Below are 135,154 nucleotides of genomic sequence, written 5' to 3'. Positions count from 1 at the left end.
ATCCTTCGGTGTTCGCGATTCTGAAATACTTCGAGGTAATCTTTTTTCTGTGTTCGCGAACATCGCTTCGAAGCTCCGTGTAACTGTTTCAAAAATATCGATCACACGAACCAAGAGCTTAGCTCGTGTTCGTCGAAAACTACGCAAAAGCTTTTACATATCTTTCCGAACATCAATGAAATGAACAAGAAGCTTCATTTGTCCTCGCTGAAGAGCATGCAAAAGTATCGCCCAAATGTCCGCAATTACGATGGTAAGCGATTCTGATGCGAAGCTTGTGAATACGAACCAGTAACGCAAAGCTTCGCGCTTTGAAAGTATTCGAACATAGGTTCGGTTCGAATATTTCCTGCCCTGTCTCCTAGACAGAAAAAAATCGATATTAAAAATTTAAAGTCGATTTACAAAAAAAAAATTATCTATGCTCCCTATCTACCGTCAAAAATTCAAGTTGGGCACTTTCATGGAAAAAGAGTTATTTGAAAAAAACTTTTTTCCTTGAAAGGCGTCGGCGGTAAAACATGGTAAGGTAAATGAGTTAGTGGAAAGTTATCAAGCCGGCTTCATCGATGGCCAGTCGACAACGGACCAGATCTACGACAGTATCGACCGCGTAGGACTATGGAAAATCATGGACGAAAACAGCTTTCCCGGGAAGCTGACTCGACTGATCGAACAACGATGGACGGTGTACAAAACAGCGTAAGGATTTCGGGTGAACTTTCCAGTCCATTCGAATCTCGACGGGGACTGAGACAAGGTGATGGACTCTCGTGTCTACTATTCAACATCGCTCTGGAAGGTGCGATGCGACGAGCCGGGCTCAACAGTAGGGCATTGCAAAAAAAACTTTTTTTTTAATTCTCTAAGGCCCCCACCCCCCTCCCATATTGTTACAAGTGTCAAAGTAAGCTTAGATGCCAAATTTCACATCATTTGGACAATTTTAGATTCCCGCCCACTTCGCTTGAAATTTTTGAAATTGGTGCTATGGGAAAATATAGAGGAAAAATATACTATAATTTTTGAAGTAGCAATCAGAAAATTACAATTTATACCTCTTTTTAAAGGAAATGACCTAAGTCTTTGAAGGGAGATCTTCCTCTATGTAGAAAAATAGGGGAAAGTGGGGTACTGGGTCATTTTGGCCCCAAAATCCCCTATTTTTCATGATTTGTCTGCTTTGTGATGCAAATCATACATATTTTGGAGTTTTTCTAATGTGAACAAATCTCAGAAATCGAACGGAACCTTTTTGACCTTTGTCCGAATACGGGAAGTTGGGGTTACAGGGCCTTTTGTCATTAATATTAAATTTTATAATTTTCTCGTGCATATATCTATTATTCTTCAATCAATTTTCATTAAAATCTAGCTTGTTGAACGCGGAAAATTCTTATGAATACAAAAAAAATAAATTTGTTAGCGGTAAAAATCAGAAACATCAAATTTTTCGACATTAACTCTACAAATCACATTTTTTTCGTTAAATGTCCTAATACCTCAACTTCCCCTATTTTTTGTAGGACGGAAACTTTTCTCATGCGATCCTCAAGCGTATTTTACACTAAAAGTAGTAAATTTAATAAGAATTTTGTTGTTAAATGGAGTTAATATGTGCAATTTTATGATAAAAATGTGAAATTGAGATTATATATCAGATAATTTGATGTTTCTGAATTTTACCGATAACGAATCTATTTTTATTGTGTTCCTAAGGATTTTTCCCATTTAACAAGGTACGTTTTATGAGAATTGATTGAAGAATAATAGAGATATATGCACGAGAAAATGATAAAATTTAACATTAATAGCAAAAGTAGGGCCCCAACTTTCCGTATTCAGACAAAGGTCAAAAAGGTTCCGTTCGATTTCTGAGATTTTTTCACATTAGAAAAACTTCAAAATATGTATGATTTACATCACGGAACAGAAAAATTATTAAAAATAAGGGATTTTGGGACCAAAATGACCCAGTACCCCACTTTCCCCTATTTGTCTAGAAACAGGAATGCCTTCCTTCAAATACTAAGGTTATTTACTTTACAAAGAGGTATAAATTGGAATTTTCTAATTGCTACTTCAAAAATTATAGCATTTAATATATTTTTCCTCCATATTTTCCCATATTACCAATTTCAAAAATTTTAAGCGAAGTGGGCGGGAGTCTAAAATTGTCCAAATGATGTGAAATTTGGCATCTGAGTTTACTTTGACATTTGTCACAATATGGAAGAGGGGGCCTTTGAGGATTCCAAAGAAAAAATTTTTTGCAATGCCCTACTCAACAGCCGGGGCACGATCTTCACGAAATCCGGCCAATTTGCATGCTTCGCAGACGCCATGGACATTATCGCCCGAACATCTGGAACGGTGGCTGACCTATACACCCGCCTTAAACGCGAAGCAGCGAAGGTCGGATTGGTGGTAAATGCGTCCAAAACAAAGTAGAGGAGAGTGAGGACACTTGATCCTTTGGGATATTTGATTCCCTGGCCATATCTCATAATCTATACGCATGAAGTTATCACAAAAGATTGAAATATTCACTCGTTGATTATGTTTAAAAAAATACGTTTGGTTTGGAAAAGTTGTGTAATATTTTAGGAAATATGTGTTTAAATCCATATCGAAGATCTTCACACCAAAAAATAATGAAATTTAAACAACATGTAAATCAATACGAATGTAAACACACAACGATTGAATCAAAAATTTGATTGAAAATTACGTTAAAATCAATTGGAGCATCAAACAACATACAATTTTACACATTCATTCGTGTAATATTACATGTCATTCATTTTGCAGCAGTATTCGAGTAAAAATACATTGAAGTGCATAGGTTTTCCGTTTAAAGAAACTGTAATTTTCAATCCACGTGTAAAGTTATAATAAAATTCGTTGAAAAAAGCACGACACGTCGTGTGTATTTGTGGTGGAACTTAATTTAACATTTATATTCATGCTCCAAATATGTGCATGAAAATAAACTTAAAATCACAAAATATTTTTTTCTGTGTTTTTACAAATTTTTTGAACGGTTGTATGAGATCGTCGAACTAATTACATATGAATATTTTCATGTACGATTACTTTCTAAAGGCATTTCTCTACAAAAACACGTTTTTTAATAAAAGGTCTCACAACACATAAAAAAAATTAAAAAATTTTCACCATATACAACAGGTATCTTTAATCCCTGTAACACTGGGTATTCTTGATCCCTATCATTAGTTATCTCAAACACTTTCGAAATGTATAGAAATAGAAAAACATCATTTTTATAAAGTACTTGGCACTATTAATTGATCTAAAATGTTTTTCTCCGTGAACAAATCATGGTATAAGTTATTGAAGGTTGGAAAAGCCCGTTAAACAGCACTAATTTACGCGCAAATGCTTGTCTTGACTTTCTATTGTGGTTAAAGTAGTCTTATTAATTAATTTGTCAGGATAGGTTATTAGCCGAACTTTCGTGTCTACGGGCAATAGTGTGCTTTGTTTCTTTAGCCCTAATAGGCGGGGGATCAAGTTACCACGTTTTTACAAAAACCTCGTTTTGGCATGATTTTCAAAACTGTTTATATTACTGACAGGACATAGTATTAGGATTAACACATTATTCATAGCTCTTACAATTCGATTTGACTACAAGATGGCGAATTCTGCAATTAAAATGTTTAATTGAAAATTATTGCGACACCGAAAATGTCATGCCAATTCTCTTATAATGTTTAAAATCAAACCAAAATTTTAGGGTAGTTTTATACATATATTTACTTCAAAAATCAAAAGAAAAGTTAATCGATGGAGCCTTGAGTGTAAAATTGAACGCATTTTCGCTTGATGCCCTCCATCAAAATCTTTACAGTGTCATCCGGTACCAGTTTCTCAGTTTTTTTTTTTCATTTTCTTAACATGTCCTTCTCGTCTTTGACTGTCTTCTTGCTCTTCCAAAGTTCCCGCTTCATCACTGCCCAGTACTGCTCCACCGGGCGCAGCTCCGGACAGTTTGCGGATTCATGTCTTTTGGAACAAAATGGACAGAATTGGCCTCATACCACTCCAGGACACTTTTAGAATAGTGGCATGATGCCAAATCTGGCCAAAATAGCGGAGCTTCGTCGTGCTGCTGCAAGAACGGCAAAAGGCGCTTCTCGAGGCACTCAGATTTGCCCATTTACTGTGCCCTTTGTCACGAAAGGCTCACTCCTCAGTCCGCAAGAGCAGATGGCCTGCCAAATGAGATATTTGGAGGCGAACTTCGACCTTTTCTTCTTCTTAAATTTGTCGTCCACATAGAACTTGCTCTTGCCGGAGAAAAACTCCAACCCCGGAATTTGCTTAAAATCGGCTTTTATATACGTTTCGTCGTCCATCACACAGCAGCCATATTTTGTCAGCATCTTCTCGTAGAGCTTCCGTGCCCGAGTTTTAGCCGTCGATTGTTGCCGCTCATCGCAGTTTGGGAAGTTCTGTACCTTGTATGTATGTAGTCCAGCTCTCTTCTTTGCATTCTGGACGTAGCTCTGCGACATGCCGATCTTTTTAGCCAAATCACGGCTTGGCACCGTTTTGTCGTTATTGGCACCGTTTTGTCGACGGATCAACGAGAGAAATAATGTTTCATCTGGTGGCTAGGTCCTACGTTGTGTATTCTATTCCACCATTGATCGGAATACACAGAACTAAGAATCCTTTGCCGGCGACAACAGCATTCCATATAGATCTCTACTCAAACAATTGATGTTCCGCGATGAAATGATAATACTTTTTTTTTTTTTTTTTTTTTATTTCAATTATAGAGGTTTTAACCTTAAGGTCATTCGCCTCTTCGGGTTAGAAAAATCTCTTAGGAAAAATTTCTAACCCTATGTGCGGGGTCGGGACTCGAACCCAGGTGCGCTGCGTACAAGGCAATCGATTTACCAATACGCTACGCCCACTCCCTAAATGATAATACTTTATTTAAACGTAATGATTGCTTTTTGAACACACAAATTTATCTTTGAACACACAAATGCTCACGCTAAGCATTGTAGTGCGGTTATCACTGTAGCGTTCGTTAGATGATGGCAGCTATGCATCACTTCTATGCTAATTATTATGACTGTAGGGGTGAAGGTGATCATAAAAGAGGTTTTATACTTACCCAACAACGACCACATCCACATCGTTACAGTTCCAAGGGTGCTCTCCATTCGATGGAGCATGGAAAGCACTCCTTGCATTTTCTGGGGAAAACATGGGAGTTCCTTGGTTCTTTACCTGAAAAATTATATCAGATTACCTTAGTTTGAATTCTTTTGCATTGCTCCATTCCGGGTAATGAGAAGGTGGACACTTTGATTAGAATTAGACAATAGAAGGTGATATTTTTGAAAGTTTGCGTTGCTTCAACGAGTTTTTCAGGACGCTCAAAAATTGGCAAATTTTGTAGAACAATGGAAGTTTAGGAATCCCCAAGACACAAACAAGCCTTGGTTCAAGGGGATGGATACAGTTCGTGACTTCATTCAGATGATATCTCGGGTCATGTCCAGTCATTATACGTTGGCTGAGCATCTCCGATGCAGTGGGGTCTTGGAGAGTGGCCTCTGCGCTTATGGTGACGATTATCGCAACATTAAACATGTTTTCTGGTCGTGCGCCTAGTGCTCTAGCGCCAGATCTCCGCTAAACGAATCCCTTCGGCTTTGTTCCAGTCCGAGATGTGCTAGCTATACTCGATCTACCTATATATTTTTGATATACAGATTTTTAAACACGATAGATAGACAAATTTAGTTTTCTCCTCTCATTTAGTTGATATGCACTCAGCTACCTGGAATTCTAGTGTCCTGTAGTATTCTTCCGTTTGCCAAAAAGCTCTAAGTTTAATTTCTTATTTCCTTATTGTCCGCCCTCTCTTCACTTTCCCTGATACTGTCTCTGCTACTCTGATGTTGAATTTAATTCCTCTTGTGTACATCATTTGCCCTCCATATAATAAGCCTAATAGTGTTTCTTCTTGTTTCAATTGTTAATCAAACAAGATTTCGTGCTTAAATAATAACAAATTGTATATCTAATATTTGAAAGTTTTTCTAACTGCATACTTTGGTCTGAATAAAAATGCACCAATATTTTTTCTGCATATCGATCTGAATTTCTTGTTTTAAGATGTGAATGTGTCAAAACATATTCTTCTTAGTATTACTAAAAAAATAAATTAAAATTTTAAACAAATCGTAATTATTATACCATATTTTCAATAAATTTGAATTATAAACAGAAAGAAATTTGTATCTCAATAAAAAATGAAATTATTGTGCATCGAAAATTTTAGACGTATGCATTTTGTGCGCAAGACAAATATGCGGTTAATTTCAGGTTTTAGTTTGATCCAAACTTTTGAGTGGGTATTTCCCCTCTCGGTTATTTTCGAGTGGGTAGTACTACCCATACTACCCACGGTACCCCCCGGCCGGATGATATGGGATAGGATGAATGATGTGACGTCGGTTTCCCTTTTATCCGAAATGTCGTACCAGCGGCCACAATAACAAGCACTTGTTCACTCTGAATCATACGCAGGGCCGTCTTAAGACCACTCGGGGCCCCTGGGCACTGATGAACTGAAGGGCTCTTAGCATTGAACAGGCGTAAATAGCTGTTCTTCATGCCACTCGAAGACTTTTCTAAATCTGAGCCAAGCAGGCTAACAATTCAGTTTCTATGGGGAAAACCATCAAAATACACTCAAGTTTTTTTTTACGCGGTTTTTTTTTGCGCGGTATTTTTTTACGCGGTTTTTTTTACGCGGATTTTGAAATTTACGCGGTTTTCATTTACGCGGATTTTGAAATTTACGCGGTTTTCATTTACGCGGTTTTTGAAATTTACGCGGTTTTCATTTACGCGGTTTTTGAAATTTACGCGGTTTTCATTTACGCGGATTTTGAAATTTACGCGGTATCCATCAATGAGGTTCCCTTTATCGCGGATTCTTAAATTTAAGTGGTCTTCATTTACGCGGATTTTGAAATTTACGCGGTTTTCATTTACGCGGATTTTGAAATTTACGCGGTTTTCATTTACGCGGTTTTCATTTACGCGGCTCGTATCCCCCGCGTAAAAAAAAACCTGAGTGTATATGAAGAAAATATATAGTTCTAGAATTCACCACCAGGGGGCATTATAAAGCAAAGTCCCGGACACCTTAAGGTAGCATTACTAGCCAGGCTGGTGCGCACGGGGGGGGGGGGGAGGTTTGGGGTTCAAACCCCCCCCCCCATGAGCGCTTTGAATAACTTTTAAAAAATTTTCCTGTCCAGGAAAAAAATATACTGCAAACCGTTTGGACACATGAAATGTCATTTGAGTTCGGTCACTCTAGAAACAAGTCAATGAAGAAATCAAGGACGAAACTTTGCGAGGGTATCTGGAAAGGGATGTATGTCAAGTTGGACGGCTTCTCTGAAGGATCGGTTAACGTTTCGACAAGCTTCTATATAAGCAAAAGTAGTGATCAGACAGCAGATGTCGGTCAGTGTGCCAGCAACGGCATTTAAGGAGGAAAAACACGAAGTTGGAGAACACCGGGATATCGTTGTCTAGACAAATTTTACCGCCGATGATTATTCCGTTAGAGTGACAGCAAAATGGATGGCGAAAATGGGCATCGGTATAGGGCGAAATACTGCCGCCAAGAAGTTCTCAGTACCAGCTAGCAGATAAATAGGAACGACTAGCACTAAGAAGGATAAGAAACCCGGCGAAGGTGGTTGTAAACAGATGTAAATCCTTATGGTCGACACCCCCGGATCGGTTCATGTACCAACAGGCTACGATATTTGCAGCAGACCTGAGCAGGTGAGATATATCGCGAAGTAAAGAAATGTAGCTATGGATTAAAACACAATCCACAATCCTTACTAAATCAGTAATTAACGGTTGCCTTGGATGGATGAGGATTACGGGATAGAAGAGGTTTAAGTTTAGTCTGTTGGCTTAATAACTACTACAAACCAATCCGAATCCACCACGAGCCAAGCAGGCAACGCACAGTGGTCGGAAATGCCAAAAACGTCACTAGAGGCCAAACCATTGAATATATTCATAGGGTATCTTTGGAGGAATTGTTCGTAAGAATATTCTCCACAATCTGATAAAAATTAAACTGAGGCATAGCTTACTATGATTGAACTAGAAAAATTAGCTTTTTATACTGACGAGGTAGAAAGTTGATGTCTTCGACAAAGTTTTAGGAATGCTCATAATGAAGAATTATGTTCAACAACTTGAGCTTGTAGAACCTAATGTTATCGATTTATAAAGCGTTTTCTAAGGCAAACCCCTTAAATTTAACTCTTTAATATAGCTTTTTTCGCTGTGACTTTTCGTGCAAACGATGTTCCAGACAAATGTTGAGGTATTAAAACCACATAATATTGTTGAAGACTGCATGTAAAAATTAAATTATTGTTGAAGACTGCATGTAAAAACATTGTTGAACACTGCATATAAATTTTTTACCTAAAATCCGCGGCGCACACCTTTTGTAAAAATACTCATTCGTTTTAGAGTTATTGAAGAATTTTAAATTTTTATTACACTAAGTTCAACTGTGTATAAGAGAGAAAGGTGCAAACCAAAATGGACGAGCAGGCACTATTCTAAAACTTTGTCGAAGGCACCAACTTTCTACCTCGTCAGCATACAAAGTTAATTTTTTTTTAATTTAATCGTAGTAAGCCATGCCTAATTTTAATTTTTATCAGGTTGTGGGAATATTCTTACGAACAATTCGTCCAAAGATCCCCTGTGAATATATTCGATGGTGAGTGAAGTGGATTAAGTTCACGTTTTTAGGGTTTCCGACCACTATGCAGCGCCCTATGGTAGTTTTATAGCCACTGATAAAACTTAGATTGCACTTGTAGCGTGCTATAAAACTTCAATTGTTACTTGGGCGGTGTCATTTGATGACTCTTTCTCGATAACAAACATTTACCCAATTTGTTGAGCAGAGTCGTTTGGTTCACAAGACTAGGTCCAGGCCTCTGAAAACATCTTCAAAGTTTGAGGGTTGCTGTACGTTTTTTTTTAAATAAACGTTAAAAAATCAACCCCCCCCCCCTTGAGAATTTTCTGCGCACGGTCAATAGAATGATGTTACATGCTTCCAAATATTCGATTATATCTTTTACTCGCAACCATTCGAAAGTTAATTTCGACTACGCAATATTTCACAAATCGTTCTCAAAAGGGAATCGTCTAAAGGTTGGGAAGTCTACTTAGATTCCGTACTAAACTTCAAGCACAACATTGAGTGCACTATTTCTAAAGCCTCTAAGCTGCTGAGATTCATTTTTAGGGCCACTGAGTACTTCACCAATTGCTTAAAAAGCACTCTATAGTACTTTGTCCGTTCAACACTCGAATATGGCAATGTAGTCTGGGCACCTTATAACTAAAATGATATTCAACGCATTGCAGCTATTCACCGCAAATTCGCTCGTTTCGCAGTTCGTCGACTTCCATGGAGGTTCGTCGACCCACTGAGTTTACCGAGCTACATAAGAAACGTTGCAAGTTTATTGATCTCGATCACCTGTCTGTACGCCGGGATGTTTCGAACGCAGTTTTCATTTCCTATTTACTGCAAATTCAAACCAACAGCCCAAACTACAACAACTTTTGGACATCGATATGCGTCGTCGTAGTCTGGGAACCCATCCTTTCTTTCGCATTCCGGTAGCTAGAACTAATTATGGCTCCAGCGGGTTTTCCCGATTTTGGATACGAAAATGTAAAGGGTAGGTTTCCTCCTACTAATATTCATACAAATTTCAAATGAAATGCGGAATGCCACGCTATAACCAATCGGCTTTATATTTTGCACAGTTCTTTGTGGCCCCAGAAGAACGAAAAATTTGCTGTTTAAAAAAATTGTATTACGAATCTTTTCTAAAAATCACAGAACAAATTGAATTTTACTCAAAGATTAGTTAAATTTGTTAGTCTCCGTCAAGATTTAATATGTCCTTATTTTGATCTCAGCCTATTTGGTAACCCTAGCCTAGCATGATGATCCTATTTTGACGACATTTTCCATAGTCAATAAGATTATTTTGACTAAAGAGCATTTTTTAAAAAGGGCGTCTAAGTTTCTACATGTAGCATATTCGAAAAAAAATTCGATTACCGTATTTTATACAACAAACTGTCTGAGAACGAGTTACAAGGAATGAATACTTCTGTAAGAAAATATACACTTGAAAAACTGTATCATTTTTCAAACAAACGAAAACGACACTCCGTATTAGTTAATGAAATCTCTACATACATATGGTTACGGCGAAAAAAACAACTGTCAAAATTCTCTTTAAAAATAAATTGCGAACTCTTTAAAAATAAAAACGGACAAACTGGCCGAATACAGTTCACAACACTTACGGCCAATTTCTTCGTTGAAAACCAATTTTTGGGCTAATTGGTTAACAGCAACCTGAAAACTGGTTTTCAGCGAAAACCGGTTTTCATCCAGTGAAGAAATTGGCCGTTAATGAAAATGAAAACTTTTCTCTTTTGTTTACTACCAGAATCTGTAATTGGCAGGTAACGGGTTTGTCCGGAATTTCCACTCAAAGCGCATTTTGATAGTTAGCTCTTACGCCCTAATCATATGTTTTTCGAGAAATGAACTTATAATTTAAAACTCTGATTGGATTGATAAAGATTGGCATTGAAGAGTTCGGAATGGATTCGAATCTCCAACATTACTTGATAATGGTGTGGAATGCCCGAGAATGGTTTGAAAGGTGTCATGAAAAAAAAATGAATTGCTGGAAATTCACGTTTTGACAGTTTCAGTGCTCGATGAAATCAAAACAAAACATCGCCGGTAGCATAACTGCAGAAACAAATCAAAACAAAACAATAACTTTTTTTTAAAGTTTTTCCATGATCCAAATACACTGAAAAAGTTTCATTTACGTCTTTAAATCGATAAACATTAGATTGTTAATCGTGGGTGCGTTTCGACTTCGTCTCTTCAGAAACCGGAGATTGTTGACATTTTTTTGATGGGGCAGGCCCGTGCGCAAGGGGGGTGTTCACTGTTTCACTAACTTATTAGATTTAAGGGATGGTTTGTGCGAGTAAAGAAATGCGTGCATTCTCTTCAAGCGTTTATTTAAAACTAACTTCCAAAACCACACATTTTTCTTCTTCAATTTCCGGTCACTCACACATTCACAGCACCGAGGGGTGTTCGAATGTACATTAGCCTTTGCGATCATACTCCCCCCGTTGATACCCCTGGATCAACAGATGGCAGAAGGCATATCTTTGTTGTAGCTCTTTTATATTCTCCGTTTGGTGTTTTTACTGTTACAACTCTCACTATACCTTCCTCTCCTGGATGAATGGCGGTAATGCGTCCTAGACGCCACTGATGGGGTGGTGAATTATCGTCCTTTAGCACCACGAGCGCCCCTACTGGCACCTGGGTGGTTCCGGTGTGCCACTTCGGGCGAGATTGCAAATGATGCAGGTACTCTGTTGACCAGCGTTTCCAAAAATGCTCCCTCATAAGCTGAATATGCTGCCATCGACTCAGCCGTCCAATCTTCTCCTTCTCATATGATGGTTCTGGAATGCTAAGTGCCGATCTGCCTATTAAGAAATGTGATGGGGTCAACACTTCGAGATCATTGGGATCATCTGATATTTGAACTAAAGGCCGACTGTTCAAAATAGCCTCAGTTTGTGCTAGAAAAGTTGTCATTTCTTCGTAGGTCAGCTTAGTTTCCCCTACAACGCGCTTCAGATGATATTTAACCGACTTCACGCCAGCTTCCCAGATGCCACCAAAATGAGGACTACGCGGAGGGATGAAATGCCATTGTATCCCCTTGCTGATACAGAAATCATTCAGTTTGGTCTGATGAGCCTGTTCCTCGAATAGTTGCCGTAGTGCAGCTAATTCATGATTCGCCCCTATGAACGTTGTACCGTTATCCGAATGCAAGTTATTCACCATACCACGTCGACTAATAAAACGTTGCAATGCAGCTATGAAATGTGCTGTAGTTAAATTTGATACCAATTCAATATGAATGGCCTTGGTTGCTAAACAGATGAATATTGCGAGATAACCTTTATAATTTACTGTCTTTCTGCCAGTCTCTCTTAGTAAAAATGGTCCAGCATAATCGACTCCAGTGTTAGAAAAAACTGGCGACGGTGTAATACGATAATCAGGCAAGTTTCCCATAAATTGATTAACTGGTTTAGGGTTGTACCGGTAGCAAACATAGCAGGAACCGCAAATCTTTTTAATAAGCTGCTTTACCTTTACAGGCCAAAATCGCTCACGTATGATTGATAGCAGTCCGCGTTGTCCGACATGGAAATTGTCGTTGTGTAATTGCCGGACAAGGATATGAGTTACATGATGCTTTTCGGGTAACAGCAACTGATGTTTTCCTTCGTACGGGATTAATGAGTTTTTCAGCCGTCCCCCAACTCTGATCAAACCTTCCGGATCTAGAAATGGAGCCAAACCACTGTAATTATGCTGCCTATTTGAACCTCCAGCTAACGTTTTAATGAGGTCACCGAAATATGCTCTTTGAACAAGCTTCACGATCGCAGCAAGAGCTTCGTTCATTTCTTGTGCGCTTATCAGTGGCGTAGCCAAGGGGGGGTTTTGGGGGTTAAAACCCCCTCCAAACCAAAGTATTTGAATTGAAAAAAAAAAAAGTTTGATGCTGACTAGTTTATTAAAAATTCAAAAAATAATTTTGGAAGTTTATTATCTGTTCATTACATTGAGAACCTAATGTTTTAAACGTTATGGGGATTTTTTGTAAATTGTGAGAATGGGATCTTGTAACTAATATTTTAGTGAGGATCCTATAGTTGATAAATCATGTAAATATCAAGAAAAATAGCTCAATGAAAACGCCTACATGGAAACTGATGAAAAATGGCGTTTTACGCTTGTCTCTGACAGGTCAGAATCGGTTTTTATGTGCATTTATATAAAGTGCCACTAGCTAAAATTGGCAATAAAAAAAATTGAAAATTTTTCACGTTTTTCGCTATTTATGATGTACATTTGGGTATCGAATTGAATGGCGCCAAGATTACATAATTTGGAAACCCTCAGCTCTTGGAGGTTTAGTAATTAGCAGCATAATTTTATTGATGAATTTTTCCAGTTGGATGCATTACTAATTCCAATCAAATTTAGTTCGAAACATAGTGTCTTCAGCAAAGTTTTAAAGAATGTTATTGCAAATAGCTTGGTTGAAGATATGAATGCAACCCGTATTTGTGCATTATCATATTGAACTACGAATTCTCTTACTAACGGTTTTAGGCGGCAACAAAGAATTTGGGAGAACACCTTGTAGATGACGTTTACTATCCTAGTATGTAAAAGTGACTTCAACGCCACTTTGGTCAAATTTAACTTTTTCGTATTTTTAAGTTCACTACAAAAATTCGCATCTTTCAGTGCAAACGACTTCAAATGAAAATTAAAAATTTCCTGTTGAATGGCGAAAAGCAAAGTGGCGAAGGCATGCTTTTACCCGCACCGCGCAAGATTTGAAAATTGATTTCCTGAAAAATATACTGGATGGCGTTTTTTCATGAATCTTAGGTAGATGCGGAATCTGTCGTCGACTGCACGCGTCTCCAAGCTGGTTTTTGCAATACTCTTGTCGTTTACTGCTTCGCTATTTAGGTGTTCGTCATAATATACTTATCAATCGTGAGAATTTCTGTACATTATTTATAAAGTGTACAGACTATCCTGTGCGATAACCGGTTTATACAATGCCCCCGGCGTATCAGGATGTCTATGTCATCGATGACGAGCTTAACATTCCGCTATAGGCAGCTATCATAACATGCTCCAGCTGCGCATAAAATGCATCTTTCTCGGCTTCGTGAGGTCAGTGCATATTGATAATGCTCTATTCGAAGAAATGGCCTTTGATCCACACTACACACATCCATTCGCTGATCGTCTGCCACTTGATCAAGCGTTGGCGCATTTTGCCCAGCTCTTGTGCCGTCGCTCGATCCCCGCATTTCCACACCTTCTGCCCCGTCTATCAAAACTCTTCAAATGTACGGTTTCGAAGTTGCGAGTTTTCAGCTCATGCTTTTGTTAGTAAAGTGGTGTTTTTGGGCCACTCGTTGAACTTGACCTAACCTGTCTCGTAGTCCGCCACCCAACTGACACCTGCGACAGGTATTTAGTTCTGCCTACGGTAGGATTATAGCGCCCATGCCCGCTCACACCATCCCATTTCGCTATTACTGCAGAACACGGTAGTACCCAGCCGATCGCGGCCTACAGATTAAATGTCATCAATAGACCCACCAACATTTTTGAAAATCTCAGATTTTCGTCAAAACCCCCTCCAAACCAAATTTCTGGCTACGCCACTGGCGCTTATAGGAGTTGTGTTACTGGTTTTTGTTTTAAGATTCTTGATGAATCTTAGTACGTATGCCCATGCTCGCTGAAGGTGTCGAAAGTTGCTAACCCTAGTGAAGTTTATTTGCAGTGGCATGCGTTGAACTGAAGCACACACAGTTGTTGATTTCAGCTCAGGGAGTTCTAGTTCATTGCTATAATTATTATCTTCTTTAGGATCGAAATCCCTTTCGCCTAGGGTTGGACATCCTTTCCACCACAAATCCTGTCGAATCAGTTCTTCGGGCATGGCACCACGTGATATTACATCAGCAGGGTTTTGTTCTGATGGTACATAAAGCCATTGGTATTCAGGCACGAGTTCAATGATAGCTACCACGCGATTAGCAACAAACTGATTCAAAGCAAGCGGTGATTTTTTCAGCCAACCCAGCACCACATGTGAATCGGTCCAAAGTGTCACACTTTGAAAAGAAATTTGCATTTCAGCTACGGTTTTTTTCACCAGCTGGGCTAGAAGTAATGCTCCACATAGTTCGAGCCGAGGAATTGTGGTCGGTTTCAAAGGCGCCACGCGCGATTTACTGCAAACTAGATGAACTTTTACCCGTCCATTGGAAGATACGCATCTCGTATACAACACTGCGCCGTACGCCTTCTTGGAAGCGTCCGAGTATCCGTGAAGCTCAATTACATCAGCGTGATTTGATGTTATACACCTGCCCTTCTTCAGTTGATTGACCAACGGAAGCTGTTGTCGAAATGCAGTCCAAGTTTCTAGTTGTTCTGGAGGTAAAGCTTCATCCCATGCGACTCCAAGCCGCCATAGATCTTGCATTATTAATTTTGCTGTAGTAATAGCTGGCCCCAGAAATCCCAATGGATCGAAAAGAGTTCCAATGTCGGAAAGCACACTTCGCTTCGTAGGATGTACATTATTTTTCGATTCCAACGGACTCACGTGAAATACGAAATAATCTTCTTCCGGATTCCAGATAAGTCCAAGTATTTTAATGGTGTTATTTATGTCAGCATCTTCAAAATTCATTTGCGTTTCTTGCAGCTCCGCTGGAATAGACTTACGAACACTTTCGCTGTTCGAGCAGAATTTATGCATACCAAAGCCGCCTCGCTTCAACATCTCGGAAAGCTGCTGATAAATCTCGATCACCTCGGCGACTGTTTTCCCTCCAGTGAGGAAATCGTCGATGTAACTGTCTTCCTTCACTATTCGCGATGCATGTGGAAATTCATCTGCTTCGTCATTTGCCAACTGTGTAAGCACTCGTGTAGCCAAGTATGGTGCGCTAGAACAACCATACGTTACGGTTGTTAGCTCAAACGTTCCTGTTTTATTTTCCGAATCTAACCATAAGATGCGTTGATACTTTCGGTCCTCCGGGTGAATTTGCACCTGCCGGTACATCTTCGGAATGTCTGCTGTCAATACTACTTGATGGCTACAGAATCGTATGATAATCGATATCAAGTCACTCTGAACAGTTGGCCCCGTCTCTAAGGCATCATTCAACGAAAAACCAGACGTGGTCCTCGCTGAAGCATCAAAAACTACTCGTAACTTAGTAGTGCTGCTTGTCTCTTTGTAGATGGCGTGATGAGGTAGAAAGAAACAATCTTCGGGGTGGTCAAAGACTTCAACCATATGACCAAGAGATAAATATTCTTCCATGAATTCCGTGTAACGGATCCTTTTTTTATCGTCGACAAATGTTCGTAGTAAGTTGTCAAACCGACGTTGTGCTGTTGCTCGAGAATCGCCCAGTTGATTTTTTATATCGTTGAAAGGAAGTCTGACGGAGTAGCGACCGTCGTCGTTGCGGGTAAACGTACGTAAAAAGTGCGCTTCAACAGCTTGTTCAGCTACTGTCAACAATGACGCTTCGCGGCATGCATCAAGCTCCCAAAATTTCGTCAAAGTGTGGTTCAATTCATTGTTACTTACATTCAACTGACATATGCCTTGCGACTTCTTTAGTCTTTGATTCCTATCGTTGACTGGTCCGCTGACAATCCATCCAAACTGTGTATCGATTAATATTGGTTTGGTGTTGCCGAGTCGCATTCTGCCTTCCTTGAGCAGATCGAAAAACAATTCGGCGCCAAGAATTATCTGAATTTCGTCGGGTTTGTTGAAGGATGGGTCCGCCAGTACTGTACCAGTGGGGATGGGCCAAGCATGGGTATCCAGTTCAATGATCGGCAGTTTGGTTATTTTGGGTACAACCAGGAATTCTAGTGTAGCGTCGAAAGCGTTGACGCGCGATTTTATCTTTGTACTAAGTCTATATTTCACGTAAGTTTCAGTATTATTTAATCCGCTAATGGGAATATTGATGCTTTCCATTCGAATATTTATTTTTCTCGCAAATTCTTCCGTCATCAAATTCGAATCGGAGCCCGAATCCAGCAGTGCTTTACAGGACCACGTTGTATTCCCTGATCCACATACTAAAACTTCAGCTGTTGACAAGAGTACTTGTTTTGTCACGTTATATGAGTGAGCACAGTTCAAAGATTTTGTTTGTTCAACAGTTTCGCGGATGTCGCTAGAACACGATGTCGATGATGTTGGTTCCTCATTCTCAAGCTTCTTCGGGGCTTCTGGTTTCCCGTCGTGAAATAGACTGTGGTGCTTTCGACCGCACGTCTTGCAAGATTGCTCCGAGTTGCAGTCAACAGTGCGATGACCCCGGCGTAAACAGTTAAAGCAGAGACCAGATTGCTTCACTTTGCTATAACGTTCAGACACTGAAAGCTTTTTGAACTCATCACATTTATAAATTGTATGGTCTCCATTGCAGCCATAACAGGATTCCTTGCTTGTCTGAACAAAGTTCTTTGCAGGCATTGTTTTCTGCTCCATTTTACCACGTTGCTTCCACACACCGGTGGTTGGTCGCAGCTCTGAATAACCTTTCATCTTTTGGAGGATACGGCATCGTTCTCTTAAAAATTCCATCATTTCAATAAAAGTTGGCAATTCTTCTTTGAGTAGCTGAGATTCCCATAGCTTTCGAGTGTCCTTATCTAAGCGCTTGGCGATGACATTAACAACGATCATTTCTGCCAGTCCTTCAACTGGTAACTGACGGTTTATAAGTGCATCAACGTGTTTTGTACAAACATCGATCAACTTTCGTAGTTCATCACCAGATTCACCAGACATCCTTGGTATATTCAATAGGGCTTCGATGTGTGTGTCTATTATTAAGCGTTCATCCTCATACGTGTCTTCCAACATTTTCCATGCAGCGTCATAGTTATTGTTGTTAATAACATCCTGATCAATTTTTCCTGTAGCGTTTCCAATAAGCGAATTTTTCAAATGATAAAGTTTGATAGCCGGTGACTCGTTTGGGTATCTATTCATGATTGTCTGGAACATACACTTAAAGGAGTACCAGTTTTCAAGATTCCCGTCAAATGTTGGCAACGGTACTTGCAAGTGAGGTGCTGACGAGCTTACTACAATTGGTCGCTGTGGGTCGGGTGAAACTGCATTTGCATCAAGTTTTACCCTGTTGTCTGCATCCTTCAATCTGGATATTGCCGTTTGAATAGTGATGTACAGAGAATTATACATTTCTTCACAGCGGAAATACTCTTCCGTGTGCGCGGCTCGTTGCGCTCGAGGTATAAGTTCGCATATTTCATTATAGATTATCTCAGACTGCTCATTGCACTTACGAATCGTTTCAAGTTGCAGATTCAACCAATGAATGCTTACATTTTCGCTTAACCCTTGCCGAGTCCTCAGATATTTTTGAGTGATCATATCGCGGCGATCGAGAACTCTTTCTAGCTGCTGGGCCATTTTGCGTTCTTGTTGTTGCTTTTCGTGTGCTGCTTTCTGAAGCGCAACTGTACCTAGAGGTGAACAATTCGACGCGCCAGTCAATGCATCGAGCAAATTTTTCGGGGTTATGTTTCTAGAAACTTTCGGAGTTTCTTCTCTTTCACACATGGAAGCGTGTGGTTTTTCCAAATCACTTTTATAATTGCATTCAGCACATAATTATTATTCACTGCATTCGAATAACGTTCTAGAATGTTTTTCATCGAATATCGTGCTCCGGACACGATTCAACAGGTTCACTTGCACGCCGCGGCGTTACGTGTCAAAACCAATATGGCGTTTTTTGCAGTTGATGCAAAATCTATTAGATTCTAATTATCCATTGCGATTCTTCAAACCATCACAAAAAACTATCGCGGCGGGTTTATCCGGTTCGATTAGGACCAAAAAATGTTCACTGTTTCACTAACTTATTAGATTTAAGGGATGGTTTGTGCGAGTAAAGAAATGCGTGCATTCTCTTCAAGCGTTTATTTAAAACTAACTTCCAAAACCACACATTTTTCTTCTTCAATTTCCGGTCACTCACACATTCACAGCACCGAGGGGTGTTCGAATGTACATTAGCCTTTGCGATCAGGGGGGTTTTGGGGTTCAAACCCCTCCCATGAAGGTTTTCTTAAATTTTATTAAGTTCTCGTTCAGGAAAAAAATATACTGCGAGCCGTTTTGAGACATAACATGTCATTCGAGTTTGGCCACTCTAGAAACAAGTCGTTGAAGAAACCAAGGAAGAAACCTTGCTAGGGTGGTTGGAAAAGGATGTAAATCAAGTTGGTAAGTCTCTAGATCGGTTCACGTTTCAACAAGTTTCGATATTAGCAACATTTGTGAGCAGGTATGGGAAAATTCATTCACTCGCGCGACTGTTGCTAACTGTGAATCACACAGTAGCCAAAAATTTATACTCTTTCATTAACCATGAACAAAGCACGAAGCGAAAAGGCTGAAAAAGCTTTACCGTAGGTCACTAGATGGGCAAAATGCGAACAAACGATGAAGCTTGAAATTCTACGATCATAGTTAAATCTTCACTCGTGAATGTTTGTCGCAAACCTCGCAAAGCTCACAAAGATTTTTTGATGTATGAATAAAACACACTACCTATTTAACCCTTCAAAGAATTTGATCTACCAGTGTACTAGCGTTCTTTGCCACTCCGTTGTGAATATGAATTTGAAAACGAAATAAAGCTGTTTAATGAGAACCCTATGCAAACCAGTCGAGAAGAGTTCCGCGTTAGGAAATGGTACAATAAAAGAAAGGATCATCAGATCATGCCACTTCTTTGTTTGCTATAGCTTTGACTCGCGTGTGTTTCCAGCACCAGGTTGCTATACATCATTTTCTAAGCAAACAGAAGAATCACCAGTGAAGAAAACTTTCTTGTGAATGACGAATGAACGCTTCGTGATGCGATGCTTCCCGTATTTGGTTGTGAGTAGACCAGTAACACGGCAAAGGTCTGTCAGCGGGAAAGCAACAAAGAGGAAAAACACGAAGTCGGAGAAAATCAAAATATAGTAGTCTGGAGATTTCACCATCAGTCAACTCTCTGTCGGAATGGCAGGCAGCTGAATGGCTCGTGAAAATGGAAATCGGTATCGGGAGAAATACCGCAGCTCCAGTTAGCAGATAAATAGGAACGAGTAATGCAAAGAAAGATAATAAACCTTGCGAATGTGGTTGTAAAGAGTTGTAAATCATTATGGTCGACACCTCCGGATCGGTTCGTGTCACAATAGATGCCGATATTTGCGGTAGACCTGAGCAGGTCAGATATACCGCGAAGGTTGGTCAGCAAGCAGAAAAAGTAGTAATGAAAAAAAAACAACACACAACAACAACACCAACACACAGTAAAAAAGGAAGAACACAGTCCCTACCGAAGTAGTACCTAACGGTTGTCCCAGATGGATTGCAAGATGCAAGATTTGGGTTTAGACGATAATCTTAACTACTGCAAACCAATCCGACACTACCACGAGCCAGCAACTAGCAGTTTCTGTCGAAGAATCATTCTCGATGACAAAAATGTACCCAATTTTACGATTGGTACGCAAGACTCGGCTGTTCAAGCCTCGGGAAAAATCTTTAAAGTTGAAGGGTTTCTGTTCTTTTCTTTTAGGGACCATTCATAAATTACGTAACGCATTTAGGGGGGGGAGGGGGTACGACAAGCTGTGACAAGTTGTGACATAGGGGGGAGGGGGTGTTAACTAGATCGTTACGTAACATGTTTTCATCGAAGAAAAAAAAATTTTTTCTTGGAATTTGTTACGTAACAGGGGAGGGGGGGATGGAGAAATTTGTGACAATTTGTTACATAGGGGGAGGGGGGAGTCAATTTTGGGCAATTTTTGCGTTACGTAATTTATGAATGGTCCCTTATAGGAAACGTGAAAAAAATCAAAACCCTCCTCTTGAGAATTTCCTGCGCACGGACCTGTGATGGGGTGGCGAGAATGACTTTAAAAAGGGCATAATTACACAAAGTAATTGTTCTTTTTGGAGCAATATTCCAACTATCTCTACAAGTGTAGCATTTTGAAAGATGAAATTTAAAAACATGTATTGTTATTGTTAGAAAAACTCCATCATGCAATGACATTCAAAATGTTTATTTTTTTCTTTAAATTTTTTTTTTTGAAAAAATATAAAAAAAATGGGAAGGGGGTTCCTTGCAATTTAAATTTTTAACATAAATCTTTGTTTGTGTGAAAAATAACACAACATATTTTTGAGTGTATATTTTGTTCGTACAGAAGTATTACAAATCCCGTCATACATGCAATGTTATACAATTAATCTGGTTATACGGATCGTTAGAAAACTGTGTTTATAGCATCAATACGTAAAGCAATTCGTATCATTTCATTACCAAATATCAGCACCCAATAAGCCAACATCATCTCCTTCGCACTACGTAACCACCTAGGAATAAACGAAGTCGAAAAAAATCTGGTAAAATAGATTTTTCTTTCAAAATTTCTATTTCTATTTATTTGTTTCATTCGATTTTTCTAGGTCCGATGTTTATTATATAAATAAATCATTGTAGCAAGTTCGATTTTATTTTCCGAAAAGCCCATCACTAACCAGTGCCGCACTACCGCTTGCCAGCGGCAAATGAACCAAAGAGCGCACTCCAATGGAGCGCGGGCCGTGATGAATTTATCTGAACACCCCACACCTGATTTCAAAAGTAAGAGAGCGGGTCTCTCACGCCCAACCACCTCATCTCCAGCACAAAGATAGGAGCGTTCTGCTTTATCTGTGTTGTGTGATCAATGTATGCATGAAACTGGCGCGCCTGTCCACCATTGGAATTATTGCTGGCGGTAGTCATGGAATACGCATATTGCCCCGAAGAGTTTGATCTGGCTACAACGTTTGCTTACTACGAGGTCAGAAAGCATTTCATTGGATGACAAAGGGGCAGTCCCATCAACGCTTGCTTCTTGGTAGAATTGTACGGGCCAATCATGGAGTAGGTAATTACTGCTTTCATATAATCCATTATTTCCATAATTTCTAGTAATTGTACATTCTTCGGAATTAAACACAAAATTGTTGTACATATTTTCAATGACTTTCTCAAAAATCTTACTTTTTCATTCAGTACTACGACAGATATTCACGTTCAAAAACTCGGATAAAATTCCGGCCGAAATTTTTGAAGCGGTTCCTCTATATTGAAACGTTAGAAGTATTCTATTTCAAAATCAAGGAGATTTTTTGTGGTCGCCCGGTTTCTCGTGGAATCCCTCAAGAGTATAATAACAAGTAACCTCACAATTGTAAAATATCCGTATTAAATAAAGATAGACGATGCCCTATTCATATAACTTGAAATATCAACACGCTATTATTCCCTTTTTTGCCCAATGGAAGAAGAACCATTGTGCGTCAACGACGGCCAGTCGGGTAAGAAAGAGATAATAAATGTTCCGGTCACGTCATTCGTGCTGCTGTTGATTTATTTTTCATTCGTTAGCACCGTTTTGCTCCCGACTTTCTACTGGATATATGTGGGAAACGGCCGAGTGGCGTAGGAAAGTGAATGTCCCCACAGAGGCAGACAGTCGTATCTTGCGACAAATTGCTTTATCATGGTGGGAAAACTTGATCCGCGTACTGAGGGTAATAGGATCAACCTGCTCCTGACCAGTCGACAGCCCTACCCGAGAGCTCATTTCAAAGTTCGGCTAAAATGGATTAACGAGGGTCGAATGGAGGCAATTTTCTTTTCATTCAATGAAAACACGTTTAACGAAGAAGATTGTTCAAGAAATCCGCGTTGATTAACAGTGATAAAACTGAATTCTTTTCTGATTGATATTTGAAACATCGTAAAATCGCCATATAAAAAATTACACCTTATTGTTACGCTACCTGGTACAAAAATTTTCTCTCAAAACCGCAATAAACCTAGAGATCTCCATTCCGCGGTGATCAAAGCGATGCGAAAGTCTTCTTACCACTTTTTGACTCAATGACAAAAAGTCGGGAAAAAAACTGTAACACCATCGACCGCCACGACAAATTGCCATTTTCCATCTCGCCCAATGATGGTCAATGATTCAAAAGAAAGTTATTTTCCCAAAATTGCAACTTATAAAAAGGCTAAAAGGAAAAGGCCCTTCGAAAAGGAGTTGCTTTCGTTCTAGGTTTCGTCGTAGCAGCTTTTGATTTTTTTTTTTGCTGCCTCATTCATGGGTAGTTTGCTGCTTCATTTTTTTTTGTGGCAATACTTCAAAAGATTTCCCGTGTCTCACCACCAGAACCGCCATCTAATGTGACCAGAGCACCACGGGCGAATCATCTGACACAGCGAAAATCGTACAAAGCACATTCGAAAAGCGGAAAAGCGTTCCTGCTTCTTTGGACCGTTTTTTTTCGGTTGGTTCGTTCTACCAATTCTTTATTGGAAGAAAAGTGGAAAGTGCTTCAAAGTTTATATGAACACACACATATCACAATATATATATAACGTGACCAGGACGCTTATTATCAGTTCGTGCTATACCACAACTCGGTTCTGTGCCGTGACGCAACTGGATTCTATGAACCATTGTGAGAATAGTCTCAATAGAGTTCGAAAATCAAGACGAAGAGATATCAATAAATGCGGCAATATAACTCTAACACCACAAACAAACATCATTAAACTCTTCTTTTTTTGCTCATAAAAAACCGCAATGTGGTAAGGTATGGTTTCTTAGTGTTTCGGATTCTCCACGTCAGTAGCTAGCACCGACTTAATGCTAGTTAGATAAGTCCATTCGCGATCTAACACTGTATGTCGACCATCATATGGCATGAGAGTGCAATGATGTTTTTTTATCTATCAAAACGCATCGAAAAGTAATTTTTAATTTTTAAACTTAATCAATGTTATGAATAATTGTTATTTCTTCTAATGAAAAGTAATTTTGATGAAGATAATATGTTTCCTACTTCTCAAAAATATATGGATTGTAAATTTCTTGTTACATCACGAAGAATTCATTCTTCCGATTTCACTTTATACTAAAATGAAATTTGAAAATTGAAATCTGGATAAAACCCGAGTGGGAGAAAATCACTGGATTAAAGAGTACAGGTGTTGATAGTCGAGGCTATCCACTGATAAATCCAAATTCTAGGTGAACATTTTTCGTACCTAAAACAACTAACATAACCTCAAAAATACAAAAGTAATTCCAGGTCTCGACGAATGGCAAGAAAATATCGAGTTCGACTAAATGTTTTGGTATCAAACGAAAGAACGAGTGTTTTCTTATCACCTTTAATTAATAATTGTAATTTTGTAAAGTTCCGTAATATTTATCATAAAATATTTAAAATAGAACAACCATCCTATATCATCAATTCAAGAAGATACTTTCGTCATCATTTGACTGATACCAATAATGAAATCCAGTTGGCGCGTCGAGCGGATAAGTTTCACGTTTGAGAGCCAATACCACATGTCCATGCACAATAGAATGTGTTAGTCACGATCAATAAAATTGCCCATACCACAGGACAACACAATCTCCATAGACTATAATATGCATGACATAAAACGAGGAACCTTCTAAGGCCGTTCAAAAACACCATTTGTTATTATTGGCACAACTCACATGAACGAAATGCAATAAACACTATTCAGAAATGTACAATATTGCATTTTTTGAAAAAAAATATTAGTTCATCCAGACTTTTAACAATATAATTTATAGAAAATCACTTGGCATCTCTGCTAGTGAGCGGCATTGTAGCGACACCTAGTTGTAGGGTTTCGATTGAAATTACGACACACAGAATCCGCCACTAGTAAGGAACATTTTGAAAGTGAAATTCACTAACTAGGGGCAGGCAAATTGTAAGAAGTAATATCTAACAAACATTTGAAAAGTCAAAATGTAAACAAATCGAATCTATGTTTTCCATTAACCCTTGTGAAGGCAAGCTAAATACCTAACGCTAGCCGGACAGAACGGAACATCTGAATTGATAGTCGAAACATTGCATTTTCAACAGTTGTTGTTGTTAACAACAATTTTTATAATACATCAATGTTTTGGTTTCAATACTTTCTAAGATTTTACACAAAAATGACGCTTTCGTTGTTTCGTGTATTTTATTTATTATTATTTTTATATGCACTTTTTTCACCATGGCGTCCTATTTGACCGCTTTGTGGAACGTTTTCCAGTTTTTAAAACTTTGGTAATGAGATATTATATATAAAGATATATAAGAGAAATCTAGTTAAATATTTTTCATTTACAGGCTGTGTATCAAGTAAGCAGAAGTAAGATTCAATATTGCCACGACTGCTAAAGGTTTTGTTTGTTAACTTTTTATTTCACGATTTTTTCAGTTGACAATGGTGCGCGTTTCATTTTGGATAAGGCTTCGAGTTCCCATATTCGATGTGCTTCCGGAATCGCAGATTGAGGCTTGCCTAAACTCTAGGCCTCTCACGCAACTTAGCAATGATCCGGAAGACTTGGATGTTTTAACGCCAGGACATTTTTTAGTACACCGTCCACTGACTGCTATAGTGGAACCGTCTTACGAAGAATCTATCAACCGTTTGTCGCAGTGGCAGACAATTCAAGAATTCATTCGTCGCCTCTGGAAGCGGTGGTCAAGTGAATACCTGTCAGGTCTTCAGCAGCGGACTCGATGGACACACGAACGAAACGACGTCCACGTTGGCACGATGGTGCTAGTCAAAGACGACCATTTGCCACCAATGAAGTGGCGTTTCGGACGAATAGTGGACACCACACCCGTACCCGACGGACACGTCCGTGTAGTCAACATCCGCACCAAGGACGGCATTTATCAACGGGCAATTACACGTATTTGCGTTTTGCAGATTCAAGACAACCAGCAACCTCATAACGAGGTAGTCTAGTTCCAGTTGTTCGAGGTCCCAGAAAACCAGGCAATGTTGGATGGGAGGGGGCCTTATGGTCCTCTCACAAGTTAAGTATTAAGTTTCCATAAATTTTCTGGACCAAATGTTTCCCGACCTAAAGTTGCTGTTTGTTGTCAGACTTATGCGCTCGACGTCAGTGGAGGAGAGGAAGGTTCAACATAGCCAACCTATCAACCCCCAGCCGTTGGTCGAAAATGTGTAGCAGATTTATACCGGCGTCCAGCAATAGAAGCACACCGATCGGCCATCCCACAGCCGATAGTTAAATCCGACCTATCTACCCACAACCGTTGGTCGAGGAATTGCATCTGGATCCGAATAATATCTCATCAGAATAAATATGAATTTTGAATTGTTCATTTATAGTTAGAGTAGATAGACTTAGACAACACCATCAAAAAGAGTTAGGCTGAATTGAAACTGAAATTTCAATGGTGGGCGGTATGTTGACGCGCATGTCGAAATTTGTTAGTCTACCCTTAAATTAATTGCACAGAGATTTGATCTATCGCTCTCGTTTTGCATATCACAAAGCAGAGGAGATTTTGATTCCCTTTAGCTCTCATCGCTCTGACCTAGGACAGGGAGAGTCAGTTGAATAAAACTATCAAACCGTGATACATCGCATTTGTCTATCGCGGTAAATAAACGTATGGAGTACTTTTTATATTAGTCACAGTAACGAAGCGAGTGTTCACTAACCACGATATCACCACCGATATAGTTCACGTTTTTTTTCTACCACGATCCGGTGAACCAGCACCCATCTCGAACAGTATATTTGTCTTGTTTTCTATGGGATTTCCTATATTTACGGGACTGATTTGTGATCATAGGTAGTGTAAATTTGTGAAATCTGAATACTCTGAGATGACAGCTTCGTGTGCTAGTATGTTGACATTATTTTACCCAAACTATGAATTCACAGCTTGCTTCAACGCTATGTAATAAAACGGTTTTGCCAAAACTGTTATTCTACCAAACAGACTACAAAAATGGCAACTCTGTTCTTGAATGAGATTTTTCACAAAAAAAAATCTTAAGATGCATATTTCATTGAAGAAAAATTGTGAGGTTCTGTTTGAAACAAACATTTGTTACAGTAATATAACTCCATGAGTATGCGTTAGACCGGCAATTCAAGTGACTTTTTTTCGGAACACCACTCAACCGAATGATAATTGACACCAGACACCCTATTCCAAATACAAACTTGTTCGGATGCTTCTGGTTTACTCACAAGAATTTTTAAGTTTGTATGCAAAACTATATGAAATATCGGCAATGGAAACAATAAATTCAGTAAAAAATGTCAGTATCATCTTAATTGGGGTTAAATCCTCATGTACATAGCTGAAGATGAAAGGATCAACATTGCAGAAAACTGCAAATTCATCTGACTTTTTGGTAAATGGGTATTGTAATATAATGTTAAATGTTGCCTCTCTTTCAGGCTCATGCTTCGAATAGGACATTTTTGAAAATTCTTCTTATCTTCGAAGTTAAATAACTTTGCACGGTAACCTACAATAATTATGCAACTTTCAACAAAGTTGTTCGTTATTAAAAAAGCTACACCACCTGAAGTTTTGAGGTATGCAGTGTAACTGTGTGAATTTTTATTGAATTTTGATTTCTAGTTTTCGGTTTTCCATATATGTCACCGCAGAAACTTCAAAACTCTTGTAAGTGAACTACCCAAGTAACCAATAAGCATTATTACGTAGCTTAATATCTGCTTTAGATCCACATATAAAGCTGTCTTAAAGAGCCGTGAAGCCCTAAATACTGATATAATGCTGGTATTATACCAGAAAAGGCGGAATATAGTGCTATTACTGTGCAGAGATTGACAGCTCGTTTCTGCAGTACTAATGCTATTATATAGCACCAGCGTACAAATGTCAAATCTGAAAGCCTAATATTGGCACTACTAATGCTATTAAAAAACTTCAGTTGGCTGTCATTATCCGCCATGGTTTTAAAACCATTTCTTATATTTCCTTTCGGTATGATGAGCAAAAAGTAAAAATTTTAAAATAAAATGTTCTGTTTAAAACCGTAGTTGACTCTCTTCTAATGCATTGTATAATGTATATCCTTAATCATTTTCACATGATATTAATGTTTTAAGAAAATTACCTTTTTGCCTTTCTCATATAGAAAGGTTATGCAATCACTCTGAAAAACGTCAACCTAATCCCGGCCCGGAGGGCCGAGTGTCCTATCCCATTCAACTCAGTTCGTCGAGATCCGAAAAAGTCTGTATGTGTGTGTATGTGTGTATGTATGTGTGTGTATGTGTGTGTATGTGCGTATGTGTCAAATAATGTCACTCATTTTTCTCAGAGATGGCTGGACCGATTTGCCCAAACTTAGTCTCAAATGAAAGGTGCAACCTTCCCATCGGCTGCTATTGAATTTTGGATCGATCGGAATTCTGGTTCCGGAATTACGGGTTTCAGAGTGCGGCCACACAGAAATTTCTCATAAAAACTATAGGAAAAATTAAAAATAGAATTTTTATTTTTGATGCTAAATGTATTGAAGGTGCATAGAACGTCGAGATTTGATGCAAACACGAAAAAAATTTGACGAAGATTCACTTTTTTGGATTTTGCACATTTTTGCCTTTCTCATATAGAAAGGTTATGCAATCACTCTGAAAAACGTCAACCTAATCCCGGCCTCGACTCGCATAAGGTTTCTGGATTTTAACAGGGGCGTAGTTGATGGTTTACGGAGAGGGGTTACACCCCCCCTATACTGTTCACTCCCCTCCTTTAAAAATCTCCTTAAATCACCCCTCAGACCACCACCTCATACCCCTCCCTTTCAACCCCATCATCTTAAAACCACCACTATATTACAAAGCATACCAATTTAAGCTGGGGAGTCGTTCGTTCATGGGACTTTCGCCCTCCTCACATACCCATCCCCGCATGACAAAATGAGTTAGCAAGCAGATAACATTGATCTAATGCTGATTAGGCTAATGGAGTATGATATTTTTTTGTTTCAAGTGTTTCACCGTCGACACGTAGCTCATCAAGTTCGTGGCTGGCATGCCATTGTGTATAAGTGCAAAGTGTACTAAGAATGTAATGGACATTTCCACAATTATGTTGAACATAAAAAGCCTCCGTGCCATAGTTTAGAGAAATGAGAAAGGCACAATTGCACCGCTAGGTGGATTAAAACAGGTTTTTTAAATACCCTTCACTATCCCCCATACCAAGAAACTCGCACAGAGAGTCCCCTGGTAATGGACACAACAATAATAAAAACAAAACAGAAATACGCGGAGCTATAAACTACAGCAAAAAAATGAACAAAGTGAAATCCCAGTGGAATCAAGTTCCTTTGAAGGGATTCACAAAGCTTATTTGAATTCTAAATACTAAATTTATAACTAAGTGATAACGTTTGTGGCTACGAGCAAATACGAAAATTAGAATAGGCTAAATAATATTAAAAGAACAAAAAGTAGGAAAAAACTAAGGAGCCAGAAAAACCTACACACTTAGATGGTTGACACACTTATAAGATATATTCGTTTACGTTTCGTATCATATGTTGCTTAAGCTTGCTTTTAAAGAGGGTGTTATTTGTTACGGTTTTCAAGGCAATAGGAAGTGCGTTAAATTTGGAAGGTCCGTGGATTGAGATGCGCGTTAAACCTAAGTTTGTGCATGCACTGCTTCTCAGTAGCTCGTTTGCGCTTCTAGTATTCCGAAGGTTTACTCTAGCTGAGAATACAATGTTGTGATGAAATTTTGGGTTGTTTAATATATTATGTACATAAATAATAGTTTGAGTGTCTCGTAAACCAACAACGGGGATAATTCTGTGGCGTAAACTGGTATATAACAAAACCGTTGAAAATAAGGAAGGCAAATTAAAGATTACTTTGATACATCTATTTTGCAATATTTGAATTCTTTTCAGTTTCGATTTGGCAGCGTGACCCCAGACGACAATCAAATATTGAATGATTGAGTGAATGCATGCATAATAGAATTGCAATAGTGCATCTTTGGGAACAAAACAACGTACTCTTTTCATAAGACCACATAGTGATGAGATTTTGTTGGCAACATGTTGAATGTGTATGTCCCATGAAAGGCATGAGTCTAAATGAAGTCCTAAGTATTGGAATGATGAAACTTTTTCAATCAGTAATGTTCCGACGAATGGATCGGAATGCGGCAAAAAAAATTTCCGTGGCGAGTGAAATATCATATACACTCAAGTTTTTTTTACGCGGTTTTTTTTTGCGCGGTATTTTTTTACGCGGTTTTTTTTACGCGGATTTTGAAATTTACGCGGTTTTCATTTACGCGGATTTTGAAATTTACGCGGATTTTGAAATTTACGCGGTTTTCATTTACGCGGTTTTCATTTACGCGGCTCGTATCCCCCGCGTAAAAAAAACCTGAGTGTATTTTGTTTTTGTCAGATTCAGTGAGAGGTTATTGCCGCTAAAATATTCGTGAGGCTCGCTAGATCGGATTCAATGTATTTGATGATTGGCTGAACATTGGAATGGGGATAGATCAATACTGTGTCATCAGCAAAAAGTCTTGGAGCCCCATGCAGTTTCAAATTACCTAAGTCATTGATGAAAATCAAGAACAGCAGAGGACCTATGTTACTCCCTTGTGGAACTCCTATGTCAATCGGTCGTAGAGTGCTGCGGGCACTATTCATTACCACAAATTGCTTTTGATCTGTTAGATAACTTCTAATCAATTCATTGGCAACACCTCTTATCCCATATCGGTCGAGCTTTTCTAATAAGATTCTGTGGTTTATTGTATCGTATGCTTTCTTAAGGTCGATGAATAAGCCCCCCACGACATTTTTTTGATCAATTTCACGGATTAGCTCATCAGTGAGTTCAGTAATAGCAGTCGCCGTTCCACAACCTTCCCGGAAACCATATTGGAATTTATAAAGAACATCGTTCGCACGCAAAAAGCTAACAAGCCGATATGTTAAAAGCTTTTCTAAAATTTTATTCAGCATCGACAATGTTGAAATTGGGCGATAATTTGAAGGGTTGTAAGAATCACCGGATTTGAATATGGGCGTAACTTTAGCAATTTTCAAAACGTTAGGATATGACCCCGTAACTATTATGCGATTGAAGAGTTTAGTAATAATCACAGAGAGCGGTCCTATATTGGCTTTCATTAGATCTGCTGATATGTTATCATGACCCCTACTTTTTTTAACATCAAGCTGACTAATGAGGATTCCAACTTCACTAACACTAGCAGGCTTCAGAAAAATAGAACTGCTAACAGACTTAACTGGCTTCAGAAAATCAAATTTGTTTTTTGGGAGTTTTTCAGCTAGATTGTTCCCGATCGTGGCGAAAAAGCTATTGAATACTTCAGCAACATGTAGATCAGAGTCGATAATGCAACCATCCTTTTTTAGTTTTATTGGTTCACTTGTTTTGGTACGACCAAAAACTTCATTCATTTTTTTCCACACGTTTGAATGACTAGAAGTTTTTTAGTATATTCTCATAATATTCACATTTGCATCGCTTTTTGGCGGTTTTAACTTTATTTGAAACGTGTTTCAACATTTCAGCAGCTTGCGCATCATTAGGATTACGTTTAACTTTATCAAGGCAATTATTTTTTATTTGTATCAAACGCCAAAGGCTAAAGGTCAATTGGACAATTTTTCTTTTTTAACATTAAGGCAGCAGTAGGGTTTTAATGGACTGTTTCATTCAAAAGCTCCTAACTGTATATCTAATACCGTATCAGAGAAAATAATTAGCACATGTAATGCGTAATTATTGTACCTATAATACCTACATATTATTATATGTGAAAAGCTTGTCATTTAGACAAGGTAGCAAATTTAGTAAAAATTTATATATTTTTATTTTATTATTGATTGTTGCTCACTTTTGCTGATTTATATTGTTAGAATCTATTGAGCAACAGGTATGATCAAAGCAAACGGATTGATTTTGAGCTGTCTGTTTACCAATCAACTTTTCAATATTGTTCTCCACCTACGAGTTCTGATTGATTTTCTTTCTGCTAACTTTACGGGAAGTTGGAAGTTTACACCCGCCGAATATTCGATCCCCGGTTACGCCCACGTTAGAAAATGCCTCGACACACAAAAAGAAAACGTACAGGTAAAGCTAATCAGTTGTTGAGGGGCAAGAAAAGAAAGGTTGAAGAATGCACAGAATGTGTAAATAATGCTGGATTCGAAAAAATAACCGAAGCAAAGAATGAATTACATGGATTTGAACCAAACAAGAACTCATTTTCTAAAAATGATCGGTTTGTATTTGTAAAATCGGTGCATTATTTTGATACTAACTTCTATTGATGATAGTTATGAAGATGATGCAGATAATTTTGAAGACGACCAATCAAATTTATGGAGTGAAGATTTTGAATCTGAGGCTAATATTGTAGCAATTCGTGAGGGTAGCATTGATCTACTGAACAGGTTTGCATCTTTTGAAATAGACTTTTCATGAGAGGATGGAATGGTGTGCCCCAGTAAGTTCAGCTGAAATGCTGGCTAGCTTTAGTTTGTATTCCGGCTCCAGTGATACTACTAATTCTAATTAAAATCGGTCGTGTTACTGGAGCCGGAATACAAAATAGAACCATCCAGAATTTCCGCTCAGTTTCTGGCTAAATTTTAATGGGATAGAATGCCAACCACCTCACTATGACTGGAATATTTACATTATTCCAATTGAGATTTTTCTATTTACTAATTTAAATTTCAATGACAATGATAGTATCGACGAAGAAGTAGCGCGAAATGACGTATCTGATGAATCAGAAGAGCCAAATGTTGAAGCTGATATGCTTCCCAGTACAGAGGAAGACGGAAATTGTTCGAGTGAACCTAATGAACCCAGGTTGGTATTCGTTATTTGTTTGTAAATTAATGAACTTACACATATATCGATAGCAGCTCGGAAGCTGTGGAACTCGAATTTCTTGCGAATGAAAATGACGAAAATTTTAAAATTGATGGGTATAGAATTATTAGGCCAGCTTATTTGTTCCAGTGGGCCTTCAAATTACATAGATGGCACCTGGCGTCTTGTATGGAGCCCAATTTTACCTTTGTCAAAGAAGAAATTCGGTGTGTTGTATCACGATACTTCTTCAAATGCGAACATTGTGGTATGGTGGTATGTGGCAAGTCAGATCGAAAAACTAAAGCGCTGCAGAAATCCTTAGTCTGGGCAACTGTATGCTCAGGATCAACATTTTCACAATCCGAAGAAATTTTTCACACAGCCAACATGCCATTCATGACCAAGTCCACCTTTTACGCAGAAGAAGGTAGAATGGACGAAACTTTGAATGCAGCCATTTCTAAATCCACTAACAACGCTATCGATTTGGAAAAGAAACTTTGTCTAGAAGAGGGTTCAGTAGATGAGAATGGAGTTCCTGTTACACGGGCAAAGATGGATGGAAGTTGGCCTGTTAGATCGAACGGTTCCCGCTATGACTCTCCCTCAGGTAGCTCTACTGTTTGGGGATTTAGACAATTCTTTTCATACTTTGTTACAACAGCACACGTAACAATTTTTCACACTATTCAAATACAAGTACTTTTATACTGTAGCTAAAAATTAAAAATGGAAAAACTTCAAATACGGCTTATATAACGTAATATATTCCTTCAGGTTGTGCTGCCATTATAAGCGAAAGAACAAACAAAGTGCTAGACGTCGGTGTCAGAAATCGGTATTGCACAGTTTGCGACAAATATAACTGGCGCATAGACCATGTTTGCTATAAAAATTTCCGTGGAACGGCCGGAGCAATGGAATCGGATATCATAATAGATGGATTCCGAAAAATCTACTCAAAAAACCTTAAAATTACTGTCCCGATAGTAGATGGAGATTCCAAGTTAATAGCGAGGCTGAAGGATAATATAGTATATGGACCCCAAATCCAACAACAACAACAGTGTTGCGAGCAAAGCTGAATATTTACGTTATGGCAAAACAACGAACAGGTAACAATGAATATTCACTTATTTAGTGTTTATTCTATGCATCAAAGTATAACAATATATATTTAACATGCAGTGCAGAGAATTTATTTTCGCAAGTTGCAAAATACATTTGCGGGAAGCGAAAATTTTTGTACGGAAGAGGCTCGTACAAAAGAAGAGTACTAATAGCAGTTTTGCAACAAAACGAAGGATGGCTTTGGCAGGAAGAATGGATGGCCCATTTCACAGGAGTGCCGTCTGGGAAATGGCATCAGAAACTGATTGAAGAAAGGGAGAATCTCAAACATTTATCATACGGTTTGAAATCTTCGCAAGGTACAAAAAAGCATAAAAAGAGAACACCCGAAGAAACAGAATATGGTGAGGCAGCGTTAGAAGTTGAGGCAATAAACGTCCCCAATGAAGTTCAGGAGGAAGCCTGCGAAAATATTTTGAAGATGTATCCCGTAAGATATTCATTTTGAGAGATCCTAAGAAAAGAAAAAAACTCGACAATGCATTTTTTTTTCTAAATATCTAAGTGATTTGAATTTTTTAAAGGAAAACGTCAATTTCAGATTTCCGATGCGAGCAGTGAACGTCTTAAACATTGTACAGCTATTAATGAAGGAGAAGAATACGCAGCTGGCCGTATCTTGCCGGCATACGTTGCAGATATAATATTATGCAGGGTCGAATCAAAGCTGTCTCAAAAAGCCGTCGAAATGCTTAGTCCTTCCAAAGTTCGCACGATTCTTGCAAAAAATTCAACCGTTGTTAGCGAAGTTTTTCGTTATATGAAAAGAAATTTTGGTATTGATTTTACTGCTGGAGGATATCGTGTTGATCCTTGCCACCCATACCTGTTTTGTGCTATTGATGGTAATTTTATCATTCATTTGTATTTCGAGGAAAGCATTCTAAAGGCTTTCTGATCATTATTTCTTTCGAAATAACGATTATTATAGTACTTATTTCACACTCTAATTAATATTCTGTGTAATAGGTATCACTGAAGACGAAAACACAATATTATGTGTTAGGACACGGCGATTTCAAACAGCGAAAAATCTTGAAGAGGAATTATCAAACAAAAACAACACGCTTGGAATGACAAAACAGGACGGACATATCAAACTGACGAAAAAGCTATCCAACGAAATACAAACAACACTTCACATAACAAAAGCGAAGAAATGCTATGTGGTAATAGTAAATGAAACCAGTGAGGAGAGAGATATGTTAGTATGCACAGAAGAGAACAGTTTCGTCGATTTTTTAAAAAACATAGAAAGTAAAGTAGAAGAATTTTTCAAAAAATATATAGCTAAGATAATTTTACAAAAACAAATAATAATTAAAACCTAGACTAACTTATTATATTCAAATAGTTTTTAGATTTTGTTAGCAGATATTCCATTCCTTGTTTTAGAAGATTTTTTTCATTATGCATTGTTAATTGTTGTATTGTATTGTTACTTTTGAAAAAATACGTATTTCTTTCCACGTATATATTTTATTTATTTAGTGGTTTGCAACACACTGCTTCAATAAAAAATTGCGCGCAAGTTTGTGTTCTGGTATGGAATGTCGTGTCCTCAAGTATGAGTCATTATCCTGGCTTCGCGTTTGAGTATAGTTCTCATAATTAAATAACTCCGGCTGTTAGGCAATCTATGGAAGCTGTCTTCCAATGTCAACTTCCTTCTCCGAACAGCCTGGATAAGCCGTGTAGTGTCGGTAGTGGTTGTTTCAACCGGCTAAGAATTACCTTACGGACTACCTGTTCCGGTAGTAAAAACCCACCAAAGAGGGAACCCGCGTTCCATAGTGTCATGCGACCCGTACAATGGGTAAAATTGTTGAGAGGGTTTAAAATATTCTAAATGGCGAACGGAGCCTGGGAAGCGCCGGGCGTACTCCCCAGTATGCTGCATTACGCAGCGGAATGTTCGCTCTACACACGGAAGCTTGTCTGGCAAAGTTATAAACTTCTGCTCCGATAGTCAGGCTGCAATCAAGGCCCGTAGCTCAGGCAAATCACGGTCTAAGCTAGTGATCGCGTGCCGAACCCAAATCAAAGAACTGAGCATTGTTAACACTATCTACCTCGTATGGGTGCACGGACCTTCCGGTATTACTGGAAATGAATGGGCTGACGAATTAGCTAGGGCAGGTTCAGCGATTGACTTCGTTGGTCCTGAGCCTACTCTGCCAATTTCGACAAGTTGGATGAGAGTTAAATACGGCACAAATCCCCAACTACACACGGGGAACGTGCCAGTTGAGCCATATTATATATCCTGATTGAGTCATAGTTCGCTAGAATTCATTTATATATGTGCTTAGGCGCATCAATCGACTATTAGTAAATATGGTAAATGATACAAGCAGTATTGGTCAGGCATGCACTAGTACCTGCATTGTGTCGTATTCCTGTGCACTGGCTCATAATATGTCAGACCTTGGCTTATTACTTATTTACTCTCTATCGTGGTTACCAAGATTATGGATAGGCTAAATGGAATAAATATATGAAAATGTACTACCTATCGTCTCAAATCACGCCAATTTCCTGTAAAATTGCTTAGAATATTTTGTTCGAATTTAAATTATACTACAATAGGAAGCACTAAAAATAAAACTAAATGGTCTGATAGCATAAAATAAATAAATATTTTTTTATTCAGTTCGTTTATTTGATAGACACAAATGCGTTAGCTTGGCGGTGCCAAAATAAATAAATAGTGTTACAACACATACACAAAACACACATTCATCTAAATAATCGTGGGTAGAGCAAATGGATGGGAAAGCCGCGGAAAAAGAACACTGGAAGGTGAAAGGGCTGGGAAAATTAAAGAGAGAGAGAGACTACTGGGCCTCTACAGCAAATTTTAAAATCACTTTCGAATAATACATCGACGAGTTCGGATCCCAGGATACCTATAATATAAGGACAGAGTTCTAGACACGAAAAGAGTATATAAATACGGGAAAATTACAAGAAAAAAGTTATAGTTTGGAAAGGAAGAAATAGAAGAAAATAGTAGCGCCCGCCGGTAGAAACTACTACGCCACACGAAAAGTATAGGAAGACCCTCATAGTAAGCCCAGTAGTCCGTAGCAAGTTCTCTCTTTCATTCCCATGATCAGGACACAGCAAGTTTCGCCCAGCAGCCATTGAAGTGGTTTTTTGGTCCGAGTCATCAAATTCCCTCGAACGTCCCGCAAGATCCTTGGAGAAGCTGAGAAGCGAAAGGTACATCGACGGTTTGCGAAAACCTATCGAACGTGCAGTAGCACCGCGAGGAGAAACCCCAGAAAGCGAGAAGTTGCCCTGCCCGCGGGGCCAACCAGGAACGAGTAACCCGTTCAAGGGGCTATAACGACAAGATCGTCATCCACGAGTTCGTCGTCCACAAGTCAACCGTCCACGAGTTTCCCACCCACGAGTCCACCGTTTCCAACAGCGATCTCGTGACCACCGGCCGATCAGCAACGTACCGTCCCCCCCCCACACACACACAAACACCGATACCGAGAGAAATCCCGTTGCCGGAGAACTCTCAGTTGAAGTAGGATAATATCCGAGTTGATCTCGATAAAGCAGGGAGCTAAATGGCTCAAGTAAGCGGGTATCGGTGTCGGGGGAAATTCCTCCGTCGGGGAACTATCGGTCGGAGTAGGGTGAGTTCACCGTTGGGGACTATCCATGTACATCATGATAAGGCCGGGAGCTGAATGACTGAAACTTGAGTTAAACGGCTCAAGGAATCAACAACTCAAACGGCTCACGGGGACGAGAGATAAACGGTGACGTAATAGATGAAGACAAGAAGCGAGAGAAGAGTTAAATCAAAGCTCATAGGTCGAGCCACTCCATGAACCAAGTGAGGCTTCGAGATAGAGCAGAAGAAAGAGGGGCTACGAAAGCACAACGGTCCCTCCATGTAGTAATACCTTGTCGTAGTTTCGTGAGGAAGAAGGACGTAAGGATTGTTTTTAGTGGTTAGGCACGAACGTGAGTCGTGAGACCCACACAGTGCCAATACACTACAGGTCAGGCTTTTGAAGCTTTTTAAACCTTACTATAAAAACACACGCATACACACAAACACGAGTAGCTGTGAGTAGCTTGTAATAATAAAAGTGTAAAAGTGAAGCCCGTGTGTTTGATCCTTTTATTGGTGTCATTGTCATTGAGCCGACCTTGAGCCTCTGAACCTCAAGCTCGCGCTAGTAACAGTAGAGAGAATGCAGGTTAGCTAGCATGAGCGGTGCCAGTATTTATTGCATTTACTTCGTTCAAGGCGGTCGCTTAGCTTATGTTAGGCAATCGTGTGGTGCTTCATGCATTTCAGTATTTGCCCTTCTTCACGAATGCTTAGTTCACTTCAACTGGGATGTTTCTTCTTGATTTTATAGCAGAACTTGATAATCCCTATTCTAGTCAATATTTGGAATTGTTAGAAAGTCATACTATCCTCCGAAATTATAATCTCAAACCACTTTACTTGTGTACTAGAGTGATGATAGAATTTATAACGATACACAGAAAGAATTATCGTCCATGCAGTATCTGAGAAATACTCATATCCAGGACTGGCAGATGACGTGGGAGACTACTCCCTCCCACTCGAAAATATCCGAAACTTTGGAACAAACTCAAGGTGCCAATTTCAATTGCACAAGCGCACCGGAAATGATTTCATGTGATTGTAATGCAAGCGCCAATATTGCGAAAATGGCACATACCTTATTATTATTACACGGCCTGAAAGTGTCTCTGCTCATATTCAATTTCAAAGACAACGAATTCCCTAAATGAACCTAGCATACTCGAATAGATTGTATGTTTTGTTCAGAACTGGAAATTTGTCTCGATCATGTAGACATGAGCAAACGACTCATCATTTTCAAAAGCTATGTTGGTGATTGAGTGAAACTATAAAAAACCGGAACAATAAAGGGTGAAATTGTCTGAAAAAGTGCAAAATTAGTGGCATTTGCAAATGAGTATTGCTTACCAAATGAATATTCAGGATATAAGCTTTTAGCGATTAACAAATCACACATCCATTCCCAGTAGCAATCTACTATATTGCCTTGACTCATTTGTAAGATTCACGTTCAATGCACCGATCGATCAATCAACGTGGATCAATGTAACCAAGTGAGTATGAATATGTAAGTAAGGCCCTGAACTCATGCAGTCACATCAAAGGCGAGTTACATTGCCATTCGGTGTATTACACCAACGCTCATCAAAAACCTTGTAGACCAAAGCATTTCAGTCCCAATCTGTTGTTCTAAAGTTTACCAGGCAAAGCTGATAAAGCCGCAACTTAGAATAAACACATAAGTGGCCTCAAAAGAATTGTCCGCTGGCCAGATCACACTCAACCACTGTTCACTGGGTATACACCGTTAGAAAAGGAAGTGTGGTAATTTTACCGCAGTATCGTAGCTCTAATCAGCGAGCAGGCAGGTTGAGTGAACATGTTCCTCTCAGCAAACTTTAATGCACCCAAAAATCCGACAGTGTCGCTAGATTGGTTCGTCAAGGAATCGATTATTTACCCAACTAACAATGATTGATTCTTTCAATGGGCTCACAGTACCTAGAAAAGATTCAAAACGATCAAAAAGTTTTCATATGCCTCAATATTTTCTAATAGAACTTTGTTTTGATTATTTTTTCATTGCTAGGGGTATCCAAGGAAAAATAACAAACTGAACTTTGAGCTACACCGAACAGTGGGTTGGTCGATGGAAACGGAACAATTTGAAAATGAGCAACTCAAAAAAAATTCCGAGGGGCCAAATCCCTACTGCTGCCTTAACATTTTTCGTAACAGTTTTGGTGCAGTCAACCAGTAGGTTGTTATAGGTTGTAATGAGAGTATTTAAGGTAGCTTCAACGTCATCAGTAGTTTGGAAATTGTACAAGAATCTGGAGAATTGGTTTTGCAGCCTAGCACGATCGACAATGGTCATTCTTAACTCTTGTTGTTTCTTTCCTTTACAAATAGGGAGAGACGAAATAATAGGAAGATGATCGCTAATATCGCTAAAAACCAGGCAAATGAAATGATCTAAAATGTTATTGCTAGTTGGCCGTGTTGCGAAAGTATTTGTGCAAACATAACCATATGATTCTAATAACTGTTTGTATCTAACTACTATACTTGATTGATTGGAACGTTCACATCACCCGCTATGAAGTATGGTTTAGCCGGGGTAGCATTAGATAACCAATTTTCTAATATATTCTGAAACGAGTTGTAGTCGAATGATGGGGGTCGATAAACACCAATAACGTTATACAGAGGGCTCCGAAGTTTTATTTCTAAATGGATGTAATGCAAACCATCGATTGTTTGGTTATCTATCAATCTGCTTTCCAGAGAACTTTTTACAAACACTGCTAAACCTCCTGTCGAGTTACTACGGCAAGAGAAAAAGGGACGATAGCCAGGGATGTTATAAACACAACAGTTATCCTTCTTAACCCAAGTCTCACCGATAACAATAACATCAATACCTAGTTTACATTCATTTACAAAGTATGCATGCATGTAGCTAGGGGTGTACGGAGAGGGGTTACACCCCCCCCCCCTTTCCCTATCTGGTCACCACCCATTTAAATTCCCCTTAGATCACCCCTCATTGCACCCCCTCAGTCCACCACCCTATCCATCACTCATACCCCTCCCCCTTTCAACCCCATCAACTTTATACCACCGCTATATCACAAGGCATCCCAAATTATGTTGGGGAGTTGTTCGTTCGTTAGATTTTCACCCTCCTCACACACCCACCCTAGCATGACAAAATTAGTCAGCAGGAAGACAACATTGAACTAATGCTAATTACTAATTAAGTATGATATTTTTTTGTTTCATTTGTTTTACCGTCGAAACGTAGTTCAACAGTTTCATAGCTGGCGAGCCATTGTGTGTAGGTGCAAAGTTTACTAAGAATGTATTAGATATTTCCATAATTGAAACGAATACAACCAGCCATAGACTCATAGTTTGGAGAAATGAGAAAGGCACAATTGCACCATAAGGTGCATTAAGATTGAACAGAGACTGGGCAAAAATTAAAACGAAAATAGAAGTTTTTTTTCCACATCGTGTGTTAGATCTTCATAAAAATCAATCAGCTGTACTGTAACAACATTCTACATAAGCTGATTGGTTTTTATGAAAATCTAACACACGGTGTGGAAAAAACTGTTTTTTTTCGTATTAGATTTTTGCCCATTCTCTGCCCAACCTTAAAACAAGTTTTTTCCTTATCGCCGGTGAAGGTGATAATATTTTAATTTCGTGGAAATCAATAAAAGCATCAAAATATACACTTAATTTCAAAGAAACGCGTCAAAGAAGTGCGATAAATTAGTTTTTTCATGTTTTGGAATAGCGACAGCAAGGCAGCGAGCGCAAAAAGGATACCGTGATAAACTCATTCTCTCATTATCCCGCCGTTTTTTTATCCGGAGAAATAACACGTTGTATTGAGTTGTGTGAGTGCCAATAACTTTTCGTGTGAAAATGTGAGTTTTTATTTTCGCAGTAGCAAATCATCCGGACAAAAAAATTATAATTTTGTCTCACGAAAATAATTTTGTCACACGAAAATATGCTCACACCCCATATTAGCTTACCATAGTTTAGTTGTTGCGATGGCTAACAAAAACAACATTTAACGCCCTCTCTAGGATTGTGCATATAATGTGCAGTTGTTTATTTGTTGTTCCCCGTGCAGTTTAACGTGAGAATATTTATTTTGCTGCTTTCAATGCACGAAAGTCTATCTACAGCCGAAACGGAAAATATCTAAGCAAACACGTCCACGACACAAAAACTGATTATGAAGAATTTTGTTACCGATTTTATCACATTTTATTGAAAGGCCTTATTGATTTTTATAATTAAGGTTTTAAGCTATTGCATTAATGTAAGTTCCTGATTTACCTTAATAAAGGCCCAAACGCGATGGCAACGGAACCGAACGGCAACAAAAAGCTGTCCTGTATAATTTTGAATAAAGGCAAGTCAACGCGGTTGGCCGCAATGATGACGGAACGGTAAACACGGCGTTGTACAAAAAGCATAAAACCGCGTTCTTCAAACATTCAAAAAGAGCGGCAATCGAAAACGCGGTAAGCAGTGATCCAATTCAAATTCTCTTCAAAGCCTGATGATTTAGTACCATCTTGCGCAAGAGGAACTCACAAATCAAACCCATAATGGCAGTTTGATTACCAGTGTTAAAAAATAGCCGGCAGTTTATGCGAAATCCTCAAAAGAATTTCAAAATACGATTTGGAAAGATCTAGGTTGGGGAGATTGTGAACGTAATAGCAGTTGATGCACACCTCATATATTCATGTTTTTTCGTCAGCTCCAAAAATAGTTGCATTTTTATATATTTATTGGGCAATATTCTGGGCTCAGATATTTTTCTGGATCAACAATAATAATCTCGATGATACCAATATCCTAATTGTAGATACAGCTGCGTTCCCTTACAAATGAACCAGACGAACATCAAGGATGACCGCATTAATAATATGAGAAGAGATCTCAGGATTGGTACCCTCGAAATAGTATACTCCGGACCAATGTTTATTTTATCTACTTGATAGTTACGTTTCTCGTTTCAGTGGTTTTGTTCAAAGTGTACGTTCTGATGAACACGAATAATCATTTGGATGCACTGACGAAGTTCGTGTAGTTGGTGCATTTTAATATTCTACGATTTTCTCTGCGATAGCTGCCCTGATTTACGTGATTCTAATATTCTCAAGATTCAGTAAGAGGCTTGATCAGAGGATGTGAAGCTGAGTAATAATACTTCAGTACGTGATTTATATCTTGGAGCGTACGTACTTTGGAATCTTTCCAGTCCATTGCATTCTTCATCATTTGAATTACTCTAGGTTTGGGTTTCGCAGTAAAGAAGTTGCACGATAAGCTATTCTGGAAAGTTTGGAGCGAATGCTTATGTCTTTCGATAGCACCCGCTCGGTAGAATCGTCAACCTTTTTTTCTTGTCATGATCTGAATATTTGCCGTTCCCTTAGCTCATAATAAAATTAAATCAATCACCAATGCATTCAACAAGTAAACCACGTTTATATTAAAACCTGAACAAAGTTGATTCCAGAGTATTATGGTTACAGTTTAAAACTGGAAAATCCAACCAGCGTCAATCGTATTTTCTCTTGTTGTGGGCAAGGACATGATGTCGGAAGTAGTATGCTTTATTTGTATGATGCGCCAATGTGATAGATTAGCACCGAACAAGAGAAAATACGATTGTCGCTGGTTGGATTTTCTAGTTTGCAATTGTAACGATAATAGCTTATTGCGAGAAATTGTCGGATTACAGTTTGACTGAATATTATTAGTAGTCCGGTGGAGTTATTCACTAAATTTTTGCGGTATTGACCAAGAATTGCCATAAAATTTTTAATGCGTTAAAATTTGGAGAAGGAAAGACGCTTGGTTCTGATCAAAACTTGTCAAAAAGAAATATCTGACCCCAACCGCGAACTAACCGCCGATGTTAATTGTGTTTTGAATGCACACTGCACAGCTATAGTGGCGATTTTTTTAGTACAAACCGTGACAATTTGGGCCGTCGTTCACCACGAGACAATCGAAAAAATGTTTTATCGACATTTTTATGAATATGACATGACAGTTGAACAAATTGTAATGTTTTATTCATCTAAAAACAGCTAAATCAATGCTTCGAATATGTTTAAGCAAGCTATTACGGTATAATTACACGTGTAATATTTGGAAATACAGTACGGCATAACGCGCGCGAAAAAATATCTCTTTTGCAGTGAAAAAGAGATGATTATGCGACATCCAATGTTAATTTACTGTATTTTTTTCGTTGGACTGAAAAATCGATAATAAAATATTATTGTGAAGAGCTCTGCGTCGAACATTAAACATTAATATTTGAAACGTTAATTCAATATCAATTCTTCAAAAGGGCTAATGAGATTTTTATAAACAAACTTATTTCGCTCATTACTCCGCTGTCGAGTCGAATTTCATGAAAGATACACATAAATCAACATCTTTACCCTTGGTAGAATCAATTTCAAATGTCTTCTGGGTTGAAAATACTACAAATTAAGAGAAATCAGCGAAACAAAAGTTTGTTTACAAATCTTGTTAGCCCTATTCTAATGTTGATATGGAATTCTATGAGTAATTCTTTGCTAGCTGACCCCTCGAAACAAATTACTTCTGTGGTTCGTTTTCCTCTGTCCCGCTGCCATCGAGATACGATTTTGAATGTATTCGTGCGATACAACGCGTCGGCGGCGCCAAATGTCATTTTTGTATCGGCTCGCAGTTTGAAAGAAAACATAAACATAAAAATAACGCTCTTTTCGCGCATGTTGCAAGGCGATCGCAGTAAAAGTGCATGTCTTTTTGCCGTTGGTGTTGGTTGTAATATTTTCGTCGCTTGTTTCGTAAATCTATAACGGATTTCGTGCCAAGTTTAGTGTGTTGTTTTATTTTAAAATAATAAAAACCGAGCGGTGTGTGCAGTGGTTGCTGGTGAGTGGTTTCGTTTCGTAGTTTCTTTGAATAACGGTTGTGAATCGAGCGTTTTAAGTGCCACCATTTTTAATAACATTCTGAAAAAAAAGTTAATCCGACAGGCTTTGATTTGATTGGATTAATAAACTAAAGTGTAGACAATGAGTGCTCCGAATCTGCCGGAACCGGACCAAACATGCGACGAAACCCAAATTAGCAGTGTCCGTGAATGTATGGCTAGCTTTTCTGAGAGCGTGTAAGTACTATGCAAATTTGCTATTGATTTAGTATATAGAACCTGGTGGTATAACAATTTGTCAGGTCAAGGTAATTATCAAATAATTAAGCAATTCAACAGCTTATGAAATATATTTGTGAACGATTCTCTTAAAACTAAGTAATTTTCAAAAGCAAGAATGTGCTATCCACCTTCAAACAGATCAAAATTCGGCTGTATGCAATCCCTTTCGTAATCGTAAATCGCTAGAAAGGCCTCACACATGGAACAATGCAAAAATTCTCGTTTCGGTTTCGGAAAACAACACGGTAAACAGCAAAACGGCCAACAGCAAGCAAGAAAAGATGCCCATACCGAAGATCTAGTTTCCTGTTCACAATGAGACCGTATCACTGGAATGCGACATTTCCCACAGACGGGACAAGTAATCCTAAGACCTCCGGGACGCCAATTCTCCACCGTGGTTCGGTACAGCACTCTTCGACAGGTCCGGATCGCTTTTCGAGGACGATAGGTTCTCTTGTATAAAACCTGCTTCTTTCGACCCTGGTTTGATGGTCCGTGTATTAATTTCTCCTGCAGAGCATCCCTACTGGTTACTGTAGATAGTTCACTCTCGTCCGAACTTGAGAGGGACTGTTCGATTTTGACGTCAGCTGTGGACGCATCGGTGGTAGATCCAACAGTTTTTTCGATAACATCTTTCACACTACAATCTCGGTGGTCGTGAATGCAGTGTTCTTGAGTTTCCATCACCATCACCGGTAGGGATTCCATTTCAAGAATTGTTTGCTCCGGTTCCGCCGGTCGGCGATTTACGCTGCTATAATGGGACTGTTTATCTTTAAATAACTTTTCCATTCTTTTACTATCACAGTGATAATCTCGTAGATGCTGGATTAGATTACTCGCGTCTTCGCGGTCGTATTTCAGCACGGTTTCACAGATGACACACTTGACGTTGGGTGACATGGTCGACGGTAAGAAAGATTTTCATTTTCGTATTTCGGTTCACCAATTTCAAAGTTGAATCGGTGCGGTATTTTGTAAATAAACGCGATCTGTCAAATTCGATGAAAAATCTCATGGTTTACTGCTACTACTTTTTTTAAATTATCAAGATAATTAAATCGCGTAGATATTTGCTTTCCATGATTAGAAGAGATCGAAAAGGACAAACCAATACCCAGAACTTTGTCGGGTCAGAATTAGAACCATTTTAAAACTAGATCGACGCACACATGATTGGCACGTGTCTATGAAAACTGATAACCACGAAAGACGTAAAAGGATGTCCCTTTTATGTTAGGTACAGCAGCTCATTCTACCTGCTTTTTGGAGGGTGTACTTCCTTTTTTCGTCTCTTCTAGACTGCGGAAGGATCCTTTTTAGCGCTTATGGAAACAGCTGCTACTGTTTTGTAATGTCTGGCAGTAAATGTGAACACATGTTCTGAGCTACATTAAATTGTCCGAACCATAGAACAGGCATTTCAACAAAATAGAAATGTGACGTAGTACTGACACTAAACTTTTGGTCTAGGTTTCAGTGTTTTAGTGGGCAGTAAATTTGTCGTATCTCATAAATGCAAATAACTGTTCTTCAAATAGACGACGTTTTAGTCTCCTGTAGAAATGGAAATTGAGGAAGTTTGTTAACCACATGTTAACAAACGTTTTGTAGCAGCAGGGATTATACAATCTGATCTTTTCGTTGTTTTTTGAAATTTTTTTTCTTCTGATGATTTTTTCTGAACCGAAGATGATAAAATCATCTTACCGCTTTTTGTGTGTTGTGATATTTGTTAAAAATATTAGACGAGCGCGACTGAAAACCTTTTATTCGCCAGCTCCTTTTTTGCAGGATATAAGGCTTGACTAGGAGTTTGCCTAGGAACACAAATTGTGTTTCTGTTTGTTGGAGCTAGCGTCAATTTGTCACTAAGTTAGTGTCGGATTCTGATGTGACGAAGCCGAAAGACACATTCCATAACTATGTTATTTTATAGTAGATAGGCAGAATCCAGAACAAATTGGCCTAGAAAGACTGCCAACAAACGACACTGAAAAAAAAAATTAAGATGCTCAAATCAGCTGTCGACTCGCAGTAAATAAAGCGCCTCAGCAGAAGAATGAACACGTCAATAGTATCGTTGAAAGGATCATACGATTTCTTGGACATCAAGACGATTACAGATGCACCGATTATTCGGGCCGAATACAAGCCGATTTTGATTTATGCCGAATATACGGTACGCAGAAAAAAAAACGATTTTCGGCCGAATAGGATAAGTATTTAAAAGAAACAAAATAAAGTAAAATACTTATATGATTTTATTTAAGTTGACGCCTTTACTGATGATGTTGTTAGTACTGGTGGCACCTGCAGCGGGCATTAACTGTTGACCAGAGTGAAAAGCTTCGTTTCAATAACCAAACTTGAGCCTAGCAACAATCCCGGAAGACATCGCATTGTACTTCCCAGACGTTGCCACTTTCCTGCCTGCTTTACTTATCCTGTTAGCTGTGGCAGAGGGCAATGCTTGTCCGACTTATTCTCCACAGCGAGAGTGGTCGGTGCTTTTGTATTTTTGTCGTCGGCTGGGGAGTTGAAATATTACATCGATATACATACTTACATACCGATATACCGATCTTCAAAACGCACTGATATTACAACTTCTCACAATAATAGGTGGAAGTGGGGCTTTTCGGACCGCTGGTCAATTCCAACCCCCAGCTGTTTCTCAGCTATGGTAATATAATAAAAAGCCTATATATCATTTTCATGACTGTCATGTAGCTCTGTTCTGTCTCACCAAATATTGCGGTTCTTAGTTTTCGTGTGCGTGCGCTAGGAGCGAATGTTGCTTCGGACCGCTATTTTTTTTAAAAAATGCGTAAGCCGAAAAACAAGATTTTTGTTGACAACAACAATTAAGTAAATCAAGTGCATTATCGTGATATTAGATCTGCCGGATAATATCTTTTATTTATATCCCATTTTGGGTGAGACTATCAATTATTACTTAGGCCAAAATAGGAATTCATTTCTCCGTGGTCCGAGTTGTAACAGGGTTGCGGTAATTAGGACCTTTCATGTACTTTTGCGCAGAACCGTTTATACACAATACGGTAAAAGATCGGAAAATGTCGCCTTAGAAAATAAATGTGCGCAATTGATCAGGCTTTTAGGAAAAATATTTATTTGTGATTCGCTTAACACATTTCAGTTCTATAGCTCATAAACCCTTACTAGGCCCGAATTGGCCCAATTCCCTCTATATATTATATACCCTCCCCTAGGTTGACGGGTTTGACGGTATTGCAAACATCTTCAAGCATATTTAAGAGTCATTTTTAAAGAAGCTCTGGAAGACAACTGCTTTAAGATGGTTATTGCATTACGCCTCGATAGTGGTGCATCAAGGAGACCGAGAGGGCTTATGGGCCTTTTTTATGTTTTGTGTTTTTTCATACTTTGCACCAGCCCAAACTAACAGTCAACTAAGAGCCTGTGCGCACTGGTGTGGCCGATTGGCGCGTCGCCGTGGATTGACTTTTTCTGAGGGCTGTGTTTGCAGACATTGTTCAACAGCTAAACGGCAGTCTTTGTGAGCACGGCTCGCCGTGGAAGTCATTGTGTGTCGATTTATCGGTCGATCTCGTCAACGTGCACAGCCGCATTAAAAAAAATAACGGTAGAACCCTATTAGTTGTGTTGTGTTGTAATTGTAGTTTTTGGTACTAGTGTACAATTGTGTGCTAGTCGTGTGTCTATCTGTGTATGTGGGCGTCTGAGTATTTGTGACATATGGACCAGGGAATGGATGCAGAACTGGCTTATATGATGGAATAGTGGGTGATCCTTCTTGGGATTCGTTGGTCACTTTTTACTGGTGTTCAATTCGTGCATTCGATTCGATTCATTCGGATTGGATAAATGAAGGTGCGATTAATTTACCGACGCACGTCAATCATCCATTCCCGTCCAGCATAGCATGAGAAACATCTAACGGAATTAATTGTCGTTAATGGTAAATATATATCATTTTCTGGCATTTAGACGATTCCAAGTAGTTTTATTGTATGGTACATGTGTTGTTCAATTAATATTCAATAACAGTACTAACTCTACTCCCTGGGCTTGGGTGATGAGCCTAATGGGCGCGTACTCTTGCTTGGTCGATAAGAGTGGGAGATCAGAGCGAGTGCTGGTTCATTGATCTCTGCGTCTCATGACTAATAATCATTCGATCGAGTGTTTTGGCGGACGGCTGATATGGATGTTTCTACTTTCAAATGGGGGAACATACTGGTTCGGTTGTTCGGGGACTCATTTGATCTTGAGCATAGTGATCGAGTCATTCGATTCGGATCAATGGACTGTCATCTATGAGAGATGATCAGATGCATGTCATATTTATTTCTTTATCGCTCTCGCAGGTTGATGGGATTGACGATATTGTAAACATCATCAAACCACAATAGATTCAATAGAGTTATCTCAATATAAGGACATTCGCTCTTTTTAGTTTCTATTTGCACCAGGTTCTACTACTAGAGGTTAATAAGTTCTCATGTTAATAATCCACCAATTCTTATGACTACTCAGAATTTTTATTTATATAAGAAGTCCGCTTCAGGATGTTGATTACAATACGCCTCGATAGTGGTGTATCGAGGAGGCCGGGAGGGCTGATATGAGCTTTTTTTCTGTTACATACCTTTCCTCTATTTACCCTCTCATAGCCGACAATCAACTAGTAACAAATAGATAATTGGAAATTATGTGCTATGTGTGGTGGTTGGCTATTCAAGTATTGGTAGAGTTTGAAGTACTAATGTATATCTTTCATGTGATTATCATAAATTCAGCTGTATCTTGTACCTATCTAATCTATTACGTCTCTCATTTTCTTTTCGAGTCCTATACTGCCATTCTACACCCGCCTTCAGCTGGGTCAGCAAAGATGGTGATAGTGAACGTCTTAACACTCACACGTCCGGAAGTCTATCCTTGATCCTAGAAGCCTAGGTCAATGCCTTCAGCTGGACCAATTAAGAAAATACGCTCATACCTATTAGACAACACGTCTCATGGCAACATGACCGGGAACCCTATCGATATTCTGCCAGAATTCTAACCGCGCACCGAAAATTTAATATCAGACTCACGGTTCGCGTGACCATTCAAGAACACACCTTGCAAAATCACGTCAGCGCACAGACGTTAGAGCCCCTCGCGATTTTCCAAGTAACCTACGCCCACGAACTCGCAAACATGATTACACCCCGGTGATAAGGTGAAAATCTCAGCACTCATAAACTTACCAACACGATCTCAAGTGTCAACCTACAAACTCCCGCGCTCGCGCCATCATGAATCGGGATCGTCCGGAAGTATCTATCCTCGGTACAAACAATCTAGGTCCTTGTTAATTATTAAAAAAATAATAAAATTGAAAAATAACTACCATATCCACTAGACAAAACGTTCCATGGCGACATGACCGGAAACTCTAGTGATATGGTGTAACTCTCTCCCTGTCAGAATGTGATCCGTACACCGAAAACTAAAGATCAGAATGACGGTCCGCGAATATATAAATCGCCGCAGGGTTTCAAAATCGAATTTATACACGCGAAGTCACATACACGCGAGCACACGGGACAAACACGTCAACATACGAACGCTTAAGCCCTTCGCGATCATCTACGCACACCTATGCCCGCGATCGCGTAAACTTGATAACACTGCGGCAATTGTGTGAACGTTTTAGTACTTACGAAGTTACAAACGCGATCTCAAACGCCAACCCGCAAATGCGCGATCATGAATCGGTCACGTCCGGAAATCTTTAACCTTTATTCTAGCAATTTAGGTCCATACATTCAGTTGGACCAATCAAAAAAAAATAAAGCTCATATCCACTAGACCACGCGTTCTACGACGACATGGTTGGGATCTCTAATGATATGGAAGAACCCACTTCCTTCTGGAATCTGAACCGTACACAAAAAATTAAGTATCAGATTCACGGTCCGCGCGCGATCATTCTAGAACACACGCGAATATACGAAAGGCACACGGTTATGAAATAGAATTTATGCACGCGAAGTTACACGTTAGCACACGCGACATACAAACGCACACGCGATCGAGCACATTAACGTACAAATATTCGAGCCCTTCGCGATGATACACGCGATTCCGAGTCCCTACGCCCGCACATGCCTGAACCGTACAAAGAATATCACATTCAGAATCACGGCCCGCTACAATTGGCCTATTGCAGTGTTTTATTGGGCGACATTGCCTGTCTCGTCTGCAAATTGTAGTATGTGATTCTGACGGGGAGCCCTTCCGAGAACCTAGCTCTACAGCTCCAGTAGGACAACTCTCAAAAAAAAAACGCTCGGGGCCTTCGCGATAACACAAGTCTGACCACAAACGCGACCATGCAATTGCACTAATCCATACATACTTACGCCCGCGATTTCGCTTACATGAAAAAAGTTGAACCTATCAAAAAAGTGACACTCATATTCACTAAACAACATGGTGACATGACCTGGAATTCTAGTGATATGGGGAAACGGACTCTCATCTACCAGCTGTACCATGCACTAAAAATTAAGCATCAGACTCACGATTCGCGCGCGATCAAACAAGAAATACACACTACATCATTATTAAACCAAAATTATACACGCGATGTCACATACACGTGACAAACATGCTAATATACAAATGCTTGAGCCCTTCGGGACCATCCACGGCACCTACACCCGCGCTCTCGAAAACATGATAACATCGCGGTGATAAAGTGAATGTCTCAGCTCCTATAAATTTTCAAACGCGGTCTCAAGCGTGAACCTAAAAAATCCCGCGGTCGCACGATCATGAATCGGTCACTTCCGGATGTTTCTATCCTTGATATCAGCAGACTAGGTCCATGTCTTCAATTGGATCAATTACCACGTTACATGGCGACATGACCGAGGATATAGGATAGTGATATCGGGTAACTTACTCCTTGTCAGAATTTGAATTGTACACCGAAAACTATCAGAATGAAGGTCCGCGTGACCATCCAAGAACGCACGCGTATATAGGAATGGCCACGCGGTTGCAAAATCCAGTCTTGTACATGCGAACAACAACCGACCTGCAGTGACGTGGCCAAATGGGTAAAGCGAGGAATACTGGCAAAGGACTACCCACAAATCCAACTGATGATGAACCAAATGAATATAGTACAGGAGGCCATTCTAAAAAAGTCATACAGCAAAGGAAAGAGTCTTTCAAGCCTAAGTTTACCAACTGCTGGTAACGAACCGGACATCTGCTGATAAACTGTCTAGACACGGAAACGACGGATTGGCTAGACGCTGTGGTTCCTACGCTAATCCCGTGGGAAAACGCTCAGTTAATGGCAGTTGACGCGAACTATATACCAAGATTAGACGCGATGATTGGCTTTTTCCCTCAAAGTGTGAATGACGACAACGACACTATCAAGATTTACATAGAGAGCTAAAACGATGGCTAGAGCACCGACAAATTGAAAATAATTCTACGTAACACTCTTTTCGAGAAACATGTTCACTGTTGATGAGGCCTCCATGCAACATTTTAAAGCGAGTAACTTCCTTATTAACTACAAGTTTTGGCAAACAAATCTACGAAAAAAAGGTATGTATAAACCGAACTTAGATGAAATGCTAGTATCAAATGACGAGAAAACGGTAAGTTCTTTAAGTACTGGAAACCTAAATGTCCCGGAATCCACTGAAACCGATAAAAATTTACCGAATATAGAGTCCTCTCAAAAACAAATTCAAATTTTAAACCCTCTTTGGCTCAAAGTCGCCAAAGCAATTTTACGACCAATATCTTTCTGGGAACTTAAAGAACTCGAGTTACTCTTGGCTCCCGGTGGAACAGATAAGCTCTTGGCTTACGAAGGACCAGAAAAGTTCAGGCGAACCAATGGACCGGAGTTATTCGAGGCATTCGAAGGACTGGAACGCCTCTGGGCAATTTAAGGACTGGAGTCTTTCTGGTTGTTCGAAGGACAAAAAACATTCAGGACTTTCAAAAGACCAAAACCGTTCTGGGCCTTCAAAGGACGGGAATGCTGCTGGGCCTTCAAAGCACGGAAATACTGCTGGGCTTTCGAAAGACCAGACAGTTTCTGGGCTTTCAAAGGACTATAATTTTACCGGGCCTCCAGAAGACCGGAAAGGTTCTAGGTCCCAAAGGGACCGGAGTGTTCCGGAGTCTTCGAAGGACCGGAAGGATTCTTTCTGGGTCTTAAAACAACCGAAATATATTTGGGCGTCCAAAGAACTAAAATTATTCTGGGTCTAATGAGCAAACTCACTCTGGACCTTCAAAGGACCAAAAATGTATTAGGCTCTCAGAAGACCATCCTTTGCCGAAGATTCTTGAAAGAAAATATACGCCTAGCACTTATACAAGAACCCTGGGCGCATAATTACCAAGTTCTTGGAATCGGTGCACAAACAGGTAAGCTGATATATGATGAAAATTGTCCTAACCTTCGAACAGCTATTCTAATAAAAAGGGGGATCAATTTCGTACCCATATCACAATTTATTACTAAAGATGTAGTTGCGATTCGATTGGAGATTCCCACAACACGGGGGGAAACCGAAGCTTATATAGTTTCAGCCTATTTTCCCGGAGATATGGATACGGTACCTCCACCCGAATTAACTGCTTTTATTAGTTTCTGCAAAATGAAATGAAATAAACATTTCATTATTGGGTGCGATACGAACGCCCATCATACCATATGGGGAAGTACCGACATTACCAGAAGAGGCGAAGACCTTTTTGAATACATATACATAGTGGCGAATGAATCAAAGTTATCTACAAAAATCCTGGAAACACCAACTGGGAAAGGTATAAGTCAAAAGTACAATCTTAAAGCTTTTTATCTAATAGTACAATTGAAACAACAAAACAACCGGACAAAGTTGCAAAAGATATCACTGAAAGCATTATACAGGCGTATGATGCCAGCTGTCCAGTTAAGGAAGAAATCTCAAACAGGTGGGGGAACAGAACTTTTAATATTTTCAAAAAACAAAAAATTTCGGATGCTTCTTAATAGAGCAAAAACTTCGGACCAATGGGAAGAATATAAAAAGGCCCTGACAACCTACAATAAAGAGTTAAGAAAATCACGAAGAATAAGCTGAAGGTCCTATTGTGAGAACATTGAAAGAATCCCAGAAATAGCAAAGTTACAAAAAGTACTTTCTAAAGACAATTCAAATGGCCTCGGAAATTTAAAGAAACCAAATGGTAATTTCACTATAAATTCAGAAGAAACTCTGGAAATAATGATGGAAACACATTTTCCAGGGTCAAATTTAGTACCGAGGGACGAAGGAATAGGAATAGGGGTTGAAGAGAGCTGGAGGCCAACTATTCATCCCTACCTAACACCATATTCACACAATCTAAAATTGAGTGGGCCGTGAATTTCTTTGAATCATTCAAAACTCCTGGAAGGGATGGTATTTTTCCTGCACTTCTACAGATGGGTGGAGACGCACTGCTTGATTCCTTAGCAACAATCTTTGAAGCATGTTTAAAACTTGGTCACATACCAAACATATGGAGCCAATTTCGCGTTGTTTTCATTCCTAAAACCAGTAAAAAAAGAAAGCAAACCCAAAATCTTTTAGACCAATAAGCCTAACATCTACCGTGCTTAAAGTTATGGAGAAGATAATTCACGAGCACATAAAAACAAAATATTTACAACTAAATCCCCTTAGCAAATCTGGGGAGAAGGGGAGGAGTTGCTTCTCTAATCTTCCGGTCATCATATCACATGCTTTGGTATTCTTAGTATGTATAACAAACATGAAGATGTGAAACAAGGCGCCAAGAGCGCACTAAAATCCTGTCAATCCTATTTTACATTGGATTGTCTGCTCTAAATATATCACCAGGGGACCATTCATAAATGATATCGGATATTGACAATAGGGGAAGAGCGTCACGTAACGAGATAATAACTAAAAATGAATTTTATACGTATCAGCGGATCAGGGATAAAAAAACGAACAACATTGTTTATGAATGGCCCCCAAACAAAGAATATTCCATAACGAATATCACGTAACATCGGCGACAGAGCATTGGGATCAAGGCCAAGTTCCCCCTGGGTCGTGCAAAACTGAGAAGCAACATCAATTTAGGCACAGAGCGTGACAGCCAAGGAAACGGAAAGCCAGTGGCCCAAACAGATCAGGAACAGGAGGGAGGACTGCGAACAGGGAAACAGACAACAGATGAGAAATCGTTTACTTATTTATTATAACTACGATACTAATCACAATTGTTTTGTTTTGCTTTTCTTGTTTCGTTTCAGCAAACCAAAATCTATACGGACTAGCACATACGAACAGTTGGGCTTTATAGGTTCTCATCTTGAGAAATGACAATGACACTGTACGAGATGGCGCTGGACCTGTGGCCTTCGACTGGCACGGTCCATTCTCATTGATTCGGAAGTCTTCTTGGCTGATTCGTAGATATGTGCTCCTACTTGCAAGTTGATCAATTCGCTTGGGTGGGGGACATGTGGATCCTACTAGTTGTCGACTCTTTTGATCGTGAGTATGAGGCTAGTTCAGGAAAGGAGTGCAGGACTGGCACCTAAGAGATAGTTAATTATTCAGGACTTGTTCTTATGATTACTGAACTCGACCAAGCGCTCTCAAAAATGATAAGCAACCCTTTCGGGTCGGTGTGGTCTATTCGAGTCGAACCAGGCGGACATTCGGTTCGAGCAAACTTTATGATTAATAGTGGATAAATATTTCTTACACCTTTATTGGCAGAGATTCTTTTTGCGAAATCCTAAAATACCTTCACTGGTATAGCTACTCAGGATAATAATAATAGAAAAATTAAGGGTTTGCCTGGTCCATAATGTAATGAATATGTATATTGACTAGAACAGGGATAATCGAGTTATGTTATAAGATAGAGATGAAACAGCACAGTTGAAGGAAAAGTATTCGCGAGTAAGGACTAATACTGCTAGTTTACCGTTTCAATTAATAGTCGATTGATCTGCTTCGGACCTAGGAGACAAAAAGGAGATTAGGAAGAGACAGAAGCGGATTCAATGCAAAATTTGCCAATATGACGTTGACCCCAAGGCGATGGTAGGATGATTTTCCATAGGATGACAGACTAGATGACACGACATTACAACTAAACTTGCGTCAAATAGTTTGTATGTATGTATGAAATTCGCGGACATCACGGTTGACTGCGATCTCTGATTTACTTAACAGTTGATTGATCCGCTTCAGACCTAGGGGACCCTTGAGGAGATCAAGAAGAAAATAGAAGCGGAATCAATGCGAAGTTTTAATTGCATCACTGACGACTTAGCACGCGTTGTTAGGAGCAGGATACATTGGACCAGACAAAATAGAGAACTTGATGTTACACACTTCGAGACAAACAGGCGCACAATTTAGTCCTCCTCCCGAGAACCGATGTTTAATTGGCAGACAGTCGCTAATCCTTCCGATTTTGCAAATTTTGTCTCGCGGGACGGACCGAGATCCCTCAAGCTATAAGCTGCAGTTCTATCAGCCCGTTAAAAAAAATAAACTAAATCCCCTTAGCAAATCTCAATGTACATACCAATCAAATAAATCTACTGCCACAGCTCTACATAAATTAGTAACCAAAATAGAGAGCATTCTCGCGAAAAAAGAAATTGCTCTAGTAGCATTTCTTGATATAGAGGGTGCTTTCGATAACGCATCTTACAAATCGATAAAAAAAATCATTGGAAAAAATAAACTTTGATCCTTGCAATAAAGTCTGGATTAGAGAAATGCTGATGTCCTCAAGGAGGTCTATTGTCGCCTTTGTTATGGTCACTTATTGTAGACGATCTACTGAATAAACTTGCGGAAACAGCTTTGAAGTTATTGGGTTTGCTGACGACGTGGTCATAATAGTTCGTGGGAAGTTCGACCACATCATCACAGATCGAATGCAATCTGCATTACCCCTCCAAAGCAGTTCTGGTTCCGATTACTCGCAGAAGAAAAGTGGCGCTCAAAAGTCTGACAATTAATGGATCTATCCTGAAATATTCGTCAAGTGCAAACTATTTAGAAGTTATTCTATACGAGAAACTTAACTGGAAATTACACTCAGAGCAGGTAATAGGCAAAGCCACAAATGCTCTCTGGGTAAGTAAGAAAACTTTTGAAAAAAAATGAGGGCTTAAACCTAAAATGATTCGATGGATCTACGCAGTTATAATAAGACCCAAGATAGTGTATGCTGCACTAGTATGGTGGCCGAAAACAAAGAAATGTACTGTCTAGAAAAAATTACAAAGCTTGGCCTGCATGGTCATAACAGGAGCAAAGTATAGTACACCAACAAAGGCCATAGAGGCAGCTCTTAATAAGCTTCCACTGCATCAATACCTGCAAATGGAAGCCAAAAAGAGTGCACTAAGGCTGCGAAGAAACAATAATTTTCTGGAAGGCAATCTTTTTGGGCATCTGAGTATACTGAAAGATTTCTTCATGAATCCATTAGTAGCAATTAATCAAGACTGGAAAAAAAATTGTTAGCTACTAAATCGCCGTTCGTTCTTTTATACATAAAGATTTATGTGCAAACCAAATACAGGCATGAGTTAGGCTACAACCTTATTACACGCCACCCAGTGCAACACTCAGAATGTCGCTAATAAAAAAAATCAAAACATTTTTTTATTCTTATGCTAAATGTGAATACTTTGAAATTTAGTAGAAGATAGCTGAAATTTTATTTCGACCGAATAGTGCAGGAATTTAAACATATCGTTCAGTACAACGGGAGTTAGTAATATTGAACTTCTAGAATTATTATGATGATGGCCCCACCTAATTTCCCCACAAAGGCGTAAGCTGAACGATATTTGGAAACGAGCCCCGCTACAGACTCTACATATATTTCATAAAAAAATTGCATGGTATCGAAAATACCGGTACTGGATTTTGTTCCGAATGTTGTTTTGGTGTTACTGAGATGTTCCCACTTTGCCAGTAACTTGTTGATGAGGCAAGGAATCTGTAGTTGTGGCCAGATTTTCATTGTAACCAACCAGAGTTTGAAATTGGCGCTAGTTTTCCGAAAAGCATTTTTTCTTCCATATCAGGCATATCGTCAATATGTCTGATTATACAAGGGAAATTTTCAAACTCTGCAGTCAACCATAAAGGTCAGATTCTTAGGTCTAAGGACGAAACAAAGGTAATAATATTTTATTTTGGGAAAGAAACTTAAACAAATCATTTATTTAGTCTACTTTCTACTTCTGCCGCAGTCAGTCGTACAATCGAGCCAAGTGAACAACAGGCCTCTCGATCTAGTGTGCATTGTCTCGAGAACAAAGGAAATATCGGATTATTCTTGTCATCATGAGTAAAGTTGACGAAAAAGCTGTACTCCGACCCAACGCTGCGGTCGTTGACTTTAAATTTTGTTTAAAACGACCGAGTTTTAGTGAAGTGGAATACCTTCTGAAGGTAAAAATGCAACTTAGGCATGCGGAAGTCTTGTACCTTCAGTACCATCATCTTCGCAATGTAGTGTTAATATCATTCAACACGTTAGCACAAGCCGAGCGTTTCGTTTTGAAGAACAATTTAAAACACGTGGTTGAAAGTGACAACGTTGGAATTAAGATTCCCGTATACATTGAGAATGATTATATAGATGTAAGGTTATATGACCTATCACCTCGTACCCCTCCTGAGCCAATTGCAAAATGCATGTCGCAATACGGAGAAGTAGAATCCGTTACACCTGATACTTGGAGAAACTTCTTCCCGGCTACACCTAACGGCGTTTTTGTAGTGAGGATGCGGGTTGAAAGGCCTATACCCTCCTACTTGGCAATAAAACTCAATACTCACGGAACTACAATTATGCAAACTACACTATGCACCCATGAGGGGCAAACTCCTACGTGCAAGTATTGTAATCAGACAGCTCATCATGGACAACCTTGCGCGGAAGATGCAGAGGAAAATGCATCTCAAACGATTGCCAACTCATCTACGGCAAACCAACCTAAAACAGAGTTTTCAATACCAATGCCTGAACCACAAACGGTGGCCAAATTTGTGGCAGCTGTTCAGAGCACAATGACAACCGCAAAAGAATCATCCAGCACCCCAAAAGCAACTGTAAGCAACATCGGCAACGAATGCAGTAACAATGACGACGGATTTACACTGATCAACAATAAGTGCAAGAAGCAAGGGAGAACATCTGATCCCGGACACCAAGCCAGCTTCGACCGGGACGTGAAAAACAAGAGAGAATTAAATGACCCCCCTGACGCTGTTTGCCAACAGACCTCGCGAAAGAGGGTCTCCGCTCGCAATAAAAAGTTGCGCGCACGAGATCCAATTAATTAAGTCTTGTTTGTATTTTTTATTTTTACATGTATTGTAAACGTATAAAAGATCCACGGCTCCGTTGAGCTACCGCTATGAGCCGTGTCAAATAAACGAATTAAAAAAAAAATTATTCTTCATTATGCCTTCCATTACCCGGGTGTTTCCTGGTACTCGGTAAATAAAAAACTAAATTCCCGAGAAATCCCGGGAATGCAGAATAAACAATGAAAAATGTATAGCGTTTATTTAAAAAAAATCTTCGTGTCCTGGATGTGGTTTTGAAAACCGATTTATTTTATTGTATTCTATTTTGAAAAAAAAAATCCTTGCGCAGTCATCTACTGATTAGTCTGTTTGGTGTAGTATAAATCATTTAAGTAATCCTGTACATTGATAACTTGTGCTCAGTTCATACAATACATCTTCTTCCTTTGGACATTTTTTCATGGTTTCTTTTAAAAATAGTGGAAATTACAAGCAGAAGACTATCATCTGTTAGTAAAGTGGAATATTATTTCATAGAAAAAATATGGTGCATTCCAAAATAATTAGTGGACTGTGTTTAATTTTATCACAAAACAAATGTTTGTAAGAACTGCTCACATTATACAAGTTAAGAATAACACTAAACCACCGACCAATGTACCACATACTACTGTAAGTCTCGTCAACAATAAAATACAATTTGTATATATATTTATAACGACTTAAAAAATGTGCACATCGAAATTTTACCTGCAGAAATTCTATTAATGGTCGTAAATCTTTTGCAAAAAAGGGGAAAAGCAAAAATCCCGGGATTCCCGGGAAATAATCATCCGGCGCACACTTTCTTCAGTTAACTTCTTGGCCCGCTAATTCCACCAATTCGCCAACCTACGAATGTCGCCGGAGATTGTGCTCTTCATCTTCAGTTTCTGCTTCATTAGCGCCAAATGCTTTGCTACTGGACTGTGGATACTTTGGTGTATTGCTCTTTTTGAATGAACTGGACCCCATTGTTGTACCATTGTCCTTGCTATAATGGAAGCTGGCTTGGGTCTGCCCAAAACGTAACCAACTTAACGGAACGGAACATAACATCCGTTTGTTGAGGAACTTTCTTTACTTACCAATTCATAGCATTATCTGTCACGTAAACGTTGATTTTCTTACCACAGGGACAGATCCTTTGCCAAATCACAATTTTTTTCGCAAACTCATCCGCGAAAAAATTGAGCCACGAAACTCGTACAAATTTGGCTATCACATAGGTTTTATCGTCAATAAAATCACATCCATCGAGGTTTGTCAGCAGCTCAGCTTACGGGCGGGCCATTGCTTATTGAATGAGGCTTCGTATGGATTGCTTACGTACTCGATCATATTTGTAACCTTTTCGAAGACGAATTCGCCGCATAGTACAGCGATTAGTATTCTTTTCATGTCAAATTATATCTGGATGACCTTCAACCGCCAGAGCCATCAATATGGTGCACTTAAAAGACCTAATCGAATAAGAATTAGTGCTAAGTTCTTCATTCAGCGTTCGATAATCGAATGAGAAGCATGTGGATGTACGGTCAGACGGTAATCAGAATTATTGTTGCACACATTATTTTTGTTAATTAGCCTGATTCTGCATTATGACAGATCTTTTTAGAACGAATGCGATTTCCATTCTCAATCACGACAGCAACATCAAACGGGTTTCAGAGCCAATCTAGATTACATTCGTTAATACAACAATTAGGGTGATGAGCCTATTTTGGCACCATTATGGAGAGGGTCGCACTATTTTTTGAACAACTTAAAAAGAAGCCATATTACCTATAACCTTTTTCAGAATAAAGTATCAGTGTACTGTTTCTTAAACATCTGTATAATGCTTATTTGGCAGAATTGTCTCAATTTTCAGCATAAATGAAAATAAATGTTCTATTCTGTGCATCTATTCCCACCTGAACGTTCCAATTATCGCCTCATGGGTGTGCCGATTTCCACCTCATCGAAAAACAATCTAGTTGAAATGCAATGCCTCATATTTCATTTGCGTCGATTCTAACTAGGTATCCAGATCATGGACGCCAACGCGTGATTTGTAAAACGAATTATTCTGCTTTTTTCAGCCGATCAAAACAAACGTAAACATTACGCACACGAAAGAAACTCATCAGCTGTTAGTAGAAGAGCGCCCAGAACTGCGCATGCAGGAAATAACCATGCGAAAGTTAACAACTGGAATATAAAATTCACATCACACATTACTTCCTCCCGATCCAAATTGTTTGTGCAGATGAAAATAAAATATCTGCAATCAACAATTAGTTGAATAACTTGAAATAATTGATTACTTATACCTGAAATTGCATAACATTATGTTTTCAAGTTCATGTTTTGGTTTGGCCGCACTGGTGATTCTTTTCTGTATGATGGATGCAAAAAGTTGGTTTTGATTGTGGTAGTATATCAGTAAAACATGCCAATAATAGGAACCCCCGTATTTAGTTTTATCCTATTATAACACTAGGCCTATTCTAGTGTTTGACGAGTGCTTTTAAAGTGAAATAATCGTAAAAAGGTTCTCCAGCTAAAATAAAGGTATGTATCCGTGCAATATTTAATATATTTGTGCCGGAATAACGAGATATGAGGCGGTAAATGCTGGCTCGAAAGTGTTTATTTTGCTAAGCGCCGTTGCGTCCTGTTTCGGTTCACTACGCGAGTGAGGCGGATCAGCAGATATTTCAATAAGGTGATTTTGTTTTAATTAAAAGTTGGATTTAGTGGATAGTTCTGAATACGTATGTGCACAACAAATAAAGAATATAACTTGAGCTTTTTTGCACACCTGTTTTAGCCAAATCGATATTGTCATTATCTCATATGCTTGGTTCGAAACCAAGGGGTACGAAATAGGGTCACAATAGGCTCTACTGCCATAATAGGCACATCACCCTATAACATTTGATTGAAAATTCTTTGGTTTGCAATATTTCAAAATAAGTCTGAAAGCTCGGAATATTAGGTAGACTTAGGTAGACAATACATGATAACTTTCACTTTCATTGTCATTTTTTGAAGATGTATAGAGACCTCTCAACATTTGCTCTGCGACTGTTCAGCCCTATTAGCGCGTAGAAAAAAAATTCAATAAGGCCATACTAAGTCCTTGTGAAATCTGGTTAGAAAATCCCAACGTGGTAGTTAAATTCATTCTAAGAATTATACAGACTGGGGTACTTCGCACCATCGGACATAGACAATTACCCTCAATGGTAACTCGTCGGCCTGAACCGATGCGATATTAAGGGGGCAGTAAGGATTTCAGCGTGAAAAAAAACTTTTTTCTAATTTTTTTTAGAACTTTGCATGAAACGAATTGACCAAAATTTACCCCCGCTCCCCCTTAAGCAGGGGTGCCTATACCACAATAGACAAACTCAATGGTCGCGGTGGTTCCAAATCCCAACAAAAAAACTTGTGTAACATTATTTGGATTTAATAGAGACCGAAAACATTCCATCAACGCACCCCTCGCCACATTTATTTTCCCATTCAGAACAAAAATCGGAGCGAGAGAGCGCGAGCATAGAATACTCCTATGCTACACGCGGCCTGCTCATCCATCCAACATCGAATGCGAACCACACAGCTGTATGTTTTGCTCGTAGCTATACTTCTCTGCCACTGCTGCCTGCTGCACCCAAAAGCGAGCACTGTATAGCATACCTACTTGGATCGCCTTCATTTATATGTAGGTATGTACACAGATTTTGCCGCTCCGCCAGCATACCACACACAAAAGCAAATCCACTGACATATGGGAAGAGAACCCAGTTGGGAATCGTTTGCAACAGAATGTTCTCCCTCCCAACGATAGAGCTCATCAGTATTGTAGTGAGACTTCCGCCGCGTGGATCGTAGACGTTTTATATTCGTGCTTTGATTTTTAGTTGAAAACCGTTACGCTTGAGTTTAATTCCGCCCGTTGTGTTATCCAAAATAGTTTGAACAGTGCCTTTGATTTAGTACAGTGCGATTTTATTGTAACCACCAACCTTTACGTTGCACTTTGCCGATACGTGATTATTTTGGTCAGTTTTGCTGAATGGAATATAGCATAGTTCGGCCATCACAGCATCCACGGAGCATGCGCATGGTAGTTTTTAGCCTGTAGCAGCAGCATATAGGAACGCAAAATAGCGCCACACACCAGCAGAGTATCTCGGTCGGGAGCACCACCACCAACCGGCCTCATTGGCCTTTGGAGGGAAAAGAAGTCAACAGACTCGTATATTGTGCAGTTGTGATGTGAAGCTGGGAAGATTATAAATAATTTCGGATTATCGTGCCAAAAATTAGCGTGCCCGTCGTGTTGCCATTGGTTGCAAACCTCAGCATCAGTTCGTGAAGGAATTTTGCTCTTTGATCATTCGGGATTAAAGTGGATTACTGTTTTTCTAGTTAGTTGCAAAAAAAACATTGTCTAGTGTTTTAAAGTGCATGTTTGTGTACAAAGGCAAAATGTCATTCTGTGCAGAGAAGAAACAAACAGTGGCAGATGTGTGAAATGTTGAAAGCAGGTATCGTAGTAGGCTTGAAAGAGTTGCAAATGTGAATCAGCGCGCCAATTTAGTTCTATTTTGTGTAGACGGTACGATAAGGCGTTCTAAATGTATCCGCTGACAACGGAGGAAAAAGGACTGATTGGAAAACAGAGTGTGATTCATCGTCGCGACGAGCTTGTACGGATGCTACGATAAGGGAGATTTACTCTATCACAGGATTAAGTACAGGATTACAAGGGGAAGGGTATTTTCTTCTACACCCAAACATAATCGCAGCGAGCGGAAGCAGTCTTCTCGCATGCTGGCGAAATGTATGACATAAAAGGATACATAAGAAAATAAGAAGGAAAAGTAGATTGGCTCAAACTTGTTTGAGCTGATGTCGGTTTTACTACATAAGATGTGCCAAATGCGAATTAGTGAATGAATCGTGTGTCGTCTTTGGACGACTTTCTTCCGAGAAATCGCATATTTGAGAATGGTTGCTCGTCATCCTCAAAGGGGCGGTGTTTCTTGCGTTTCCTTACCCTCAGCTACTTATAAGTTGAAAAGATTTGGAAAATTATTTTCCCTATCGAGATCAGGTTTACTGAATTCAACTGAATTTATGATGAATGTCGAATTTCTCAACTTGTAACACCATTCTATTCTTATCAGTCGCCCTGACGAGGTGACGGAAATTGAAATAAATTGTTCATCATCACAAAGAGTATTACTTGAATTAATCATACCGTAGGTATTTATTAGATACGATTTTAATCATTTCAATGATGAGTATTGATTGTTATTTATATGAAGCGTTCCTACGCACATCTGTGGTCGTCAAGGTTCTATAGTTTCCATTTCAAACCCAAAGAAATTGTTGAACCTGAAGGTAGTATACGGTCTCATTGAAATCTAAGCTAAAATTCAATTCCGATTTCTTTTGCCAAGGAAGTTGAAAAAGTTACTATTTATCGCGGTGATCCATTAAAAGGTTTATAGCAGTCTATTATCTGGTTCAAATACATCATCCAAGAGGTTTTTACATTAGGGTCCTGCTCTTATATCACGAAAAGTGACGGAACCAAAACATATTTAGTCAAGGTGTAGCTCCATACCGAACAAAAAGGAACTAAAATATATCCATCATGAACGGAGTTACGTTTGCTTTTTTCCGAGTGTGCCTGGCAATTCTTTTAAACAGTTTGCGTTTGTTTCTTCGCAAAACATGATATTTACGTAACTACTAAAAAAACTAAGTAAAACGTAGAGATCTTGCAAATCCATGGGAGTGCAATAATGTTTCAACTTCATTCAGCTTTTTTATCCCTGCACTGTCATCATACGCGTGGTAGGGAATCCCATAAAACATAGAGCAGCAATGCATATAGAAACAGGCTGCATCTCTCGATAAAAATGTAGAATGAGATATTGTAATATGCCGAATTCTTAGATTCGATCTAATCTTGAATTGTTGGTCATATATAAAAAGTGGGTGTTATATATGGTTCAACCATATAATACGTCTGGTTTAAAACAATGTTTCAAGGAGAGGAAAATTTGGCAAATCAATACACTGTGGTCCAAAATAATAATTCAGCAAAAATTCTTGATTTAAACAAAACAATGATTTGACAATTTCAAGCGCAATTTTATAAAAGGACCTAATTGATTTTAATGATTACACACTTCCAACTAATTGCAAATAATTGCTTCATTTCCACAAACTCAACTAAACGCTTCATTGGATTGTGTGGTCGATCAAGTCAATTACGACGGTGATTCATTTACAACCGATATATGTTGCGTTACATCACGTTTGCACAGGGGAGTAGGAAATTACTTTCGACGCACAGAGTCGCTAGTGTTCTGGGTATGCATTTTATCGGTTTAGAGGCGTTGGTAAAATTTGGTCGTTTTTGGACAACTTTGGTTTTTATCTATATAACTTATGACTGATCTAGATCAGCTATCTATTGATAGTAGGGTCTTAAAAAGAATATTTGTTTAACAAAGTTGGTTGTTTTAATAGTTGCAATAAATTATTCGAATACTCATCTTCTCTAAAGTGTATATAGATGACCCTGTTTAACAATACATGAGGATGGAAAGTTTAACAATACATGAGGATGGAAAGCTTCCGAATAAGCCGAATACGCGTATATAAGTCGATTATAACGGCCGTATAACTACAACTAGAGCAATGATTACCAAGAAGACGAAATTGTTGAAGGGCGTTACGACCTATTGATATTTGAAGACACCAACCTGTTTTTAACGGGCTTTCAAATTTGGATCAGAAATGCAGTTGCGGCGATTTTTTAATATTGATCCGCGTTCATCGACAGTAATGAATTTCGTATCAAGGCTGCTCATCTATGCTTCAACTCAGAAGGTTACTGAAGCTACAGGCCGGGCTTGACTAAATTCCTTCGACGGTTCTAAAACGGTACGCAGACATTCTCTTTCGCCATCTTGTGAAGAATTTCAACCTCTAGTTGCAGCAAAAACTTTTTTACCGCAAGACGGAAAGTTCTCTTACCTTTTTCAAATTCACAAAAAGGAAGATAAGCGAAATGTGTCCAACTATATGTATCACGATGCATCACATTGTTTCTTTTGAGTATAGAGGACGTCCCGATTTTTTAAAACATTTATTCATATACTTCAAAGCTAGAAACAGGTAGATTACATCAGTTGATTAAATGGAGGTGATATAACTACGTACATTTTAGTAGGCCAACTACGCGACCTCTTTGACCTTGAGGTTGTGCAAAGCTGCGGAGGTTCGTTAACCCTAAGCTTCCTCCGGGACAAATGTTACGGTTCTCTTGTTCCGGTGTAATGTAATTTAATCTAGAAATATATTTTGAGGTTAGGAATAATTTTTTCTACTGGAATCTCGGTTCGGACTTCTGATGCTTCCCGTTTTGCTTGTTCGTTCTAAAAGCCATCTAGGCAATCATCTACATAATGACTAATCTATTCCATCAGCTGCCCGTGGAAATTTGTCACTGAATGTTTTGGCGTTAGAAATTCTTCACAAATTGAACAATTGCTGGCGAACAGGATGACCCAGAGATTGCAACGTTCATGAATGAGATTTCGGGTTCTTGTTGCGAGGCTTTATGCCACAAAAAATTCTGTGTGTGTTGATCTGCATCACGGATACGTATTCGATGAAACATTTCTCTTATATCTGCGCAAACTGCCACATGCAAGAGTGCTTTAGGTAACGCAATCAGCTGATCTGGACATCTTCAATATCAGTGAGTTCAGTGGAAAGTACCAAGTGGGACGCGGGTCCGCACGATTTAGTTCTTCCAAATAGGTCCAAGACCTGACGTGCGTAACCTTTTCAAAGTATTCCTGGATCTGACGATAAACCTTCCCTTTTAGGGTGAGATTTCTTAACATTCTCTTTCTCAGCACTGCGGCCTTTTGACAGCCATTGCATAGCTGTACGGAAACTCGAAGGAATCAAACTTCCACAACAGTCCACATACGTAACGTTCACCAATCATAGAGGTGTTTTGCTCAAGTATTCTAGATGCGCGCTGATCGTCTTCCGAAAATGTTTCCGTTTACAACTTAGTTCCCATCTCATCTAGTGTGAAATACACCTTCATCATTCCTTGCATTGCATTATCGTTGTCACATTCATAAAAGTAAACATTTTAACGGCAGTTCGTGCAGCATGCTATATTACTCCCTAAGGAGAAAATCGGTTGAAAACTATAGATTTCCCGACGGTTTTCAGCTTCCCGGGATTCGGAAAATAAATAAGCGTTAAGCACGATATCTTCCCAAACCATCCCAATTTTTGAAATAAAAACTTTTTGATTTTTTAAAGAGACTTTCCTTCCGCGATCTACGTTCGGGCCTGGCCGGCGCCGGTATTGATCAATAAATACAGGATTAGCAGGAGTTGCACATTGAAAGATATTTCGCTGCTCCCAAGCACAATTATCTACTGATTCCCTGTGCAACTTCAGCTAGTCCAGATCGATAACGGAGTAACAGCCAGGGGTGGTCGCACAAGCTCAAGCTCAAAAACTCTAGTTGCAAACACTTTCATTGAAGATCTAGTGATTAAAATAAGAAAGAACTATTAAAAAATCCAAAAATTGGTTCATTGATTGCGGAGATATGCGCACCACTAAAGCTACTGTAAAGAAATGCTTCGCGGTAATAGTCGGCGAATTTGTCGATTTCGGAAAGCATGAACATTCTTTAGTAATGACTTGCGTAAGGTTTGGACACTATACCTTAAAAAATCACACAAAAATGTCTTCATATTACCGAATTCAAAGATATATCGCCCATTGATCTGCGAACCAATTGAAAAAGTATAATTTACAATTACTACCCACTCCAAGTGTTTGCCGGTCGAGATATCTGCATGAGTTAAATGTTGTCTTCGCGTTAACATATTTTCGAAATTTAATTGTGGAAGAATTATAAGTGGAAAAGGGGATGTAAGGGTGGTCTAGTTGGTAAAAATGGGTTCAGTTATCACCAAACATCCGATGTGTCTTTAATGCTGGAATATGCCCGGTGCCCGGGACTTCCGGAAATATCAACAGTGAACAATATATTCAAAGAATCTTTGATTGGCCATCAGTGATTTAAACCAGCAAACCGAAATTATTTGATATACATTTTAATAGATTTTTAATCTTTGAAATATTACGATTGTGCCGGTTTATATGAAAAATTCCTATGTAATCGTAGTAATGATCTGAATGACATTCAATTGCAGTTAAAGAGAGTACTATATTTATTATTTAAAAGCAAGTTTGTAAAAGTCAGTCAAGAGAAATAGGTATGACACTATCTAAGGGACTTGGCAAGTTCCTTGGGTGTTTCAAGAACCGTCCTAGGTGGTCAATATGGCCAAAACTACTTTAATCGTACTTCAATGATCTAGGCCTGCTAATCCAAGTAATGTTACATCTGTTTTAATATGTATTGCATCTTTTGGACATCTTGACTGTGCAAGTTTTTATGGGATCGCACTCTTCAACCCGTAACTCCGGAACCGGCAGTCCGATCTAAATTCATTAGCAGCTTATAAGAGCGTTATACCGTTCATTTGAAACTGGGTTTGAGCAATTTGGTTTGGCCATCTTTGAGAAGAGTGAGTGAGATTAGCAAATACATGCACACATACCGACATTTGCTAATCTTGACGAACTGAGTCGTATATGAGACTCGACCTTCTGGGCTTGGGCATTGATTGCATACCCTTTCTATTGAGAAAGGCAAAAATTCTAATCCGCAAAATAAAATTTTATGGATGAAAATGGAATTGTTAAGGTTCGAGAAAAACTAATTATGAACAATTGAAAACAAAAGAAAAGAGTATCGGTTGAGTAGTATTTTAGATAATCGAGTTTAAAATTTCAAGCTACCACTCTTTGATGACGAGACGCACTTCGAAACGCTGTAAATTTCGATCTATTGCTCGGATCTCTACGAAAATTTGGGGAAAATATTCTCAAGGTTTCAGTAAGAAAAAACTATTTTTTTGAAAATTAAAAATATATGTAATCCCTAAGTAGTTGTTTAAGTGCTTGTTTAACATTTTCATGCATACCTGAACAGTGTGAAGTACGTGCAGAGTAGTTTTGCTTGAAAACCCTACTCCGTACTCCAGTAGAGAGATTCACAGGGCCAATAAACTTGAAAATGAATGGAAAATTAATGAGGGGCGCGAATTTCTCATTTCATCGCAGACGAAACAATGTGGGTTTATGTCCTAAAGATAAACAACCCATACTCTCCAGCCAAGTGAAACATACTCGATATCCATGGATCATTTCTTCGTAGGATTTGATCCGATGTCGATGGAAGACAGTTTCGCATCAGCAATGAGGACTATTTAACTACCTCATTTTTCGCTATATCTGGCGTCCCACAAGGAAGCCATCTCAAGCCAGCAATATTTTTCTTTTACTTTTATGACGTGAAAATCTACTTAAGTCTGCAATTTAGTATGTGATGGAATCTAAGCAGAATGGTTTCTTTTATAAGCAAATGTCCAACTATCACAATTGCACGAAAACGTCATTCGATTCAGTGCAACATTCGATACGAGCGTTCCAAAGGATTCTTGCGTCTAGGAGCTCAGAGTTCTTGGATTCGACATTTACGTTTAATCTATCTTGTTGCTTACAGTTGATTTTGGGGTGCTGGATGCTTCTTTTGCGGTCGTCATTACGCTGTGAACGGTTGACCGAGAGGTCTCACTTGACACGATTGTAGCTCTGATTCCGTTAGAAGTAGAAAATAGGCAAGCTAAAATTCATCTATTGGAAAACAACAAGTTTTAAGGATATATAAGGTCTGAAATCGTTTCATTGTGTGTTGGCACACTCAACACACGATTTCTATTTTTATTCTTCTATCCAAAATGGATCTGTATTCACGATTTTGGGAACAATTTTTTTATCCGCGTGGTGTCGCTTTCGTCCATATACTATCATCGCGATTGCTGCCTTGGAGATCATTGTTTAGATGTTTCTTTGAATTGCTGATTACTGCCGTTGTTATCTGTGACATGAAGTTTGTGATGTTTAAAAGGGAAACAGAGACGATCGGCCTGACTATAGACAAGCCAAAGCACACAATCGCTGGTTTCGTTCCCGTGGTGTAAATGAATAGGGTACAGTTGGACCGATAGAAATCTTCCGATTTAATTTGTATCTCAAAGGCTGAAAAATCAGGACATCACTGTAAGCTAAATGTGTCAAAAACGGGTACAAAATATTCCATTTCAGACAGTCCTATAAAGCGAGCACAAAACTCACATTATAGCCACAATAAAACAATTTAAAGCTATTGCGATCGTAGTCCCGCACAAACAATGTGTCTCAGCGTATCATATAAACATCACGTACACGAGAACGCGTCATCCAATCCAGTTCCGTACGGGAAATTTTCCGACCCGCATCGGTTCCTTCAACAGCTAGCTAGCTAGGAAGATTTACGTGCGATGTGTGTGTTCTGCTCTTGCTTGCTTGCCGGCATTGAAAACAAAACAAAAAATCAGCAACAAAAAATACCGGATCGTGATCCACGTAAATCTTCTCCTTCCTTGCGCGAAAACTGTCGCTGAAAAATTATTTTATGTGAGTTAGATTTTTCAAATGTGATGTGAAACCATAAATTTTTCGTTTTGTTTTTTGCTTGGAGTTTCATACAATCAAAGCGTTAAACAAACAGGAAACCTCCTCGACAATGTTATATTTCTTCTGCATTTGACAATGCCTTTTTTGCTCGAGTGCATCAAGTCAATCTCATTGTTTATTCATATACTTCGTGAAAATGTATGGAATGAGTAATCAAACTTACCTCAAGTTTCGGAGAAAATTGTTGTTTACTACTAACATCAATCGATTTGTGTCAACGGCCACTTCGATGTGCGTTTTTGTTACCCACATTTTTTCACATCCGGTCGAAGAGAATGCGTAGAATGTTCTCCCATTTCACTTCGGCTAATAACAGAAAATCACAGGAACCCAGGTGGCGCGGATACCTACCCGCACGAGACCGAGGGCATCCGAATTTAAAAATAAAACTCCACCGATCAAACGTGAGTAGCGCGGCGGGGAAGATATACGAGAAACGTTCTGCGTTTTGAGTAGTAGAACTACCAGCGATCTTGCAAAGTGATCAACGTGGGCCACCGAGGAAATTGGTTTTATTTTCGGTATGAAATTTCCCGGCACGTTCATCGGTTTTGGAAATTGAGCTATGCACACGTACGTACGTGCGTACTCGAATGGCCCGGCGGGAAATGAAACTGATGCTGGTAGGTTTCGCTTTCAGTAATAACATGCCATAAATTTCACGGGAATGTTTAGATTAACGATCCCTAGGAAAAGAAGGCGATTTTGGAGGTTACATGCTGGAGAGCTACTGAGTCACGTGAGCGATTTCGACTTGAACTAATCGGTGGATAAAATGTTCCTTATTAATTTGAAAAAATAACTAACACACAGCTTTTCCTATTCAAAAATTCAAAATTATTCTGGTTATAATCGTTTGAAACTTTTACGTCAGCCATCGCTGGATTCAAAATCTGCCTGGCATTACGTAAACTGGAAAACATAAGCAACTACGTTCTTCAGACACATTCAACTTGAATTTAACGACCTGTTTATTGCAGGATCCGGCTTCACTTGAAAAGCGTGTTTTTCTAAAATTACCCTTCACAGCTACTTAAAATTGGAAACCCGCACGAACAAAGGGATAGGTAAAAACTAAAATTTCCTTTACATTTATTTTCCACCCGGCTGCTTTGTTTTGTCGCCCTGTTTTTCCTTTTCACCCCGAAATAAACTATCAACAGTAGTTAGATGTTGACGGGGACGGCTCGCTTCAATTGAGCATCGAATCGTCCGTCTCATCCTCGCCTACTGCACTTGTAGTCGTCGTCGTCGCCGCTACTGTCAGTACACGTGAGGGAATGAATACTGCTAGCTAACTAGTCACAGTTTTAAAGTATGTACTCACACGCGCATTCTAAAACTGGTGAAGATCAGTGAGGTTAAACCGACAACGATCGTGACTTTTATTTGCGTCTCATTTTATCCAACCGTAGGGTAGGGTGGGGTGATTATTCCAACAAACTATTTTTGTCAGACATTTAAGAATTTCGCTTATATTTTTATTTTTCAAGGACTCATACTCGGTTGAATGAAGCCTGAACGATTGCAGAAAATTTTGCTTAGCTGTGTCGAAACATGTCACCCGACACGTGGTCGGCATTCTGAAATTTTGCGGCAAAATTGCACGAGAATATTCTTAGATATGAAGTAATTTCATCACTATTGCCATTGCAGCGCACTATTTTCCTAATTTTCCTCCCTCAAGTTTCAGTTTTTAAATGTTACTAAATCAACAAAAACTATAATAATCTATTTTCATCACATTTCTGCTTTGTATATGACACCCTACGATCCTATTCGCCATTAACCAGTAAACCACTCAAACGTTGCAAAACCCTCCGACCGATACGACCAATTGGGAATGCTTCCGCCCGCAAAAAGACTCAGCAGTCAGTCGGTCAAAAAACGTTTCACTTGTGAAATGTGCGGTTAAAACGTTAAGTGAGTGCGATAAGAAGCTGCCTCTGGGAGAAAAGAAGAGTTCTTATCTCCAAAAATAGAGAGCAAGTTGTGTAACTCGAATCGAGCACCGACTCTGGTAGCGATTGCCTCCACTCAAATCTTCCTCATGCCGCGGCCTTTCTTATAATGTCCCCCTAGGACGTGGAGTGCCCGCTAGTAATAACAATTAGTTAGAAGTGGTACGCGATCTGCATGTCAGTAAATAGTGGTGCGACCCGGTATCTATTCAACCGCTTCTACTCTACTCCAAGCACGCCCACATGACCCATAGCCAAACAGATCGATCGTTGCTTAGAGATGAGTATAAACGAATTACCATTTAATAGCGCGAATATCGTCAACATCAAAGTAACCTTATTTTCCTCCTCCAGAGATCTATTTTCGGTCGGTGTTCCACAAAAAAAAGATCAGCCGAATTTTCCCCGCTGATGCGCAAGCACAACGAGATTTCCGTTGATTTATGACCGACCATGTGCTTTCGTCTAAAAATCCAATGCATACTATCATTAAGTGCTGGGTGTCACCATTTGTTTCCAGTGCTTTCGACGGTCTATTTTTGGCGCCGTGCTCGCCGTGATGAATCCGAGAAAGTTTTTCTAGTTGCATAATAGTTTTCCAAGAATCCTAACATACTCCAATCCAAATATTATCAGTACGGGATTTTTGATTTCTAAGGGAATCATTCAGTGTAAATAATGTTGTTTGACTCAACCAGATTCTTTTCCCTAGATAGCTAGGGAAAATTCCACACAAACTGAAGGAATTAAAAACAGTAGTACTAATAAACCATCATGAAAATTACAACATGCTTCCCCTAACGAACCATCGTTTGGCTGCACTTTCTGACAGATCGTTAGGCTCAATTAAACAAATCTTCATTAGGCTGTCACAGCGCGGCGCACTCCCTTCGCTATTATAGCGCTCGGAAGGTGCAGTGCGAAGATCTGATATAACGTAATTGAAACGGACCCATCATCACAAGATCTCGCATGTCTCTTAACTTCGCGGACAACATCAACAGTATTAGCGTTGGTCGTAGAGCAGTTCAAGAGGCATTTTTGTATTTTAAGGTTCAACTGAGAAAGTTTCTTTGAAATCGATAAAAACAGTTTTTTCGTTACTCATTCTATCTTCTTCAAATTCAATCAATGTATTCGGGCCATTGATAGAATACTACTGATTAATTCCAATCACTGTTTTGTCAACGGTGTACACAAAAACTGCTTTTTTTCGATTTCAAATATGGCCACGTTTCGAAACTTTCTCAGTTGAACTTTTATTGAAGTGCTGCGAACATCGGACTGCCTATAACCCCTAAGAATGAAAAATAAATGGTAGCTGATAGAGAACGAGGCAGTTCAAACGACGAATAGGACTTTCTATGGTTTGCGTAGTCAGCTAAAGTCCCACAGTACATAAAACTTGCTCTGCACAAGTCGCTGATACTCCCTGTTGCTCTGTAGGGCCATGAGACATGGATGTGGAAGAAAACAGACTATCGATGCTATCTATCACAAATATACTATCGAGACTATGCTTAGTGTATTTGACAGAAGTATTCTGTATTCAATACACGGTGGCACATGACCTAAAAAGTGACAAAAATAGGCCTGTCATCTTCATTTCCTGCAACTTTTAGATTTTGCAATTTTTTGTACTAAATTAGTAATTCAATTCATATCATTTTACTTATCTATTCCTGATAAACCTGCTTGCTAGTGTACCCGTGATACAAAGTAAAGTTTTATTTTGGGCCGCTCAAAATTATTTCGTATTGTCGTTGCGAGAACAATCGATAGATTTTAAGTTGTAGCCTTGATTTGTGTACTACCTCATTTTTTCGAAATATTTGGGGGCATTTTGTTTTGCTAGATTATTTTTTAGAAAAATAATATTTGAGGCTTGGCAATGCTGTATTACTGTGCAATATGAGGCCAAACTATGTCACCATTCACCTCTGATACAGTTCTTCTATCTGTTTCCTTCCCGCGGTGCCAACTGGGGTACATGCCACCTTATGTCGTTTTTTCTCGATCCTGGGGCTGGGTCTGGTTGTGTCCCCAACCGCTGTCAATTTATTGATTTTGACAAGTTGACGGGTTGGAGTCTGACTCAGTTTCATTTCGAGCGGAAGAGTGCTGACAGCGAAGGGGAATAACAGTTAATGTACTGTTAATGGTTATTTTAGGCCGCTCAAAATTATTTCATGTTCTCTTTACGAATAAAATCGATAATTTTATTTTGTAATATTGGTGGGTTTACTACCCTCGGGTTATTTTTAGTAGATAATTTTCTTCTTTTATTTTTGCACGCTTCTGTTTTGAAAAAATATTTGAAAACAAACCTATTTGCCTCATTACACAGTGGGACGAGTCGGGACATAAATTTCGTTGAAGGTTGCACGATACTGTTGTTAATATATTGCTTATATTAGCTGAGCAATCACAGACATTTCTGAATTTTTGACAGCTTATTGAAGAACACAACTGTTTTTTGCATAATTTGATCATAGGAACTTCATCCGGTTATTTTCATTTTTCCAAGAAGCAGTTGTTTTTGTAGCATACATCAATTCAGCAAAATTATCCATTTGAAGAAATGTCATCATAAACTCATCACAAATAAGTTCCTAGTTGATTTTATTATTGTTTTGATAACTGTTTGTGATATTTCATTGAATGCGAATTTTTAATGCCATGATAAAACGACACCTGCGATCACTGTAATCATTCTAAATTTGAAGTAACATTAAGAGAATAATGTACAAGGCTTTAACTAGCGAACAATAGAAGTGAAATAAATGGAAAGAGCATTTTCTTGGATGGTAAAAGTGTTCAGATTGTTTAAATTTATTTCATGATAACTTACGTAGTAGCTGTCTGAAATGCACATTAAAATATGTTTCATTTAAAATATAAAATAAGCATTCAAAAATTTATGGAAAACAGCACGAAAAAATATTTGTTAACCATCTACTTATTTGTGAATCCATTATTTCACTTCAAGTATGCCAGAAATAAATTTTTCGTTCCCAGTTTTTTTATTCGAGAGTCGTCCCACTGGAGCTTTTGAACTAGGGTCTCGGAAGGACTTCCCGTCAGAATCACTCACTACAATTGCAGACGAAACGAGGAATGTCACCCATTAAAACACTGCTTATGATCAATTGAAGTAGGCCGTGATTCTGGTTGCGCGGTCAGATGTGCGAGCGTAGGTACTTTACGATCGCGTGGAAATATGCGTTTGAGACCTCGTTAATCAGACTATCGTGGCGTTGGGCGTTGTTGTGCGTGGATGATCGCGATTGCATGTTAGGTTTTGTATACCATCGCGAAAGGCTCGAGCGTTTGTAAGTTAACGTGTTCGATCGCGTGAGCGTTTGCAGGTTGCGTAAGCGTTTGCAGGTTGCGTAAGCGTTTGTAGGTTGCATAAACGTTTGTATGCCGCGTGTGCTAGTGTGTATAAATTCGATTTTATAACCGTGTGCCCGTTCTCATATTAGTGTATATTCTTGGATGACCACGGGGACCATGAATCTGATACTTAATTATCGCGGTTACGGTTCAGATGCTAGAAGAGGGTGAGTTCCTCCGTATCACTAGAGTTCCCGGTCATGTCGCCATGGAACGTGTTTTATAGTAGATATAAGCGTCATTTTTATATTGGTCCAACAGAAGGCAGCTAGGCTAGGCTGCTAGGGCCGGAGAGTAGGGACTTCCAGACGTGATTGATTCATAATCACGCGAACACGGGTTTTGTAGGTTCACTATTGAGGCCACATTTGTAAATTTATAAGTAAGTGCTAAAACGTTAACTTAGTCACCGAGGTTTTATCCTGTTTGCGAGATCGCGGGCGTATGTGTGCATGGATGATCGTGAAGGGATCGAGTGTTTGTATGTTAACGTGTTTGTCGTGTGTACAATGTATGTATGTAACGTCGCGTGCATAAATTCGATTTTATAACCGTGTGGCTATTCGCATATTCGCATGTATTCTTGAATAACCGCGTGCAGACCGTGAATCTGATATTTAGTGTTTAGTGTATAGTTTAGATGCTAGAAAATAATAAGCCTCTCCATATCACTAGAATTCCCGGTCATTTCGCCATGGAACGTATTGTCTAGTGGATATGAGCATCACTTTTGTTATTAGTCCAATGGAAGGCATTAACCTAGGTCTCTATAACTGAAGTTAGAAATTTCTGGACGTCAACGATTCACATTTGCACGAACGTGGGCGTTTGTAGATTCCCGCCTTAGACCGCGTTTATAAGCGTATTGGTGCTAAAACATTCACTTAATTACCGAGGTATTTTCATGTTTGATGTGTGTGGATGATCGAGAAAGTCTTAAGCGTTTGTATGTTAACGTGATGAATGCTAAACGAGAGTAAGATTCCCCATATCGCTACAAATTTCGGTTTATAAGTTTATAAGTGCTAAAACGTTTACTCAACCACCGGGGTACTTTCATATTTGTAGGATCGTGGATGTAATCGTGGGTGGACAAAGCTCAAGCGTTTTTATGTTAACGAGCTTGTCGTGTCGGTTAGCGTGTATGTAACTTCGCGTGGATAAATTTGAATTTATAACCGTGTTGGCGTGTGTTCTTGGATGACCATGAATCTGATACTTAACTTACGCGGACCATGAATCTGATACTTAATTTTCAGTGTACGGCTCAGTTGCTAGAAGAGAAAGAGAGTTCTCCATATCACTAGAGTTCCCGATCATGTCGCCGTGTATCGTTTTGTCCAGTAAATATGAGCGTCTTTTTTTATTGGTCCAACAGAAGACATGGACCTAGGCTGCTAGGGCCTAGAGTAGGGACTTCCGAATGTGACCGATTCATGATCGCGCGAGCGGTGGATTAATGTTTTCGACTGTGTTTGTAAATTTATAAGTGGTAAAACGTTCACTTTATTGCCGGGGAGTTTTGATGTTGGCGAGATCGCGGGAGTAAGTATGTGTAGATAATTGAAATTTCATTTTCGCGTATGTGATCAGGTGTGTGATATCGCTATGGCCACGAGCGTTTATACGTTTGAAATGAGAGAGAGATTGTAAATGTATATGAAAGAATATGCAGTTGATTGTGTGTTAGTATGAATCTAATTTAAGATATAGTAATAAAAGGAAAAATAACATGCCAAATAAAAAAAGATGCAGAAAGATTAACTAGAAGCTTATGAATTGACCGACATTATTTTTGGTATTCATGAGTAGTAGAAAAGCAAACAACTTATAAAGTAGAAGAAAAGAATACATGCACCTTAATTTATCCAATCCGATCTCCCCGAATGAATCGAATCGAATGCACGAATTAAACACCAGATGAAAGTGACCAACAAATCCTAAGAATGATTACCCACTATTCTATCATATACGCCAGTTCTGCATCCATTCCGTGACCCAGCTTTCACGAAAACTCAGACGAACACTAGTACTAAAAACTACAATTATTATTACTCTAACACTAATAAGCTTCTACTTTTAAATTTCCGTAATTAGCCTGTGCACGATGACGAACTCGACTGATAAATCGACACACCCCCATTGCGAGCCGCGTCCACCAACACTGCCATTAATCTGTGGAACAATATTTGCGAACGTGGCCCACATCAAAAGTCAATCCACGTCGACCCGCCAACCGGCCACGCTAGCGTACACAGGCTAATAGTTGATCGTTGGTTTGGGCTGGTGCAAAGTATAAAAAACACAAAACATAAAAAAGACCCATGAACCGTCTCGGTCTTCTCGATGCACCACTCTCGAGGTGTAATACAATAATCATCTTAAAGCAATTGTCTGTGGGAAATGGTTTAAAATTACGGCACAAATATACTTGATCGTGTTTGTAATACCGTCAAACTCATCAAACTTGGGAAGAGAATTCAACGTTCCCCAATTACTCAACCACATATTATTTGACCCGTTAAAATTTAAAACATGCTTTTATGTTTTCATTATTTGAAATTACTAAGCATTTTGTTAAATTCGTTAGATCAAAATTACTTGTTAAATCAAAGTCTAAAATGGATTTAGCACTTTAGTCGTTGCCAAAAATCAAAAGCGACACTGCTATATGCCTTCATATTAAAATTTTGTAAACAATCGATACTGATCTCAAAGACTGTAGTCTTCTCCCTGAAGCAACAGTCAAGCTAATATCGAGGCGAGTAAATACCATCTGTTCTTACTTAACACCAGCAATCATACATCACAATTTCCGATTGACTACAGCTTGAATGAAATCCAAACATTTGACCTACAAGTTACAGCTTTAATAGATCGCCAGCCTATCTAATTGAGAACGCAGACAACAAGTAATCAATCATTATCATAAAATGTGTCATTCTAATAGCGATCGGAAAAACAACCAGCCGCGTAACAATACGGGGGGAGCACCCACGTGCAGCGAAGAACCGAAGCATCCAATCTGCATACACTCTAAATCGTGAATCAATCAGACGAACCTTTATTTTGACAAGAACATTTTATGACTGTATACCATTCTCTCAAATATCCAAACATATAATCGGCCCACAAAAACGAGAAAACCTCCGTAGAGTGTAACTCACACCTCCGTACAGACTAAACAATTAGTTATTTCGCCCCGCTTGATCGATTGTTGTCCCATTCCGGCGGGCGGCCAGGCAGACAGAATACAAAGTTGCGTAACAGTGTCACCGTGACACGATAATTCGCAGTCTTGTAGGTGTGTACAAAAAGCAGAGGAAACAAACAATGCTAGACTGTACGTTGGCGGCTTCTCAATCCGATACCCGCCATTTGTATGATATAATTCTAAAATTCACGTCCCATTAGATTAAGATCTACTGGGTTGTAAACATATAAATTAATTAAGCCGACGACAGAATCTAAAATTAATCCATCATTTGATCTTCACTCACTTTGTTCGAACACCCATATAAAATGATAGTCGTCTCAATCTCGTGAGATAATTCATGAACCACTTGGATCATTCGGCAGTTCAGTCTACACATGAAGCATACTGAGTATGTGATACAGTTTTCATCTGCGTCTGGCTTGCTATCAAAGCAATCCAATCCGCTCAGAAAGTTTGCTTCAAGACGATCTGAGTTGATGCAGTTTTGAGTGGTGAACTGTTTGCAACCTAAATGTACGATTTCAAACTGGCAGACGTTTATGCGTCTCAATTCACAGAATACATTCAGACCGTTCAATTTAATGTTTTGTGGAAGCTTGATGGAATGGAGTGCCAAAACGTGCTCGTTGAGAGAATCTCAATGAAATAGTTGTTTTTTATTGGGGAGTATAATTTACTATCCAAATCACTAGCATCTATTCTAACAATAAACCACACACTCTTTCCCGACCCAAGTTTACTGCAATTGTGTCAGAATTCAATACATAAAAACAAACAAGCACTTGTTGCGCTCCACATAGGCATCTGTCTCATCTGCAGTCGTAACCGAACGGATGATTTGTAGCAAAACAAGGGTCCGACGCGCACGCCATTACATTGGCACTTGCCAAAGTATGATGGATCCCGCGCGCTTTCACACACACCGCATGCAGCGGAGGACGTTCGTTGCCACGACAGCCGTTGTCTGGTAAACAAACCATTTTCTTGGCATCGAATTTCCTCACTACTGTGCGCCACTTTGGAAACCGTGATCCACCGTCCATCGTCATTCGCGATGAGACATGTGTTTTTTTCCTCTACGTGAAAATTCGTCCATCTTTTTTAAAACTATTCAGCTGCGCCCTTTAAACTACGCCTACTACCATCTAGAGGATATGGACCAAAGTGTAACCATTTCCGCGTTGGAACCGATGCTAATTAGCGTGAAAACCGTAAGTCATATAACAAACTGGCTAGTTTTGATGTCGATCCTCTTTCGAAGAAGGGGAATGGGAATGTGACACGTGGATAGTCGTGAATTCGGACAGTAAATCAATGCTGAAGTGGAAGAGCTGTGGAAATATTTTACAAATTGTATAGAGATATGTGCGAAGGAAATTCAGTGTCGAAAGATTGGATTTTACCGCACGGGCCAAGACTGCATTAGTGTGTTCGTTTTTTATTGTTTACAACCATCATCAGGCAGCATAAGAGTAGACCTGGGGTGCTTTGCTGTTACTATAGTTTAGTTAAACTGGATGCGGGATTTCCTCCTGTCATCCGTACTAGTTTACGCGGTTGACTAAATGGTCCGCTGCAATCCGGTGTCTCAATTTGTAATGGGTTATGATTTTGAAATATGTTTGGAATGTGGAGAATATTCACAGTTGCAATGTGATGGCAATGACTCATTTGAAGCCGCCCGAATGACATCATGAAAGAAGATTCAAGAAAAATGCTTTACTTTAAATTTAACATAAATATTTATGTTTACATTAGTTTATATCGAATGGCGAATCGCATTTTACGATTTAGTTGGTCCTTGATTCATTTGGAATCGGACTGTAACTGGTTTGCAAGCAAATTCTGTTTTGACTGTGTAACTTCGCTTCATCCGAAAATCTTGGTTTTGCTTTGAAAATTTTCATGAACTTCTTTGTGATTCTCGTATCCGCCCAGATCGGGGTTTCATTTCTCTTGTGTATAATTAAATCTCTTTGTTTCTTTCATCACGGAGCAGTTGCAGAAATGATCAACCTATTTTTTTTATTTTGCAAAATATTTCAAGAGAAGGACTGGAAACAAATTGCTGTTGAAAGATTTCAGAACCGATCACTATAGCAGCACTCTATCGCGCAGAAAAACAGACAACTAATTCTAAATTGACATCTGAAAAGGACCGAATATCTTTTGGCATGACTTGTATGAATTCGTATTTTGCTTGTAAATTTTAATATAGTGCACAGTGTTTTTTTCTTCGTCAAAAATGTGCGAAAAATTACTCACGCGAACACGGTGAAGCGTACAGCTGATGTCTTCTAGGATGTTTTATAATGATCCAAGACCTTTATTTTAATGATATAATTATAGTGAATTTGAAATGAGATATTTGCTACAATTTTTTTTAGACCTGTGCGCCGCCGCGCCACGCCGCCGCCGCCGGTAATTTTTAACGTACGCAGACGCCGAACTATAGAGCGGCGGCGCGCCGCCGATGCATTTTTCCCACGCCGACAATTCGCGAGCTCTAAAATTATTGGCTCATAATTTTATCCACAAATCTAGGAAAATTGTCTATGGACTGAATATACGACGTTAACTGATTCGTGATTTATCACATCTTGATCATTATTTGGTATTAGTGGTCGTCAATTGGATTACAAAATTAAAATAATCTTGATATTTTGTCGAAAACCATTACACGACACTCGTTATATAATTCAAAGATCCATTCTTGCTTCGTCAACTGGTTATGATTGTGAGCATATAAGTTTCAATTCACCATTCGTGTGCGTGAAATGGTCCACAAATTAAAAAAAAACTTCCACTTTCAAGATATATGTCCCTGAAATTTACGATTATGTGCCTGATCCTAATCTTTGCACCTAATCAATTTCACTGGAACGCAGTGTATTATTCATTGATTTTTAACCGATTCTTAATTCCTAATAACACACGATTCACCAGTCGAGCTCGTGAAACTGTTCATGATGTAATTCATGAAGTAATTAATTTTCCACATAATCTTATTATACTTACGTAAACAATTACAAGGAACTCTATTATTCATGGATTATTCGCTCTGCTTTTTGGTTTTGAAATTTCTCTGTGAGCTATTGTGTACAACTGCTAGCAACCAGTCTCATAGGCACGAGCATTAGATACAAAGACATTACTAGGACCTGTAACCCTGTTATTCCTTTGTTAAAATTCAGAGAAATGATCGGAATTAAATGAAACTGCGCTGAGAAAAATACATTACCTAACCACAATTCATGTCCATGAAATAATTTAGAAAACTATAAGACACGTGACTCTGTGTAAAAAATCCAACGGTAAGCTCAAGACTAAAATATCACGATAACACGACGGGAATTTACGAAAATCCTTACACGTCGTTCAATTCTTGACTGTTTTAGTCAATAAAGTTAATACAAATCAATGTTTCATCGAGTTATGAATTAGAATCATAAAAATATTAAACATATTCAGACACAACCACCTACTAAACATTTGAGTATAATGTCATCTTTTTTTGCGTGAACTAGTTTTGTGAAAACACAAAAATTATTTTCAATACGTGGTTTATTTATAATTGATTGAATCGTTACCTATTTTAAAAAAAAATTCTCGAAGAATAGTTGAGCAAAGTGATCTTGACTTTTCGCGACGCTGGTGCACAGATGTGGCGATGCAGAGGGTTAGATTTCTAGTCTCATAAATTATGCATCGTATGATCTAGCCCCACTCAAGAAAGATTTTCAGTGTCAGTTGCACCAGCCCGGTATCACAGACAAATAAGACGTAACACGAGATGGATTTTCATCACTCGTAGAAAAAAACGGTCGATTTCAATTACAAATCGGTGGCGTTAGTGAAGAGATTTTGACACAGAGCTAAATGCGTTATTTAGTTTCCGCACCCACCCGAAAACGTTACGGTCTTTTTAATCTAATGCAAACCAAAACAAACCATATGGGCCGGAAATGTGAAATTCATTCTTGTCGAAGTGCCCAAGGTGGGAGTTGTTCACAACCATTTCTTAAGTTACAACACGATGCCAATCGGTGACTAAGCACATAACAGGATGTTAGTAATTTAATTGATTCGGTGTATCGAATGTATGCAATGGATTAGAATTTGTTGGTCCCCGGAACTGCTGGAGAAATTGGCGGGGTGCAGGTGCTACGAAAACTAGAGATACGCTCAGGCCAGTTTTAATCAGACTTGTTTAGTGATCAGTTTCAACCTAACAGGAGCTAACACGGCAAGTCGTGGAATGATTATGATTGATAGTAACTGTATATTTAGGTTTCGTCAGGGTGTAGATCTGTATGATTGCAGCACATCGAGCATACTTTGCACTCAAGATAGAAGCAGACCGTACGTTGTAAGAAAAGGTAGTGCCAGGGAATCGTATTCCTTATCATTGGCGATTTTGTACTTACAAGAAGTAAAAGTAAACACCAGTCTGGAAAATGAAGTAATGTGTCTACCTTGAAAGATGATTAAAAGTGACATTTCTGCGCAGTAATGTCAATAATAACACCTTGTGTTAGGGTTCCTGATATCTGCGGGATTCTAAAAGAGCGACGGTAAACAACCCAGGGACAACTTGACAGATAGTTCTTGTTTCATATATGCGCCACCGATTTGATGGTGGCGCTAGTATGCCTTCTCTGTATGAGTACCACGAACAACGAAACGAAAAAGTTTCAAGAGAAAAGCGTGTTTCGTTACGTGTGTTATGAACGCTGTCAATGCGGCTAGAACAACATTTAGAAAAAGCTTATTCCAAAATGTGAATAAAGAAAACTATTATTAGAGAATAAATTTATCCCTAACTGAAAACCGTCAGCAAAGTTACATAAATCTTATTAATATTTAGCTGGAAGTCTGTTTTTAACATCCGGCTCTCTTCCCTTTCTAAATATGTTTTGGTTTTCTTGTTGTGTGAAGTTTGAAATCGTTAAATCATTGGTGCTTTTTATCTCGAGAATTGTAAATGAAAAACATTTTGGCCAATGAAAGTACATCACCACCAAGCTTAACAATTCGTTTTGAATAGAATTTGTGTTTTTATCAGAATTCTAGCAGCAAAAAAAAAATGGTAGAAATGCTTAAATTGAATATTTTCCACAGATATGGAAAACAATAAATGGGATGCGCCTTTTTCAAATTTTGCTTCATTCGAGCCGCCATGACATCACCAAATCACCCCCAAAATTTGCTTATGAATTCAATATATGGGAGCTGTCAATTGTCCCCGGGCTTACGGTAAAGATGACTAAATAGAAACAAAAAACAATGAGACGACAACAATTAATTTCCTCAAACAAAACAAAAATTGTTTTACCGTTGCTTAATTTTCCAAATATAGAACAATAAATAATTATTATGGGTCATTGAAATACAGTCGTTACTCTGCACTCTTCAAATTTGTCCATTGCAACCATTATTTCATGCGAAGTCGTAGTATGCGACATCGACAATTTTTCTATTTCGTTCTTCAAATTTTACAACTGTAAAAATAGTTCCACCTTTCATTTATTATCTTGCATTTGGCAAGCAGGGTGGGCACTATTGCAGCTTCAGTTGAAAAAAAAAATTTGATATGGTTGCGAGAATTACATTTTGTGCAATGTGTTCAACAGATGTCGCTAGTACATCGTGGGCGATGATTTTTTTAGATTTTCTTTAAGCTGTAACGTTTGTTTGTATGTGCTGTGAAGTCTGTTACAATACAAACCGAAAATTAGGGAAAGGAATTGTACAGTCAAGAGTTTTTTTTAGTTACATAGGCGTCAATATTCGTCACGCCGACACACGCCGGCGCGCCGCCGCCGGTAGGGTCCAACGGCGTGACGCCGCCAACGCCGCCGCCGCCGGCCAAAAATGTCGCTTACGCCGCCGCCGATTAAAAATGCATCGGCGCACACCTCTAATTTTTTTCAAAGTATGAAACACAAAATGAAGTCATCAGAAATGTTGTTTCTGCGAACATCTTTACTGAATTTAAAAAATCTCTATTTATATAGTACACTCGAAGTTATTGACCGTTGTTTGTGAATGACACCTTAAATTTTTTTTTGCAGCATCACTTAAATGTCGTATATAAAGCTTCGGCATGTGCCAGAAAGTTGTTCCTCTTATCAAGATACATTTTTTTCCAGAGAAGATCATCGGTCTATCTCTTGCGATTTAAAAGTTATTGGGCAATTTTTGGTAAAATTAACCAAAAGTTTTAATAGTATTAACTTTTGAACGGGCAGACAACTCTAGTTGCAATGAGAAATGCTACGTCAACACTAAAACTCAATACAGTTCACTTGACTTTCGTTGTCTCCAGTACAGTTATAGATGATGTGATAAACTATTGTTTTGCAAAAAAATGTCCAATATCTTCAAAAAAATTGGAGATAATGAAAATTATTAGTTTAATAAAAACTGTATATTTTAACGATTGAAAAACTTCGTAGAAATCGTATATGAAACCCGTAGGAATCATAATTGAAAAGATATTTTGAAAAATATGTTTGGGGGTCATCCAGATATAACGAGCTATAACTTTTTAAGCATTTAAAGGAGAGAGTTCATGTATTCAGCAAAGATATTCGTGAAAGCAATCTAGGGTGGGTGATAATAGAAACGTGGCGCAAATGGGCTCATCACCCTATGTCATTGTTGTAATATAGAAAGTTGTGCATTTTGATAATACGAACACACCGAACCTGTTAGAATGGTATTTAAAAGTTTAGTAATGAATTGAGCATATTAAAAATAAAGACTTTATGTCTTCTGCAAGTTGTTGGCAAACGCTCTACAAGTTTGCTGAACACATATTTTTAATATATGCACTTGCAAGAAAGTTGGAAAATGTAGCTCACTTTTAGGGGGATTAATCATTAAAATAACACCATACGAAAGGGCTTGCAATGTCCATAAATTCCTTCAAAGACTTTATTGAATTAAATTTAACGATTTAGGTGTAAATAGGTCACGATTTCGGCAATAGAAATCAAACAACTGAGGAAAAGAAACACATCGACTCAACTCTTGAAATCGTCAATCGTTTAGAACCACACATGATTATTTAGAGATTATAACCAACCAGGACTTGCTTGGACTAGCACTCAATCCGGCTGTGCTTTTCCAGATCCTCCCACATCAACTTTTTCGAGGGTGAATGTTACTCTATTGGACGGCATCTCGTAACAAAAAATGTTAAAGATGTGTGCGGTGATACGGTATTGTCTTCGATTGGTTCCTTACGAGGAGAACGAATTCAATTTTTCGAAGACATCATTACAATTTTGCTAGAAAATTCCCACCCAGTTTGTAAAAACTGCAAACATAGAGCTAGAATTTAGCATTACAGTCATCAATTGAAACATTGACTGCTGAAAAAAATGTTTTTGAAGTTATCAACATTTCTTTGTTTCACGATACCACAGTTTATGTATCGAAAAATAAGAATGGATTTTTCACGGTATCAGCTTGGTTCAATTCACATCACGTTATATTAGGAATACAAATCGATGGTAGATTCTGTATATACGGATCTGAACAATGCATTCGACATTGTGTTCTTCTAGTAATGATTGAACACCTGAGTATAGCGTTGGACTTGGCCGGATGGTTTAAATCATATCTAGTCGGTCGCTCTCTATTCGTAAAAAGTTGGACAAACGAATCATAGAGTTTCATAAACATAAAAAGTGTGCCTCAAGAAAGCAATCTAGAACCTCTGCTATTCTACCTGGTCTTCAATAATAGGGATGCATTTTTCTATACGCTGACGACCTCAAACAATTTCTTATTGGGCGATCCATAGCAGATTGTATGGCATTTCAATGAATCTAGATGATTTCTGTGATTGATGTAATCACAGGTTTTCGTGGTTGTGAATTGGTTCACAAAATTCTTACCATATTGGTGTCTGCTCGCGAGCTATTTCACAATATTCAGTATTCGTGAATCCATTCCGTCCTCTAGAATTGCTTCCTTATTCGTAGAATATTGGTTCATGTCCATGTTGTTTGTGAACAATGCATTCTAAAGCAAAAACTTTTGTTTTAGATTATCTAAGTAAAGGCAGTGACTGGTGGTTATTAGTATTATTCGTAGAACTGAAATTATTGTTATTAGTATGATAAGATTCCGCTGGGGCAGTGCTGCCAAGGACATTTTCAGTTCGCAAAGAAAAATGAAATTTTGACATATCTTCGTTATCTTGCATTATTATTTAAAACTTTAAAAAACTATAAATTTAAGCTGTTTTGACTATCTTTTTCGTGCACTGCGAGAAAAGCAACTTTGCTGATCGAAACAGGTTTTTCGTGTTTCTTGATTCCAGCAATCTTAAGGAAAAATAGCTTTGGAACCCTGTATGCACTAGCAAAAAAAGTATTGCATGAAAACGTTAAGATTCACCATTCGCGCACTTGAAATTTTTCACAAGACCATAAAATATTTACTTTCATGATATAGTTCACATATCGTGCAATTTTGTACGAATATTTCCCAAACCATAAACGATTTACATCCCTCACCCGAAGATCCCAAAGAAGCTCCTATTTGGCTGACAACCAGTGAGAAGGGGATGTAAACACCGGTCTTCTTTTCTTCGTAACTTACGGTCAACGGGGAGTCGTACAGCACGATACGTTTACCAGAAGTTGCGGCCTTCATTTAGCAACACCATCTGAAGGGCAATAACTTGTTCTAGCCGGATCTGGCCTTGGCGTTTGAAGATTCCTCAAACTCAATGTTGGTTTCGGTAAATTGATGGAGAAATGGGTAATTGAGCTTGAGATTTCGCACCACCGCATACGAACGCTCGAGCCTTTCACGATAATACAAACTGGGTTGCAAACGCGATCATTCAGGCATACATATGCCCACGATTTCGCAATCATATAAACGCCCTGGCGCTTAAGGGGGGCGTCTGATGTAAAATGCTCAAACCAAAAGTAATTTTGTTTTCTGACTTTGAAGGCAGGGCAATAATGGACCTCATGTGTAATGTTAAGGTTTATTTACACATTCATTTCGTGCGAAAAAAATTGTTCAGTAACGCAGAGCGTTCCAAGAGTAGACGTCCAAGAATTTCCACACCGAAGAGTCTAAAACAGTGAATTCAATAAGATATATAAAACTTAGACACCCAGTTACTCGATGAATAAAAAAATTGAAAAAAACTAATATCGGTAAATGGCATTGTAAAAACTGGAAAATCTCATATTTTAAAGTAAAATTCGCTCACTTGTCAAATTCAATTTCATTTTCAAAATACTGGGGAGAAAAGTTTGTTTTTTTCAGTTTTCCATGGTTTATCGACTGGCTACACATATTATGCATTCTGATAAAAAAAATCAATCTCGCTAAATAGTTTTTGAGTTATCGTGTCCTTAAATTGGAAAAATACGGTTTCGGAGAACGATCGATCTGCGGTTGTAACAACAAATACTCGCGAGGAACACATAGCTGTTTAAAACAAAAGGAGGTCAGCGTGGCTACCGAGATTGCGCGAGACTATTCTAGACGTTCAATACTAACAAATAAGCGAAAAAAAATCGATCTTTACGCACTGCACCAGACGCCCCCCTTAAGTCAACATTCAAAATTAAACATCAGCATGATGGCTCGCGCGGACATTCATGAGCACACGCGAATATGCAAACGGCTACACGGTTATATAAACGAATTCAAGCTCGAAAAGTTAGAAACACGTTAGCATACGCGACATAAAAACGCCCACGCGATCGAACACGTCAACATTAAAACGGTCGTATCCTTCGCGATAATGCAGATCTAATCATGCATGCGATTAACTATGTCCACAAACTCGCATATATAGAATCGGCTCGATGGTCAAGTCCATATGAACCGGTCCCGCCCGGAAGCCTATATCTTTGGTTCTAGTAGCCTAGGCCCATATTTTCGATCTTGGTATCAAAAAAAAAATAAACTCATATACTATGCTACATTTCTCCTTCGTGGAGAACAATTTTGGTAAAAACTATTTTTTCTTCATTAAGCAAAAAATTCTTTAAAACCATCTTGGCGCGTGAAGAGCTCAAACTCATATACATTTGTTGTCTCAGGGTGCCTCAGGGGGAGCTCATTCTCTTCTAGATTTGAACACTCAAATTCGCTGCACTCCCACGTAATCAAACCCGTTAACATACTAACGCCAGAGTTCTGTGCGATAATACATTTCAAACTCGAACATGCAATTGCAATGATCCACGTAAAACTACGCCTGTGATTTGACAAGCTTAGAAACGTCCTTGTGAGCAAGCGGATGTTTTCAACACCTACTATTTATAAACACGGTCTGAAGTGATATTATACAAGCGCGCGTTCCCGCGCGATCATGGATTGGTCACATCCGGAACCAGTTACCCTCGGTCCTTGCTAGGTCCATACCTTCAGTTCTAACATCAGACAAAATTAAACATCAGACTCGCGATTTCAAGTATTCTCATGAATTTGCACACACGACATACAAACACCCACTCGCTCAACCACGTTAACATACAATCGCTCTAATCCTTCGCGATCATTCTCGCGCACCTAGGCTTGCGGTCTCGGGAACATGAAAAATGTGATTAAATAAACCTTTTAGCACTTATAAACTTATATGTGCGGTCTCAAGCGCAAACCTACAAACCCCTGTGTTCGCGCAATCATGAATCGGTCACGTCCGGCTCCTAAACTCGGTCCAAGCAGCACAGGCACAGGCCTTCAGTTGGTTCAATCTATTAATAAAAAAGAAAAAGAAATGAGACTGATTAGGGTTATGGCACCGGAATATCGACCCATTGTTTGTACCGTAATATCGGTACTGAACAAATGCCAGTTTCGGTATTTTCAGTACCATACAATTTTTTTATGAAAGATATGTGGACTCTATATGGGCTGCTCCCCTCTCTAGATAAATCGTTCAGTTTACGTCTTTGTGGGGAAATGAGGTGGGAATATCATCGTAAAAATTCTAGAATCTAACCATTACTAAAAGCCGTTGTATTAAAATTTCGACGATCTTGTAGTAAATTTCAAATATTAATTATTTAGCGAAAGAGACGTGAAAATGTTCATTTTTTTAATTAGCAATATTCTGATTGGTTCTCATTGTTCACTGAGTTGCGCGTGATTAGACTGTGGCCTAAGCCATGTCTGGATTTGGTTTGCTCTTAAATCTTTATCTATAAAAAAACGAACAGCCATTTAGTAGCAAACAATTTTAGAGTTGATAAACTGCTTCGAATGGAGCGATTTGTAATTTTTGGTGACCGGAAATGTCACTAAAACTCCATAGTTTACAGGAAAGTAAGGAGCCTTGATATGCATAAGAGAATAGCAAGCAAACCGCATAAACCAATTTACAGCAAAGCGATAATACCGAGAGGAAATGCGAGCAACCTGCTCGGATTTACTGCCATTGTCGCTTTGAGTTACTGTTGATAATAAAGTTTCTTACATTTACCATCTGTTAAAGCCGATGAAAGTCGCACCGCTTAGCAGTTAACGATTTCAAATTGGCCTAGATTTCGAAATAAAAAAGGTGCCGCATACGAAACATATCTTCTGCTAGAATGAGACATGCCATTCCGCAATTAAAGACAATACACACACCTTTTTGATCAGAACAAAACAATCACATTTCACTTTGAAGCGCTTCTCGATTTTTTTTAATTATTGGAGTACCGGTACTTTACCGGTACTGAGGGCTTCAATACCGGAGTACATGTTCTCGCCAAAAAAGGTCAGTACTAGGAACCCTAGCTGATGCACAGTATGCCACACGTTCCATGGCGACATGACCGGGAACTTTAGTGATTAGAACTCTTCTAGCATCTGAACCGTTCACTAAAAATTAAGTATCAGATTCACGGTCCGCGTAATCATTCAAGAACACACGCGAATGGTCACACGGTTATAAAATCGAATTTAAACACGCGAAGTTACATTTACGCTAGCACACGCGACATACAGACGTTCGAGCCCTTTACGAAAATACACGAAGACGAACATGCAGTCGCGATCATTTACGCACAACTACGCCGAAGTTTTCGCAAACACAAAAACACCTCGATTATTTAGTGAACTCTTTAGCACTTTGAACAACGCGGTCTCCAGAGCGCGTACAAATAAACGCTCATTCCCACGCGATCGTGCAGTTCCTACACCCGCACATCTGAACTATACATTCAATATCACGGTCAGAATCACGGCCCGCCGCAGTAGGATACCTCCCAAAAAGTATTCTTATTCAAATGGTTCAATTTCGTTTATTTAATGCCATACACCGAAAATAAGCTTCGATGTACTTCTTGACAGCTTCTTTCGCTTGAAACGATAATGATCAGTTTGTTCTTATCCGTACAATATTCCCGTGGCAACACTCCGGTGGCGTTCATTCCGATTTGGGATGTTCTGCACCTTGTTCGCCTTCAAAGTGGATCGTTTCTTGACTCTTGGGCGAAACTTTGCGAAGTTTTTTTTTTTTGGCTAAGCGCCGCGTCGAAATGTTCGGATTCTGCTGGAAATGAGCAATCAGTGCTCTCTCGACTTTTTGCGCGTTCTTCCCGGTTTTCAACCAACTCCTGACTTGTGGTCCCCTGTCATCTGTGCCTATGCGACAGTCGAATGAAGTATGTTCATCAATTTTCCCAAGGCGCGATGCGGCCACTCAGGATTTTGCATGTAGAATGCCCAATCAAATACCCTCGGCATGATACTGTACCTTGATGTGGTCCGGGGAATTTCCTACCAAAGCAGTATTACAGTGATTATATCACAGAAACTTGGGATACGATTATTTTCTTTTTAGTTAAGCTACATTGTGATCAATTTTAGTACTTAACTTGGCGACCTTTATTATCCACTGCCATGGTCAAATAATATACAATGTGGGTTTAGAGCCCAATTCTCTCTGCAGGCACCCTTCTTTTGTTGCTATATTTTCAATTAGATCCATGCTAACACTCACTAACACAAATTGCTTATTCTATTCGCCAACATTCAAACACCCCGATTGATTAGGTGAACGTTGGAACCTAAGAACCTAAGCTCGCGCAATCATGAATCGGTCACGTCCGGAAGTCTCCGCCCTTGATCCTAGCAGCCTAAATTCATGCCTTTAGTTGGACCAATAGAAATGAAAACTAGACAAGACGTCCACGCGCGATCATTGAAGAATATGCGAATGGCCACACGTTTATAAAAATAATGTGTCCACGCGAAGTTACATACATACTAGCACACGCGACAAAAACGTCCACATACAAACGCTCGAGTCCTTCGCGATCATCCACGCACGACGACACCCACGATCTCGTAAAAAGTATAACACCCCGGTGACTAAGTGAATGGTTTAGCACTTATAAATTAACAATCCCGGTCTCGAGAGTGAACCTCCAAATGCCAGTGTTCGTACGATCATGAATCGGTTTCGTCCGGAATCCCCTCTTCTCGGCCCTAGTAGCATAAGTACAATGCCTTCAGGTGGACCAATCAAAAATATAATGCTCATATCCACTAAACTATATAAAAATCGAATGTATACAAAGTCACATACACGCGACAAACAAATGCTAAAAATGCTTGAGCCCTTCGCGACCATCCACACAACCTATACCCGTGCTCTTCCAGACATTATAACATCCCGATGATAATATGAACGTCTCAGCACTTGTAATAACTCAAACTCAGTCTCAAGCGTGAACCTACAGTCCCCCGCACTCGCGCGATCATGAATCGTTTACGTCCGGAAGTCTCTAGCCTCGACTCCAGAAGTCTAGGTCCATGCCTTCAATTGAATCAATTAAAAAGAAAGCTCTCATATACACTGGACAACACGGTCCATGGCGACATGACCGGGAAATCTAGTGATATGGAGTAACTCACTCCCTGTCAGAATGTGATCCGTACACCTAAAACTAAATATCAGAATGACGGTCCGCGTGGCACATACACACGAGCACACGCGACAAACACGTCAACAAACGATACTTCAGCTCTTCGCGATCATCTACGCACACCTACATTCGCGATCGCAACACTCCGGTAAAAACGTGAACGTTTTAGTAGAATCTGAACCGCTCACGAAAAATTAAGTATCAGATTCACGGTCCGCGCGCGATCATTCTAGAATACACGCGAATATGCGAAAGCAAACGGCATTTATATAGAATTTATGCACGCGAAGTTACATACACGTTAGCACACGCGACATACAAACGCACACGCGATCGAACACGTTAACGTACAAATGCTCGAACCCTTCGCGATGATACATGCGATCGCGAGTCCCTACATCCGCACATACCTGAACCGTACAATGAATATCACATTCAGAATCACGACCCGCTACAATTGGCCTAATGCAGTGTTTTAGTGGGCGACATTGCCTGTCTCGTCTGCAAATTGTACTATGTGATTCTGACTGGCGAGCCCTTCCGAGAACCTAGCTCTACAGCTCCAGTAGGACAACTCTCAAAAAAAAAAAATCAATGCCCAATCAAATATTCGAGCGTAAATCCATGTATTTTTGTGCGAGAAGTTTCATGAATGCAAGGCTTGATCAGAATTTTCGTAAACGGTTCACTTCACGAAATCATGGTGAATTTATGAACAGAATTTTCTCTTTGTCACTATTACTGATAACTATTATTTAAGATGCGGTTGCGTATCAAATCATATTCATTTCTGCTTTTTATATTTTGCTTCAAAACATTCCTAGTCTAGATATATAACATTCGTACAAGTAAATCTTCTTAATGGTTCCGAGTCTTATCTTATGAATGGTAAACATTTAGCGCGGCATTCGTACAAGTGTTTCTTCGCATGAATCGTAATCTGTATTCATTTCACAAATATTTACGCATGGTTTGCACATTGAACATCTTCACAGCAAGAAGAAGCGAATACCGTGAACACTTGCCACCAACCTGTCACGCGAGGGATCTGAAAGAAAAATTACTAGAAGAAGAAGAAGGAGACAGTTAATCGTTTGAACGCCAAAAGAAAACAAGCAGATTCGATAAAATACAGACAAAATGAGTGAACAAAATGGAAACGATTGGCCCCAAAAAGTGTGAACATTAACTCCGAAGCATAGTGAAACATTTACGATTTGTTTTGATTAGTTAACTTCTTCTGTGAGTTACACTCGGCACCGGACCGGGGGAAACACCAGTGAAGGCCATCCAAGTAGCCCGCGACTGGCAACGACAGCAAGGCAACCTGACCAAACGGCGGTTTCGAGGAAACATTCATCAATGAGTGACCATGTCCGGAATCTTCAAATACAATCCCAATCGGTCGGCGGCAAGTACGCCCAACCGGCGGTCGGCGTTCGGCGTTACCGGATTCGGGTAAGGTTTACATTTGAGCAATAGGCAATACCGTGATGAATTTAACGGTCAATGCTGGTATAATTTCTTCACAGCTGGCACGTGTTTTACTGCCCACTAGTATGTTGTGGGTTCGTTCAGAACGCAGATTTATATTGACTAGTTGAATCTGATTTATTTCACGCATTAGTTGAATAACTAGCATATAAATGTGTTACACAAAATTTAGCAGAAAAGAAAATAATTGAATGACCAACTGTTCGGTAAGAATTTGTTTTCGCACATGATGAAAAAATCGCGCATTCATATCTAATCTCACTCGCGAGATGATACACATTAGCGCTCGTGTGTCATCGTACTGCGCAAGCAATTGACTCAATTACTGCGAACTGGTCTTCCCGGTGTACACATTGGATCGTATGACCGTGCACAATTTGTTTGCATATATGTTTAACCTATAGGAGCTTTATCATCTTCACCGTGTCGAAGCGGAGCTCACCAGGCAGAATTGCGACTTCCGACGTACCAAACGGCATGTGCGGACATTCTGTCCGTTGATTTGGCCGTACAATGTTGGACAGTCTACTGGAAATAGTTAGTCAGCAGAATTTTAGAACGAATGCGTTTTGCGAAAGAAACTTTGTCCTACTCACCGAACCGCAGAGATAAGGGAGTTGAAAACAGACATTACGATTTCTTCCGACAAATCAGGTTTTGAACCGTCAGTACCGGGTTGACTGATAACATTTCCAATATAGAACACGATTCGTCTGTTTGTTGCTGTTCCAATATAATGTGTGTTCAGAATAATGATTTTAACCCAACCTTGGTCTCACTTAAATTCCACAATCCTTGAAATTAAGTACCGACCCGAACCAGTACCTTCCCGTTCCGCGGTCATCGCTCTCACTAACAAGCTGTCATTACCATCTTACTTTATGGTCATTGCAGCGTAGTAGCAAATGCCGAGAGAAGATCTTAATTAATTGTGCGGAAGAAAGATAACGCAATTGAATTGACTCCGAACCAGCATGAAATCTAATCAAACTAGTTCAATTCGAATGACAATAAAGCGAAATTAATAACCACCAAAAGTGGAACCACATGCTATGAATCTTCACATCGGCGGATTCGTACACTGCCTAATTGGCCACTTTCGGGATCGTGAACCTACATAATAGGTCGTGAACATCACACAAAGATTGACTCGCAAGGGCGAAGAGGAGGCGCGTGGGTGTGCCTTGAAGCTGATCTCATATAATATGTTCGGAGCCGATCGCTCCTCGGCCACAAATGGCCCAGATGTTTGTGATTTATTATACACCGCTGGCGCTGCATCACGTCCGCAAAACCAATTAGGCGTGAACGTATGGAACATTGTTTATTAACCTAGTCCAATGATTTGCTGTGAAAACAAAACTGTTTCTTTCTGGAAAACCATTCTTATGTGATATTTTTCTCTTTATTTTCAGTGGAAGTCTCGGACACCAACAAGATGCTAGTATGGATAATTCGTGTAAGTATATTCCAGATGTGTGACAATCCCGTAGTTAAGTTTTCCACACAATTAAACGTCACTCTCAAAAAAACCGCCTTCATTTGCCTTTTTCAAACGACGCAAGCCATGAGTTTTCCCCACCTATCACCTCCCATTAAAACCGCGATAAGTTGCTTCAGATTCGTTAAAACTGCTGTCATAAACTAGGAAACTATATATTTATATCTTGAGCGCGAACCCCTCAAGCGAAAAATTTTCAAAAAGTAATTTCGCGTGTGACACATTTTATCGCATCGTTGGCGGGAACGACCGTTTAATCATAACGCCCCAAACAGAGCTTAAAATTGCATGGTTCCCAAAGATTGTATGTTGTATATATGTGTCCATTTCTTTCTCAAACACCCCCATTTCTCAACTTTTCAGACTCAATGGGCTTCCGCTCGCCATCGATGGGCACCGTGGCCGGACAGAGTTCACCGGCCCAGGGCCGTTCATTGCGCGAGTACGAGGAGCAGATGTCCGCTCTGCGGAAGGAAAACTTTAACCTCAAGCTGCGAATCTTCTTTCTGGAGGAGAACGCCGGAATGGGTGTAGCCGTTGCTGCTAGCACTAGCGGAGGACCCGGACACGGTCACACATCGCCGACGGAGGCAGGAGGTGTGCAGGAGAATTTGTTCAAGCAGAACATTGATCTGAAGGTATGTCGTGATTTTTTTAGGCGTTGGTACTTCTCAAAGGTTTAATGGTGCGTGAATTCCATTATCCATGGTTCGATGGTTCTGTGTGTTATGTTAAGGAAGCAAGTAGCGTACTAGGTTGGACCAGCGAGGAATGCTGTTAAGGTTTGCCTACATGCAATTAAATAGAAACATCTTAAATCTTAAGCGGCAACTACTATGTATAAATTGATCAAATATGATTTGAAAGCATCATCAAGATTCTGAGATTTGAGAGTTAGAAGAACTTGCTATTATTTTATAAAAAGTAACATCCAACGATAGTGATCTCTCACGAGAAACTTTGGCCCTTGATTCTGGCTCTTGAAAGGCGCACGACCTCAAGTTCAGATTATTATTATACAGCTCACCCAAGTCATGATTTTTGGAGCACAAAAATGTGTTAAATTTTTCTGCAGCGTATCAAGGTGTACAGGGACTATACTGACGTTTTCAAAAACCACTTACTAATATGGATAAATAGGCATCCAATGGATACTATCCATTTCGATGATCATTATTTTCCAGCAATATTAAACACCGTTTCATACATCACCACAGAACTTGGGCGAAGTTTGCAAAATAGGTTTCGGTTCCATAGGCTGTACCGGAAAGCGAGTGATTACCGCTCTTGATTGAACATTCTGTAAACTCGCCACATCAAGAAGAAAGTGGAAATCGACAACCATACTCGGCGGAGTGAAACTAACTACTCATTTCGAACTCAACTTTGTACTGTATGCTGTGAAACGGTGCGCCTATCGATTTTGTCAGTTCCATAAATACTGGCCATTTGGGGCATGAGAATAAAAGATGATGACCACTATTGTAATCAGACTAGCCCGATGCGATGCAAAAGCGAGTCAACAAAAGGAAGCAGATAAGGAGCGCCAGACCTCTCTCAAGATCCGAAATGGTTCTTAATCTTAACAAAGCCGACGTGAACGATGCAGCGACAATGTTTTCTAATATTCTTAATTGTCTTATCGACCCACTCTCCCTGGCAATCAACTGTCCTAAGACGACCAAATCCTGGCAAACGAGCTGCATTTAAAATATTCTAGAAGCTTAAACACTACCATTACGAAACCACAACTTTCAACGCAACCGCGAATCCAAACAGCAAAGCAGACGAGCCTTCTTCAGACACCTGCGGAACGTCGAACGTTAACCAAAATCTAAGCCTAAGTTGTTATGGAAGTATGGAAATCAGCAGCGAAAAGAATACGGGTTACCATCTTGTCATTAAATGGAGTTTTGAGCACCGACACTAAGGAAATCTGTCAGTAATTCTCCGACAAGCGCCTTACACCACAACAAGTCGCCGCTGCCACCAATCGCACTTCCTTTTTAGGACACTCCCTTAACCGAATTTGCGTCGGTAATGCAGCTATTCTTGCAGCAAACTGCAAGCTGAAGCCTACTTCTTCAGGTCCAGATGATGTACCCTCGATTTTTTGTCAAAAGTGCATCAGCGGGGTCCTTGAACCCCTTTGACGAACGAGTCTTCGATCTATCTCTTGTTACTGGAATATTTTCTACTTGTTAGAAAGCAGCCCACATGCTTCCGATCCATAAAATGGGAAACAAGTCGAACATCGATTATTATCGAGGAATTTTTTAAGTGCGGTATCCAAACTATTAGAGCTGATTGTCCGTGGGCTTGGCGGTGGACTCCAGACTGCAAGTTTTTATGCTTAGGGATTTGTGGCTTGGAGACCTTGGATTCTGTTGGTCCCTAGAATCTAATAGCAACACGGCGCGTGCTTCAGGTGGTGGATAGAAGTGAAGGGATACCCTGACGACTGGCAGATTGAATTATTTTTGCTATCAATTCAACTAGATCCAGACCGATGCAGGTTAAAAGGAAAAAGTATCACTATATCTTAATTTAGATTCATTATAACACTCACTAACACAATAAATTGCGTATTCTCTCATATATACTCATAATATCTCATTCAAAACGTATAAACGCCGCTAGCCTTCGCGATAACATAAATCGGGTCACAAACGCGAACATGCAATTGTAATCATCCACACATACTCGCGGTCTCACCAACAACCCACCGCTCGCGCGATCATGAGTCGGTCACGTTAGGATGTCCCTGCCCTCGTTCTTAACAGCCAGATTCATGTCTTCAGTTGGACCAATAAAAAAAATGAGGCTCATATTCATTAGACAACACATTCCATGGAAACGTGACCGGGAACTCTAGTGTTATGGGGTACCTGAACCGTACACTAAAAACTTAGCAACAAACTCATGGTCCGCGCGATCATGCATATGGCCACACAGTTACAAAATCGAATTTATACACGCGAAATCACATACGTTCTGGCATACGCGACAAACACGTGAACATACAAACGCTTGAGCTTTCGCGATCTTCCACGCACATCTACGGTTGCGGTCTCACAAACTTGATAAAACCACGGGATAAAATGAACTTTTTGACACTTATAAATTGGCATCACAAAATACATATATTAGCTATAAAACCTTATGGGGAAACATATTGTATTTATTTCTGAATAGCCAATAGTAGTACTGTTCAATGCACCTTTTCATCACATTCTGCAGCGCAATTATTCGTCAAGTATATATCAATCCATTAACCCTACCCCAACCCACACCCTGTTCCTCTCCCATGGCGTTTTGGTGGTCCGCATAGACTATTCTGCCATTACTCCTCCTATCATCGGCCTTGGACTGACTTGCGCCATCATTGCCCCACCAAACGCTGCAAAATGAAAATGGTATCCAAACTATTCGAGCTGATTGTTTAGGAGCCTATTTTCTTTCACTGTAAGCACAACATCGCAAACGACCAACATGGGTTAATGCCTAAACAATCAACAACGACCAACCTACTCTTATTCACAACGTATGTATTCGATGAATTCGCTGACGGACTGCAAGCCGATACTATTTACATGGATTTATCCGCGGCCTTCGACAAAATCACCCATGATATCGCTATAGCAGCTAGATGAACTCGGTATTCACGGTCAACTTCGTTGGTTTCGTTCCTATCTCGATGGAAAGTAACTCCAAATTAGCATTGAGGGCTATCTCGCTACATCCGGCATCCCGCAAAGAAGTCACCTCGGCCTAGTAATATTTCTCCTCTATTTTAATGACGTCAACATCAAGCAACAAGGACCCCACCTCTCCTTAACGGACGATATGAAGATTTTTCGATAGATACAGGATTCAACCGATACCGATTTTCTTCAAATCAGAATCAGAACAAAAGCTCAATCGTCACGTTTGCGCGGAAACGTCATTCGATCCAGTTCAATTAGCGTTTGTTCGACTCGAGCGTTCCAAGACACTCACGGCAAGGATCTTTGAGTCAGCTTGGATTCGACACTAACGCTCAAACCACATACTTCTTACATTGTGGACATGGCATCAAGACAGTTAGAGTTCATTTTCCACATAGCAAAAAAACATTTACTATTTTAAATCACTTCATTGCACGTTAGTCCGCTCAACGTTAGAATATTGTTCTGCTTTCTGGAATCCGTACTACCAGACCGGGATTAACAGAATCGAGGTTGTCCAACGCCGGCTCATACGCTCCCATGGCGAAACAGATTTCAACTACCGAACTACCAAAACCGTTGTCACTAAATACAGCTCGACACTCTCAGCATCTCGGACTTCCTATCTTCCAGAGTGGATTGCTTTACAATCCTTGAGCGCCTGGATCATCAAGCCCGCATTCGAACTCTACATAATAACTTTCTCTTTTGCGATTACTAACTTTCACTTGACGAGGATTACGAAAAAAGCAAAAATATTGGGGCCAAGGGGTCTGTTGGTAAATGCTAGATTGGTCATAGACCGGTAGTCATTGAAGGAGATTTCAATGCTTGGGTAGTGAAAGCAGAAAAAGGTACCTTGTTAAGCTGAACGACTGCAGTGTTTTTCGCAGAGACGGACGGGGCTCTAACATCGACATAAACTTTTGTAGTCCGTCGCTGATGATAAGAGTTTACAAAGCGGGAAACATCTTACGAGCAGAATAGAAAGATGACTATTTTGACAAGGATCTCTAGCATTGCAGAAATACTTCGTGCCGAGGGACACTAGAACCAAGGAACAGGCGTCTAGCTTTCTGGTGGAGCAGCGCTCTCCTCGCAAGCTATCTTGGAGCTAGAAGACACTTACAAAAAGGAAGTTACGAAGCAAGCAGGTTCTACAACTTCCCCCCGAAAACCATTCCCCAGAAACTTAAACACCGAAGTTTTTTAGCCAGAAAGAACTGTTCCCCAGAAAACCATTCTCTCAAATGTATGCCACGAAAACAATATTCCAGAATGTATGCCTTCCTAGAACAGTATTGCCCAAAATGAACCAATGCCCAGAAGTTCATTCACCAGATATAACCATGACTTAGAAATTTTTGGTAAGATGAAGATTGAAGAACCCATATTGCTTCAAATTGGAAAAAAATCTTGATGAAAATCAATAATCTTATTCAAAATGTTGCGTATTTTGCTCCTCTCGCATAATGCACTGTTAGCACCATTCAACATAAGAAGTATTTATACATTTCTTTTAGTAATACACCCAGGCTTTATTTTACGCGGAGGATACGTACCGCGTAAAAAACCGCGTGAAAAAACCGCGTGATTGGAAAATCCGCGTAAAAACGCGTTAATTCGAAAATCCGCGTAAAAAACCGCGGTTATTCGAAAATTCGCGTAAAAAACAGCGTACTTTGAAATGTCCGTAAAAAAAACTCAGCAAAAGACTGACTATTTTTGGAAGTTTTTTTTTTGCACGGATTTCGCAATTAACAAGTCCTTTTGAATGCAAAAGATTTAGAAGATTTTCGGAAACGGGTCTGGACTCTGTTATGGCCCGCACCTCAGCAATATGGGTATTTTCTTATATGGGCTTAAAGAAATTATCTACAGTTCAATCGATATGGGTATTTTCGGAATGGTCTCAACGAATAGGTGCCAGAAATAAATAAATAAATCTGCAACTTCCCGATTAGCCACATTCGCTATAACCCAGCCAATATGGGTGTTTTCGTAATGATCTTAACGAATAGGTTCAAAATTGATTTTAACGCCGTTTTGAAATCCAAGATGGCGATTTCCGGTTTAGCGACAAACGCTATAACCCAATCAATATGGGTATTTTTAGAAGTTGAAGTTGTAGTACAAATAGTTTTAATTAAACAGTTGAATTTACTTGAATTTTAGCAATGTGTTTAATTTCAATCAATTGAAACCCCCAACTCATACCACATACGTCTCTTTCTTCTCTCACTTCCATTCTCACTGCACTCTTCTGGACGAACACATACAAATATTTTGCATTTCGCTGGTTTATAATTAGATTTTATATTCGAGGATGTTTTGGATGATCGCTCACATTTTTCATGCGGGAATTTCGGTGAACCGGAGGTCGCCATCTAGAATTTCAAAATGACGTCAAACGACGACATTTGTCTCCAACTCGTCAAGTCCATTCCGAAAGTACCCATATCGATTGGGTTATAGCAAATTTCGCTAAACCGGAAGTCACCATGTTGGATTTCAAAATGGCGTCAAAAATCTATTTCTGGTACCTACTCTTCAAGACCATTCTGAGAATACCCATATTGATTGGGTTATATCGATTTCACTAAACCGGAAGTCGTCATCTTGGATTTCAAAATGGCGTCAAAAATCAATTTATGGCACCTACTCTTCATAATACATAAATCACGTAACGCAAAAATTGCCCAAAATTGACTCCCCCTCTCCCCATGTAACAAATTGTCACGAATTTCTCTATCCCCCCCTCCCCTATTACGTAACAAATTCCATAAAAAAAAAAATTTCTTCGGTAAAAGCATGTTACGTAACGTTCTTGCTTACTCCCCCTCCCCCATATCACAATTTCTCGGACCCCCTTCCCTCCTAAAAGCGTTCCGTAAATTATGAATGGTCCCAAAAAGACTTAGAATATTTTTGCAAAAACCGCGTTAATTGCGAAATCCGTGCAAAGTGTAAGTCTTTTGCTGAGAGTTTTTTTACGCGGATTTTCGAATTCAAGCGGTTTTTTACGCGGATTTTCCAATAAACGCAGTTTTTTTACGCGGTACGTATCCCCCGCGTAAAAAAACCAGGGTGTACTTTTGTCTACAAATGCAAATGTACTCGCATATCAGTTCCACCTGCTTCTCGCGCTAGACTTTTTACGAATAATATTTTTTATGGTTTTCCTTTGAATTAACATGTCATAAAATAAGTGTTCATGTTAAAACTACTTTTAATTGGTATATGTCTGCTCTTGATGCAATAATAAACTGTAGCATAGCGTGATTATTCTTATGAATTCGATTCGAGCACTAAACAATAGTAGTACTGTAAATTTTTCGCTTCGAGCAATTTGCTTTGACTCTTATCCAATCTAAAAGTTTGGAATAACCTGCTACTTTTCGTTAAGTATATGATGATAATCCTCTAGCAGCCGTTATTAGCATCACCTCCAAAACACAAAAATCATGAACGATTTGTATTCCGCAAGATCCAAGATGGTAAATTTCTACGAACAGATTTATTTTATTTGCGACTTTATTTATCGAGTAGGTGTCAGTTAGAATTAGAAGATGCCACGATGAACTTAAGAATCCTGGCAGCAAACTGACATCCTTATCCCTACATACAGGGTCTGATAATAGGCAACATCGTTTTTCCACTGATAGATGGGGGTCAGTTTGATAATGGAATATTATACTACAGAACTACAATCAAGCTAGAAAGTAGATGAGTTGGAATATCTCACTTCATTGCATTGAAGTTAGTATCCAACGAGCACGATCAATTCTCACTCCAAAGGTGCTTGCATCGGTTATGATGAAAATGAGTAGGAATCATATTCAGTTAATCCAGAAGTTGGCTAAGGAAGCAAATATTTCGACAACTACCATGCGTAAATTGACCGAATATGCTTTGAAAGTATCAGCCAGACCGGACCAACATTCTGAGACTTGAGAATCCAACAATAGTGATTCCTCATGAAGAACTTTGTACTTTTGATCAGTCTCACGAAATCCATCTCGACGATTTCCCAGCAATACTAATCCCCGCTTCATATATTACAAAAAAAACTTTTGCGTAGTTTGCAAAATAGGTTCCTGTGTCCTAGGCTGCACCAGAAAGCGAGTTTATGATGGTCGATGTGATTACTGCTCTCAATTCAATGAAATGGTCGATAATAACCCATTCTATCTAGGACTATCAGAAGGAATTGACTTGTAGGCATTCTGTAAACTGGCAATGAAGACACACCAAGCACGACAATCATCGCTTTCGGCGGAGCGAAAACTACTCATTTCGAACTCAACTCTATACTGTGAAACTGAGCCGCTATCGATTTTGCCAGTTCCGCAAATAGTGGGGCAATTGGGGCATGGGAATAAAGGTTTCGATGCTAACAAATGATGACGGCCACCATTTTAATCGGACGAACCCAATCTGTAAATTGTTCCATTGCTACAAAGCAAATATGGCGAAAGCAAGTCAACAAAAGGAAGCAGATAAGAACTAAGAAGCGCACTCCTTCCAATACTGATCGGTGCTACAGCGGCTTCGACTATTGTACAAAAAACCTATAATTTAATTTCACGACGCGGGCTATCAGACTGCAACCAATAGCGTTTAAAGCGGCCATGTGGTTCACTACATCTTCAAGTAGGTATAACCAGGGCCATCGAGAGCGGCGTCGGGCCCCAAGGCTTGCATTACAGCCGGGCCCTTTCAAACCTAAGCCCTCTAGTTCAGTAAGTGAGTCCATGGTTTCTACTGGTCTCCGGTTGACTCATATTACCACGTCCACGGATAGCGTGCCAGACATGTGAATTTCGATAGCTTCTTATTCCGTGGTATCCAAATCGGATAAAATTGCCATAGCTACGAATTTTTCAATTTGTGGGTACTCAGGAATCAGGAATCAGTAGCATCTGGCTCAAATGGTACGTTCCCCATGTTGATCGGAGATTTGTGCCTTGCCATGAATCGTCTTTTCATGTCTTCCCTGATGGGAAGGATTGGGGAAGTGGTAAGGTTAAGGGTAAGGAATGTACCCAAGAGACCACGAAGCATTATTTAATGGCTTTAGACATGTTCTATATTCGCATACTAAACATATTCTTTCCGGCTTCATAGTTCTATAGAGATTAAAGCACACTTAGTGATGAAAAAGACGAATCAGTGTGCCAGAATAGAGCTAGTTCAGCAGCATCTTAATGGCTGTCAGCAATGTTAACATAGAGCCGTGTTTTTTTAAAAAAAAAACTCTGCCCTTCTTTATCGACACAACAAAAGAAAAAATAACTTTCAATAACGTACTCACCCTTCCTCTCTTCTTTCGTTCGACATGCCGACTGTTCAAATTGACGATCTAGTACCTATAGAAATGGGATTCGATCCGCAGTCGAAAATCTTGTCTCGATTTGGTATACGCGTTTGATCATTGATCTGTGAGAAGATTAGCATGTATATTTAGTTTAATCCAAACTCTACCTAAATGTTTGGTTAAAATTACGCAAACGTCTATTGTGGATTATATTTGCAATTGTATTTTTTTTTTTCGAAAAATCGTGCGGAATTAGCATTTTATTTTAAGTTTATTGCATCATCATTTATTAAATGAAGGCATACGAGTTTCGGAACCTATTGGAACGCATACGTTTATTTGGACGGCGATTGAGTGGTAAGCGTGACCGCCACTCCTTCTAGTTGGCCTGGGTTCAATCATTGAGATTTTTCTGAGGTGAAAAAATCTGTGGTCACGTCTTCCTTCAGAAGGGAAGTAAAGCGGCTGATCCATGATTGATGGATCGATATCTAGTCCAGATAGTGGAGAGTCACCTCTCTGGCGTCGATAATGAAGAAGTAGAATACAACTTTTATACTTACTAACTACCTCCTCCCGTGATACTTGCAGAGTATGCAGTAGTATATACGGCCTCTAGAAAAAGCCAGTATCGGACTAATATCCCTTCCCTTTCCTTTCGCGATCTACGTTCGGGCCTGGCCGGCGTAAGTATTGATCAATAAACACTTTAGAATTTCCAGGAGTTGCACATTGAAAGATGTTTCGCTACTCCCAGGCATTAATTATATACTGATTCCCTGTGCCATTTCAGCTAGTCCAGATCGATAACGGAGTAGCAGCCAGGGATGGTAGCACAAGCTCAAGCTATTGGAACGCATACGTATATTTGTTATTGTTCGATGTTTCAAAGCACTATGAAAAGATTCTCTATTAGCACTTAGAGTTTTCTATAAAAGCTTCATAGTATTTATTTTCAAAAGCTTTTTAGCACGATGTATGTGTTCTGTATGTCGATATAGTGCTAGATTTAATGCTTTACATTTTAGATGCATTGAAGCATTACAAATACTTCTATACGGCTAACTTATAGCTTATCTAGAGTGTTATATTAGAGCTTATGGTTACTTGGGTAACAATTAAAACAGAGTATTCTGCACCCCGGAAGGATGCTTAACGATCTGCAGGTGATCAAATAGCTGGAATAATACTTTCAACCCCCGGAAGGTTCTAGATTTTTTTTTATTTTTCGACATAGTGGGTTGGAACACGATATTTTGCTTCTACTGTGCCGACAAAACGACACACGGATTGATTTATTTGCTGGTAGCAATGGAGCCTTTTTTAGCTTTTGTTGTAAGCAAAATGAGAAGGTAGCAGATGCTGTTCGAGATTCTCGTTTAAAATTATGAAATCAAAAAGGTTTTCATTTTACATAAGTTTATTTCATATTGAATGCAAAAAAATCGTTTCTAATCGTAGATTTGATACAGGTTTATTTAGTAAACAATGTGCTATGTCTAACGTAGGAGTCAGTTTTGAGATGCTTTGAGAATATGTGGGACCCAACAGCAATATAGACACAGAACGGAATAATAAGACGCAACAACTTAAACAACTGTGAGCACAGTGGGCAACCGAGTACTGCTGCTGTTGGATGAACTGAACTGATTTGATTTCTTTATTTCGCACATTATAATTAGGTTCTTATAATTAGGGCAATTGCCCTGGCTGCCCCCCCCCCCTCTCTTCGGGCCTGTAACCATACCAATTAATTCGATAAAAACAATAAATGTTATGATATCTGGAAACCATCTCGATACTTCACTAAGCTCCAACATTACAGACTTCCGTAAATATCGTCGTTGCAGTGCGTACCGTGTGACACAAAAGCAGTTGCATACCAAGCAGTATATTCATTCCGTATCAATATATTCTCATCCACACTTATCGAATACCAAAGCTTCACCATTCACGAGATAACCGTCAATAGCAAACACCGAATGCGGATGTGACAAGTACAATGACGAACATATTTTACCATAAACTACTTGCAAATAGTTTCCAAATAGGAAAAGGATACAGAATCCAGCGCGCGTACAACATTAGTCGTTCGGCAATTCGCAACATCTCCAATAATGCGCAAACGATACTTCTGCAAATCTATGAGACAGGCGTCATCCTAAAATCGTGGGAAGTATTCAAGTGCATCCCCATTTAAAGCCGTGGAAAAAAACTTCCGATGACTGCAGGTCATGATGCTTAATCAGATATCTAAATAATTTATTCTATAAGCATACATTAGTAGATTCACAAGACAACGTGATATTTATCGAAAGAATAACGCAGTTAGGACTCCCACAAGATTCTCCCTAATGCTTACTACGTCAATGGCTTGGTTAGAAAGTATGTGAGCGTTCAGCTCCACAAACAAAATTTTCACGTTTCGTTTTGAATGAATTGTCACAGGAAACATTTCGAAACAAACTATGCTATCAAACTGCGCTGATGAACCGTGAACGCAGTCAGAACGCAGGTTTTCATAGAAGATCCATGGTCCATGGTCAAAGTAATTACGTCAACTAACGGGTTCAACACAAAACACCAGTTCTAACATTGTTCAACAAAACTATTCGACTTGTTCGGATAGTTTGCACCAGAGATCATCCGGGTTAAGAATCTCTAACAAAATATTGACTCTACGATAGCAACTGCCACAATCGAAGAGACTAATCTCCATGGAACATCTAGACTGAAATGGAGCTGAACTGTTGGCGAAACATGTGAAAAAGTTGCAGAATCACTAGGGAGATTCTAGATCGAAAGCATGACAGATTCTACTATCCACCCCGGAAAATGGACAACGACGAGATCAAACGCGTTAACATACAAACGCTCGAGTACTTCGCGATAATGCAATAGATTCATCAAAAATGAAGGACGCAAAGACGAAGCGTGCTTCGTAAGGCCCTGTTAAAAGTTTTTTTTAGAACGTAGGGGTCGGATGTGAAAATCGAACATCCTTGAACATGAAAATCGTTTAAAAAGCTCTACCGATAGTGTTCGTAAGGATAAACATCCAGTATTAAAACCGGTTAAAAAGCAATAATTTGTATATCGTTACATTCAAGATTAAACGTCGGCAAAAAAAATCTTCGAATTCTCCTTACTAGTAAGTGACAACGTCTTGGTACCAGTTGGACACTAAATCTAAAACGTTACGCGTCTCGCGTGAACGCCTGAACAACTAACTGGCTCCGAGTGTTGTCTCGGGTAGCAAGCACGGATGTTCTGGTTTGCTGATGTAAAAACGGAATAGAAATCTTTTTTTTTGTTTACGTTTGTGTGACTACCCCTGACGACCTGGGCTCACTGAAGTTGAACAGGGAAACAGTAGATAATTATGCTTGGCGAAATATTGTTTTTTTATTGAGAACTAAACGCCTGGCAACATGCGAAAAAATAGGGGAAATTTTGTTTTGGATTGAACCAAATATTAAGCTTGGTTGAATAATATCTAACATAAAAGTTTGGATTTATGCGTTGGCAGCATCCTCTCAGATTTAATGAAACTTTCAGTATAGGATAACTTTGTCACAAACAGCCACTTTGCATATTTTGTTTTGCCAAAAATAATCTAGATTGTCTTTTAAAAATGGTTAAACTTTTTTACCATTTTTTTTTCAATTAGCTATCAAATCCTAGTTTTTTTTTTCAATTAACTTTCTTTCTTGAAAGTGCCCAACTAGAATTTTTGACGGTAGGTAAGGAACATAATTACCTATCTTTGAACACAATTTCATTCAAATCAAAGATGTTTTTTTTTGTTAATCAAATTTAAATTTTTCAAATCGATTTTTTTCAGTGTAAGAGTCGATGAAGAATTTTTTCAATATTTTTGTTCAAAAATTCGACTAATTTTGTAAAAATCACTGCTACAAGTTTTTTGTAGGATTTGTCATTTTTAGACTAAAGACATAAAAAAATTTGTTAAAAAGTTTGACTCTTTTCAAAAGACAGTCTAGATTATTTTTGGAAAACGAAGTATGCAAAGTGGCTTTTTGTGACAATATCTTTATGTACAGAAAGTTTCTTCAAAATCTGAGAGGGTGCTGAATTAAATGAATAAAATGGATAGGGGCGGGCATAGCGTAGTTGCTAAATCGATTGCCTTGTACGCAGCCCACTTGGGTAAGAGTTCCAACCCCGCATGTAGGGTTGGTGATTTTACTAAGCCGAAAAAACCGTAATTGATCCTAATGTTAAAACCTTTTTAATCAAAATAAAATACACAAAAATTATTAAAATGAATAAAATGAATTACTGAAACAATTATTAAGGTTTTAAAATGAAAAAGCTGAACAAAATGTAAGAACTAGATAAAAACGAATAAAGTACGTAAAATAAAAATATTGATTAAAACAAATAAATAAATGATCCAAATAAAGGCATGAAATTAATAAACTGATCGGAATGAATCCTAAAAATCATCGAATAAAATATACAAGAGTAAAGCCATGTCAAGTGATCCTCAAATTTTTCGCAAAATCACCGATTTTCATGAGATATGTTTTATTGTATAGGGATTATGGTAAATAGCTTTTGGTATAAATAAATATTTAAAACTCCTTTTTTCCTTTGAGATATTAACCCTTAAACTTTATTGCATGATAAAATTGTAAATTTTATATCTCAAAACCTACTGAAGATAATTGAATGAATTTTTGTACACTTATGGAATGATATTTACAATATCTCATAAAAATAAATTTACAATATAATTATGTGGATAACGGTACTTTGCATCTACTTAAAAATTTCAATTGTATTTTTTGTTGTGTTCTTCACGCTAAAAAATTTCAAAAGGTATGTCAAATTACGCGTCAATCTCTCACCTTCAATAATCTGTATTGATAATTTTTCATTTTTGTTTTTATCGAGAGTTATGGATGATTTTGTAACGGTGCGTACCTTCAACGCACGGCCCACTTTGATGCAGCCCGCGAGAACTTACATATTGGCAACGCCGCATGTAGCAACGTCCTACTGCGTATCGCTTTGGCAGAGCGTACCTTATGTCCAAAATTGCCATCTTCGATATTAGAGCAAAAAGATAAGCTTTTCTGTGCGGATGTTTAAAGGTGAACATATTCCGAGTAATTTGCATGGTTTTAGTGTTATATTTTTCAGGAATTATTTAATTTTCTGTCATTCAAACTCTCAAACCGGCGCGCTCGAATGTTGGCAGTTGCTGTGCAAACTTGAGCAATGGGCATGTTTGAATCTGTTGTTAGTAAGTATAGAAGATGACTTTTTTTGCATGTATATGACTTTTTTTTGCAAATTGACATATTTTACCACTTTTTCTCGTCAGTTGGTTCTGTCTAGGTGCACAGTATATTTGCTCAAAAAACATTCGTTTGTTTTTATGTTAAAAATATGGTTCGACTAACCGAATACTGTATTTCGTTAAAAAAGTAATGAAGATTTTGAATTATAAATCGTTGATGATTTACTGAAATTTGGTGAAGTAAATAATATCTTACTAGAACTTGGAGAACCACTAATTAACAGAATTGACAGAAGCAATAGCGATAAAGAAAACACGCCAATGCGATTGAAAACAGATTCAAAGTAATTTTTTTTTCGCAAGACACTTCGTTGTTTATAAGTAAGATCACTCAGTGGACATAAACAAGCGAAGTAAAATGCTGTTTTCATAAAATGTTCCATTTTCCTGCATAATGTCGTAGACTAGTAATGAATTTGGATGAAACATCGACTAATAACGTTTTCGTTTCTAACCTGGTATACACCGGTATAGTGAAAAAAAGAGATAGACTGAAGTTTGAATGAGTATAGCCCCAACAATACTGATGTACACTGTCAAAAACGAAAATGCCATAACAAAAGTGTCTTCGAAGATGGCAATAACATAAGCGTATTATATAAGTTATGTTTCGGTTCTTTGCGATACAGTTTAATTCCTAGTAACGTTAAATTATAATAAAACAGTATTCATTAAACAAAACTGTTTTTGTTGTGCACCTCGGTCAAAAAAAAATCTAAAAGTATCTCAAAATATCCAGAAAACATTAACCTTTGATAATCCGTATATAAAAGTTTGTTCTTTTGCACCAATCTAGAGATGTGGCTTCATTTAGCCATGCGATGCACGTTTCCTACGCGATGCGCAGTAGGACGTTGGGACATGCGGCGTTGCCAATGTGTAAGTTCCAGCGGGCTGCATCAAAGTGGGCCGAGCGTTGATGGTACGCACCGTTACAAAATCATCCATAACTCTCGATAGAAACAAAAATGAAAAATTATCAATACAGATTATTGAAGGTGAGAGATTGACGCGTAATTTGAAATACCTTTTGAAATTTTTTAGCGTGAAGAACACAAGAAAAAATACAATTGAAATTTTTAAGTAGATGCAAAGTACCGTTATTCACATAACTATATTATAAAATTATTTTTATGAGATAGTGTAAATATCATTCCAAAAGTGTACAAAAATTCATTCAATTATCTTCAGTAGGTTTTGAGATTTAAATTTTACAATTTTATCATGCAATAAAGTTTAAGGGTTAATATCTCAAAGGAAAAAAGGAGTTTTAACGAAATATTTATACCAAAAGCTATTTACCATAATCCCTATACAATAAAACATATCTCATGAAAATCGGTGATTTTGCGAAAAATTCGAGGATCACTTGACATGGCTTTACTCACAATAGTAAGAAAATGACAAAAATGAATAAAATTACTATTGAATGGAATATATTATTAAAATGTGATGATCATATATTTATAATTAGTCAAATATTCAAAATAATATCGGTCATTTTATACGCTCTTTGCATCTTTTTTTTGTTTATTCAGAATGTTATTTTTCCTACTATATATTATATCTGATTCATACTAACACTCACTAACACAATCACTGGCATATTCTCTGATAAACACTCACCATCTCTCTCATTCAAAACGAACAAGCGCTCGTGGCCTTCGCGATACCACAAACCTAGCCACAAACGCAAACATGCAATTGCAATCATACTCATACTTACGCCCGCGTTCTCGCGAACATTAAAACACTCTAGTAATTAAGTGAACGTTTTAGCACTTATAGACTCAAAAACGCACTTATAAACCCAAAAACGCGGTCTCAAGTGCGGATCTACGAACATGTGTTCGCGCGATAATGAATCGGTCACGTCTGAAAGTCCCTGCTCCCGGCTCCATACCTTCAATAGATCCAATCAAAAAATGACGCTTATGTCCACTAAACCAGCGGTTCTCAGCCTTATTCGTACCACGCACCCCTTAGAAATCGCCCTGGGTTGCTGCGGAGCCCCACGGATAATCATCGATTTTGTATGCTATCAATATGTTATTTTCAGTTTGTTAGGATACAAGACTTGAAATTTCAATCTGCACTCGGAAAATATATTTTTCTTCGTTGACCCCCAGCAGTGAATTCGCGGACCCCAGGTTGAGAATCGCTGTAACAAACAAAGCGTCCCACGGCAACATGACCGGAAACCCTAGTAATTTGGGGAATTTCACTCTCTTCTAACATTCAGCACGATAACAAACAAACACCTAAGACCTTCGCGATCACCCACGCACCCAAATCCCGCGAATTCGCAAACATTAAAACTCCCCGATGATTAAGTAAATGTTTTAGCGCTAATAAACTTATAAACGCGGTCTCAAGCGGGGATGTACAAACACCCACATTCGCACGATAATGCATCGGTCACGTCCAGAAATCTCTATCTTCGTATAAATCTAGATCCATGCCTTCAATTGGACCATACAAATATTCACTAGACAACACACGTTCCATGGCGACAGGGCCGGGAACTCTAGCGATATAGGGAAAGTTACTTTCTTCTAGCATCAGTAGTATCAGACTCACGGTCCGTGCGATCATTCAAGAATATACGTGAATATGCGAATAGCCACACGATTATAAAATCGAATTACTGCACGCAAAGTTACATAAACGCTAGCACACGCGATAAACACGTTAACACATAAACGCTCGAGCCCTTCGCGATCATCCGCGCGATCATCCAGCCCGCGGTTTCCGAAATAGGATAACGCCCCGATGGCTAAGTGTACGTTTTTGCACCTATGAATTTACAAACGTGGTTTCAACAGTGAACCTACGAACGCCCGTGCTCGCGCGATCATGGATCGGTTACGTCCGAAAGTTCGGGGGTCCATGTCTTCAGTTGGATCAATTAATAAAAATGACACTCATATCCACTAGACAACACGTTCCATGGTGACATAATCGGAAACTCTGGTGATATGGTAAAACTCACTCTTCTAGCGTACACCGCAAAATAAGTATCAGATTCACAGTCCGCGCGCAATCATCCAAGAACACAAGGTTTTAAAATCGAATTTACTCACGCGAAGCTACATACACGCGACATACAAACACCCGCACGATCGAACGTACAAACGCTTGAGCCCTTCGCGATGATACACGCTATCGTGAATCCCTACGCCCGCACATATCTAAACCGTACATTGAATATCACAGTCAGAATCACCGACCGCTGCAATTGTCCTTAAACAGTGTTTTAGTGGAAAACATTTCCCGTCTCGCCTGCAAATGTAGTGAGTGATTCTGATGGAGATTCCGCCTCGCTTACAGTCAAACCGAATCATGTTTTTTTTTACCGAACAAAACCTATTAGGACCATTTACATAGATTTTTCAACGATTTATTACTTTTGCTTATTCGAATACAATATTTTTATTATTTTTGAACTGTCTCCTGTACGCTAAAAAGTGTTTGAAATAGAGTGAAATTTTCGCAGCGTAATTTAAGTGTCAACGCTTTTTAAGGATTTTTTACAAAATCATTATTCTATCAATTTATTGCTACTCTAACCCCTCCAACCATTCCCCTTCATTTCAGGTTGAGGTTGAATCCCTCCGAAAAGATCTGCAAGACAAGCAGGACCTGCTATGTCAGGCGGCCAAAGCGATGGAACTGATGGAAGACGGTCAACGCAAGGCGGAAGATCAACACCGGGCAGTGGTCGGTGATCTGGAGCATCGCCTCGAGCTGCTGCAGCACGAGATCCAACAGATGGAATCAGCGGAGCGGCAACAACAGCAACAAAACAACTTGACTCGCAGCAGACTGAACGAGACTGGGTTGTTGGATTTCCTCGATAAAATGGAACATCGGAATATCAGTGTACATGACAAGGTGCAGACGTTGGAACTGGAGAACATGTTGCGACAGTGCAACGAACAGAATGAGGAATTGTGTCAAAAGATTACCGAGTTGCACCAGAAGCTCGAAGAAAAGGATAACAAGGTTAAGGATATGGAATTGAAGCTGAACGAGTTGCGATATGAATGTGCGGAACTGAGGGACAAAGTGGAAGAAAACGACAAATCCACATCGGATGCAGAGGTAAGTTGACAAATATTACAACAATTGTAGCCAGCGAAAAGCTTGATTTTCTCATTTAGCAAATGAGCAAACTTCTTCAAAATTCAATCAATACAAAAGAAGAACGCATCATCCATTTGAATTTGGAAAACAAGGTTCTCAAAGCTATGAATCAGCATTTAAACGAACGGACTGACCAGTTGAAAAACGAAAACACCAAGCAACATCAAATAATTAGCGATCACAAGCGTTTGGTTCAAGAAATGAGTGTATTATCATTGTCATATCATTCTTTGGGCTAGTCTGTTTTAACGCATTTTTGCATATCTAGGAAATGCTAACTGTAAAGAATTCCTACCAATACCGTTTTGCCGAGCATACCGCAAAGTTTAAACGAGAGCGCAATAAATTGCTTGCCGAAATTGAGCAACTGAGAATTCACGCAAATTCCGAGAATGCGAAAACTCGTCCCAAGAGTATGCCCGCCGCACCTGTTGAAGTTAAACAAAACCGACATAAATTAGGCTTCGAACCTGTTCCATCGCCGGCAGGAACCCCGCCAATTCAAACAAATTATTGGGGATCAGAATTTAGCGGTTCCCAGTTTTCGATACAGACCAGACACTCGTCCAGTCCGGTACGGTCTAAAGTCCGACCACACTCTTCCTTTGCGGTTAAGAAGGCAGGCTCCGAACCGAAGATTTCTCTAGCAGAAAAACAGGTGCCCGAGATTCAGTCCACCTCCCAAGAATGGCCAATGCCGGGTCGGTCGAGCAAGAGTCCGTACATCGACAAGATTAAGGTTTTTATGGCTTTGTGTGCTGTTGCAAGAAACAAATTATGATGAGTAAAGTAGTCTTCTTTGCAGTGTTTGTTTGCTGAAATGAAGAAAATCAAGCCGAATTAGGCGCGTTTGAGAGCCCGTAGATTACTGCAATTAACTGAAATGAAGAAAAAAAAAACAGAATATATACTTTTATAAATTTTACTAATTATTGTTTCCATTTCAAATTCTCAAATCGACAATTGTATCATTTCTACGATCTTCAATTTAGATTGTTCGCCTCAAGAAAGATCTGTTCGAGACTAAATCGGAACTAGCGGATAAGCTGTGTCTGTTGGATGAAACGGAAACCAAGCTGAAGGAGAAAACGGGAGAGCTGCTCAAAACTGTCAAAATGGTGGAGAAGTTGGTGAAGACGGTTACTGAACTGGAGAAGGAGATCGCCCGACTGAAGCGAAACTCGGTGAGTAGAATTTCCTCCAAGCTATTATGCTACAGTATTTGTATGACTTGATTTGTTTAGGTTTTGTAACGTCTTTATTTTTCGTAACCCGTTTCATTTCGTTGCTAGAATCCAGAATCTACAACCACCAAAGAACCCGCCAGAAAGGTAGAGATGTTTTTCATTGATGAACTTTCCGCTAAATAGTGTTTCATTGGAAAATCAAACTAAATGGTTCGGTTCTCAGTTTTGATGAAACCTTTTCTTTATTTTAACTAGGTCACACCAAAACCGAACAAAACATCCTTAAGTTTGTTTGGGCGTAGATAGGGAGCGATTTTTAATTCTAGTTGAATGCTGCACATTTTATAGTTTGTACAAAGCTGTACCTGTTAGGAATGTTTGGCTAGTCTGTCTAGAGACTCGTAAAAAATATCTGCTGCTTGTAGTGTCAGTGAGTAGTTTTACCTTACTATCTTTCGTGTGTGCACAACATTGGTGAAGGTTCTACCATTAGGATCAAATATTTCACAAAGAACCCCTCTAATCTTTTTCTTATATCTCAAACATGTTAATATTTATATGGGAAGACCGTCGCTGTTTTATCATGACTATTGAAAAGGATAGTGGAGAGTTTAAGAGGTTACACAACTGTAAAATTATCAAAAAATCGAATTTCTTTTTGGTTATGAGAAGTCCAATACAACGCATCCTTATTCATTTAAGCTAATGCGTCGAATAGAGATATCAGATACTGCTCTAAATGATGTGTTTAAACGAGTGGGATAGAGGTGCTAAGATGAATTAGGGCATAGTTACCCTAACCTTATGTTCGTTGATTAGGAATAACAGAAGCCCAATGTGGCTTCCTTGGGGTACGACTGAGGGAATAGTAAATGTTTCAGAGATAGTGTCACCTATTTTCACTGACATTTCGTGACCTTCACATCGTCCCAGTTGATATTTCCGAGGAACTGGTTCAGAGAGGTAAAATAAGCCATGCTGAAGTCAGGTATATGATATTGTTTCAGTTGGTTGGTGACAAATGATGTGTTGGCTCAATCGATAACAAACAAGCAACGGTGGACGGTAGATACAGTTTTTCACCAAAGGAACAGAAGCTTTGAAGACAGAGGTACTCGTTGCTTGAGAAGCAAAGATCCAAAAGACGGTAGAGCAAGAGTTATTCGACGGTTCAATATTTGACCGACTAACATCAGGATAATAGTGGCCAGAGGAATGAGATTGCCATGTGATGCCGTTGAATTTAAAGTACCCAAAAACTATCATGCTATCGTTTGCTTGCATCCGGGAAACAATTCAGGACACAGAATGTTAGTGCTCATTAACAAGATCGGTGTCGTTGATGCGGTCGGGTGGAATCACTGTTAAGCGAAGTTTCAGGTATGCATATATGTCAAACGCTTCGTTAGAGCAGGCCAGCGAATAATCAGTGCTATATCCACCTACATTTTTAAAGTACTTGGTGAGCCAGTTGTCATCCATATTACGGTGGACGTCCGCTACTCTGTGTGTCGAGTGGTTTGGCGATCTGAAAAGCAAGTTGTGCGGCCCAGGTTCGACTGAACATAAGCCGGGATATTACAAGAATGAAATCCCGACCCACATTCATTCTCCTGAACCAAGACTTCGTCAATACCTTCGGAATAATAGAATATAACGATCGTGCAAGTTCCCCATTGCTCCGACAAATACTGAAAAATTCACTGAAGCATTTCATATTTCGTAGGTGTCATCTTCTTATACGCCCACTCTAGCTAAAGCTTATTTATTATCCAGGATGGAGTAATGAAAAGGGACCCAAACAAAGAAAATTAAGTAAGAATTTACGGGAATAGGAGAATTGCTTTATGGGTTTTATCGCACGAAGAGCCTCAATAGAGCTGAGGCTGTCCGAAATGATGATGAAGTGATATGTGGCCAAAGTGTCGATCATCTCAAGGGCATACTGAATAGCAGCTAATTCTGTGAAGTAAACCGACGAGGGATCATTAAGCTTTGCGTAGCGGTGATATTATTATAGAAGATACCGAGGCCAGTGAACTCATCGAGATTTGATCCGTCAGTGTAGAACATTTTATTGCAGTTGACTTCCCAGAATTTATTTTAAAATATATTGATGATCACCTGCGGCTGTATAGGATCCGGGATTCTACGAATCTCTTCCTTCACGGATGTGTCGAAGAAAACAGTTGAAACAAGTATCTGAGAGAGGTGCGCGATAGGGATTATACGAAGAAGTATTGACGATCTGTGCCATGTAGTCAAAGTACTAGGACGTACATGGGATTTGAAAATTAAGCTCGAAGAAGCGTCTGAAGATTTTCAATCGCCAACATGTTCAAGATAATGCATCGGATGAGCAACCGATGAGAGATCCAAAAATCCTTTTTTCGGCGAGAGAACGCATCCCAGCACTTCCGAGACTCATCGTATGGATCGGCTACATGCAACCCAAAGCAATATACAAGCAACCGTACTAAATTATCTTCAATTTGATGAGTATGTTCGCAGCGGGGCGGAAACAGGAATACAGAATGGGATTTAGACATGAGCCCTGGAGAAGACCCATGTAGCTAAATCGTGTTGTTGTTAAATTGCTATGCGAAACATTCATGTGCTTTTCAGACAAAAGGTTTAGCAAAAAAAAATATTTAAAATCGATAAAAGGCCATGGTGTAGCTTTTCTGAAAGAAAAGGCTAGCATAGCCCATTTGAATTTCTGTAGGGATCATTTTCTCGAACAACTTATGAATACAGCAAAGTAATTCAATCGATCGCTACGAGTTGTGATTGCTGCGCGAAGGTCGAGCACAGAGTCAAATCTAATGCGCTTGTGCGCGCTGGGAGTGCAGGAAACCATGTAATTTCTCCCTATTCTAGAGGGTCATATTGAAATGATCACAAAGATCATGTAGTTGGGTAGACCGTGGGAGTTGAAATCTCTTAAAACTAGCCGTAGTACGGGTAAGTGTTTCATGATATCACAAAGCTTTCGGTGCCTAAATGCAACTTGAAGAGAATGTAGATGGAAGCAATGCAATGGTCTTTGCCTTTGATACTGATTTCACAAGCAACAACAGCAATGCCTGTCGAGGACATGTTGAATTGATGAAAAGAAAACCTTTTCTAATCTCCAAACGTACTCCTCCATAGGAATATTCTCGATCCACACGAATAATGTTGAACTCATGGGCTCAATAAGATCTGGATTGGAAGTACATAAACCAAGTTTCGCTAAACGCAAATGTATCGCATCTCAAACTGTTTAATAAAGTTATAGTGTCTGTAGAGCACCATTATTTTAAACACCTATAACCCTTGGTTTTCGCAAGATTTATTTACTAAAACAAGTGATCTTGGTAACTAGGTATATCACCTATCACTTGAGCGCTCACAATTGTTAGTATTATCAGTTACCAGCGCTTCCATGCCGATCGGTAGATATATCGCGAACGTGTTAATATCAAAAGATCGCTAACGAACTGTTTACGGTGCTTTCAAGCGCAGTGTTTGCAATCGAGGTGAGTGTGTTTTTCTGTGATACAGGAAAATACATTTCGTGCGGACTATTCACAGTTCCCGGAACACCTTTCCCATGACGTGATTCTAAAATTCATCGGGAAAGAACTCGTTGTCATGCGCAAAAACGTGCTTCAAATCCAGCCAAGCAGGAGGCTGGGATGTAACTTCGTAAAGGTCAAGAGAAAATCGTGGAAAAGTACAATAGCAAAAACGATGGCAAACTGCGGATAACCATGGAGGACAGAGCTGTGGAGGTGCATATTTTCGCAGGTGCATATTTTCGCAGGTGCATACAGGCTCCGAAAATTTGGCTAACATAGTTTTGAGAATACGATTCACCCGTTCTACTTGTCCGTTTGCCTGAGCGGAAGCAGTGGCAATCTTCATATGTTCGATGTTATTTTCCAACAAATAAGAACTGAAATCCTATGATGTAAAACAGGTCCCACGATCACTGACAATTCTTCTTGGTCGACTGTAATTGTCAAAATATTTATCAAGGCACGCACACCCTTCTTTTGTACTGGTCGAGTTCACTGCATACAATTTGACAAACTTCGTAATCGCGTCAACGATCACCAGAATGTGCTTTTTCTTCGAAACTATAGTCGGAAGGGGTCCGAAATGATCAATGTGGATAGTATCGAAAAGTACAGGCTTCTTCGGAATACTGTATAATGCACGACTTTCGGAATTCGGATCGGAATAAACGATGCAGCGTACACAATTCTTCACATATTTATCCACTTCGGCCTTCATACCAGGAAACCAGTAATGCATCTGAATCTGATCACAGGTTTTCGTAATCCCCATATGGCATAACTTTTCATGCACACTGCGTATAACGTTCGTTCTCATTTCTTTTGGTACGTAAAACAATAGTTTACCATCCTTGGTACAACGGTACACCAACCCATCTTCAAAATACAAAATTCTTAACAGCTCCATTCTCCAATTTCGCTCTCAGTTCACCTATGTTCTTATCACGGCCTTGTGTAACTTAAAGCTGAAAGTCCAAGTCATCTGAATTAACAACGGAAACCACTTGATCGAAGTTGTCAAATATTGCCATAGGGAGTCTACTCAGAGCATCCACATGATTCATAAGCTTTCCGTTACGATGCGAAATAGTGTAATGATAGTTCTCTAACTCAAGAGCCCACCTTGCAATTTTAGCATTTACACTCTTCTTGTTCAATGTCGTAGTGAGGGAATTACAATCTGTAATTATTCGGAACGCAATACCTTCCAGGTAGATACGGAATTTCCGTAATAAGTAGATGATTGCCAATGTCTCACGCTCAAAGCTGTGATAACGCGACTCCGCAGCGGTCGTTCTTTTGGAAAAACACCCAATGGGATGAAATTTCGAATCGTCCTGTTTCTGCATCATTATACCACCAAAACCTTCACTACTCGCATCACAATGGAGTTCGGTTTCTCGCTCCGGATTCTACAATGCTAGAACAGGGGAAGTAAGTAATTTGCCCCGTAATATTTCAGAAGCATGTTTGCACTCCTCATCAAAGATGAACTTCACTCCAGGCTTGGTCAAAGCACGCAACGGAATGGCGATTGTTGAAAATGACGGGACGAATCAACGGAAATAAGAGAATAATCCCAAACACTTGGTCACTTGTTTGACGTCGCAAGGGAAAGGTAGTGTTTCAATCGCAGCTAGATGTGAATTATTTGGCCGTATGCCATTCTTATTTACCGTAAATCCCAACAATTCGATCTCGGCATAAGAGAATTTACACTTCTTAGCCTTTATTTCCAATCTAAATTCAGCCGATATTCTAAGAACTCGGCGTAAAATGTCAAAATGTTCTTCAATTGTAGCAGTCGTTATAGTAATATCATCGAGGTACACAAAGACTGAACCCTCCTTGATGAATGTTCCCAGAACGGAATTGATAAATCTCTGAAACACTGCTGGGGCGTTCCGCAACCCAAATGGCATTTTTACGTATTCACACTGCCCACTAGGCGTTACAAAAGCCGTATGCGGAATGGTATCTACGCTCACGTTGAGTTGGTGGAATCCATTCTTAAGGTCTAACACATTGAAATATTTTTTTCCTTCTACGCGTTCCAAACAATCATCAATCAACGACATCGGAAAGCTGTCCCGTACAGTCACTTTGTTCAATGAACGATAATCCACACACATCCGCTTTTCACTGGTCTTCTTAGTCCGTAATACAATCGGGAATGCGTAAGGAGATTCGCTTGTTCTAATAATTCCAGCATCTAACAGTTCTTCGACGATGCGATCAACCTCAATTTTGTCGGAATACGAAAGTCCTCGGAGCAAAATTAATTGGAATGTCGGAAGTAACCTTCAATCTCATTTCGTAACTGTGCTCTCGATTAGGGATGTTCGGATGGTCCAGGTAATCTTCTTTAATGATTTGCAATATTTTCCCACGATCATCAATGCTCAGTCCCATGTTTATATCGTAACTATGATCACTGTTACTCAAATCAATGTAGAATACGTCAGGAACGGAACACCAATCAAGCTTCATAATTGATCTACTATTATCAATCGGAACGTCGTTTACCACAGTGGAATCAGTAGACTCGATAATCGAGAGGCGAGTGGGGCTATACTTAACGGAAGACGTAACATTCGAAAGAGGATGCTTTGAGACTTTCGGAATCACGGTATCGGGCACTGAAGGTAGACTAAACTTCACGGAAGACGAAACACTTGGAAGAAACTGCTTCGAGACATTCGAAATCACGGAATCGGAAACTGGAACCGAGCCGCACTTAACGGAAGACACAACACTCGGAAGAGGTGGGTGGCCATATTGATGACGTGTTCTGATCGGTTCTGAAGGTACATCACCTGAATTTTTTATTTGGTGTGATACTAATCGGAATCACACCAAATTAAAAATTCGGGTGATGTACCTACAGAACCGATCAGAGCACGTCATCAATATGGCCACCCACCTCTTCCGAGTGTTGTGATTTCCGTTAAGTGCGGTTCGCTTCCAGTTTCCGATTCCGATTAAAAGAAATTCGTGTCATACAGAGCAATACCAAATTCAGTCAAAAAGTCCCTTCCTAAAATTAAAGGGACAATGTAATTATCATGTACTATAATATGTAACAAACAAATTTTACGGTTTCGAAATGTCACTGATGCTTCGATTATTCCGTAATTGCCTATACTTTTGTATCCGGGATCCACCCTATCTCTCGGGTCCATGGAGGATGGAACCAATGTTCGTTGATCAAAGCTAATTGGACTGCCCGTATCGAACATGGAAAGTACAGTATTACATGAGTGTTTATGGTCGCGAATTGAGAAAGCAATACCTACAATATTCAACTCAGACAGTTTTGGTCACTCCTGTTACATCAATGGAAGAGCACTCTTCTCGACCTCAGGTGGGGTTTGCTTCGGACACTCTTTGAGTTGATGTTGAGTCGAGCCGCAGCGGAAACACAATCCCTTTGCTCGACGTGGTTCATTACACGCTGCGGACAAGTGTCCAATTCCGGAACAACGAGGCAAGGTTTCTTTTGTTGTCATCGGCTTCGCCTTCTGTCGTACTGGCAGCAACTGAGTAGGGTACATTTCCCGCAATTGTGCGTACCGGCGCGAAAGACGCTTCAGAGTTACCAAGTCCTTTGCCGGATATTGCACAGCTACATTTGCCGAGCTGTCTTGAAACCCATCGATGATGAGTTGCACAATTTGATCCAAGGAGTTTTTATTCTCAGGTGATGCGATCCTCAAAAACGCTGATCAGCCATGTTGGTTTTAGAAACGACAGCTAACAACATTGTTTACTATTTCTCTCCATATGTTTGCTTAGATTTCAGGCGGTAAACAAAGTTGTTCGCTGTCATTTTTCTTCCCCGCAGTATGCTGCACGCTTACCTCACTCCTCACCTAGTTACTGCCAAAGACGAAACACCTTATAACTCTAAGCACCTTGATTTGATCTTCCTCGATATCCACTCTGGAGGCGATCTCTTGCATCTTTAATATGTATGCAGCGATGGACATTAGGGTGGGACAAAAAATAGATTCCAGCTCCGAGCAACTTTTTGGGTACCATTTTGGTCCTTGATCATCTGTGCAAATTCTTAGCTTGATCCCTGAAACTATATTTTTGCGCCCACTGTTTAAAGTTTAAATGGGATTTTATATGGGAAAATTAACTTTCACAAAATAATTCCTCCAGGAGTCGCCCATTGCTTCCTAAAAATAAACCGTTATGTGGCTTTTGTAGGAAATTTAACAAAGAAACAACGTCTCAAAAACTACGAAACGATCTGACGCTTGAGAAAAAAGTTATTAAGCTGAATCCAATTGATGCTCTGAAGATTGATAAAATATTCACTTTTTCTTGCACCACTGTTGTTGCTTGTCCAATTATATGCAAATTTGTTTTGATCTTCTCTTAATGTGTCATTATTTTATACTGCTTGGCCACTTTGTGAGAGTTTTGAGGGATAAATTGAGTCTTCTTTTGTACATAATAAGAGAAAATTAAAGATTTTGTATATAATTCGACCGTCAGCAGCAGTGATAGGAGAAACCGAGGAGATTTGAAACAGAGGAGAGTTGAAACAGTGCTCATTACTAGCGAAACAGTACCGTTTGGGATGAAACAATAATGCATTTGTTTTACTTATATCGTGCCCACAAACCCTACAATACACACCAAATACGTTAAATGAGTGATTGAGTATTTACGGTAAGCACACTACAAAAAAAGAGCAAAAGTAAATTTTCGTCTTTTTCTTCAAATTAGTATAAATAGGATATTAAGTGATGTTCGATCATGAAAATATCACTATTATGTAGTCTAAGAGTTAATATTTATGAATTGTGCGCGTTTCTTTCTATCTTTGCGATGTAGAAATTGTAAATTGTGTATCAAGCCTATCTTCTCGATCTAGGAGAGTTGAAACACCTTGTTTCAACTCTCCTCGATGATGAACTTCTAGTCTTATGGTAATGTTATAATCACATTAACGTTCCTGAACAAATAATAATAATCAAGATTCTTCTTTCCTGACTTGACAACATCGATCAACGTTCTCAATTTATTGGATCTAGGTCATTTATAACCACGGAATATGCATTTGTTCTAATTGTTTACTCCTATCAGCTTCAGAAGCATGGAGCGAAGTGACCATAATTCAAAATGAACCAACTACTTCCTATATGGATACCAAATTACATGTTTACACAAACCCGTATCACTTGTAGTCATAAGTAGTTGGAAAATAATACATAACTAAATATATGAAAAAATGGGTTTCAAATTTCTTGATGTTACAATTATAGTTAATTAGTGGTTCGGCAAAGTATCTTACTGTTATTACTGTTGCGATAAGTTCAGAAATTCCTGCATTTGTGATCAAAATCTAACATTATTTTTAAAACAAGTGTCAGTTTATACGTAGATATGCACTGTGAAAAATAATGATAAGGATACATGTAATTTTAAGGAATTATCTTAGTGTGAACGAATAAAAGTGACACAATTGTAACATTTGATGCTTTAGAAAACGTTTAGATAATTTTTAAAATAATTGGTTACTTGTTTCAACTCACATTCATTGCTGTTTCAACTTACCTCGGTATGAGGAGAGTTGAAACAAAGAGAACACTGTTACAAAAATCAATATATTGATACTTTGTTATTGATTTGTACCAGTTATTCTGATGTAATTTGATAAAGCATAAACAGAAGTAAGAAATTTATAAATAAACAGTCATCGAATGTCATTTTTGTCGATTTATCTGACAGAAACAAAATATTGTTTCAACCCTCCTCAGTCTCCCCTACTATGAAAAGTAAAATTTTCATCAATCTGCAGGGCATCAATCGGTTTTTGCTTAATAACTTTTTTTACAAACATCAGATCGTTTTGTGGTCTTCTAGACTTTGTTTCCTTGACAAATTTTCTATAAAAATCAGGCATCTATTTATTTTTAGGAGGTGACGGGCGACTCTTGGAAGAATTAATTTGCAAAAAACGTTTTCCCCATACGAAATCTCATGTAAACTTTAAACCGTGGGCGCAAAAATATAGTTTCACCAATCGAACCAAAAATTTCAGAGTTGTTCTGGGAGCTAAATGGGACCTAAAAAGTTACTCGGAGCGAAATTTTATTTTTTTTTTTTCATATAACCATATCCCACTCTAATGGACATCTTGGAGGCGTTGGAAGTAGTTTTCCGTAATATGTCAATTATTTCGGCAACACTGTGTGACCAAAACTACCCAAAAAACTGGATCGGAATTCGTAGTAGTCTGCAGACCCAACGAGTCGCATACAGACTCAAAATCACCGAGCCACCTATTTGCGTCGCATGAATCACTTCCCGTAAATCGCGTAATAGAGCTTAAAACATCTTGAATTGCTGGAGGTCAAATCTGCAATCAATTTGCGATTCTGCAACATCCGTAACTCTGCATCCAACTGTTCCTCTTATTCGTCGAATGGTGCTGGGTATATGTCGTCGTTTGGCACTCCGCCCAGAGCCCCTCTGTTACTTTCGTACAGCGATCGCAAGTACCGTACCGTCGCCGACTGCGGGAAGTCTATGTGGTTTTCTCGCAGCCACTCTTCCAAATCTTCCTTGGTCATACGGCTCATTATTGCAAGCTTTCTGGCTCTCGGATCCCACTTCTGATGATGTAACGGATCTTCCAGAAGAAATTACACACGCGGTTTTAATAAAACTTTTATTACGTGCTATCTTTGTAGATGATGTAGTTTTCTATGTACGCTGAATACAGAACAACCGGAACGGATAAAACGGAACGGAAAAGAATACATTCTAAAATAATATTAGTTAAGCTAACAATAGACACAACACAAAATACACTGAACGTAACATACACTGCAATTATACTACAATGTTTTGCCGTTGTCCCCATTTTGTCAACCTAACATAAACAAAGGGGCTGATAAAAACGGGACTTCGCTGTACATCACGCGCAACTATTATCCCAGCTCTATCACCTATACGTAAACGCAGGCCTTCGAGATCAGCTGAGAACAACTGCTGTTTTTCAGATCACAAAGCCGTCACTGCGAGAATTTACCTTCTTCTGGTGGAGTGGATCACCAAGAAGACAACGACTCCTTTCTGTGCAAAAGAGTCATCTTTGAAAATGATGCTGCCAATGAAGCCACTGCCGACGGCTGAAATCTTGGCTGCCATCCGTACCAGTGCATCCAAAAAATCACCTGGCCCTGATGAACTGTCGAAAGAATTTTATCTGCGCACGTTTTACATCATCCACCGAGAGTTGAATCTAATACTGATTTCGTTTTTAGCATCGAGTCGCTCTAGGTTCACTCTTAGCTGTCACTTTTGTATGGATTTTGTAAATATTAGAGCGAACCTAGGGCGACTCTGATCTAAAACCGAAATCAGCATAATTGTGAACGAGGCTATTCGATCCAATTTCCCAGCACAGGTCGTTGATAGGGTGATCGTTTTGGTGAAGAAACATTGAGCGGGGGATACCACACGTGCATACAGGACCATAAGTTTGATCCACTGCGACTACAAAATCCTCTTAAATCCTTAAGCAGCGACTCGAAAATATGCTGCTTCGATCTTACAGTCTGCTGACTGACTTGCAAAAGCACGCAAAACCTACCAGGAATATTTTTCAGACCACCCTGGCATTGAGATAGAATAGCTCAGCTGTTAGCAAACAAGCGGAGAGGTAAACTGGTAACGTTCGAGATCGATCATGCGTTTGATAGGGTAAATCACCATATTATGTTTCACAGCATGGGACTCAACACGGTTTTGGTTGAGCTGCTTTCTCATATAACAGCAGCACTTCGTCTCGGCTGCTAATAAACGTACACCTCTTTGCACCACCAAGCGCCAAGGTGAACCGTTAGCTATGCAACTGTTTATTATTCTGTTGCATCCGCTACTGAAGCGATTAAAACAGATGTGTGGAGCAGATCTTAATATGCGGATTCCATTCGTACCATCGTCAACAAGGAAGAGTGATTCAATCCGTAATCTTGTTACATGAATTAGGTACCGAAGGATACGATCGCTGCAAGAAGAAGCCATATATCAGTCAACCGCTTCAAAAGTGTCCTCATTGTCATTGAGGTCAGAGAATAGCATTTACCCAGCACTAGCTCAAATCTCCGGGTGATGTCTAGGGACATTTGAGGTTTTGAATATCCCAAGAAGTGCAGACAGTTTCATACACCAGAACAAAATGCAAATTGAAAAAATGTTTTTTTGCTTGTTGTTAGAAAATTGGCTACTGCAACCGAATAGTTCTAATGTTACGACCGTTACGATAGACAATCTTTTCTGATCTGTGACCATCGAATTTTATAACCGAACAAACTCAAAAAATCTATGCGAAATTTAAGCTCAATCGGAGGCATGTTTAAGGTGTCGCACAAAATAGCCAAAATTCAAGCTTTAAATCTTTTTGAAATTCTTAAACTCGAGCTCTTTTTTTCAATGTCAAATATCTAAGACAAGGTACTTATAGTTCTAAGGTGATTCGTCTTTGGCAGTAACTAGGTGAGGAGTTAGATAAGCGTGCAGAAGACTGCGGGGAAAAAACGACAACGAATAACTTTGCTTACCCACTGAAATCCAAGTAAACATATGGCGAGAACAAGTAAACAATGTTGTTAGCTGTCGTTTCTAAAACCAACATGGCTGATCGACGTTTTTGAGGATCATATCACCGAGAATAAAAACTCCTTGGTCTAAGAATGTCATAAAACGTTAAAATATAGGATCACTTTGTAAAAAATGGGTTTCTGGGACCAAATGCAATGTCACTAAAAACCACCTGAATTGTCACAGCACCTACCGCACCAATTGGCTCTCTAACAATCATTTCGGTTCCATTTTGATCAATGCTAACCTCTTCTCATTTCCATCATCTCTAACACCCACCGTTTTCCACCCTCTTATCATTTCAGACCATCTTGGAACCGGGCCACGGCACGCATCCAACCAACGTCATTATCACCGATCAGCATCAGCAACCGGTGACCCAGGACGAGTACGATGGACTTTGTGTGCGTCTAAAAGCCCTGCAAAAGAAAAACGACAGCCTAATCCAAAAGCTGACCAGTGGATCCAACGATCGTAACGAAAACATCATAATCAAGCAGCTGAACGACGAACTGATCGCAGCACGGGATGAGTTGGAGAAAGCGAAACACTGGCGCAAGGAGTGCGTTGACTTGTGCGCGATATCGACTGCCAGACTGGAGGAGTTGGCTGGATTTTTGGATTCGCTGCTGAGAAATAAAGAATTCTGCGGTTCGTTGTCAATGGATCGCAGAAAGGCGATCCGGAAAGCGGTCGATCGAAGTTTAGATCTATCGCGAAGTTTAAACATGTCGATTTCGGTTACCGGATTGTCATTCCCGGAGAACAGTCTAGTTGGTTTGAGCTGTTTAAGTGGTTTCTTGGATGAGGAAGATGAAAGAAGCTTCCTAGGAGGCGGAGACGCGAACAAAGAAAACCGGACGTTCAATTCGCACGAGGACAATGTTGTAGAAGGAAGCACGGCAAAAGTAATTGAATGTTTAAAAGCGGAGAACCGCGAGTTGAGAGGTCAGCTGGAAGGTCGAACGAATAGCAGAAAAGCAGATTCTCGAAGAAAGCTTATCCCGATTCTAACGGAACCGATATCCGATTCAGAAGCATGGTCTGAACCAGATCGAGATGTGTCGCTAGCGCGGATAGGCCTCGAGGAACGTTTGTCGTTGAACAATTCGGGTGGTAAAGGCAAAACGGCAACGGGAAGAGTTCTTCAGGAATTAAGCTCTACTTCAGAGAATGAGGGAATCGCTGGATATCCAAAGAAGCAGGGTTTAGAGTTGAAACACCTGCAGGAAACAGTTGGAACTCTAAACAATGCCCTACAAGAGAAGGATAATAAAATCCTGGATATTCAAAGTCGACTAGTGGAACTGGATAACAAACTGCAGGAGGAAAGAATGAAAACTTCCAGAACACAGGTAGAGTTGGAAAATACTCGTCATGTTAACGAGCGATTAGAGAAAGAATATCACATCCAACAGGACCAAGTCAAGTGCAATGAAAGGCGACTAGAGGAGCTGACACGAGAAATAGCACAGAAAGACGAATTAATCGAAAAGCTCAAGAAGGATCGCGAGCAAGCCTTCGTAGATCTCAGAGTGGCAGTAATGAAACTGGAAGATCTCCGATCCGAGCACCAAGAAATCCAACAGAAACACAAAGTTCAAATTGAATCCCTTCTGGCACAAGAAAGTAAACGACTGGAGGATTTGCGTAACGACCTCACGGAGTCCTTCGCCATTCAGCTGAAGGCCAAGCAGGCATCATTCGAGTCTAGTCTCAGTGAAAGCTATATCTCCAAAAACATTTACCTGGAGAAGGTCAAAGAGCTGGAAGAGCTACACTACCGACTAGAGGATGCCCACCTCAATCTCGTCAGCATGTCGGAAGAGGAATCCAAACTAAAAGCACAGCTGGCGGAAGCAACAACGGCAGTTCAATCGATGCGTAAATCGCTAGATGATACCACTCTACAAGCTTCGAAGGCAGCGTTGGAACGCTCCAAGGCACTTAACGAGAAACGCTTGCTGGAGGACGAGCTGAAGCACGTCCGGTGCGATTTGGAGACCATTAAGGCCGAAAAGGATGAACTTAACGCTAAATTAGCGCAGGTTCAAGCGCAAACTTATCGGTCTCCGGCCAAACGACTAAACAGTTCGTCTGGTGCCGAAGGATCCAACGGATCCGGTTACACATCAGAAGAACTGCATCTCGGAAATCGGTCTGCGAAACGCGAAGGAGCAACATCGCGTTTAGAAAATTCTTCGCCTGATCTTGGAATCGAAAGCGATGCCGGGCGTCTATCCAACACGGAATCAAATCGCAGAAACTTGTCAGCTGCTGCCGATAGTTCAACTAGTCCCAATAGGCCTCTGTTAAAGACACTAGAGCTGACAAAATCGATGAGCAATCTTTTGATGGATCCGAAAGAGGAAGGTGAGATTCATATAAATGTTACTGGAAAGGGTTCTTAAAATGATTAATATTTTTTTTCTTATAGCCAACCACGAGCTCAACTTGTCAGCTACCAGTGCCAATAACTGCAAACATGTGATTCACGATTGTGCCAAAATTGAAGCGGACTACGCTGAACTGAAGCGTCGGTACAGACAAACCCGGGGTCATCTACAGGTAGCCTATGATAGCATTAAGACGTCCAACAAGCGTAAGGAACAACTCGAACGCGACATTAAACAGCAAATCCAGAAAACCAACGTGGTGCTGAAAGCAGTCCGGACTAATATGACCAACGAGCTAGAGAAATCACCTTCCAGCGGTAAACTTCCGCAGTAAGAAAACAGTAACACTTCGACTCTAGATACCGAGATGCCATCCATTCCTTCGAAGATACACGCTCACCCGCACAATTAAGGTAGTAAACTCACGAGTCATTTTCGACACTAAAACTAGCTGATGACTCAATCGACAACATCCGGGCCAGTGTGGATATGCCCGGGCTGTGTTGTGCCATTTTAAATAAGTGAACCGAGAAGATTGTAAAATAGAAGCTTAGATCGTAAGGAAGCATGTACATTTCACGTGTTAAAGCGTACATCTTTTGTTAGCGTTAGATGATTTAACGTGTTTTGGTTTCTTCAAGCAACTGACTGACTTCTTTATCGCCCAATTTTAATTCTTAACTTGCAAAATTGCACACTAATTTATTTGTATTTCATTGTCCGATTTTAACTATTTCTTTTGTGAATAAACCCGTTTAGAAAGAAGCTATCTGTATGGTCTCGTTTAATATCACTCAGCCCTTTAGCATTTGTAATCGTTGCAAATGAAGATGAATTGCATAAAATCATGTGAAAGAAGCTCCTTTCACTCCGAGCCGAACTGACGAATCGTGAAAATTTGGACACGAACACAATCAATGTACAAGTGGCACGACCATTTTTTAAACCAATCTTAGACTGTGATGTCCTTTGACCAGATATGAGGTGAGACAGCGGGTGAAAAAAGTCACATAAAGTGAGGTGAGTTTAGTCGTCTCACGTCACACGCCGCGCAGAATAAGGCCGACAGTAAGATACGCTGCACCTGTGAGGAATGCTGCGACTAGGACTAGGTAGGATCATGTGGACGAAGGGGATGAACAAATTCGTGATCCACATCTGCTATCATTGCAAAGTGCTTGAGCCCGACATGAGCGGACGACCTCAGATGCTCGTTATGTTTGATGAAGCGTACCCAGAGTTTGACGGATGTCTTAATCAGAACGCGATGAATACAATGGGTAGATCAATCACCCGCAACAATATGCTCACCACAGCCGAAATACATCTGATTCAGCAGAAAGTGCAGGGACAGGTGAGTAGAAGGAACAGTAGAGCAAGAGATGTGCCGAGGCTAAGTTCAGTAAGGCTTAACACATCGTTTGCGAGTGAGGGTCGCGAAGCTTCAGCGCGGCTGGAGGCATCTGCAGTTGAAATCCCGTCATTGCAGGAAGATCCACCCCTTGATCGGTAGCTACTATGCGACTCGGTCTTCAATATAAACGAAGCGGTTGCGCAGTGTCGCAACACGGACCCAATGTCGCGCCCCAGAGTCCCGAAATTCCAGTATTATTTGACCTGCGCACTTCAGGCCAGGAACGGTAACGTTCTTCCAATGAACCTGGAAAATCTACAGCTAATACTATTCCGTGCTGCAGTGGCGACCGTTGGAAGTTTAGAATACCGACTTGTGGTTCTCAAATGACGTTGCTCGAAGCAGATTTGGCAAACGAACTGAATCTTCGTGGAGAGAAACACCCCCTGTGTATCAGGGGGACATCTGATCATTGCCGCTTCGAAGACTCGACCGAACGTGTCTCCCTACAAATATCCGGGACGCAAAATAAACACAACAAGTTCATGCTTTCCGACGTGTTTACCGTGAAGGATTTAAAACTACCGACACAATCGCTTTCCGTAGCAAAAATGTGTGAAAAGTACACTTACATGAGAGGAATACCCGTGGAGTCTTATGATCGCGTACGTCCCCGTCTTCTTATCGGAATGAACAATATCCGGTTAGGTCACGCCTTGGACAGTCGTGAAGGCAAAGAAAATGAGCCGATCGCAACGAAGAAGCGTCTCGGTTGGACGATCTATGGAACGTGCTTGGTGGATAATCAAAAGCTATTCAACGCGCCATATAGTTCTCACATTTGTTCGCACCCCCCACGAGACCGAAGATGACCTACACACGATCGTGAAGAACTATTTTGCCTTTGACAGTTTGGGTATTTCGGCGCCTTCAAAAGCACTACTGTCCGCTGCCGACGAACGGGCGCTAAAAATTCTTCGCTCGAATACTAGGATGAGAAATGGTCGTTACATTACCAATCTTCTTTGGAAGTATGACGATGTACGCTTACCCAACAACAAGGCCATGGCCCTCAAACGACATCATTGCCTCGTTAAGCGGATGAAACGGGAACCCACTCTAGGTGAGATTTTGAAAAATAAGATAGCCGACTACGTACAGAAAGGTTACATCCGTAAGATGTCACCCGAAGAGACTCGCATGTCTGGAAACCGCATCTGGTACCTACCTATTTTCCCTGTGTTTAACCCAAACAAACCAACTAAGGTCCGCATCGTCTGGGACGCCGCAGCATCGATGGAAGGCATCTCGCTCAACTCTGTTCTGCTTAAGGGTCCGGACCAACTGAAACCTCTACCGTCTGTGCTATACAAGTTCCGGGAACACCCTGTGGCAATTTGTGGTGACATTGAAGGAATGTTTCACCAGGTCGAGGTAGACGAGGATGACCAGCAAAGCCAACGCTTCCTCTTCCACGTTAATGAAGCGGTCAAACCAGATGAATACATTATGAAGGTCATGACGTTTGGCGCCTCCTGTTCGCCCAGCAGCGCACAGTTCATCATGAACAAGAACGCAGAGCATTTCGAAGAGCAGTTACCAGCAGCGGTAGGAGCGATTCGTAACAATCACTATGTAGATGACATGCTTGCGAGTGTCAATACAGAAAAAGAAGCCATACAGCTTGCACAGGACGTCCATTATATCCACAAGCAAGGCGGGTTTAAAATGAGAGGTTGGATCTCGAATTCACCGAACGTTATGAAGGCGCTCAGGAGCAGTGATAGGCCGAAAAAAAGTTCAGATATCAGTCCAGAGCTCGCGCTGGAGAAAGTATTGGGGATGTGGTGGAACACCGAGTCGGATGATTTTCGGTTCCAGCTCTCCAAAGAACGTCACGCTGAACTCCTTATCGGTGCCAAACACCCTACTAAATGCGAGGTACTCAGCGTACTTATGAGCATCTACGATCCTCTCGGATTAATTGCCAACTTTCTCATACCCCTGAAGCTTTTACTGCAGGAAGTATGGCGGTCAGGAGTGACTTGGGATGAGCCAATTGAAGCTCGACAACTACCAAATAGGAAGACGTGGCTGAGCTATTTACCACAAGCTAGTTCGGTACAAATTCCTCGGTGTTACCTTTCGAAAACAACCGGAAACAAGAATGTCATCGAACTCCACACCTTTGTGGCCGCTAGCGAGCTGGGTTACTGTGCTTAAGTAGGAAACCACTTAAGATATGAGCATGGCGATCGCATCGAGTGCGTTTAAGTAGGTGCAAAAACAAGAGTAGGCCCACTCAAATTCGTGTCAATTCCTCGTCTTGAGCTTCAAGCGGCTGTAGTTGGAGCCCGTTTCGCCAAAAGCATTCAAAAAGGACAGTCTATTGATATAGTATGTCGCTTCTTCTGGACCGATGCTGTGGATGTACTGTGTTGGCTGGCTCAGATCACCGCGTTTACTCGCCTTTCGTCGGCTTTCGTGTGGGCGAAATCTTGGAATCGACTGAAACTTCCGAACGGCGATACGTGCCGACTAAAGAAAAAGATGGGTAGGAAATGTCAGAGACATAACCGGAGTGAAGTAGAATACACTTTAGACCGGTAAATTCTGCTCTGGAATAAGAAATTTCTAAGCGATTTTGTCGTCTTTTGCACATTCATAGTTTATTTGGAGTATTTTTGTAATTATCAAGTTGTCAATTTGCAACATTCTTTGAAAATATTGTTGAACTTTTATGAATAAAGGCACGAAAACGAGCGTTTGACCGTCGTCCTACTACTAGCATCAGAGAAGTAGCAGATCAGCATTTTTCGCTACATGGCCTGTACCAAACAAACCGCTCGTAAGTCCACCGGAGGAAAGGCTCCCCGCAAGCAGTTGGCAACGAAGGACGTGTAAAAGTGCCCCAGTCACGGTTGGCGTTAAGAAGCCTCATCGCTACCGAACAGAAACTGTCGCCCTGCGAAAAATTCACAGCTATCAGAAATCGAGCGGACCTAAATTGTGACCCAAAATAAACCACAAACCAACAAGTTCTTTTCAGGACCAGCCAATTATAAAGTAAGATATAAATGAAATTTTCCATTGCCTTACAACCTCCCTCCCCCTTTCATTCCGGCTTGAATTACTATCAATCTTGATGATGCTGTGCGGCGGGGGCACTAGTTTTTATTATAGTGGAAAATTTAGGTTTGCGCGTTTTTCCAATAAGTTTTTTAGCTGTGCTGTTTTGAAGGAAGTTGTAG

At 39.5% G+C, this 135,154-nt stretch overlaps 3 protein-coding genes and 1 long non-coding RNA gene across 8 annotated transcripts in view; 3 read left to right on the top strand and 1 right to left on the bottom strand.

The window, feature by feature from the left end:
- LOC131681118 (uncharacterized) overlaps positions 1-18,281 on the bottom strand; it is a 54,147-nt gene extending 35,866 nt beyond the window's left edge. The window contains exons 1-2 of the mRNA XM_058961829.1: positions 14,600-18,281; positions 11,393-12,063 (exon numbers count right to left, since the gene is read on the bottom strand). Coding sequence (XP_058817812.1) covers positions 11,393-12,063; positions 14,600-18,281 — 4,353 coding nt within the window. The remainder of the gene's footprint in view (positions 1-11,392; positions 12,064-14,599) is intronic.
- Positions 18,282-24,798: 6,517 nt separating this feature from the next.
- Positions 24,799-26,529, top strand: LOC131682167 (uncharacterized). The gene is made up of 3 exons (XR_009304036.1): positions 24,799-25,040; positions 25,104-25,125; positions 25,195-26,529. It is a non-coding gene; the product is annotated as an uncharacterized LOC131682167 (long non-coding RNA).
- A 17,676-nt stretch (positions 26,530-44,205) lies between these two features.
- LOC131685822 (centrosomin) lies at positions 44,206-131,314 on the top strand. Of its 4 annotated transcripts, none has more exons than XM_058969784.1 (8): positions 62,943-63,157; positions 94,280-94,742; positions 96,194-96,237; positions 96,643-96,917; positions 114,230-114,736; positions 115,771-115,962; positions 128,459-130,526; positions 130,591-131,314. In XM_058969784.1, the coding sequence occupies exons 2-8, from the start codon at positions 94,657-94,659 to the stop codon at positions 130,881-130,883; spliced, it is 3,465 nt and encodes a 1,154-aa protein (XP_058825767.1). In that variant the 5' UTR covers positions 62,943-63,157; positions 94,280-94,656; the 3' UTR covers positions 130,884-131,314. The 4 variants fall into 4 exon arrangements, with proteins under 4 accessions (XP_058825763.1, XP_058825767.1, XP_058825765.1 ...); XM_058969782.1 differs by having other exon boundaries at positions 62,943-63,646; XM_058969783.1 differs by having other exon boundaries at positions 62,943-63,717.
- On the top strand, positions 114,799-115,637 carry LOC131685823 (uncharacterized). Of its 2 annotated transcripts, XM_058969785.1 has the most exons (3): positions 114,799-114,984; positions 115,047-115,517; positions 115,572-115,637. In XM_058969785.1, exons 1-3 carry the CDS (start codon positions 114,799-114,801, stop codon positions 115,620-115,622), a joined length of 708 nt encoding a protein of 235 aa, XP_058825768.1. In that variant the 3' UTR covers positions 115,623-115,637. The 2 variants fall into 2 exon arrangements, with proteins under 2 accessions (XP_058825768.1, XP_058825769.1); XM_058969786.1 differs by having other exon boundaries at positions 115,047-115,627.
- Positions 131,315-135,154: the final 3,840 nt, after the last annotated feature.

This window comes from Topomyia yanbarensis, chromosome 2, assembly GCF_030247195.1.
Source record: "Topomyia yanbarensis strain Yona2022 chromosome 2, ASM3024719v1, whole genome shotgun sequence".
NCBI classification, from domain to species: Eukaryota; Metazoa; Arthropoda; class Insecta; order Diptera; family Culicidae; genus Topomyia; species Topomyia yanbarensis.
Note: the sequence above shows the minus strand (reverse complement) of the source record. Positions and strands in the feature narration are given on the sequence as shown.

Coding starts and splice junctions, on each gene's coding strand:
- LOC131685822 (XM_058969780.1), top strand. CDS start 44,522: ATGAGTGCTCCGAATCTGCCGGAACCGGACCAAACATGCGACGAAACC. Junction 44,617..96,193: donor GCTAGCTTTTCTGAGAGCGT/GTAAGTACTATG, acceptor CTTTATTTTCAG/TGGAAGTCTCGGACACCAAC. Junction 96,238..96,642: donor TGCTAGTATGGATAATTCGT/GTAAGTATATTC, acceptor TCAACTTTTCAG/ACTCAATGGGCTTCCGCTCG.
- LOC131685823 (XM_058969785.1), top strand. CDS start 114,799: ATGAGCAAACTTCTTCAAAATTCAATCAATACAAAAGAAGAACGCATC. Junction 114,985..115,046: donor GTTTGGTTCAAGAAATGAGT/GTATTATCATTG, acceptor TTGCATATCTAG/GAAATGCTAACTGTAAAGAA. Junction 115,518..115,571: donor CGTACATCGACAAGATTAAG/GTTTTTATGGCT, acceptor TGAGTAAAGTAG/TCTTCTTTGCAGTGTTTGTT.